At 41.7% G+C, this 144,179-nt stretch overlaps 1 long non-coding RNA gene across 1 annotated transcript; it reads right to left on the reverse strand.

Annotated features, from left to right (window-relative positions):
• Positions 1 to 16,777: 16,777 nt before the first annotated feature.
• On the reverse strand, positions 16,778 to 90,932 carry LOC123344746. Its single transcript, XR_006572649.1, has 5 exons — positions 90,780 to 90,932; positions 24,463 to 24,550; positions 18,351 to 18,420; positions 17,627 to 17,705; positions 16,778 to 17,409 (listed from the first exon to the last, which is right to left on the reverse strand). It is a non-coding gene; the product is annotated as an uncharacterized LOC123344746 (long non-coding RNA).
• Positions 90,933 to 144,179: the final 53,247 nt, after the last annotated feature.

Consider the following 144,179-nt stretch of genomic DNA (forward strand, 5'->3'; position numbering starts at 1 on the left):
CTATAATAGATCATTTGTCCATCTTCTGCCTATTGCATTTGACTGAAGCAAGCAAGCAACTAGTAAGATTTAAAGATGATCAGCAAAGGAACAAAACAATGTGTTTGCTCCTTTTTGCTGCTGCTTCTTTATATTATATTAAAACAGAGTAATTTGTTTTTAAGTTTTTGTTCTGATTTTTTTTTTAAAGTTTAGAAACATCAGGAACAACAACTGGTACAGAATGCTGCAGAGTGCCTCCTCAGCAACACAGGCTACCACGAGCACACCAGACTTGTCCTGCACTCCCTCCACTGCCTTCACACAGAATTTCAGATCAGCTTCAAGGTCTTGGTTCTTATCTGGGCCCAGGATATCTAAATGAGCCGAATGCTCCAGAACAGAGACTGGTTGACAACTACTCTTCTCTGGCACAATGGAACCTTTAGAATAAAACCAAAGCTTTATCTGTGCAGGAAATAGAACTTTCTCCGGGCCCAGGCTGAGACTGTGGAATGAATTCCTCCAGGGACTAAGGACCAACACAAATCTCAGCACGTTCTGCTCCAAGTGCAAGACCATGTCTTCTCTACCATAAATATATAGCAAAGGGCCTATTTAAAATAAAGCCCAAACAAAGCAAACTGACAAAACCCCTTCCTACCTAAACAAGAAACTCTACTGTACATACCTCTCTCAAGAGAATGACAAATATCATGTGACAGATGTGTTGTCATGTTTTTTCATGCATTACTGGAAGACACTCAGATACTATGGTGATGAGTGCAGTATAAGAACCTGTACAGTACCGAATAGAATAATCAAGTCTGGTCTTCCTTGTTGTTTCTGGAAGATTCGTTGGAGTTCTCATAGATGTGGTTGAAAGGATTTTAAGCAGGTGGAATAAAAATCACTTCCCCTCTTAATGAATTAGGTTTCAGTTGCAAGGTGTCTCGCTGAAGCCTTGGTCCTACCAGTTCTCCAATCATTTATAGAGACTTCTGGCAAAAATAAAGACAACAAGACTGGAAAAGACAACGGGGGAGGGGGGAGGAAATGGGGTTGGGATAGGAACAACAAAATTCACAAAACTCAACCTTTTGGAATGTTGTTATTCATTATAAAGTAGGGGGAGAAAGCACAAATGCATTGTTCTCTCCCTTTGCAGGACAGCTTGATACAAATCCATAACGTTTGAAGAGCGCTCCCTAATCTTGTCTTTCTTATCTCCTTCTTCCTTCCCTACACTTTCTCTGTGTGTTCTCCAGTTTGTATTGCATATACCCATTATTCTCTCCAATTACCATTCAATACAGTACCTATTCACTCACGGAAACTTTCTAAATATGTGTGCATCGGCAATGGCTGTCTGAGGAGAGGTCCATTTTCCTCTTCTAGTATTTTATGCTGGATTTGATGCCACACAATTCCCCAAATATGGATGTTTGCCATGGCAACCGCTGCAGCACATTTTTGCAAAACTCACCCTCTTAAGTGGCTTAATGGATATGGTATTTATTCCCTTTTTGAAGATTTAGCTTCAGTGACACATAATACAAACACAAATGTAGCAAATATTTGCGTGCTTCTTGGGAATAACAAAGGCATACTTAATCTGATACACACAGAAAAGACATTTTTGAACTTCATTAATACATGGGTAGAAGTCAATGGAAGAAAATGGATCTTGTTAACTGGCTTTTTGGATACCAATAAACATCTCATTTGCCTTAAACATATCAACCTAGCAATGCTATTTATTCAATATAGAATAATCTGTGACATTAGAGGGCCCCAGCATTGCACACAGAGGAATGATTAATCTATTATTCATTCTACAATAAAAACTCAGGGATTTACAGTAAGAAAAGTGATATTCAGAAAGGGAAAGAATATTCTTCCTGAACTGTATTCACCTGACCTCTGTGGTGAATAACTTTGAGTTCTTTCAGAAAATGGACCCTTATTTCCTGCAGATAGAAGGAATTTCAAAGGGCCAAGGGCTTATGAATGTGATACAAAGACATGCAAGTTCTGAGACAGGCAGATGGACACACAGAGTTTTCTATAAATCTGTTATCATGGGCTGTGGAGCAGTTTTATGCATGCTAAGGAAAGGAAGAGAATCATACTGGCAGAAGATGCACAGGGGGCTCTGCATTATTTGGGGTCTGAGTGAAATAGAAGGGTTTGGGGATTTTATGTAGTCATGTGGTTTTAGCCTCAATGGATTCATTTGGAACCCTAATGAGAGGTACCTTGGAGAAGATGAAAAATTGCTGAGAATTGTTGATATCTGATGGAGGAGACCACACTAGTGTCATACTGGTCCACAGTAGCATCAATGGGTATCAGTAATTGGCATGGAGATCAGATCTTTCCCAGATGATCACTGATCAACAAGATCAATATAGTATCCATGTCATATCCTACATCCTGGTCAAGAACCTAAGAAAGTATTTCCCCTGGACATTACAGCACATCAGAAACAAACACTTACCCAGTTCCTCTAAAATCTCATTGAGCAAAACTGGCAGCCTCAACCAGAGATGACTTTGCATGTGTCCCCTCCAGACAGGAATGTGACATAATGACATTAGCCAACTTGGTCTGTCAGTATCCATGAATGGGGTTTGTGCATGTGTATGGGAGGGCTCTTTATTTGTGCCTCCAGAAGTGTGGGCCAGCTCCCAATAACCAGAGCTTTAAGAATGTCACAGTTCTTCCTTTTTTCTTGAGAATGTTCTCTGGCTGATGGTTTCCAGACTTTAGTCATGGGCTACCAGCAGTCCACGAAGAACTTGCTAGTGATGGAGCGTCTAGTCACAAGGACCTGCCTGATCTCCTTGCTTTCAGCTATGCATGCACGTTAAAAGAAGTATAACATTCTTTAAATATATTTCTAATATTTTTTCCCATGTGAGCAATTGCTGTGGTTGCTAAAGCAGTGGTTCTCAAACTGGGGCTGCCGCTTGTGTAGGGAAAGCCCCTGGCGGGCCGGGCCAGTTTGTTTACCTGCCGGGTCTGCAGGTTCGGCTGATTGCAGCTCCTACTGGCCGCGGTTCACCTCTCCAGGCCAATGGGGGCTGCGGGAAGCGGCGGCCAGCAAATTCCTTGTCCCGTGCCACTTCCCGCAGCCCCCATTGGCCTGGAGCAGTGAACCGCGGCCAGTGGGAACCGCAATCGGCCGGATCTGTGGACAAGGCAGGTAAACAAACCGGCCCGGCCCACCAGGGGCTTTTCCTACACAAGCGGCATCCTCAGTTTGAGAACCACTGTGCTAAAGGGATATTATTCAGGCAATGGGAGTAGAGATTGTCTTCAGTCATGAATAGAAGTGAAGGTGTCCATGAGACAATCTTCTTTGTAGACCATACCATGAAAAAGCTTGAGAACATCTAACCTCTGGGGAAAGTTTGGTTGGACATTATAAACCCTTCCTCAGCTTATTCAGAATTATACAGCTTACCTTCCAGCAACTCTGAGGGCTTGATTTGCACAACATCACTCATCTAGGTCCCCGTGTGAAAATGTATGCACGGTTGTGTGCCTAACTGGTGCACGTGATCCTCATAATTGCCCATGCAAATTGGTTATTTGAATACACACATGGCCAGGAGGGAAGGCAACTAGCCATTTGAATGTGAAATTGCAGTAACTGAATGTGCATTTTTATAAGCAGCCTTGGGATTCTGTCCGTTCAAAAATCAGGTCTTTACAGTCTACTTGGTGAGTTTTCCAGAGGTAAACAAATTCCTGGAGCCCAATATCCTGTTGAAATCAATGGGAATTTTTTTCTAGGTAAGGACTGAATAATGATTGCAGTACTGGTCCTAGATCATCAGACTGTCAAGATGGCAACTTTTTAATTATTCTTATTTTTTTTATTTATATTTAAGATTTCTTCAATTTCTTTTGAATGATTTTCTGCCCTTTGTAATTACAGAGGATGCGGTGATTAGGCTGCCTTTCATAGCACTTCTCAATTTCCCCTTTAAAGTGGAAGATTTACACTTAGATAAATCAGTGGGGCAATGAGATGGGGAAGGGATAATATTTATACCAAATAGCAATATTTTTGGCAAAGGTATTTGTGTTCTGGTAAAAAAATATTTTTGGTTGCTTAATCATCCACTTATGATCTGCTTCTCTGTGCCACGTAGGTGGGCTGCCAGTGGAGAAGCTAAGGAGGGCACAGTTGCAGAGGTGGATTCTCCATGCTAGTGCTGCATAGGCTGGCATTTAAAATGGGGAAAAAAGAAGGGAACAAAGAATCCACCCTCCTGGTTAACATGACTTTCATCTTTATAGTCAGATTCTCAGTTGCACTAATTTCAGAGGTTCTACACACCCACAAAACCCACTGAACGTAATGGGAGCTGTTGATGGCAACTTTTTAATTATTCTTATTTTTTTTATTTATATTTAAGATTTCTTCAATTTCTTTTGAATGATTTTCTGCCCTTTGTAATTACAGAGGATGCGGTGATTAGGCTGCCTTTCATAGCACTTCTCAATTTCCCCTTTAAAGTGGAAGATTTACACTTAGATAAATCAGTGGGGCAATGAGATGGGGGAAGGGATAATATTTATACCAAATAGCAATATTTTTGGCAAAGGTATTTGTGTTCTGGTAAAAAAATATTTTTGGTTGCTTAATCATCCACTTATGATCTGCTTCTCTGTGCCACGTAGGTGGGCTGCCAGTGGAGAAGCTAAGGAGGGCACAGTTGCAGAGGTGGATTCTCCATGCTAGTGCTGCATAGGCTGGCATTTAAAATGGGGAAAAAAGAAGGGAACAAAGAATCCACCCTCCTGGTTAACATGACTTTCATCTTTATAGTCAGATTCTCAGTTGCACTAATTTCAGAGGTTCTACACACCCACAAAACCCACTGAACGTAATGGGAGCTGTTGATGCTCAGTACCTATGAAAATCAGGACACGTTTGTTTGATGCCCAAAGATGGATTTAGGAGACTATATTGAGATACCTAGATTTGAAAATTTTGTCCTTAAGCATTTAAACTTCAAAGCTTGTCCAAACTCATCTAGACCGGTTGGTCTCTCTCTCTCTGCTAGTAAATCTTTTTTCTTTTCACTGTTAACTTTGACAAACAATACACTTTAATTCTACTGATATCCAAATAACGCTCATAGTTATTTAGTGTGTGTAATATACCAGCCATAACCACCAGATTGAGAGCAAAGGGAGCAGCTCCCTTTTAGTAACCAGACACACAGCACCCTTACCCTCCATAGTCGGCATGCATCTTGAGATGATCCCCATCATCTCAGAGAGAAAACATGAACTTTGCATAATTGAAATAAGGGATCTGTATTATGCCATATTTTTGTTTAAATTATGCAAGACTCTGAGATACGCAGGGCATAAGGAAAGTAAGAACAAGGCCTTTAATTGAATTCATTATCCATTTCAATAGAATTGTTAAAAACCTAAAACAGAAGAGCAGTTTTGCATTCTGCTAACATAATCCACCTCCATCTGCAGGGGCGGCTCTACGAATTCCGCCGCCCCAAGCAGGGCGGTGCGCTGCGCCGCTCGTGCTGCCGGGCGCCGGTCCCGCGAAGGCGCGGGACCTCCCGCAGACATGCCGCTGGTCCCGCGCCTACGGTGGAGCTTCCGCAGTCATGCCTGCGGGAGGTCCAGTTGTCCCGCGGCTCCGGTGGACCTCCCGCAGGCATGACTGCGGAAGGTCCGCCGGACCCGCCTGCCGCCCTCCCGTTAAAATGCCGCCCCATGCACGCGCTTGGCGCGCTGGGGTCTGGAGCCGGCCCTGTCCATCTGCATTATACTTTTCTGTGTGTGACACTCTCTCTCTCACACACACAGTCCTTAGTGCATCAGTTGAGAAGAAATACTGTACCATAGTAGCTAAATCACTTAGACCTTACATATGACAATAAAAATGGCTAGTATTGAGATAGAATAATCTTATCTACAGTTCATTGCTAATTATAGCAATAATAAAAAAGGCTTCACCTAGAAATTCCAGTTGTTGTGCCAACTAGTTGCATTTATTCTCTGCTGCTGTCAATGAGTGCATTTACTAGGCCTTTCAAATGGAGCATTTTAGAAACTCCAGTTAGCTCAGTCCACTGCAGATAGGAATTCAATCTGTTGGCCCATTGTTCTTGAAGGAGACTGATTTGTTTGGTTTTGCTGTCCTTTCACTTAGTGCATGCCATGGATGGGTAAAACAACAGGAATAATTAGGACAGACATAGTAACACATGCCCTGAGATCAGAAATATAACTTTCCAAAAACATCAGCCAGAAATCTTGAAGAATCAGGGGCCAGTTTGTATTGTTACACCTAGTAACAGTAAGAGAAAAAGAACTTATTTACGATTCTGAAGCTTAGACAAGAAGTCTTCTGGAACTATTACTTCAGAGCAGTAATATATTTTTCCCTTTGGCCGATGTTCTCACAAGTTTTAATAGAATATTCCACATCTGAGCAGGGTGATCCTCTTGTGGGCATCTCCCTTTCCCACCACCTAGGCATGAACCTGTTTCCTAGCACACACATTTGCTCTATATTTAATTCCCTCCACTCTCATTTGTCCTGGTCCTCCCTTTCCCATTTGGCCCTCTGTTTCCCAGGCCCTAGTGATCTTTCCTCCTTCTCCCTTGCTGCCTGCCTATCTGTGATGACCTGTGTCCTGTGGCTGGTATCTGTGTGACAATAAAGTCAGATGCACCTGGACTCTATCCAAGCTCTGTGTCACTGATTTCTTTTCCATCGGAAGCCAACCTGCAAGGCCCCAGAATTCTGCTATTGCTCACCGGAGGGATGTGTGTGATAGAGGGAGAGAGAGAGAGAGAAAGGGAATGGAACACTGGTGATAGAAGAAAGGGAAAGAAGTATATGCATAGATCACCTGATATAGTCCCTGGATCAGAACTGTGAGCGTCAGGTTTTCTGTGTGATATTCACACTGATGATAGAAAGTTCACTTTCTTCCAATAATTCCTCACTTTCATTATTTCCCCCAAATACTCATTCTCCAGAATATGCACAGAAAACAAATAGAAAAGAAAGGCAAAGTGGACAAATGTATTGGTGTATGATTTATTCCAACAAATGTTGGCGGGAATCTATTTTTGAGGCATTCACACTCAGCTCCAGTCCTTATGAAGAGATAACAAACGTTACATATTATTTCCCCTTGCGGCTTTCTCCGGAGAAGTTTATCAGTAGTTGCGGGTAAAAGAAAAGTCTCACACACTCCCATACGATCTGTTGGTATTAATGCTGAGAGTCTCAAAGTTGAGGGGTATCTCCCCACGAGTGCGATAAAGTCTATAGCTCATTGTTCCCACACAGTAACAATCAATAGAAATGTAATTACTAGTAGTCCTATTTGGCATAGCTAAAAAGGGTATTGCAGCTTGGTGCTAGTTCTTCCGCCAAGGATGCAGCTTTGCAAAACCGTTCCTTTTATCCTTCTTTACATATTTATTACAACTCTTTAGACTGATCCATGCAAACTAAATGAAAACAACCAATAGAAAGAGGCCTGCTTGTGCCAGCAATCCCCAGACTGTCAAACGATCACTGAAGATTGGACAGGTCCTGATGAAATAAATGTTGGCTGCTGACTCTTCCAATTTTGCAACACTCCTCTGTGTCACTGGAGCAGCCTTGTCCAAGATTGAGATATTTGCAAACTGTCATCTTTCATAAATATCTGCCTTGAGTGACACTTTGCTCCCCCCCATTTCCCTTTGAAATGTACCTAGCTGGCACTGAGCCTGCGGAATTTCATTGCTTGTGATAGGTGATTAGCAAAGAGATGATTTCCTCCTCCCTTCCCGCTCTGCCAAAGGGCTGAGTGACAGGTCCAAAAGGCGAAAGGCAGACTGGGGAAGCAAATCTGCCAGAGGCATAAGTGATGACACTCTGAAAACACTTCATTCATCTTGCCAAATTACAGGCTGGGCTGGGGACTGATGGGGCGGGGGGGGGGGGAGGGGAAGAGTCTTTTGCATTTTCCTAGTATCCTCTCAGCTCTAAAAGCTGACTATTGCAGAAGGGCTCTTGGCGTTGAAAGATGCTCACAAGAACAGAGTGCTCAGTTCCCCTCTCCATCCTTTCCTCTCTGAAAAACTAGCTCATACCTTTCTGAAGTTAGTGGTTTCCGGACCAAGCATATAAACTGTATCTGTCCTGGCCCTCCCTTTCCCATTTGGCCCTCTGCTTCCCAGGCTCTAGTGATCTTTAGAAAACTACCCTCCTGTCATAATAATCAAACATTTAGGGGCAATTTTCAAAGGCACAAAGGAGAGCTAGGGGTCTAACCCCCACAGCCAGTCAATAGGAGTGGGGCGCCTAACTACACTACATGCCTTTAAAAACAACCTTCGCCTAATTTACTTACTAGGAAATGCCTCACATGGGCAAACTGGAGACTTGTGTTTGAAATATTACTTGACTCTATTTTGGAGGGGCTATGCCTCCCATGCTGGTGATCTGGAAGGTAATGCAGTTATGAGACAATGATTAGCTTGGTCCTAGGGAAGCTGCATTAATGGAGCCACCAACTTTTGGATGGGAGGTAAGACTGATGTTCTCAGGACTTACAGGCCATATAACAATCCATGACCTATTCATGCTTTAGTCCATCCCTATTCAGGACAGCACTCAAGCCCTAAAGAGGGATGGCTTCCTGAACTGGAGCCAATGACAGTCACTCTCTGTCACCTGGAAATAGCTCAGCTACCATATATTGAGGGGGTGGAGACATGGAACCCTGGGGAATGGGAGTAGTTTTGTGGCTCTGTGGCCACTGTTTGATTACTCTCAGGGATTGAGTCCCACTTCAGGAGATATTGTGGCCCTGTGTGTCCGTGGAGACTGGCCTGGTGGTGTAGCTCAAGCTGTGAACTATGAGCAGAGTTTGTAGGATCAGAATGAGACTTTTATGCCTGCAGGGATCATTTAACTCAATTTAAGCAGAGATGCAACCACTTCATGGGTGAAGGCTTACAGGGTGGACTACTCAGCAGGCTGCACAACAATGAAAGGATGGGGAAGGGAAATTGTCCGAGGACTCTGGAATGACAGACTCTTACCCTTACAAAATGTGCTCCAGGAGCCTTCATTTCCAGGAGCAAATTTAATTTTAAAGGCACCTAAACTTTTAGGTTTCACCTGAAAGATAATGGGCCAGATTCTAGTGTCAGTTACATTGGTCTGATAGCACCAATGTCACAATAAGCACATGTTAAACATTAATGTAACCATTGACTAATCACATAAACTGGATTGAGGACTAAACCAGGAATAACTGCCTATGTCACTTCACATTTTCCCTGGTGCAAATGAGTGTCAAAATTTAGCCTTGGGTTGTTATGAACTTGGCTAAAATGTCTCTAGCATCACCTGCCAACCCCGTCTCTCAGCAAGTACTGAAAATGGAGCCTGAGACATAATATATTGAATTCCTATCCTGTACTGGGAAGAGTGAAGTAGTTACTCTCTGAGTGGAAAAATATCTTCCATGCTTAGCCCACCATCATAAGATTGTAGAAGTAGAAGATGGAAAAGAATGATTTGATTATCCATTCCCAGGACTGTTCTGTACAGAACATTTACTAATGCTTCTGAGATAGTCTCGCCACGTAGATTTTAAATAATATTCACATTACATCAGAATCCATTGAGATGAACTGAACGGAAAGAGCTTTTAGAATACTCAGGCACTTGGAATCAAACAGAATATTGTTCCTTGCACCCAGAGCACTAAGAATTAATGACAGTGGGGCCCAAAAGGCTCTGATAAGTGCCCTAGGTCTGCAAGGTTATACAACCCTTCCAAGTTACTTCATACTGCCAAAATGGAAAAGAAATCTCAAGTTAACAGACTTTCCTTGAAAACATTTCCAAGCTTTCTGCTTCCATCTGAGCTGGAAAACGAACCTCTTCTGTGATCACTTTGTGCTCGGACCAGGAAGCGTCATGGTATATGAAAATGGAAAGAAGCAGGGATCAAACTTGGCTGAATCTTTTCAATGAATTTTGATATTAAAGTGTACAAAAATGGTTTTGTGCCATTTATTCTGGGTTATACTTGAGAACATATGTACAACAGTCATACAGCATGTATATAATGATTTCCATCTTCAAACAACAGCTAATGACACCTCACGACACCATGCGAGGTAGGCAAGTAAATAAATTATTCCCTCATGTTAGATTGGGAAACCCAGTAACAGAGAAATAAAAGTGAGGGCTTCAAGAACACGAGTCAGTGGCAAAACAGGGATTAGAACATGGGAGCCCCTGGCACTAGCCACAACATCATATGTATATGGGTGTGTATGAAGACACGTTTGGGTCCCGTATCTATATCTTTAGATGTACAGAAAGTGATAAATGGCATATATGTGAGCACGAGACGCAGTGTAACGCAACAATCCACCTACAAACACATACTGTACTATATGGCACATTAATTGTACATTAATCAGAACAGAGTGTCCTAGTGTCATTGCAAAATCTACCATGTCCTTTCCCTATATTACTTATACAGATCTGGTCATTACTATATTACTATCATTTAATAAAATGTATTATTTCAATCTAACTAATGTCACTAGTGAACCTATTTCTAGCCAATTTGTATATTTCACATGATGATTTTGAGTTGGTCTAACTTGTGTTTTCACAAGGAAGTTGCCATATAGATGAGTTCTCTCACTAGAGTTTTGCAATTCACAATGTAACAGAAAACTACTGTATTTTGTTTCTAGTTTTTAAAGTTTTTTTAAACTCCAAAATAGGCTAGTTTTGCCTTGAAATTAATCAGAGTTTGGAATTTTCTTTTGTTCCAGTGAACCTATTTCTGAGTAAAAAAATGGGTTTACTGCAAGCCAAAAAATGCTACCTCAGAATTCGACATTTCAAAATTTGGGTTTTCCCACATTTGATTCAAAAATTGTTATTTTGTCACAAATGAAATGGCAAGTTTTAAAAAAAGGAAAATCTGTCTGAAATTTCACATCCACATTTTTCTCCAGCTCGTCTCTGAATGCTATATTGACCCTATGCCTTAAAAGTGTTTTAAAGTTTCTCTTGCATGTTTTCTAGGACATTTCTCTTACTAGTGCTGAATATAAAAATGCAAATAGGGAACATTGATCTAGAATGGAATATTTTTCTAATGTTTCCATTAAGCAGCAGATGCTGTTACCAAGCTGTCATCTTTGTTGCTAGGGAAATTTTGTGGTTATGCCAGAAGACAACTGGTTGGGATAATACAGTCACCCTATTGCATGGGTTGTTGCACGAGTTCCTGTAATGCCATTGGACTGAAGAATCCCTGAACACAGGACCCACATCTGCAGCCCTTGCCCTCCTAATTCCAATGGGACTATGGATTCCATGATCAGAACTTCTTGCTGTGGTCAGTGAAGTTAATAGGACTATTTCTGTCCCTAGAATTAAGCATGTGCTTAAGAGATTTGCTGGACATTGGCCTAAGTGGCCTACTGGCTTAATTACTATTGCTTCCTGCAGTCACCAGTGCAGGTAGACTATATAAATACCGATCCATCTCTCAGAGTCACCCACATACTCACATATGCACTCAGGGACAATTTCCCCCCTGTTGTAACTGTTGACTTCATTGGAGCTATACCAGGGATTAATTTGATCCACACACAGATCGCATTTAATTTCAAAGTGTGGCATCTCTTTTATCTGCAGGATAACATTGTAAAACTGATTTTGATATCTTTTTTCTCAAACAGCAGGCTGTGATCAATGTATGTATTCAGAGTATATATTGAATAGAGTAAGAAGGTTACCATGTTCACAATTCTCCAACATACTGATAAGAAAACCTTATCAGTATATTGGTGAATCACAAATGGCAGCAGGTCAGATCAAATTTTTATCAAGCGGCATAAAGATCATAAAAGCAGGTTCCCAAGGCTACCTCTGCTTTAATAAAATGAAGTCATCCATGTGTTGCTTTGTATTAATATTGCAACTAGTTTAAACATATATAAGCCATTATTTTTCCTCAAGTGTTAAATCAAATTGAATCACAGCTTTTTATGAGCAATAAAATGATAATAGACCAGATCTGGTCAGCTAGGATAATAACTTGATTCCGTACTTGGGATGTACATGTTTAAGGTTTCCATGATAAAACTGTAATTTTATACCCTAAAGTGTGTTAATAACATTAAGTGATGTAATAGTGAAAGTGAACTGCAGAATATAATACCCATAGGGCCATCATAATAGAAATAATTTATAATGTAACAGCAATAAAATCTTTAATGTTATCTCAGTCTAGTCCTGTCCCCACGTCTGGGGTTTCGGATTACACATGATTTTTCTATGGATTTACGTGTTAACCTAAAATAATTAAGAAAATGGTTTTCAGAGTGCAAGAGCCTTTGAAAGTTGATGATCTGACGATCATTTTATTAACTCTTTCATGCCCAGCAAATTCCAGTATGGCTAGTAGCTAGCATAGCATGAGGTAAATATTTTCCTCTTAGAGATGAAAAACTATTTTCATATTTAATACCACTGAAAATGATATATATGAAAATGATATATATGAGCATATAGATCATATTAAAATGAGGCTCTCTCATTCAAAAATATATGATGAATGTACATCCATTTCCTGTCCCCTACTCCTCTCCCCCCATACAACCATATACATATATTTACATAGACAAAGAGGAAGATTTTGAAAGTCTCCTCACAGATGTAGGAGCTCAAGTCCCATTGAAAGGCAACAAGGCTTGAGTTCTTTAATCTCTTAGGTGTGTTTGAAAATCCCATCAATAGATCTATATGCACTTATATATTAAACACAAACCTATATAAGTAACCTGAAAGCTGCCTTTATTGGCCAAATAAGGATTCCTCTGACAAAAGGGGAATCCCTAGATAAACTAAAACGGTCTCTATACCTGCTCCCTTGCAGCTTCTGGGATACGGGGCACGTGGGGTGTATTGGGGTTGGGGAAGAGGGATTGTTGAAGGCAGTTGTAAATTAGACCAACTAAACTGGACTATTCCAGTTTACGGCACTGATGAGGGAAACACAAAGGTAGCATAAAACCGGTTCCTCCTGCCCCTTTGGGTCTTGTGCCAAGCATAGATCAGCCAAACCCGAGGATTATTACAAAGTGTCTCCAGTATAAATGATATAAAACAGTTTTTGTGCCATTAACAAAATTCTCTGCATCTCAGATCCTCTCTGGGCCCACAGGAGGGCCATGGAAAACTATGGGAAATGTACAAAAAAGAAACGTATCTTGAAATACGCATGTTATACATAATTGTCTCTTTAAAAGCATATGCATTAGAAAATATTAGGTCCCTAATCTTCTGTGACATCATTACACAGACTTCTGATTGAACACATGCACTCATTAAGTGTAACATTTTATTTTAGTTTCTTGGTTGGAATTGTTAGACTTCCTGACCAATTCCAGCCAAGCTACAATATGCACTATGAAAACTCACAGCACTGTAGATATAACATCACCACCACTTGGTGTATCCATAACTCCTTTGATCTGAAGACCTCAAAGCACTGTACAAATATTATTTGGTTACATGATGAAACAGCCTTGTGCAGGGGGCAAATAATATTATAACCATTTTACAGATGACAAAAGCAAGGTATAAAGATGGGAAAGTGACTTGCCCACAGTCAGATAGTGAGTTAGTGGTAGAATCTAGGAGTCTCGAGGAGGAACTGCTAAGAACCCCTGTTTCAACAATGGCTATATTATTATTTTCTTAATTCCCATTGTCATTTCTAGGTTCCTGTACTCCAGGAGGGCACGTGCTATGCAAATCATGGGCAATTGGTGGGCAATTTTGATCAGTGACAAGTGTGTGTGTGTGTGTGTGTGTGTGTGTGTGTGTATACACACACACACACATATATATATATATATATATATACACACACACACAGTCTCACACACACACACACAAATGCATCTAGCTACTATAGACTGGCAGCTCCTTGTCTTCTAATAAAGCTGTGGTGTTTTCTTATGGGAAAACCGTGGGCCATTGATTCAGTTAGTGTGTGCATTTCAACTGTATTTGCCACATTTACGTGACACTTCAAAGTTCTGCAGATCTAAGATCAGTATTTAGTCCCGTGCAAGCACAGAGGATGATGGCAAAAGCGTTGCAGGTGTTGTCACCCACAGGCTTGAGAACTAGTCACAGGAGATTCAGAGGCAGATGCATCAGAAAGATCCTTCTCATTCAGAGTAGTCTCTCAAGGAAGACTGCCTTTCTCCTTGTGTCTCCTGTGCATTTAGGAAGCTACACTATGTTCTGGCTCGTAATACGCTGCACCTCATGGAATCCAGGGGAGTGGATCAAATATGGACCACTCATCTACTCATAAACTGAATGCATAATCCCAGCAACCAAGAGACCCTGAGGCAGCTGCTTGGATAATACAGGAAAACTAATTTCAATTCTGCTGTGTTCACAACTCTTACGTGTTTGCTTTCAATGAATAATCAAGTACTGGCACAAATACTAGTGAAAATGGAATTTTAAATGCCAATATTTGCAGTTTGGGAGAACCTCATTCAGTTTCACTCTGAATAGATTTGCACTAGCTTACATAAACCAGTGTGGGTCTAGTTTTGGCTGGTTGGGGTATAAAGCTCATGATAGGAAACTTGCATGGGAAGTAAATATATTTGTCCCCAGTTCTCTGCTTCCAGCTCATCAAAAAACCCATGGAAAAGCTTCTTTGCAGGCTTTCCAGAAGAGGAACTTAAGCAGAGCTTTCAAAGCTCGGGATCAGCAGCACATTTGTGCATATGCTGTCTTTGATTTGGCAATCACACTTATTCTCAAAGCCCCTACCCCTCTGCAGACTCCTATTCTGAGAAAGACTCTTCTGCAAGGAGGGGGCTGTGCATAGGGCCACTGCAGGCCAGAATTCAGGTAAATGTTTATATGGCCAAATGTTTCACGAATAAGGTCCCATATGTGGATGTGTATATATATCCCAGCCTGAGAAAGAGAGAAACAGCTTTTGTCTTGGATCTAAAAACACCTCGTATGTTGAAAGCTGAGTGGCACTGGCATTTGCTGCTGACGGCGTTGCTTAAGGAGAAAAATTTTGCAGAATATAAAGTTTCATTTAACGCAGAGGGGGTTTCGTCCCTAAGCTGATCTAGATAAATATTTCTCAATGGTGTGCTAGAGAATAGGACTACTCTCTGGTCAGTTGCCAGATAGCTGCCAGAGCAAAATAATTCAGGTTTTGTTTTTTTTTTAAGCCTGCGAGAGAGAGAACTTTGATATCTAACAACCTGATGTGTTAAACTCATCTTAGACTCTACGTGTTGGAAACAAGACCTCGTGCAGTACATATAAATACCATCTGCATCCAAATTACGTCAACATGTATGGTAATTGACATTGCTGTAAATTATCTGCTACTGATGGACACCAGAACCCTTGATCTGTGCACTCAGGTGCCTCTTTCTGGCTACAGAAATAAAATTACATTTTTACGTAGCATCAAAATGTAAAACAGGCTGTACTGATAGTGTACCAAAGCTTTTAGGCCTAGCTATATTACAAGAGTAAGGAGTGATAGAAATCTGCTTGTCACTTCTTCAGCTGGATAGGCATGACTGGCTTCAAAAGGAAACCTAGGAGTGATAGATTAAAGGAAAGGTGGCCATGAACTCTTCTTTCCCAAAGAAAGTTCAAAGCCTCCTTATTTAGGTTTTTATCACACTAAAAATGGGAAAGGGGGTGAGGAAGATAAAAATTTAAAAATAAATATCTTAAGAAATTATCATCATCTGCGCCTTCTCCAATGTGTCTGGTAAGCAAAGTGTTAAGTGAATTGTAACTAGATCCTCAGGAGACAGTTGCAACCTGGTTATCAGTGGCAGTAAATGGAAGATAATAGCCCCACTAGAGAGTTATGAAATGGCTTGTCTTTGAGCTGCCAAAGTGTTTAGACTCTCTTTTATTATATTCACAGTGGTAATCCGATATGTCCTGACTTCTGTCATCTGTATGTAATGCTTATCAACTCTCTGCCAGTGATTCACCCTCTTGTCAGGGACAATTATTCCTCAAAGTGCTGAGGTTATGACTGAAGCAATATTATGACTAGAAAGAAAATATGAAAGGTGCAGCACATCACAGCAAGCAATCTTGAAGCTGACGTCAAAGTGAAGGAGGACATTGTTGATAAAAAAGGGAAAGTTTTGTTCTAGTGCTCCCAGGGCAGGCCTGGGCATTGCTAAGGTCAAGTGCACATACAACTGCAGTAATGGAAGAATTTCCACGACTTTATTAGAGCCATGTATTCGGGCCTCTCCAGTTCGGGTCGTGTCACCATTTCTGATATAAGTCCCTGTTTACAGGCATTTAGAACAGAACAGGCAAAATTTTGGCCCTAGCACTGGAAGTTGGCAGATAAGAGCTCAGCTCAGGAGCAATTCATTTTCCTACAAATTATCACAAATAAGGAAGCAATCTAGGGGAATCAGGATCCAGTTTGCAGTCATTCTGGGATCTCTGAAATTCCATTAGAATTAGAGAACCTTATGAGTTTCAACTCAAACAAGTGATGACAAACCTGATTCATCAGGTGGGATTCCCAACCTTTGAGTTCCTCTTAAACACGTAAGGAAAAGCTAATAACATTTTGTCACACTTTACGCATGGCTTATGGATTCATTAGCGGGAACAAATGACCAGAGTGACCACCTTTGAATGGCTAATGGCGGGCTTGTGGCTAGGAGAGAAAGACGGCTCTGGAGAAGCTAAGAGGCCGTGCTAAGCTGAGTAGGCTAACAAACACGAGAGGGGCACTGAAGAATAGAAAGCAACTTGAGAACTGAGGCATAGTTGGGGCCCAGAGGTAACAAGCTCAGGGCCAGTGGAGGAAGCTGAAAGTGTGGGACATGTCAGGTCATTTTGTCTCCTCCAAAAGTAACTAGAGACCTTGGTTCAGTAGGCTGTGCCAGTGATGTTGGGCAAAAGCAGCTTGTTAGTGGATCTTGTGGTGCTGCAGGAAGGTTACCAAGTGGTGCCAGTGGCCAATGGTGAAGCTGCCACTGGCCAAAGGTAATACCCGTTCTCTCTGTACCTTGTGCACATACGCACAGATAAGAATCAATATGGATTGTTCAAAACAGGTCAGGATATAATTCACCCCACTCAGTGTTTTTAGCATCAATACTACTAGAACTGGGTGGAAGTGGCGGTGGCTTTAGCAGTCTTCTCTCTTTAATTGCACTGTGCAAATCCTCTTTTCTGTTTCATCCTTGCTAACAAGAGCTTAAGGACAGTCACTTCCTTGGCAGGGAGGGTCAGAGGATATCTAACTGCCAGGGCAGTTGTGATGCCGAGAAAGTCCCAATCTGTGGGTGAGAGCACGGAGGAAGAGGGGAGAAAGAGGAGGTCAGTGTTTAACTTTAGTGAAATTATGTTACGAAGTGGAGCTATTTAACCATTTGTTACCCCGACCAAGGAGAAAAATACAGCCTGATTCTTTTTGTGAGGCTTAGCCCTGCTATTTGATTGGCATCCCCGATTAACTGTACTTGAGGCAGAGAAAGAGAGAGCGCCCACACACACCAACTGGAATCTGCTTTCGTCTTGGGGGTCATGATCGGCAGGGTCAGCTGTGCTTCCAGCAAGACAGAAAAGAAGCCTCCTAAAGCAACAAGGAGAGAAAATGAATCCCGGTGCCTTCTCTAGTATATTGCAGTAATGTAATATAGCAGCAATAACCCCCAGAGTGGCATCTGGTGAACTTGTGACTAAATGCAGCCTGCTTTGCTCAGTGTTCATGAGCTCAGGATGTGTTTATTCCCTCTCACGCATCACGCTGCCAGATAGTTATTGCCTAAATGCAAACAGTTTCAAAAATATTTCTGGGAGCCTCCATGTGCTCCCTTCAGCTTGCCTGTCAGAGCTGAGGGCTGGTATTGCTTTCCCAGCAGCATGAGGGTAGAACTTTCTGCAAGTAAGAAAATACAGAAACTTGGGCAGCGCAACAGAGATAAACTCCTGTGTTGAGCATGACAGGCTGGTGCTGGAACAATGTGTATAGTGGGGGTATTGAGAGCCATCCAACCAAACTGCAAACCCTGTGTGTGAGGGAAACCACTTCAAACCAGGGGGTGCAGCTGCCCCCACAGTTCCAGCCTCTTTTATGACTAACAAAGTGGACAAAAACCCGGTCTAGACTATACAACGTATTGATATTTCTGACACTGCAACTTCATCGCTCTAGTGCTGTGCGTAACGGGGGTATTTCTGGATGCCAGATTTCACTCTGGCAGGTGGAATTACCTACCAGAATCAAAAGGCACCATTCTAGCCCTGCAGGGTGTGAGGGACTCCTCTGAGATTAGTAAGAGTTGTTCCTGCAGGGACAGAGAGAAAGGAAAAGGGCGTGGCAGTCCCTTACCAACACACAGATGTGACCATTGGCTCTGCCACCAGCTACCACATTGCTTGGATTTGCATTACATTATGAAAATGCCCATTCAAAGCCAAAAATAAGAGTAAAGGGAACAATTTAGTAGTGATGGCTATAGCCCCACTCCTCTCTGCTCCCTCTCCCCCTCCCATCCTCCATGTTTCAAGGCTGTTCTATTCATCCACTTCTCCACACACACCCCCCCTGCAACTAGGTAGCTTTACGCAATCCCAGGTTTATAACATCATGTTAGCAGCAGCACTAATAACCCATGATTCCTTTCCCCTATTGTGTTTGTCAGAGGAAATAATCTGGGCACTCCAGTAGCACAGTGCTGAGAAGCTATGGTGTGTTTCTATAGCAACTGACTAATCCACAGGTGGAAGGTGATTGGACACCTTTGGCACCAGCACGATAATTTGAAAGATCTTTTTCACTGCGCTGTTCTGCGGCACGAGTTCATTGTATTGCAACCCATTGAATCTTTATAACCCACCTTGAAAATGCTGCCATGGCTGCACAAATCATTGCAAAGAGTGAGGTGACTTCCAGCAACAAACCCTTGAAATATTTCCTGAGTGGTTAAGAGGCCAAGTTGGGAATGGTGAGATGTATTGGATGGGCTAAAACAAAGGGCTATAACAATAAGCCAGCACTCACTCTCTGAAGTCAGGAATCCTGTGCATGTGTATGGGTTCTGGGGAATGGTCATGTTTGTTAAAGTGGGAGGAGTGCTGGCCAAGGTCCCTGTAAAAGGTGGCCTTCTCTGGTAAGGACCAGGGACTGGCCAATCATGTTTAAATTAGCCCCACCCTGCCGTATCTGTGCTGGGTGTAGGACTTAAAAAGGGAGGAAACTCAGCAGTTTGGGACTGGTTGAGGAGAAAAGCAGCTGAGTTGGGTTATAACATTCCCACATCCAACTCTTCCAAACCCCATTAATCCTGACCTGTTATCACCATCTCTTCTAAGGCATCTCTTTTATAAATGAGTGAATTTAGTATTTGCAAAAGGCATTGGATTGAGATCCCTAGAATCTGAAGTTCCAGCCTGAAGTTTAAAAAATGACAAGTGATTTGTGTGTGTGTGGCGACGGGGACAATGACTAGATTTTTGAATGCCAAAAATCAAGGCACCTCAAAGGTGTAGAGCACCCATGTTCTGAAAAATCAGACCTCTTTACAGTGTCTCATGTTGAGCTCCCTAAATCTGAGGCACCTAGTTATTTTTAAAAAGGCTTTCAAAAGAGTCTTTATCTAAAGGACAGTTGCAGCACGGGCAGTGATATGGCAAACTTCCCTATATTGTTCTATTTTAAGTTCTCTGGACCCGTGGAATCTGTTCTCCCATTTTCGGTTTCCCCCTCAGCCTTGTTGCCCTGCCAGTTACAGTTTGTGGCCAAATGGCATTGCACGCACTTTCTGCTCCCAACTTCACACCGCAAACAAAACTGGGAATATTAGATAAGTATACATAACTTTAAATATAAACATTAATTATCACAGAATATCAGGGTTGGAAGGGACCTCAGGTGGTCATCTAATCCAACCCCCTGCTCAAAGCAGGACCAATCTCCAACTAAATCATCCCAGCCAGGGCTTTGTCAAGCTTGACCTTAAAAACCTCTAAGGAAGGCGATTCCACCACCTCCCTAGGTAACCCATTCCAGTGCTTCATCACCCTCCTAGTGAAAAAGTTTTTCCTAATATCCAACCTAAACCACTCCCACTGCAACTTGTGACCATTATTCCTTGTTCTGTCACATTCACATTCCCAGTTCTGTGTTTGCAATGTGAAGTGGGAGCAGAAAGTATATATGATGTAACAGCTCGGCTCATAGGGATGGGAAAAAGGGGTCGGGAGAATCTTATAAAGAGAAGGAAATAATGCAAATTCCTCTTTAGGTCAATATAATCAAATTATAGAAAGAGGTGTTTATACCAATTGTCAATTTTATTTTTTAAATTTTACCCATCCACTTGGAGCTAAATTTCATAGAAGAAGAATGTCGTTTGAAGCCCCTCAGAATAGTTTAATAAAAAAACTGACTTCAATGGAGCTACACAGGGCTGGCCCTTAGTTTTTAGGAGGAATCCAAACAAAGAGGCAGGCAGATAGGATGATTAAAACTAAAGCATTCTCCACCCCACTCCAATGTGGTGAAGGGCTGGGGCTTTTTTCATAAAACCCTTACAACAACTGTTAATGTGCTGGACACCTCATTAGAAATAGTTGAAGACAGGGTCCCTGGTCTGAATAAATGATCATTTAAATCCAGCAAGACAGCCCAAGTGAGCAATCAGCCCAGGTGAGTATAAGATGATCACATGGGATCTCGGGAAGGTGTGCAATACATCTTGATTATTCTCCAGTAACTCATGCCTTTAACGGCCTTGTTTCCCAATTTACATCCAACAGCCGGAAATTTGGCAGGCTTTTTGTTTTCTTTCTTTTTCTTTTTTATTATTAAAAGAAACAAATAACTGCTCATTTCTGAGGAGCACTGGGCTGTTTCACTTTTCACCACGCCCTTCATTTCAGAGAGGTGCTGAAACTTCAGGGTGTGGCGAAATGGAAGGTGCAGAGTCCATTTTGAATCCATTCTAGATTAGTAGTGATCCAAAGTTATCACCATTTTGTAAGCTGTCCAGTGGCCTGTGCAAAGTCAGTTAGTGGTCTCGGTCCACTGCCCCGTGAACAAGTTTCCACATCACAAATATCGTCACCACAATTAGCATTAATTGATAGCTTTGCTGACAGCATAGAATTCAAGGACTTGATAAGCTATAGAGACAACTCCCCACTTGACTCTCAGACCGTGGTAGTGGGGAAAGTTTGTACTGCTGCTGCCTAGGCTGCTCCTATTCTTTGTGGGCTCAAATCTGCGGTCCTTACTCAGCTACTGATACTTGGAAAATACTATTGACTTCAATGGGAGCTCTGCATTACTAACAACTGATGTGCCCACAGAGGATTTCAGGCCATTTCAGAAAGTGGCAGCATAGGGAGCATCCCTGCAGGAGGTCCATAGCCCTTTACAGAGCTGAATTTCAAAGGGGTTCCCCCATCCCCTACACTGCAGGGTTTGGGGGATTAGCAGCTTTAAGCCAGGCCAGCCTCTGTTAAGTCACCATGCATCTGAACTGCAAGGGGTGAATGCAGGATGTATCGCATATCAGATTGTAAGTGACTGGTGTAAAGAATATGAATTCTGAGTTTTCTTGAAAAAGATGAGGGGTACATCACGGAAATAAATCAGACAACATGTGAAGCTAGTCTGTGTTCTAAGAGACATGACAATTACATGACCTTGTAACAAAGCATGGTCAAGATGACACTGATACTACATGTGAAACAGAGCCTGGTGGAAAGTTGCTATTCTTCAAGCTCTCTTGCATCTAGACATCTTTTAAGGGATTTCAGAATTTAGGGTGAAAAGTGGATCTTAGGTCTTTTAAAAAAAGCCATTTCAAATCCTCATTCATATCACAAATGCTTTTTTCTCCTTTTTTCTGCAGGCCACTTAAATCTCTGGGGCCATGACATTGTCTGGCACTGAATACAGCCAGCCCCTTTTTATCATTATAAAGAAATAATGAAAGCACATGGTAGAGATGTGCTGGCATTTCAGCGTATGGTGCCTTCCTCATTCTCCATAGATAAGCCTTGAAGAACATATAGTATGATGATAACGTTAATTATTTCCAATATAAGAATGGAAAATTCCTAGCAATTCAAAATCATTCCTGCTGCCTAGAATGAATATATGTTCAAAGTAAAAGAAACCAAACACATTCCCACTTTTGTGAGTTATATAACAGCAAGTGACCTATATTTTATTACAGTACACAGCTGTTTTATCACATAAGTAAATAAATCACCATTGAACCAACGTTGGGAACAAAAATTTTGAATAATAACACAATTAACTTTTCCCACAAAAGTCCAAGCAGCCCACTCGCTCATAGTTGCTACAAGCTGTGATTCCCACGTGAAAGATATCAACTTATTTCCTTTTCCTGTCAATCATCTGTACCATGTGGGGCCATGGTATGTCAGGTTATGACCTTTCACTCTGGGCATGAGCCTGAAAGCCACTAGTGAATCACCCAGTTTAATTATTTAGGCTGTTTCTAATAAATATAAAAATGTGGCCCTAACATATTTCACATGCTTGTTCAGTTCTGCCTTTCAAGCCTTTCTTATCAGGCCTACCAGCCTGAACGTTTGCTGTTAGCATTGGAAGGAAATCTGTCCATCACAAAGTCTATTACTTGGGCATCGGGCTTTTCTAATTGATTTTGAGCTTCCTGGCTCATGAATCCATCACCCTTCATATTGTCCACAGGGGAGTTTCTAAAATTTTCCTTGCCTCTTTTCACACAAAACTGGACTTTTGTTCATTGTCGCAGTCAAGAGCCCTGATACTTCAACGTTCACAAAAGAGTTCCTTCAACGTGAATGCAGGAGTGGGGTGAGTATTCACCGCCTGTCTCCCTACTCCACAACCTCACCCTCTATTTTAATTTTATTCTCTAATATTCTCTCCACCTTTGAAACAAAAACAAGTAATGCAATAACTTCCTTATGATATAATGTTTTAATGTGCGATGCTCGCAGCTCCCTTTCCAGTCTCCTAGGAACAGGATATGTATTTCTCCCATTCCTGGAACTCCAGCCAAGCCAAAACAGCAGGGCAACCCACCTTTGAAGCTTCACTAACACAGAGAATGGAAATCCCAATAAGGGTTTCCCTTAGGGAACTTCCAAATCCTAGAGACACTGGTCAATCCAAGTCAATAGTCTGGTTCTATATTTAGCATTATTAATATGTAATGAGTTCTTACTGACAGTACTGCCATTTAAGTGGAAAGTAACTTTTTCTTCCCTAGAGAAAGGATTAATACATTCTAATGCATTGCAAATATTTATGCTCTAATCACAACAAGACTTCCAAATGGTAAACACAGGATAGAACTAAATATGAGAAAATAACTGATGTTGCCTTTCAAAACAATAAATCTTTAAATCTAGATTGCCAGACCCAAATATTACTTTGAAACATTCCCCAAACGTACAGCACTTTTCCAACATTTCTTGCTATTTTTTCTCCTATTGCTTCAGGCCTATATAAGAAGGCAAGTGTGAAGCACCATCCTCATGTTTATATATTAAAATATATAAAGCTATGCTAATTCAAAGGAAAAAACAACCCTTTATGCTCGTTCATTAACTCTGTTGGCTGCTCAGGACTAGACCTGGTCAGAAAATGGAATTTGTATTCTGTGCAAAACCACAACATTTCAAATTTTATTCTCATTCTGAATGGGAATGAAAAGTTGAAATGTTAAACGGTGCCACTAACAAAATGTCCAGAATATTTTGGTTTAGAAACATAAAAATGACCTTCTTGAAATGTCTCAGTTCAATAAGATCAAAATGAACATAAAAGTTGAAACAAAATATTCCAAACTTATCAAAACAAAACATTTAATTTTGATAAGATCAGAAAGTTTAGTTCTGGCTTTTAAGTTTTACTATATTTTATATATATATATATATATATATATATATAATATAGCATAAGTACAATGTTATCAAAATGTAACCTTATTGCAATGAAGAGTTTTAATAATGTCCCATCAATACTTTTAACAAAATTGATGTGTTCTCATGGAAGCTTTTGAATTGGTCAAATCAGCATTTTACAACAGGAAACCATTCTGTTGAAATATTTTTGACCTGTCTACTCAGGACACATCAAAAAAGCATTGGAAATGTAATATACTATAATATGTCAGCAGAAAACCCAGGCCCTCCCTGGTGAAAGAGCGGTCTATCTCAAAGCATCTCAAAGAAGGACATCACATCTTGGAAATGTAGTAAGAGACTGAGAAATTTAAAAAGCAAACTGTGAAACATGAAGGTGTCAAATTCATTTAGAGAACATGATATATTGCATGGAACGTGCTTCAGTTTGCACTCACCTTATGTGGCTTTTCAAAGACTGAACTTTCATGCACTAAGTTCAGTGACAGGCAGCAGAGCACTCTACCCATTACTGTCCCAGGGAAGCTGTGGATCAAATCAAATAAAGTTACTTAGTTGTGAACATGGAACCGCATCCTCAATTCTCTGAATCTAAACTGAACAGCTAATTCTTGCCTAGTAATTTAATAGGGGCAATAGGTTGTCACAGCATCCATTTTTCAGTTTTAAATCAGGCATGGGTGAAGATCTTTGCACTCAGTGATAGAGGCTTTTTTGTGTTCAGCTCCCTGGAGATCTTCCCAAGCTGAACACAGATCTTCCCAAGGCGGTATGGAGACTCAAGGCCATTTAGCTCGTGGTGTCCCCACCAACCTTGCCTTGCCCACACATATTCTATATGTATCATCTTAGGACCAAAGTGTGGTTCTACTCTGAAAAGTGACTATAAAAGAAATCTCCCTTCCTTGCATGTACAAAGCCAACACAGCTTTGGGAGCTGCATGGTATTCTGACTTTGACATCATCATCGGAATCACAGAGTTCCAGTAGGAGTGCCAGTTTCTTTCCTCAGTTTCTCCAGTGTAACCCCCACAATGGAGTCTTTGAATGGGGCAGCCAGCATATAAACAGAGGCAGAATTTGAAGACCCATGACGTTGCCAAGTGCGATTGAAAGCGGAATTTGCTGCGAAGAATCTGTTGTTACTAGTGATGGTGCATTAATAACCCAGCTTGATTTTCAGATCCCAGGTCGGGATAGTCGGGAGAAAAACCTTGCCTTTTACTTCTCTATTAAACTAATAAAAATACACAAATGCTAATTTACATTTGAAATGGAAATCACCCAGACATACTACACATGAAATCCCGCAATGCTGTTATATAGAACCACCAAGTGCAGCTTCACAGTACCTGTACGACACTAGATATTATTTACAATAGTAGCTCTTGTGCAGTGCAGGTAAGTTCTACTAAGGTGGACAATCTAGGAGCAGAGGTGCTTATGTAACCCATGCACCTTCTGAGTGTGGTGTTCTGTCCCTTCTAGTTGCACCTAGAGAGAGAGATTAATGAGTTTGCTCTACAGCCTTAGCTAACAGCCATATGGCTTTTAGCTCATTCAGTAGAGGCTCATGCACTAAGCGCCCGAGGTTCGATCCCACCCGCCGACGACCAAGGTCTGTCGGTGTTACACTAACTCTCATGATTTTGGGTGGGGAGATTGTAGAGCTCCACTGGCTGGAATCAGGTTATCACTTGAGAATCTCAGCTTTTAGGGAAAAGAAAGACAAAAAAATACATTTTGAGCTGTCCTTGCTGCAGAGAAAAGCTTGAACTCCAAATAAAAGACCTGTGGTCCAGCCGCAGCTGGTCTGGGTCAGCTGATTCAGGTTCACAAGGTCCAGGCTGCAGGGATAAAAATTTCAGTGTAGATGTTTGGGCTTGGGCTGGAGCCTGGGCTTTGAAACTCTGTGAGGCAGGAGGGTCTCAGAGCCTGGGCTCCAGCCTGAGTGGGAATATCTATCCTGCATTTTGTAGCATCACGAGCCTGAGTCAGCTGACCCAGGCTCTGAGATTTGGTGCTGCAGATTTTTTATTCAAGTGTAGACATACCCTATGTGTTCCAACTCCAGAAAGCAAGCAAGCAAGCAAACAAACAAAACCCAATGAATTTTTTTTCCAATCTTATTAGTTTTGGCAGCTGCTCATGATTTTGGATGCTTGGAGTTGGCACCATTGCAGCCGCAGTCATGTGACACTGCCGTGCATTCCATTATTCCTTCCTCTTCCTCCTCAATACCCCCTCAATGAAAGGCAACTGGAGAGAGTAAAAGCTGTCTTAGGTTGTAACCTTCACATAGCTTTAGTCCACCCTCCATTGCTAAATAAACCTTCTATTGACTTCAGTGGAAGTGCCCTATAGGGGTAGAATAGGGCTTACAGATTTGGCTAGAAACAAACCCATGAAACCGCAAACGAGCCCAAACAAAGAACAAATCTACCAGCTGCTTCTCCCATTGCAAAATCTATATGCAAAAATTGATCACACTGCATTCTCTCAAATCTCTCTGGCTTAGCTTAGGACAAGTCCATTTTCCCTTGTGAAAGCGAAGGCACTGCAGCATTAGAAAGCAACACCTGTTGCCCTTGGTTTCATATGCCACCCTACTCTTTTTATTTGCCTCTTCTTTCCTTTTTGGGGTGGGTTCAGTCCCAACTTTTTGAAGTTGTTGAGCAGAGAATCAGTGGGCCCTTTCTTCCTCAAACATACAGAGAGATGCACCTTTGGGCATTCATTAGAACAGTGTTTCCCAAACGTGGGATGTCGCTTGTGTAGTGAAAGCCCCTGGCGAGCTGGGCCGGTTTGTTTACCTGCAGCATCCGCAGGTCCGGCCGATCGCGACTCCCACTGGTTGCGGTTCGCTGCTCCAGGCCAATGGAAGCTGCTGGACATGGCGGCCAGTATGTCCCTCAGCCCGCGCCGCTTCCAGCAGCTCCCATTGGCCTGGAGCAGAGAACCGCAGCCAGTGGGAGCCGCGATTGGCCGGACCTGCAGACGCGGCAGGTAAACAAACCGGCCCAGCCTGCCAGGGGCTTTCCCTACACAAGCGGCGTTCCAAGTTTGGGAAACACTGCTTTAGAAGACCAGAAACAGCAAACTCATGTGGATTCTTAATTTATGTTAGATTTCGGAGAGAGTACCAGCGACAGTTATGTTTCCCACTCCTCTAAATGGGACTATTTCAAAATAAATTGAGGACGTGATAGGAAGTGGAAAAAAATTCCCCAGCTGTATCACTGCTTTTTCCTTGGATTCCTATCTTGACTGATGGGCCATTGTTTTTTAGGCTGTACCTGCTCCTTTAATAATTTCACCACTGTCAGCTGTGAAATCCCAAACAGCTTTCAAATGACAAAAGACAGAGAGGCTTTGATGGTTCCCTAAGGCCATGCTCAGATGTTTTTAACATGAAGGGCTGGAGATATAAGAGAGCCTCATCCAGGTGGATGCCAACATATCCAAGGACGTGTTTTCTTCCCTTCTAATCAGCTTGTTAGCTTCCCCATCCCAGACAACTGCAGAGTTAGTGGCAAGACTCAAACAAAAATGGCCTACATGTTATTTTAGTCATTCAGCCATTAGGAGACACTAGCTTCCAGTTCGTTTGGGTAACATTAGCCCCGTGGAAAGAAAACTGAAGTCAACTCTATAAAGGCTTGCATTTGTAAAATCATGGCCTCCTACACAGTTAGCAGGGTATTACTAATAAAAAAAATGTACAAATGCATAAAATGCCAATGATCTGGGCTGTCGTAAAAGGGGAGTCTTTGAAATAATGAAACATAAGCCTGAGCATAAAAAGAAACAGAACTTGAAAAACAATTACAGACATCTGAGGGTTGGTGAAGAAAGAGTGAACTGGGAATGATGATCTAATATAAAAGATAGGCCTAGACCAAACTCCCATATCGAAACATGCCTGGACTTTGGGGATGTTGGAAATGCAAAACTGGATCTAGATTTACATTTTACAAATACTACTGTCTTTACTGTGGATGGAACCAAAGTACTAGATTCAAACATCAACCCAGAACTTAAAGGTTTGAATTTTGCTCCTTAAGCCCATCTTTGAGAAATACAAGAGCCCTTTCCCCTTTCATTGTTCCTACATGAATATATATAAGCCGCTGCTCAAACACAAGTAGTGAGTATATCAAGCTCATGTGAAACTGAATTGTAGGAATGTTTTAACATTCTATACGCTTTGTGAAAAACGTAGATGCTTTGTATTATTGACTCGTACCAGCTAGGTTTGTGGAACTACCATCTGCCATCTTCTCTGTCTTTACACTTTTAGCAAGACTGATTAAAATATAAAATTAGGTCCTGAATCTTCAGAGTGCTGCTAAGGCACTGGTGAAAGGAAAGAGGGTGTGGTTCGGCTCTGTAGTTGGCTGATTGCCAGGTGCCATAACAGCCCCTGGAAATCATTGGCTGCTAGTATAAGATAGAGCAGACTAGAAGTTGCTCTAACTTGCACTATATATTGTACCGATCCCAGGAGTGCAAAGCTGGCTAGGTAGACATTAATAATACTATAGGTCAGTTTGGTTTTGGCACTAACTGTTTTCAAATTTCTAAAGTCACTGTGAGTTGTACGGATAAATCCCATGAAGCTCTTTGAAAATTTAAGAAGCATTATCTTTCATTTCAAATAACTTGCTTTTTTGAGTTAAATGGCAAGTACCTTAAATGTCCATAGGCTCATATCTGAAGTAACCATCACAAAGTTTGCATGGATTTCCTGCAATTTCTATAGGAGCTTTGGTGTCAAAGTAAAGATGAAGATGTGCTGGTGAAATAGTATTTCATTAATCAGAATAGTTATTACATACACAAGCATAAGCAAGAAAAAATTAGGGGGCACTGACACTGAAATAAGTGGCAATTTTACTTAAATTTTACTTAAATTTTACAATTATAGTTCTTTGTTTTGTTCACCTTGTTCTATTTACTGTCTCTAACAACACATAAAGCTTCCCTGGTTTCTTTACATTTGCAGAGAACGTTAATAGTGATTTCAGAACCTCATACTTAAGCAATCATTCAGCATTTAAGACTCATGAATCAATGTTTAGATTACATGAGCTGCAGAGTTGTGGATGTGGATACAGGTACCTTGACATCATGAGGAGACAAGTGAAATATTCAGCTATTGCCTACGTTTAGAAATGTATTTGCTTGGCCTTGAGGGCTTGCTAAATAACTTTTAATTTATTTAGATGAATGAAACATTTTCATTCTTATTACTAGTTTTTCCTCCTCTTTGCTTTCAAATGCTAAATTCCTCACATGGAACACATAACACTGACACTCACAAATACATGCAACACAATCTGACTTAAAATAAATTTTCAAGTGAAGGCTGACACTTAGGAACATAAAAACTGCCATACTGGGCCAGACCAGTGGTCCATCTAGCTTTGTATCCTGTCTCTGACAACGGCCAGTACCAGAGCTTCCAGGGGAAGTGTACAGAACAGAGCAGTTGCAGTGATCCACCCCTGTCTTTTCCTCCTGGCTTCCGGCAGACAGACTAGGATTGCCCTGAGCATGCAGCTGAATCCCTGGCCATCTTGGGAAATAGCCATTGCTAGATCCATCCTCCATGAACTTGTATTTCTTTTTTGAACCCAGTTATACTTTTGGCCATCACAACATCCGACATCAGAGAGTCCCTCGGATTGTGTGTTGTGTGAAAGTATTTACTATTGTTTATATCAAGTTTGTGTCCTATTCATTTCCTCAGATAACCCCTGGGTTTTTGTATTGCTGGAAAGGGTAAATACTTCTCTAGTCACTCTTTCCACACAATTCATGATTTTACAGACTTCTATCATATCCCTCTTTATTTATCTCTTTTCTAAGATGAGCAGCCCTAATCTCTCCTAGTATGGAAGACATTACATATCCTTGATCATCTTTGTTGCCCTTCTTTGAAAAACTTTTCCAGTTCCACTGTAATCTTTCTGAGATGGGCTGACCAGCACTGGACAGAGTATTCAAGGTGTGGGCACACCATGGCTTATATAGTGGCTGTAAAGGGGAACTCACCTCTGGAGCGCCTCTTAGTGGCTGAGTGTGGTACCACTGTCCTTTTCTCACCCCTGGCACCTCCTGTAAGCTGCAAGGTGTGTTAGGTCTTCAGTGGCTTGGCCCTCACTAAGGTCTTCAGCCTGGCTCTGGGCTCTTTTCTCCCTCGTTGTGATAGCAGGGAGCTATACAAGTCTCTCTGATCAGGGACAGCGGCAAGTTGAACCTCTCCCAGCCAACCACAGTGACACACTAGACCTATGCTTTTATAAAAGCACATCTGTCTTGAAAGGATAAAGGGTTATCACTCAAAGTGCATGCAGGGGCTTTATAGAAAGATCATATAATGCCTAAAAGTACAGCTGGTCAAAAAAAAGGGAGCATTTTTTTAACACCTCCCCCCCTTTTTTTTTAATTTCAAGATCTGAAATTTCAGCTAAACTCAAAAACTTCCGAGCAGCCCTACAGATGCCCCCAAATGGTGCATAAAATGTTTGTGAAGTTTTTGTCAACGTTTTTCCCTTTTATGTCTTGAACATTTTTGACAAGTACCTGGAGAGAACTTAGCATTTTTGTAGGGTTTCATGGGTTTTAAGTGTGTTTCTTAAATATTAACTCATCCGTCTTCCCAAAGGTTAGAGAGCCAAGGTGGGTAGCCAGAGACCGACATGGCTACAACTACACTTCATTCACAAAGGTTGGTAGTAACAACTGAGAAACAGCATAGGGGTTGCAGGTTCTTTTTTGCAGGGAGGGGTTAATGAAGACCGTTTTCTCTTCTGGAATTCTAAATTCAAATCCTGGCTCACAACGCAAATGCAAATGAACCGCGTGGTCTCACCACTGTCTCTCCCCCCCCTCCCGCCACATCAGAAAATGACAGCCCAGTTTGGCATAAAACAGCACAACTGGCAGTCCCTGGGAATAGAATAGCAAGGCTTGTTGCATGCCAGGCTAGAGGCACGTTGGGCAGCATGATGCAGTCAGGAATTAAATAGCCGGGGTGTTGCAAGCTGTAGTTCAGGTGAAATGGCAGTGCTGGGAGTATTCGAATTTAAATAGCAAGGAAGGCATTACTGAATAGCACGGAGGGCGGGGAAGCTTGCAGGTTGATGCCTCGAGCTAAAGAGTCCCTTGCACTAAATTCACTCTTAAATTCATTTCCAGTATCTCGTTTGGGTTTTTTGTTATTTTATACACAGATTTTTAAAGCACTTCTCCTGAAATCAGCACATTCTAGTTTCTTTGCTCTGTAATTTAATAAAGGTCAAACCAATTCTTTCCAAAGAGTTACAGCTCCTCCCAGCTGAGTGCTTCTAGGTCAGGTTTCAGCCTGGAACAAATATTTTATGTTCGAGAGTTAAAGGTCTCTCAAAATTGCGGTTCATATTGGAAACCCTGTCATAGCCTTAGCCATACTGGTGCAAGCGGGTGCTGCTTTAATAAAAAAGGCCTTAATCTCATTTGGCTCTACCTCAGTGGCAGCTTGAAGTACTTGGATCAAACAGTACAGCTGTGAGTTGTGACACTGCCTGGACTGAAGCCCAGAAAACTTTTCCCAGAGAAAACCCTGGAGGGAGAGGAAAGAAAAAATAAAAAAAGGTTTGACAACAGAAATACAATACACTGAAGTGTAAAAAAAAAAAAAATACAAAAAAAAAAAAAAGAAACAACCACCAACCCCCGCCCCCCCCCCCCAAACAACAGAAAACCCAAATCCAAAGCTGGAATCCTTCTTCAAAAGGTTACTTTATAAGGCAGAAAAGTCAATTTGGGGAGTCTTCCAGCTATGGCTGCAACCCATAGTTTGCAGTACAATGGCATATGACCAAAGCCAAACAAGGAATATGGGAGCTGAATGATACCACCCACTCAATGTTCATTTATTTTTTTAAAACGGCAACTCTGAATTTTTGAAGAAGAAGAAAACAATTGGGGTAATAAAAAAGGGGGTTGGAAGAAGTGCCATAAAAATACCTAGCATGAGTGTGTTCGCATTTTTTTTTTCATTATTATTATTTGAATCCGCAGGATGATACCTTCCCCGAAAGGAGATAAAGAGGGGAAAAAACCCAAAACAAACAAAAAAAATAATAAAAACCACATCTGGGTGGAAGGAAATGTTCTTTTTTAGAAGGCAGCAGCCTTGCTCAGGAGTCAGAAGGTCAGAGGGCGAATTTCTAGTGATGGAAAACATTAGAGCTTGATATTTCTCATCTGTCAGTCCCATTAAGTACCAGTTTTTAAGGACTCGGGACTGTGCAATGTGCCTTTCTTCAAGTTAGCAGGATAATAAAGATTCCGCTGCCTTTTGCAGATGTTTAAAGACATGATGTGAAAGACAAATTCTTCTCCTAAAACCCTCAAGAAATGTCACTTCTGTGTCTTACCGAAAGAGCTCCAGCACATTCCTCACATAAACATCTGCCGGAAACATTTGAAAAAGGAGGCAGTTGAAATAATGGCTTTTGTAGGCTTCTTGCTTTTTTAAAAAAAAAAAAGAAAATGAATTTGTGGAAAGTTCTTTCTCCCAAAGCAACTTTCCTCTGCAAACATGCATCAGCTCAGATGTTTTGAGAGAGCAAGCTGTAAAATGAAGGCAGGAAGGAATGGTTGAACGTATTCCTTCCCAGCCTTCTGTATCAATCACACCTCAAAGATGGGTCTAAATCAGAGCTTTCTTTTACTTCAGAAAGTTGTCACTCTTCATTGTTATCCCTGCGGCCTGCCCCGCTTCCCGCAGCTCCCATTGGCTGGGAACGGCGAACCGCAGCCACTGGGAGCTGCGGGCGGCCGTGCAAATGTAAGCAAACTGTCTGGTTGCCCATCACTGGGTGAGAGAAAGATGGAAAGACGTGCCGGGAACTTCATTCCTACCCCATAACAGTGAGTATTTTGCACAAATCTATGTATCTTAGAGTTTTGGCCCAACACTATAGTAGCCAAATGTTTCATGTAGCAGTCCCTAGTGGGGTCCATGAAGGGTTCTGTTCCTCTTCCTTCCTTGGTTATAAGAAGCTGTGCTTGGGGTGTGTGAACCCCACCCTGTGAAGAGGGTTGCCAGCCCTGTGAATGTGTAATATGGGGCAATTCTACACAGACAAGGGGATTGATTAGATAAAGCACAGAAAATGTGATTGTTCCTTGAGAACAGAGACGGAGAACTAAGGATTCAATCTGCTACCCTCTCTCACCCTGTGTAGTACCTTACTGTGTGCACACCAGCAGGGTCTACTAAAGGTTCCCTAGTGTGCTTTAATGTAGTTCTGTTTCAAACTGCACAATGTTAAAGCACACTAACCGGGTCTACACAGACCAACTGATGGTCTTTAGAAATCACCCCTCTGTACACTGTATAACCCCACCATGTAGACAAAACCTCACTAAATAGTCCCACTGAAATCAACAGGTATTATTTCTCCAACTCCTTGTATCTGTATTTGCCAGAAGCAAGCAGACAGGAGACATGCCTCCTAGGGTCTGTGGGAAAATGAAGCCCTAACTTCGATATAAGGAGTGTAGTAACCATTATGTTAGACTATTAGTGTAGACTAGAGTAGGTTAGAATGTTGTAAACCCTGTGTCTTGAAAACAGTCTATCAGCAGAACTCAAGGACATGAGGAGGAAAGAGAAAATCACCTTCCATTTTCACAGACCTTAGCAGGGCTCTTCCTACACTAATGCCCATGATTAAACAACATGGTCATCTGTACCATCACATAAATCTGCCCTCAGTTACATCTATGAAACCCCACAGACTTTAATGGGGTTGCATAAGTGGAACTGAGGCAGAACTTAGTTGATCTCTAAAGATTTGTAAAAGGCAGTTCATTCATGTGGGTCAAGTGACAAAATAGGCTTAAATGTAGAACATTTAATATTTACAAATATTCATGAAATTATGACAAAGACATGGAACTTCACTGGAAATCAGCTGCAGGGCAGAAAATGCAAAGGGTCTGATTTTAAGTGGTAGGGTGCAAAACTACAATTAAAAAAATCAGGCAAGCAACTGCATACCTCAGTAACCTTTATAATCACCATGATTGCATGTGCAATACATGTGCAAACTGCCAGCTAAGCATTAGATTCTGCCATAAATTTTGGTGTTAGAGTTTACTACCATTCCACATGCTTCGAGGGTTAACTCTTATTTCAGGGTTTCTTGTGTTCGGGAGAAATGTGCCTAAAGTGTTAACAACATATCTTTTTTTTATTTTTACAACAAATAGAGAGGTGGAGGCCTTGTTTCCTTTTAGTTAAACAGTCTTGATTGTCTCATCAAGCTTACTGGGAAAAACCTCTTTCCAAGTTTAACTAATGGAGGTGCAGAAAAACAGTAACATTTTCCAATTGTTTCTTATCTATTGGAGCCCACTTTCTTAAGTTGCTAACAATTGTCTTTCTTGATGATTAGTCACCACTGGATATCAGATGGTTTTTATATATTTACAAAAAAGGTTGAAAGTTCAACCTTCCCCAGGTTTCCATACAGTAATAAAACATCTTTCATGTGATCTTAGATCCCAGAATCCCTTGTGAGTTTGAGGCAGTTGCTGGACTCCTCTCCTGCACATGGCTTAATAAAATGTAAAGTTCACTGGGTTTGTGAGAAAGTCGGCTTATTTCCCGCATATCCCTAAAGATGCTGCAGGATCTCTCCATGGTGTGACACACAGAGGCCAAAAATCAAGTTAATTTCCCTTGAATAGATTTTGAAAGGTTCATTCCATACTTTTGTTAATGAATTGATTTGCTTCTCGCCTCTCTTTGGCCAAATTCATTTTATGTGTGGCAGCATGTTAACATGAAAGTATTTTCGTGGTTTAAGCATTTCGAGCACAATCTCCAATTTCAGTGGGACTATCGTCCATGTTGAGATTACTTGAATGAATAACAGTTGAAGAATCTGGTCCTTTGTCCTTCCCTTAAAAAAAAAAAAAAAAAGCTAAATCCTTCTCACTTGACCCAGATGATGAATCTCAGGATTTGGTTTAAAGTATCTGAGCAAAAGCAAAAATACAAATCTCCCAACACCATTGTTTAACACAGCTGATAGCTAGCAGCTATGCAATAAGGCAAGATGGTTATGAGCAGGCACTGCTTATATTATGTTGAATGACAAATGCCCCTTTCTCAGATAATTTGTAACTCAGAACACAATTCATCAATGGGACTTCAGTGAGAATTACCTGTGTTCTTTCCTGCACAGGAATATATTGAAAATACATGCTTAAATACTTTGCTGAAACGTGGCCTGACTTGGTAAAGATGGACATTTTAGGAAGGATTGACAATTCTTTTCCGGGAACTTTCTGCCAGAGTTTTAAGAGATCACTTTCTTAAACCATGTTGTGGGACTTTTTACCTCTCTCTATGACATCAGTGAACATGTATGCTTGGAAGCCCGACAAGGCTGCTAAAAGAAATGTCTTTTTTAAAGCAACAAATCAGGTGAGATGCAGACAGGTGCAGTATGATCTTCCCCACACTGATCTTCACATAACTTCAGACCTGACCTGAATGAAGCACTGGGCCCCAGGGTAAGAGACAACTCTCTCATGAAGAAGAGAATGATTATGCTGCTGAATTATTTGAAGTAGCTTTGTGAAATATCTTCTGTGTTTTAAGTACAGATAAGATCACTCTGATGGGTCGGATCACAGAAACCCCCTTGGGAACTGCCAACTGATGTGCCAAAACTACTTCTGCCCCTGCTTTCCCTGCCAGCTTGGGACTCCAGCACCCTGTCTTGCTCAGCCAGACATGCCAGTCTGCTCCAACACAGACCCAGGGTCTGAACCACATGCCCCAAAGCTGCAGACTTAACTGAAAGCAGGTTAAGAAGTGTTCCTGCCTTTAACACTCAGATGCCCAACTCCCAAATAAATCCGTTTTCCCCTGTATAAAGTGTATACAGGGTAAACTCATAAATTGAGATATGCACAGCTGTTTGCCCCTCCCCCCACCAGGTATTAATACATACTCTGGGTTATTAATAAATAAAAAGTGATTTTATTAAATATAGAAAGCACTAGGTTAAAGATGGATTCCTGTTCAGGTGACATGATCACATCTCACTGTAAGACTTCATTACCCACTTGCTAGCACACGCGTATACAGGAAGACTTACAAGTAAAACAAAGCCATCTACAGACAATTGCCCTGGTTGATGGGAGCCATCAAGACTCCAAACCACCATTAATGGCCCACACTTTGCATAATTACAATAGGCCCTCAGAGTTATAGTTCATATTTCTAGTTTCAGATACAAGAATGATACATTCATACAAATAGGATGACCACACTCAGTAGATTATAAGCTTTGTAATAATACCTTACAAGAGACCTTTTGCATGAAGCATATTCCAGTTACATTATAGTCACACTCATTAGCATATTTTCATAAAATCATATAGAGCGCAAAGTCACAATCACTACACCTCAGTTTATCACGGTCCTGGAGCAAACAAGAGGGACTATTTCACCCACACAAATCCACCCAGAGTGGAGGACATTTGATTGGTTTATTTTTGTAATCCATTACCGTTGTTCTTTTTGAACGCACATTAAATTGTCTCCGTGTTTCACTAATCTCTGTTTTAGCATCTCAGTACAAAAGATAGAATTTTATTCTAGCTACAAATAAACAAAATTAGGATCTGAATAACTTTTGCTTTGAATTCAATATTTGTGGGCAAAGATTTGAATGGGCAAGCCAGGACCTAGTCTCAGCTGCAACATTTGGGTTTTTTTTCCATTATTTTATTTCATAGGGAGTACTGTTACAGAGAAAAAGAGGTATCTCCAGCTGTCCTGTTTTTATGCAGTTGAGTCTATGAGGTGCTGAATATAATCAGTTCTCAATGAAGTACTAGTAGCTGAAGGTATTCAGCTGCCAACAACAGGGATTGCACAAAGGATCTCCAGGCTGCATACTTCTTCTGGACTGAGGGAGCTTCTCCTGCGTATCTGCAGTTTGAATCCCACAGGACCTAAATTAGGGACCTCTAGTACTGAACGCCTTTCTCTATAGCCTGTGCGAAAGAGCCAGGATCTGTAGCAAGGGGCTAGAAGAGACTCACATTCTCAACTGATCAGGCACAGAAGGAATTCATAACACACCCTGACCAGTAGATTACATCTACACTTAAGAATCTCAGTCAAAGTGAAGCTTCCCCTTGTGTGCATTCATTCATAGGCCTGTAGCGAGCCCTGTGTCTGTCTGAGGGTCAGTTTGAAAATAGCTTCTTTTTTTTTTTTTTTAAATCTCTGCAGGAGGTGGCGAAAAGGAAATCAACAGTATTGAGAGTTGCAAAAGAACTAGTCTCAGACTTTCTCAACGTATTGATATTCTCCAGACCAATTGGCGAGGGGAGGTGGGGAAGGAGCCATTACTGTGTTTAATTCTAGAAATTCTCCATTTCCATTATTGCTCGAAAAGTCAGCTAAAAAGCACTTGAAATTGGTGATGTGTGTTGTTTACTCGCTTGAAAAAAAAAATCCTCTCCAAATAGGGGAAAAGGTTAGAAATGATTTGTACTGCATTGATCAATTTACCCGAGTTGTCTTTCAACAGATTGTATTAATGGAACTTCATTTTCTTTTATTCAGTCACTGGCCAATTTCTTCTCGTCTCTTAAAAAGATCAATGAACACGTCTAACCGTCTTTGCACAAAACGAGCCTCTATTTTTCCCTTAAACTTTGAAAGACTTTATTATTTTCATTTGTAATAGATTTCCACCCCCTCCTCTTGCTTTCAGCCCCCTGCTGTCAATTTTCTGATGCCTGTCTATTCTTTCTCTGATATAGGTTCTGTCTAAACAACTTAGGCTTTCCTTTCTGCAACGTTCTGGATACGACAGGTAGGAAATAGCATGTTCAGTTGTCAGCCATCCATAAACAGGTGAGAGCAGACCTGGGTTCCTTCTTTAGTGCTGGTGCTAACAGAAGGCACCATCACTGAAATCCGAATACTGGTTGGTGAGATTATGACACCATTACTGATTCCAGATAGCAGCTTATTCAGGTGAGTCATGCCAGTGAAATCAATGGGACCACTCAAAGCAAGATACTATTCAGCGTGACTAAGGTATCAGGCTATGGCTCAGTTTTAATAGGCAATAGTTTCAATATTTGATTGTTTCGACGGAGAAAAACCTTCTATTTTGAATACTTCTCTCAGCCCAAATCAATATGGTGGCTACATACCTCTGAAAAAGTTTGGATTTAGGCCTTGATCCTGCAAAACTTAGAGATGTGCATAAATTTGACTAATGTGGGTAGTCCCAATTATATTGATGGGCCTGGATAAAAGAACTCACAAGAATAAGTCTTTACCTAAATCTCAAATCAAACTAGGGGGCTGATCGTGTAAAGGCAGGGGTGGGTTCTTATATTTATCCAAACTCTTTCACCCATGTTAAGCTACAATTTTACATTGTATTGTCACAGGATTTTTTTAACATCTTTAATTGTGAACTACAAATAGCTGTTAGACTGCTTTTCATGGAAAGATAAACCAACAAGCTAAATTCAAGTGGCTTAACTTTGATTGCATGTCCCTTTTGCCTATAATTCTCATCATACTATATCCTTAGTATACCCCAGTAGTTCATGGGTGCCTACTGCATTTGATTGCTATAAAATGTAATTTCTTTGCTCAGAGAGGACGTATGCTGAAGAGTCCTCTTCTGTCTGGGTTGACCCTCCTCAAACTCTATTCCATCAGTTACTATTGTAATTGGCTCTTTCCTTTGGATATTCTTGATGGTACACTACTAATCTTTTGAAAACCTGCCCTAATTACTCATAATTTTTTGTTCTAATGAGCCCAACAAAAAAATGTCATCTAAATAAATGATGGAACACAATCCATGCAGTTCACTTGTCCCTGGACTGCCCATTACAACAATGTGCTCAGTACACACAGAACCTCTGGAAAGAACTTGTCTCAGTTCCCTTGAAGAAGATGGCCAGAAGTGCAGAGATTTAAGAATTTACTGGAGGCCAGCTAATATTGTTTCAATGCTGCAACTGACCATCCACGTGAAATTTCCCATGTACATAGGCACCACTAGCAGCTGCCACACACCTCATTTGAAAACAGATACTGATGTCAATGTACAGTGCTATGTTAAAGAAGGCACTAGGGTCGTCGGTCCTCAGGCTTGCTTGGAGAATGCAGTGCTAATTGTGTAAAAAGAGCGCTGGTTGCACCATAACTCATCCTGAGAAAGCCCAAATATGGGCCCAACATGTGACAGACTCAGAATTAAAGACCCAAATAAATTATTCACACCAGACATTTTAAATGCTGAAGAATTCACACCTTTATCGTGACTCTAAAACCTCCATTTCTTGAGTCCTCATTTCCGATGTAAATAATTTTCAACATTAAAAGCAAGGGGGCATCACATTCGTTTGGAATATAGCTACCACGAGGACTAAAACGAGTCATGTCGTTCAAACTGATGGACGGTGGAGAGGTATGGCTTGATTAGGTTAAGGATTCAAAAAGCGCTTTTAAATGCAATCCACACAATTATTTACATTCAAGGACAAGCTGAGCCAGGGTCATCACCAAAAAGCTCCTACTGAACTTAATAGCGTATACAGGCTACACATGCAGAGCACTAGAGCTTGCCTCACATTTAAATAAACACACATGTATGTCGTAGGATCATGGATGTTACAAAGGAGTTGGAAAATACCAGAAAAATGCATGTTAGGTCATTTAGTCTGAAACTTTCCCCTCAATTATTATTATTTGAGCTACAGTTTACGCAGAGCCATCAATGACTGGTCACCAAATGAGATTTATTTGGGTCCCATTCTCTTTATCTATGCAGGTATAAAACACAACACTCAAATTCCAATGTAAAGCTTTTCATAGTTAGGGTTGGTTATGTTCCGCATATAATGAAATCCTGCATTCTGTAAAGAGAATTGATAAAACTACTCAGTTTTGCTTCACCCTAATGGTGCCACAGATCCAGCCTTTTAAATGAAATGTTGACAAATGGTGAATGACGGCAAAACCTAAAAATAAACATTCCTGAGACTCCAACAACGTCCTAGGACTGGATCCTAGAGCTGGCCCAAACTCTGAATTGCTTGTCTGTGGGAAATCCCAACATTTGTTTCAAAACCAAAACATTTCGAAAATTCTCAAACTGAAATGATCAAAAAAATTGTTTGAAGGTCGAGCAGAAGGTTTCCTTCTGATTTTGACTTGAAAATAAATAGATAATTCAAAACAAAAAAAGTCTTTTTGAAATGAAAAATCAAAACATTTCATTCCAGCGTGGTCCTTATGAAACACTTTGTAATTTTTTTTTTCCTGTTAAAATGTTGTCAACATCAACACGTTCTGGTTGAAAATTTCAGTTTAGATGAAATGGCATTTTACATCCAATAAACACTTCACTGGAAACATTTCTATTGGAAACCTATAGGATCATTGTTACAGTGACTGCCAATATAAAGGCAGCATTTATGGATACGACTGAAAGAGCTCAATGACTTTTTCTAGTACACTGGGAATCAGCAGTGATCCTGGGGTTTCCTAACCAACATATGAACTTTACACCTTAGATTCACAAGGCCAAGAGAGTATTTAACACCATGCAGGGAGGGTGGAAGGGATTATGGAGTGAAATAAAAAAGATGTTTCCCATGAATCAACATGAAAACTTTGTCAACATGTAAATCACCATGTAATCAACGTGTAAAAAGAGACAACAATAAATTGCAGAACTGAAATCTTGACTTTTGCAAAAGCTAAAAAAAAGAAAAATATGTTGATAGCTTTATCCATTTTTTACCCTTGCGCAGTTCTAGTTCCGTATGCAGATACCTCTGACTGGCTCCCTTTGGCTGCTGTGTTGCAGTTAATAAGCATGCACTGTATATTTGGCATGTTTTTGAGCTTCCATTTGCCATTTGTTCCTTGTAGAACCTCCTTTGTTATAGGTCTAGTATAGTGAGCTGCTGCTTATTGGGAATTTACAGGCCACTTGACATATGGTGCAGGATAGTATACACTATTTCCAACCAAAGTTCTTTCCTATCTTGTTCCAGGACTTTCTTTGGTCCATGCCCAATAGAATCCTAAACTCCTAATCATACGTTAACAAGACTAGCTCTCTCCCCCCCCCCCCACATTTGCTGGCTTTGTGTGGCTTCCAATTTTTCTTGGGAGCAATAACAAAATCTGCTGGCATCCGCATACTGTGAACAGCTATTGCTGAGGTGCTGTAGCCCAGTAGTTCTCAACCAGGGGCCCGGGCCCCTTAGGGGGCCTCAAGCAGGTTTCAGGGGGGCCTCCAAGCAGGGCCAGCATCAGACTTGCTGGGACCCAGGGCATAAAGCCGAAGTCCCACTGCATGGAGCAGAAGCCCAGGACCCTGAGCCTCGCCACCTGGGGCGGAAGTGGAAGCCTGAGCAATGTAGCTTTGTGGTGGCCCCCGAGGTGTGGGGCCCCGGGCAATTGCCCTGCTTAGACTCATAGACTTTAAGGTCAGAAGGGACCATTATGATCATCTAGTCTGACCTCCTGCACAATGCAGGCCACAGAATCTCACCCATCCACTTCTATAACAAACCCCTAACCTATGTCTGAGTTATTGAAGTCCTCAAATCATGGTTTGAAGACCTCAAGGTGCAGAGAATCCTCCAGCAAGTGACCTGTGCCCCTTGCTGCAGAGGAAGGCGAAAAACTTGCTACCCCCTAATGCTGGCCCTGGCTTTTATATACAGAAAACCAGTTATTGTAGCACAGGTGCACCATGGAGTTTTTACAGCATGTTAGGGGGGCCTCAGAAAGAAAAAGGTTGAGAACCTCTGCGCTAGCCTATGTTCATTCTCTCTTCCTTTTGCTGAATCTGTGTGATAATGAAAATGAACCCAAGTTTCTGCATGTCTGTATTGCCCGGGCTAACTGTTAATTAAAATGCTTCAGACGTATCTGACGGGTGAACCCAGGTACTCCTAGCCCCATTCTAAATGAATTTATTGGAGATTCACAATCAAACTCATTGTGCATTCTTATTAGCGCAACTCCTCCTATCGGTTGACTTCTGAACCGAGGTATGATCTGTAATACAGACAAGGGCAATGGCTGTGGTTCCTGAATTTGAGCGACTGTAGGTATATTCCCATTGCCTGTAAACAGGCACTCTGATCTGCAACCCATCATAGATACAGGGGTATCTATGCACAACATGGGTAGAGTTGAGTAGATATGCAACTGTACATACGGTTAAGGCTAAGATTTAGTCACGGGTATTTTTAGTAATAAAGTCATGGACAGGTCACGGGGAATAAACAAAAATTCACTGCCCATGACCTGTCCATAACTTTTACTATATAAATATCCCTGATTAAAACTTAGCAGCTCCTGGGGCTCCGGGTGCTGCTACTCTGGGGGGCCCCAGGACACGGCTGCTGTGGGGGCCCAGGGACCAACTGCTAGGCCCTGCACTGACCTCAGGAGTGGACTGCCCCCAGGCACCCCCGCTCTGAGGCCCCAGGGACCGTGGCTCAGGCACTCACCGAGGCCAGCTGCCCAGGGACCGTGGCTCAGGCACTCACCGAGGCCAGCGGCCCAGGGACCGTGGCTCAGGTGCTTCCCCTGGGCCAGCTGACCCTGGGTCAACCACCCTGGGACTGCCTGAGCAGCAGCCAGTGTGGCTGGCTCAGGGGCCACTCCAGCAGTGCCTGATGTGGCTGGCCACAGGGCGCCCAAGCAGCTGGCCCTGGGATCAGCCGCATTGGTCATTGCAGCTGCGAAAGTCACGGAGGTCACGGAATCTGTGACTTCTTTGACGGAATCGCAGCCTTACATATGGTCCACCATTGACATGACCTTTCTTTTATTGAGTGACAAAATTCCCCTATGATGGGCTGTCAGCGGTTGCCCTAGGATTTCTTACCACTGAATTCCTGACCATAGTTCTCTGTCCTCAAGGACTTGGCTACTTCCAACCACTTCCCACACGTCCGTCCCTCAGGGGGGTGGGGGGAGAAGCTGGGACAAATCAGCCTCCCCGCTCGCCACCTCCTCACTACCCCCACTGTCTCCCTGCCTGCCCGCCGCTCGCCTCCCCACTGTCCATCCAGCACACACACCCCTCCATCCACCCTATCGCTGCTTTCCTCCTTGCTGTCCACTTGCTGGCCTCCTCACCCCCACTTGCCCTGTTCGTTTCCTCACCTCCCCGCATGCCTCCTTACCCGAATATCGGGACAAATGGCATCCTGATTGTACATCGGTCAGGGCGTGGGATAAAGGGCTAAATATCAGGACAGTCCCTATTTTATCAAAGCATGGGGCCCCCAAAGTGTGGGGCCCGGGGCAGTCACCCTAATTCACCCTACCCAAGGGATGGCTCTGACTTCCCCCATGCCATTTCCTTGCCTGGGTTGTGTGGTACAGATTTTCTTTCCCCCTTTCCACTTTGTGATGGAATGATGGGTTACTTCAAATCACTGCTTTTCATCTACGTGGAAAGTGGAAATAGAGTTGAATCAGAACTTTCCCTAAGCTGTTCGGAGCCAGCGTAAGTCAGTTCAGATGTACTCTTCAGGGAGGAGGAAATTTTGGATCCAGTGTTCCAGTTTGAGTTCATCCCTATAGGACAGGCAGCAATCGGAGTTTTCTTATGGCCAACATCCCATTCAAAAAGGGAGTTATTCGCTCTGCTGATTTATTATCCATGGTGATCTTGTGGTGACCATGTGCTGCGTTGAACCTCTTCAATGAGGAACTGATCCCACTTGCATACAAGTCAAAGAACAACTTGAAGTGACTTAAATATAGCTTGATTCTGCACCAGTTAACTACATAAGTTGCCTTGGCTTTCTGGCTCTGCATCTTGGTGTCATTTTCTGTTGTTACAACCTGTGGGTTATGAGCAATCTTACTCACTTGAGGTCTAGTGTTGAGAGTAACTGACCTGTGAACAGCAACAATCCAGTGGAGATAATCTTAGCACAAATCATTATTTGCTCAATTTGGGGCTGACCCACTGCTCACTGAAGTCAGTGGAAAGACTCCAATTGATTCCAGTGGGTACTGGATAAAGCCATTCAGGGCCCCACTGAAATCAATAACAAAAGTCCCATTAACTTCAATAACATCTGGTCAGCTACCTTTAGTCCACTAAGGTCCTAGCTAGATTCTTAGTCTCTGTAATGAGTTAAATGCCCATTCAGCCCATTCCAGTCAGTGCAGGGAGGACTCAATTTACTGGATAAATCCACTCCAGACACTGGCCACTAGCTGGCAGGTGCAGCAGTACAATACTAAGCCTTTTGGATGAACAGAATATCTGCTGCTCCTGAAAACATTGATACATAGTGTTTGCAGCAGCTTTGGAGAAAGATTTTTCTAGGTGAAAATACCTGATTGTTGAGCATGGCCTGTAACATACAGGCTGGTGCCCTTTTATTTAGGGAAGAAGATGTTTTTTTATCCCAGATCCCATCAATATTCACTGATTCTGGATTACTGGCTCCTTGCAGTCCCTATCTCTTTATAGTTTATATTCCCGTGCATTTTCTTTTATTCTGTTGTCTGCCTATTGTTGTTGCCTCTTTGAAAAGATCAATAACAGGTCTTACAGTCTTGGCATAAAATCAGTCCCTAATTTCCTTTAAACTTTAAAAGACTTCATTATTATTATGATTGTTGTTCATAAGAGGGATGTTTCTATCTTCCTCCTCTCCTTCAGCCCCCCTGTAGCTAAACTTTCTGATGAGGCTTTGTGCTTAAAAGGAAATTAACTGCAAAGAATGCACAATTTGACTTAAAACATATTGATACTGTAAAATGAAGAGCTATTTAATGCATTTTCTGTCCCCAGTGAAGTGCCGGTGTAAGGAACAGTGGGGGTTGCAAACAAGTTTCTGAAAATGGCATTGTCGTTGCAAAATATATATTTGTGTGAACAGGGGCTCCTTTTTCCACTAACGATTTTGCAATGTTGTTTCTCTTTTGTTCCTTTCATTAGTTTTCTGTGACCACAAAGGAATTTCAGTATCAAAGGTGAGAAAGACCATGCCAGTGTTTTTGATACTGCGACTTGCAACACACCATTAAGTCTCACGGGGAAAAACGCTGCTCAGGATATGAAAACACTCTGGTCAGTTTGTGTCACTACTCAGGTTAAACTCCAAATGGGAAAAAACAAACAAACAACCCTCCAACTCACCACAAAACTCTGCTTCTGGTGAAGAAAAGGTATATAAGATATACTCCTATCACTGCTGGAGTTACAACACCGTCCCCTACTACTGAGAGTATTACAACACCACCCAGTAGTGCTGCTGTATGTCTAAATCTAGTGGTATTTCGATTAGGGGTTGAAATAGTGACAGGTGCGTTGTGAAGCCTTATTTATTAACACCTGTAAAGTGCTTTGAGAGCCACGATTAAAGGGTGTATTGCTGAAAGCTTTCATATTATCAGCAGGCACGTTGGCCATGATATTCGGCTGCAGAGAACTCAGCTCTCAGTCACCTCTTTGCCTCCTCCAGTCATAGGGCAGTTGGTTGGAGGCCAAACCGACCCTAGTGAAAGATAGACTAGAACAGCCACAGCACTGCTTTAACTTATACTAGGGTCCCCTAGGGGACCCTTCACTGGGCAGGATTTAACGGAGCACATTGTGCTCTGGCCTTGGCTCCAGAACACCCCTTTCCTGCCCCAAGCTTGTCTCAGCCTCTCCCTGATTTACGCCACACCAGGTATCCCGTATGCGCCAACAGACCAGCTTTCAGGTCACTTTGCACTATCCCCACAGTACCAGTATGTATGAGAAAGAGGGAGCGTTCTACTGCCTACAGTGTGGGGATGTCCCAACTCATGCCAATAAAAAACTTCTATACTGCACCATCCCATCCCGTATATCTTTTTCTCTCTCTCATCTGGAGGTTTTATAGGTAGGAGCTTGGGAGGTGATATACTGCGCCAGTTGGGCTGATGGGAGTTATTTATGCAGGTCGATCTATGTAAGTGACATGATGCCTGCAGAACATAGCATTGCACAAGCGTGAAAGAAACAGATGTCAGAAATAGTTGAGCGTTATAGAAAATCATATAAATAATACTATTTTATCTCTGCACTTGCAAAGCCAGACTGCCTTACTTGCCATGAGTTAAATTCTCCAGGGCCCAGAGGAAAGAAAAAAGTGTATAACAAATACATTTTAGAAACCTCCACAATTACCTAAAGTAGGTTTTTTTGTTTTGTTATTTGACAGTATGGCAGCTTTAAGATCCAATATCTCAGGACACAAGGGCTGGAACAATAGTAGCCCTTAGAAAGTTTCGTCCGGTTTGAAAGATTCTACCATTTGGACAGATTTTCTGTGCAAGTAATAACAGCCAGAACAAAGTAAGTCACAAAGCAAAATAAAACAAAAACCACACAAGTCTAAGCTTAATACATTAAGAAACTGATTACAGGTAATATCTCACTCTCAAAGATGTTCCAATAAACTTTGTTCACAGACTAGATTCCTTCCTAGTCTGGGCCCAATCCTTTCCCCTGGTACAGTCTTTATTAGTTCCAGCAGACATGTCAGGCAGTAAGCAGGGGTTTTCTCAGGGCTGGCCCTCTTTATCATGCTCTACCCACTTTTATAGCTTTGGCACAAGGCGGGAATCTTTTGTCTCTCTGGGTCTCCACCCCTCGTTCTAAATGGAAAAGTATCAGATTTCAGATGGATTTCATTATCAGGTAACATAGTCACATGTCACTGTAAGACCCCCTAGTCTCCATTCCCCATGGGCTGGCCCACACGGACCCAGGAAGTCTTTCAAGTAACTAAGGCCATTTACAACTGATTGTTTCTGGAGCACCCTTAATGGCCTCCACATAATATGTTTACATCAGTGATACAAGTTTATATCTTATTCTCCTAACTCCTGATATAGAAATAATACATGCAAACAAAAAGGATGAACACACTTAGTAGATTACAAGCTTTCTAATGACACCATACAAGGGGTATTTAGCATAAAGCATATTCCAGTTATGTCATATTCATAAGCATATTTCCATAAAACATATGGAGTGCAACATCACAGTGGGCAAATGTCATGTTAGTTCTATGATGTGGGCGGGGGGAGGGTTACCTACAAGAGGATCAGCTAATTGGGAAGGAAAGGAAGAGAAGAGGACAGAGCATGAGGGGGGAACTGCAATGGAGTTCCATGTGATTTACCAGGGTGAGATCGGCGTGAGGCCCTAGATGTTCAATAGCAGAAATCACAAACAAAATTTTTAGTTCACATGAAGAAACCAACAAGAGAGAGATTCATTTTTCCATAGACCATTCCCTGTCTCACATGAATATGCAAAGGTTTTGTGTGGAAGAGGAAAGTTTGGATTTCTAATGGCTTTCAGAAACAAACACAGACTGCAGTATAGCAACTAAAAGTTAAACTTGCCTTCTAGGGTTATAGTCCTGTCCCTGACTGATCTGTCAAGTTTTGTTTAAGATACAGAGACCAAATGATTTACGTTTTTTTTTTATTTAAACAAACCCACTTATGCAGAACACAGTAACATGGTAAAGTGCCAAAGAAGAAGGAAGACGCACTGATGAGAAACAGATATCACAGCCAATAGTATTGATTGGCAATTGACCAGGGTATGAGTAAGCAAAGGCCTGGAAATTCAGTGTGTAATAGGCACAGAATGATTAGTGTGTGTAAAGAAACTTGATTTAATCTGGTTCAAAAGGTGCATTTCCCATGAAGATGCACTTTGGTCAGAAGGCACAAACTCATTAGCACACAAATAAGAGCCATGTAGGCAGCTTTGTCATCAGGATTACTGAAGACCATTTCTTCACAAACAAGAAGATCTGAAAATATTTTTCAGAGGATACCTTCAATCAATAGCTTCATGTTCAAGACTCCATGTGTAGCCTCACCTGGGATCTTAGTTTATTTAATTAGTTGTTTTTGAAGACTGCTCTGTGGCCAAACCTTTATCATAGTCCTGTAGTCATATTCCGAATAATTTTTTTTGGAGGGGAAGAATTTGTGCTTCGGAAAAGACACGGATCCTAAGTGCTTGTTGACGAACAAAGTCTTTTCTTTAGCCAGTAGTCGGTTCCTAAATGGTTCAAGCTTAGGCATACCTGAAAGAGCTTCCTTTTGAATGTGTGTCTATTATCTATTTATCTATATGAAAAAAAAATTGTCATCTTGACAGAGGTACGTGCGTTAACTCTTATTACACATATACTGAGCTAAAACGACATCACTTTTCACTCTCGCCCTGGGACCTAATGAGCTTCAGCACTTGAGAAGTGAAAGACCAATAACTTAATCCACTGTTTGAAGCAATCCCTGTTTTTAAAGTAGTGGCTGTATTTGATTAAGCCACTGTAAAACTCAGCAGAGCTGTGTCAAGTTAAATTATATTCTTTCAAGTAAAAATGCCATTTTACATGTAACATCAAACTTATTGTGTTTTTAAAAGAAGCCTGAGTACCATTTATTTACATCTAGCCAGATTTAACAGCCACATGGCCAGTTAATAACAATCTGCAGCCTGGGGATGCTACCGGAATGGATGTGTTTTAAAGACCTAAAATGATCTATAGCTTAAGAAAGTTGGGCCAGATTTGCAAAGATATTTGCATCTGTAGGTATCTTAAATAAGTGCCTAGTGCAGGGATTGGCAACCTTTGGCACGTGGTCTGTCAGGGTAAGCCCCCTGGCGGGCTGGGCTGGTTTGTTTACCTGCTGCGTCTGCAGGTTCGTCCGATCGCAGTTCCCACTGACCGCGGTTCACCGCTCCAAAGGTGGCCGATCCCTGGCCTAGTGATTCTTCAAAAGCTCCTAACTCCCATTGATTTCAGTGACTTAAGTGCCTAGCCTGCTTAGATGCTTCTGAAAATCTCGTTAAGCGCCTATCTGCACCTTGAGGCACCTAAATACTTTGATAAATATGGCCCATTTATCAGAGTGATTAAAAAAGTAGATTTGTCACAATCTTCTCTTTTTTTTAAATTGTATTTAATCCTGGGTGAAATCCTTACTCTGTTGAAATAAAGAGAACATTTGCTATTGACTTCAGTGGGGCCAGGATTTCAGGATCCCCTAAATTTTGGTGCTTATGAAAGTGAGAGGCTGCCAGGATTCCTTCCCTACTCTGAACTCTAGGGTACTGATGTGGGGACCCGCATGAACGCCCCCTAAGCTTATTTCTTCCAGCTTAAGTTAAAACCTGGTATGCTGCCACCACCAAGTGATTTAACAAGAAACGGGGAAAGGACCACTTGGAGTTCCTCTTCCCCCAAAATATGCCCCCAAGCCCTTACACCCCCTTTGCTGGGGAGGCTTGAGAATAATATCCTAACCAGTTGGTTACAAAGTGATCAAAGACCCAACCCCCTGGGTCTTTGGACAATGGAAAAATCAGTCAGGTTCTTAAAAGAAGGATTTTATTAAAAGGAAAAGGTAAAAATCATCTCTGTAAAATCAGGATGGAAAATAACTTTACAGGATAATCAGATTCAAAGAGCCCAGAGGAACCCCCTCTAGCCTTAGTTTCAAAGTTACAACAAAACAGGGATAAACCTCCCTCTAGCAAAGGGAACATTCACAAGTTGAGAAAACAAAAATAAACTAATACGCCTTGCCTGGCTGTTACTTACAAGTTTGAAATATGAGAGACTTGTTCAGAAAGATTTGGAGAACATGGATTGATGTTCGGTCCCTCTTAGTCCCAAAAGCAAACACCACCAAAAACAAAGAGCACAAACAAAAGCCTCCCCACTGCAACCAAGATTTGAAAGTATCTTGTCCCCTTATTGGTTCTTTGGGTCAGGTGTCTTAACCTTTTACAGGTAAAAGGATTTTGGTGCCTCTGGCCAGGAGGGGTTTTATAGTATTGTATACAAGAGGGTTGTTACCCTTCCCTTTATAGTTATGACAGAGGCTGATCAAAATTAGTTCTGCCAATGACACAGCAATCCGCTACTTAACCTACAATACCCCACAGGATAATCTAGTCCTGTGCATTTCCTGAGCAAAGACTATCCAACAATGGCAAAGTGTTTGCTATGGAAATAGCAATGTGTACACAGAAGCACCACCTTGACCTGCCCCCGTGCTCCCCTCCCCCTCAAAAAAATTCATTTTTGACCTGAGTCATATTTGGACCTCAGCCTGCCAAAGTAAAAGACTAATCAACTATAGCCATTAGATCTGGAAATGACAGATGAGGTCACCTAATCCACCCCATTCCCTACATTATACAAAAGCACAGCTTCACCAGGACTTCAGGTGACCAACTCCATACCTTAGAAACTTGAGGCACTGACCAGCTATATTACCATTAAATCAATTTTGTTTGGTTTCTAGCCAAGGCCAGAATTGGTGGGGGGAAATGCATTATGTGCATTGGCCTGGGTAGTTTCTTTGGCTCTTTGATATCAATTGCTCAATATGCAGTGACAAAGAATTGTAGTTTAAAATGTGTAGATGTGCAAAAAAAGACCAAGCTAAAGTTGGCAACCAAATATATAGTCAGGTACAAGGTACAAGTACAAGTTGTTTGCAAGGGCATGCGCAGGGATTTAAGTTTGACTGCTTTTGGAGGGGCACGTTAAAAACACATTAAACCATCTCAACACACGCACATACATCATATGCACAGAAACAAACAGCAGCACACTCACCATTTCAACAAATATCCATGCTGTTTTTCTTCCCATTCTACCACTATAGCAGAACTCTAGCATTAATCCACTGTGAATATGTAATCGGGGTGTGGGGGCGGGGGAGAATGTATGCAAACCAAATATGTGCATATCCATAAATCTCCTGTTATGGGGGTATGTGTACAACCCAAGTTTGCATGTGCTCATAACTGCATGTTACAAGGAAATATGTTTCCTTTGGTTTGGGAGTACCAGTGAGAGAAAGCACTAGAGACAGTGAATTCATCTGCAGAAATACATATATTTTTGAAGATGGGAGGGGCCCATGCTCCTGCTTGCCCCCCCTTTTGTGCATGCCACTGCTTGATCTCAAACTTCAGTAGGAGCTGTGAATCCTGAGCACCTCTAAAAAGCAGGAAATCTTTTACTTAGATCAGATGCCTAAATATGGCTTTTAATATTAGTTACTCGTGTGTGAAAATATTGGCCAAAATGTATTCTGAAGTGACCAGGATGGATTCAAGCTGTCTCTCAATGCACCACTGGTGAAGTTTTAACAGTGCTGATGCATAGTATATTCTCAGCAGACATGAGATGTTAATTCTGCATGCCATGTCCACAGTACCTGGGGTCTGCCAGCAGTGATGGGTGGAAACACAGACATTTTGCTGTCTTTCACCTGCCAGTGCAGAGGAAATAAATGTCACGCATTTTAGTGTCAGATCATTTGGGAAGCCATTGCTCAATACAGCAAGATCTAATCCCACTATCAATTTCTCCCCATATGTGATTGTATATGTGGTATGTGAATCAAGCATTAAGTCGAGTTCTTGGTAGCTGGAACACTTCAGACCCAATACCAGAATGCCTTGGGAAGCCAAACAAACTTTTCTTCTTCACTGTACTCATGGGAAGAAGTAGTTTTCCCTCTTGGAGGTTAAAATATTTGAAAAGTTTGGTCCTATATAAAATTCTGTTTGTGCTGTTGAAGTTCTAACACTGTTTACCTGAAATGTTTCTATAATTCGTAAACTTTTGAGTTTCAGGTTGGTGATTTGCAAGCAGCAGATTGCACTCTCCTGAATTAAATCTAACAAGCGCCACAAAGTGAAAATAAACTGGAGAGACTTGAAATAAAAATCACTTCAAGAAATCTAAGCGTGGTGAGGGTTGTTTTTTTTCACCCCCTCCCACTTTAAGCCAACTAAACTCCCAACACATTCTGATCATCTCGCCACAGTGTGTCTGTGCTGGTGACAACTGATTCATGTGTACATTTGCATATCCCCTCAGTGCCAGCAGCAGAATACAAAATGGGTCCTCCTGCTCTGGCAGATGACACAGCGCTGGCAAATCAGGAGGAGCTGTCAAAAACAGCTGTCCATTAAAAGAGTTTGCTGAAACAACTAAGAGCTGTTTGAAAATGCTAGGTGGTAGAATTTAATTGGAGTAGCAACTGTTCAAAATTAAGATTAAAAGGACTAGTCGGTAAAAGGGAGTTTCAGGTTTTTTTGTTTGCTTGTTTTTAAAACATAAAATATTTATTTAGGTTTTTACAAACTTAAGTTTGACGGTTTCTTGTGGTCCCTTGCTCATGCTGCATGTCTCCTATATCAGTAAACATGGTCAGACCCATAAAATAATCTTTTACAGATTAAGACTATCGAATATCCAAACCACTGCCTGGGACCTTTAATCTTTGTTATATTTTAGAAACCAGATCAAGAATTTTTTCAGATTAAACTTTTGAAAATTGGCCTTCATTTGTGCATGTGCGAACAGTCACCTGACACTTTGGAACACTAGTAGCGTGGCGGATTTCATAGCTTGTGCATACTAGTAATGAAATGCATACGTACAAAAACCCAAGCTCAAATTCTCCTACCTGGGCTCTCAGTGACAGACCCTACTGCATATACATCACAGTTTGCAATCTCTGCCTGAGTCTAAGCAAACAAAGTTGCACATACATAAGTAGAGGCTGAAGTAGGGGCCCTTTCAAATATGCCCCTTCATGTGAATGTTTTGTTGATGAAAGCCACAAGTGCACTGACCCAGGAAAATGAAATCCTCGTTTGGGGCTTGATCCAAAGCGGTTCAAGTCAATGGTAAGCCCTGCATTGACTGCAATGGGTTTTAGACCAGGAACAAATGCAATACGGGTAGCAGAAGTACAGCCTTCCTTTGAACACACAGTTTTGAACAACACGCCTCCAATCTCACTTGTTGAGACACCCCCCCCTCCACCCCCACGGGTGAGAGTGGCTAATTTAATCTCAAAGGCCTATTTTGTCCTTTGTTCTTCTCTTGGCTGAGAAGTGCTGGACTGTGGTGCTAATGGATGCCAAAATAAAAGTAATTTAAAACAAAAAACACGGGGACTTATTAATGTCAACATCATTTTAAATTGTACATTTGCTGATTTCTATTTTTTGTAAACTATCCTTTTCATTAACTCCGCGGCACATTGCAAAAACCTCTATTTTCTCAATCCACACATACCCACACCCTTTTCATGGCATTACTTGCTGTATGGCAGATATATTTAATTACACTATAGATCTTAGGGCAAAGGGTAGTTTTTAGTTAAGGGTCTAGCCTGGGATTCAGAAGATCTGGGTCCAATTCATGGCTTTGCCTCAAATTCCTTGCACGACCTTGGACCCTTAGATCTGATTCAGTAGAGTGCTTCAGCATCACCTAAGCACACACTTTACGTGCCTTAAACATGTGTTTAAATTTAAAGATGTGTTTAAGTTCTTTAATTAATCAGGTCCTTGCTCTCTCTCTCTGGCTCAATTCCCCATGTATCAAATGACAGTAAGGAGCCTTCCTTTCTTCTGCTTTTTGTCTGCCTTGTCTATTTTGGATCCAAAGAGTTTGGAACATGGACTGTCTCGTACTTTCTGTATTAGGACAACAAGGTCTCAGTCGGGGAATAATATGAATGATAAATAATCAAAGTATACATGAGCCAAGATATGTTATATCTTCAGACTTACAATTTTGCTTCGGATGGCCTAAAACAGCATGAAAGAATTCAGAGTAGTTATGGACATTCATCTGTAAGATCTAAGAAGTTTTAGGATTGATAGAATTATAACTTTTTAGTCAGTTGCTTCCCCCCCACTTTAAAAAATAAAACCTGTTTTAAAATGTAAACGTAAAAGTGGAACAATAAATCAGCAAATGTACAGGTACTAAAATTAAATTTCCTGGGCTGAAAGAAAAAAGAAGTTGAAAAGGCATTAGACTCAGCTTCTGAGTAGAAACCTTACAGTAATGCCTGTGACTGCAAGTATATAGCTCAGTGTATGCAATACGTTGCAGCCAGAAGTAGCAGTGACAGCTGGTGGGTTAGTAAACAGATTTCATTTTTGTTTTTTTTTCTGAAAATTATCCTCCTCCCCACTTTAATATGATTCTTCTCTACATCTTTGGTTTCCATTCAATGAGGAGACTGTTTCCAATTTGTATCCAAGCTCCATTAAATATTTTATTGGACTTAAAACAGATAAATAAAATACAAAAAAAACAAACAATTTGTCACATTCCATTGATGTTTGTAGGCTGTTGACATTATATAGAAATACAGGCCTAGTGTCTAGCAAAGGTTGGAAGAGGGTGGGGGCAAAGAGATATACACACAGTCAAACACATGGATACTAGCACATCAGTCCTCTGAGGGTTTTTTATTATTTTCAGCAGAGTTTTGTGTCTTCACTTCCATTCTGAAATTTCCTCCAGGACATTCCTGCTTTCCCCCCCCCACCTCCCTCCCTTAACTGCTCAAAATCTCTGCTGACTGAGGTAGACTGGAGGAAAACTAAAAGTAGCCCCTCCCCACAAACAATCCAGAAGAAATTACCTAACAGCATGAAAGACATCAAGACTGTTACTGTCTGTTTCTTTGCATGTATATTTATACATCTATTCTTTGATATATTGGGGCGAGAACTAGTTTTAGGAATAGGTTGAAGGAGAGAATTTCAATTCAAAAATCGTAATTTCCATATGTATTAAAGAACTGTACTTAAAGATCTATTTTATGTCAACTAGCTTTTAATTGTTCATCGGCCTCGGGTAAATTTTGAGCCAGTCACATACACAACTCCTGTTAACAGTAATCAGGGTTGTTCACGCTACTCCTTGTGTGGAAGAAACAGCCTTCGGAGAATAGGCAACTATGCTTCAGATGGAATCTGTTACTTTATTATTTCTTTTCATATCTAAATAATGCACACACACAAGGAGATCAGTGAAGAAAGGCTAGTAATGTGCAAAAGTAGTAAAATAGTTTAATTTTTAGCATTGGTAAGGCAACTTCCAACTGTAGTACTTGTAAAAAAAAAAAAAAAAAAACACCCCACCAACCATCCCATAATATGAAATTGTAATGTACCTATACATCCAAACCTGGGGAGGTGCGATGTGCCGCCTCCATGAAGTGTGATGGGTGATGAGACTGTTTGGCACCTCACAGAATCAGTGATGATGAGAATGGATCGTAATCTACCACTATTTTGGAAGTTAATATACCTTTTCCACTCCTCTTTATGCAACCATCGGGTATCATTTCATGTCCATAAATAGTATTGTATGTCATTTTTTTCATACATATTAATGTGTGGACTGTAATACATGAAGGAGCAACTTTCATATTAGTTCATGTATACATCAACATATGAACTCTTTGCACATACATTCCTAATATATTTACATTAAAAAAATCACTTTATATATCACTGATTGCCATATTTGGGGTTGGGAAGGAATTTTCCTCCAGGGTAGATTGGCAGAGGCCCTGAGGTTTTTCGCCTTCCTCTGCAGTGTGGCGACGAGTCCCTGGCTGGAGGATTCTCTGCACCTCGAGGTCTTTAAACCACGATTTGAGGACTTCAATAACTCAGACATAGGTTAGGGGTTTGTTACAGGAGTGGGTGGGTGAGATTCTATGGTCTGCATTGTGCAGGAGGTCAGACTAGATGACCATAATGGTCCCTTCTGACCTTAAGTCTATATAAAGGCCCTACATGGGGAAAAAAACATGTACTTACAAATTAATTATACTATGAACAAAAAGATTGTCCACTGCCTTTGCACTCACATACATATATGTATATTTATACAAATATATACGTGTTTATATATACATACACACTGAATAATCAGACTTTCAGTCACCCCAACACAATACATGTGTCACAGCAAAGACACGAAGAAAAGATTAAGCCCTTCACCTCAAAAAACCTACCAACCTTCTCTCACTACCTAGCCTCACATGGTCCTTGTGAGTCAGGGAGAAAAGGTTAGCCTGGCTGGTGGAAAATACCATTCAAAGCTGAAAATACACAATGCTCTGGTTCCATTGGCTCTGAAGCAAAATCAATAACATGGTTTCAATACCTGAAGCTTCTAGTGGATTCAATCTTGCTATAGTGTATTTTATTATTGAGAACTGGGCCAAAAGTTTAAATTTATGGGACGCAAAAGTGGCATTCCTAAAAGGAATGAAGAACTTTCAACTACAGCTGAGGTAACACTGTTTCAGTTTGGTGAAGAATTAGCTTTTAGGGTGTAAGTTCTGGGCAGTTTTAGGAAGCATTGTAAAATTTCTTACTCAGTCCTTCTACTAACCGCAGATATTGGAATTCCCTTGGTAATTTGTCTCCTGTTCGGTATTCCACCATCTCAGGGTAGCTAGCACCATATATGTAGCTTTGAAGGAAATGAGAGTATCCAGTATGTTTCATTAGCTGGGGAAAATGTGTTGATCTAAATTACAGTTTCAGGCCAATGGGAGCCGCTGGAAGCGGTGCAGGCTGAGGGATGTGCTGGCCGCCCTTTCCGCAGCCCCCATTGGAAAGTCCACAAATTAACACTGATTTTCTTTTAGAAAGTACTTTAGATTAACAAGCATGTTAAACTAGCAGGTCTGAGGCAAACTCATGACTGGATGTTCTCTCTCCTCCATGTTTTCTGGGACTGAGTGCATTACTGCAGTGCAAAGAGCAGAGTATCATACCAGCTGGGCAGAAGCTCTTAGCTTTCCTTGAAACAAACCTCTAAAACCAGTGCACACAGGCCACGGAGAAGCCATTTTAACTAAGTAAAGCTGCCATGATGGTTATCTGCAGGGCAAAAGCCAAAAGCAATCTCTGGGTCCAGCTGCATACAATGGGGTCAACTGCAGAGGCAACACTGATCTCAGCTGGAGCAAAGGTGTCTGTACATACAAATGTAAATTGAGAAAGAAAAAAAAAAGGGTAGGGGTGGGGGTGTAGAGAAATGAGGGATCACTCTTAAATCAAAAGCTGTAGCAGGTCACATTGCTCACTCATCTGTGTGTGCACTTCGTGACTCTCATTCCGTTCTTCTGGATTCTCAAACAAAGTGCAGAGTCCTAAAAATATTTGGAACTATTACAAAGCATAAATTAATAATGTGTCGGGAAAATGGAAAAAGGTGCCTTGGGCCTACTTAGAGCACAAAATGATCTCAACCATTATTCAACAATGATATGAAGATCTTTTATTTCATTTCTTCTTAACAGTTCCCTGTGTTTGCTATCATTTCTTGCCCAGCACCGTGTCAATAATTACTAAATTAGCAGGACGGCTGTACAATTTCAGCTCAAGTGTTATTACTGACAAGTCAAACAAAGAAAGCTGATCGAAAAGATGGGACTCCATCTCCTTATTTAAATGGACCATGTTCACAGAAGGAGATTGAAGCCCCTTTTTCTTCAAAGGAAAGAGGGAAGGGAATAGTTTACATTTTGTGCTGCTCAAGGACAGAGTCAGAGGAAATGCCTTTTTAATGTAAACCTCTTTTCATTTCCAGGGGACAAAAACGAGGATTATTTAAAAGAATCATGCTTGGTGGAAGAAGTAATTACATTTTTTTCAAATCTCAGAGGAATAATGCTTTTATATTTCCCCAAGATGACCCAATTTGCTTTGTGATATGCTCCCTTAAATGGAAGTGTGCTGACTCCTTTGAACTGCATTGTTTTTAGTGTCTAAAGAAGCTCCCGTCATACCACACTGGAGATTGATTTAAGTCTCATACCAGTCTCCCAAACAGTCATAAAGCTATTCTTGGACTATATGGCCCAAGGATTGAAACTAATATCCATGCACAGGTACTTCCAAAATATCCATGGGTAACACCTGGATTAAGCTAATGCTTGGAAAAGTACTGCTTGGACAACCATAAGAGATTAGAGAGAGAATAGCTAATTCTTATAAAGATCTCAGCACACGTTGAGATAAGTTCCAAAGCCTTTCTATGCTTATGGCAGTTCACTGGCCCCACTTAATTTTTTTTTTTAACTTGACCTCTTCAGTGTTCTTTTAGGGGGAAAAATATGTTACATCGGCATAAGTGTTTCTAAAAGTACATCAATGGTGAAATATAGGTGCAATTTTTTCTCACAGGAATAATGTCTACTCACAAGAATAGTTCCATCCACTTTAGTTGGACATTTCACTTAAATAGGAACTACTTTGGTGAGGAAGAATTTGCAAGATCAGGCTTTATATTCAACAGTTAACCAAACTGGTTTGAAGTTCAAAAATTTATTTTGAATGTTGTTCTTGTTTAATCCAAAACACCTGGCCCATCTCTGTTGAAAGTCTGTTGGGTATAGGCTTTTCCATGAGCATTTCTCCAGTACCTTCAATGTGGATTGAAGGTAGGAAGAATAAAGAAAACTATAAAAATGTAAAACAAAACCATAGACAGACCATTTGCATTTTATAAACTTTCTTGGTAATTTTGCTACTATCAATGTCAGCTATTGGTCAGTCTTGTCCCTGCAAAGCATAAATTGATATCATTTGAGTCCAAATACCCCATGATGACAATGAAATACATTCAATATGGGGCAGAATTAAAATCTCAGACCTGAAAAGCCCCACATAAAGTGCCCACTCTTCAAATATTGACCCAGTCTTGAAATCTGGAGCCATTTGAATGCACCAGCTTGAAATTGTCTCTAAATCAAATGCAAATATGTACTTGGGTATTGTTTTAAAGAGCAACTTTCCAGGAACTCTCATAGCCAGATGCAGATATAAATATGGATTCGGAGGCTCTTTCAGGCTGAATAGTTCCCATTTTCTCTCTTTCAGAGTCGACTTCAGTTGAAAGGAGAGTTCTAGTCTTAAATGCTGGAGGTGTTTTCTGGATATTTGGGGTACTCTAGTAATAATGATAATGACCTATTTAAATCTCGCCTTTCATGCAGAAGGATCTCAAAGTGCTTTATACAAACCATTTTTTAAATTATATTAATACATTATTGGCCTGATATTTTTGTAGCAGGATGAAATTATTGTAATGTAAGCTAGAAGGACCCCATATCTGTCAAAATCTGAAACTTTAATTTACTCTCTCTTCTAATACAAGTACAAAAGAACATTCAAAAAATTGAAATTTGGAAATACTTTTTTGCACAATGTGTGAAATAACCTATGGATTTCATTGTCACAAGATATTAATGAGTGCAAGAGTATAGCAGGATTTAAAAAAAGGATTAGAAATTTATATGGATCATGAGAACAGTCAGTTACTCTAAATAGGATAAAGTGTTTTTAGAAGGGATATAAACCCTCATACTATAGGCAACTACTAACATATTAATAAGATTTCCTCCACGGATAGGTTATTCCCAAATCCCCTACTAGGGGGTTTCTTGCATCCTCTTCCAGTCACTGTCAGAGGAAAGATACTAGACTAGGTGGAACTGTTCTGATCCTGTATAGTACCATTCACCACTTAGGGTACGTCTACACTACGGGACTATTCCGAATTTGCATAAACCGGTTTTGTAAAACAGATTTTATAAAATCGAGTGCGCGCGGCCACACTAAACACATTAAATCGGTGGTGTGCGTCCATGGTCCGAGGCTAGCGTCGATTTCTGGAGCGTTGCACTGTGGGTAGCTATCCCGTAGCTATCCCATAGTTCCCGCAGCCTCCCCCGCCCCTTGGCATTTCCGGGTTGAGATCCCAGTGCCTGATGGGGCAAAAATCATTGTCGCGGGTGGTTCTGGGTAAATGTCGTCAGTCACTCCTTCCTCTGGGAAAGCAACGGCAGACAAGCATTTCGCGCCTTTTTTCCCTGGATTGCCCTGGCAGATGCCATAGCATGGCAATCATGGAGCCTGTTTTGCCTTTTGTGCCTGTCACCGTATGTGTACTAGATGCCGCTGACAGAGGCGATTCAGCAGCGCTACACAGCAGCATGCTTTTGCATGACAGCAGAGATGGTTATCAGCCATACTGCACCATCTACCAATCCATAAATTGGTAATAAGATGATCATGGCTACCAGTCCTTTTGCACTGTTCCATTTGCTGCTGTCATAAGTGCCCCTGGCTGCTCTTAGCCAGGGGCGCAAAAGCCAAAATTGGGAATGACTCCCTGAGTCAATCCCTCCTTTTTGGTATCTAAAAATAGAATCAGTCCTGCCTAGAATATGGGCAAGTGTACTAGAGAACCACTGTATCAGAGAACCAGAGAGCACAGCTGCTTTGTGTCAGATCCTGCAGAAATTATGAGCTGTATGCTATTCACAAGGGGTGCTCCTGCAACAACCCCACCTGTTCATTTCATTCTTCCCCCAGCCTTCATGGGCTACCGTAGCATTGTCCCCCCACTTGTGTGATGAAGTAATAAAGAATGCAGGAATAAGACACAGTGACTTGTTAGTGAAGGCAGCCTCCAGCTGCTATGATAGTCCAGACAGGACAGTAAGGAGTGCATCCCTCTGCTAGTTCAGGGGCACTTGAATCTTTTCTTTACACATGAAGGGTGGGGGCTGATGGAGCTCAGCCCCCTGTTGCTATGACGATGATGGATATCAGCCATACTGCACCATCTACCAGGAAAAATTAGGACCAGGCACCCTTGATCGACCTGACAGATGCTAGTACGCATGGTTACCAGTCCTTTTGCACTGCCCCATGTGCCAATAGGCTGATGATGACGATGGGTATCAATCTTATTGTACCATCAGCCACCCATGGCGGGGGGAGCAAGGATGTTGGTGTTGAGTGCTGCACCATCCCGTCTATCTGCAGCATTCAGTAAAGATAGGGTGACATGTAAGAGTCAAGACAGGATTGTTTTCCCTTTCACTTCTGGGGGTGGGTGGGGGGGTGCGTAAATTGCCTAGCTATGCCCTGACCCACCGCGGACACTGTTTTTGACCCTAGAAGCATTTGGCGCTCAGCCAAGAATGCAAATGCTTTTCAGAGACTGCAGGAACTGTGGGATAGCTTGAGTCCTCCAGTCCATGAGCGTCCATTTGATTCTTTGGCTTTCCGTTACGCTTGCCACGCAGCAGTGCGCTGAGTCCCTGCTATGGCGTCTGTCTGGAGATATTTAAAAAATGATTTTGAATTTCGTCTTCTGTAACGGAGCGCTGATAGAACAGATTTGCCTGCCCTTACAGCGATCACGTCCGCATCGTCCATGCTGGAGCTCTTTCTTTATTTTGATTTTTAACTGCATCACCACCCGTGCTGATCGGAGCTCCACGCTGGGCAAACAGGAAATATTCAAAAGTTCGCGGGGCTTTTCCTGTCTACCTGGCCACTGCATCCGAGTTCAGATTGCTGTCCAGAGCGGTCAGTGGTGCACTGTGGGATACCGCCCGGAGGCCAATACCGTCGATCAGCGGCCACACTAACCCTAATCCGATATGGTAATACCGATACTAGCGCTACTCCTCTCGTTAGGGAGGAGTACAGAAACCGGTTTAAAGAGCCATTAAAATCGATATAAGGTGCCTCCTAGTGTGGACGGTTCTGGCGTTAAATCGGTTTTACACTCCTAAAACCGGTTTAAACGCGTAGTGTAGACCAGGCTATAAATACAGTCACCTCTGGGGGGGGGGAAGTGGTGACTATTTAATCATACATAACACCACTACCACATTCCACTGAAACAAGTAGGGGAATTTTCTGGTAGGAAGAGTGTAATTATCCCCAATTGGAATTTGACTAGTATTCCGGATTTAACATCAACATTCTACCTAGATAGAATTTCAGCTTTGCAGCTAACCCATTTGCTGTTGAAAGTGACTTCATAATGCTGGGAACACTGAGCAAAATAATGCCAGCTAAATCATCTACATTATTCCTCTAAGTGAAACACTCCCCTTATTCTCAGGTTCTCAAACCCATCCAGGCCATTTCTGTGTTTTTAAACAACATCGATGGGAAACAACTTTTATTAATGCCAGAATGACTTTTCTTTTTAAACAGAATCAGTGATAGTGTTTACTTTGGCAAGGAACAGATTTAGTGCTAGTTAAAACCTTTTTTGTTGACTTTTACACTCATTACATGCTGTTGCCGCAACTCACAAAATTCCTAGCACAAAGCCAAATAGGTTCTAAAATCTCGGTTCGTTGCCATCAAGTCAAGTAAGCAGAGGTTACAATTTAAAAGAAATGACATTCTGAAGAACGGAACAGCATCCTGAGGCATTAGTTCATAGCAGATTATGTTGTAATATTAGTTACGTTAGGGTGGCTAGATGCCTTTTTATTATTTAATATTACACAAGTAAATATGACTTTTAAAAAAGTCACTGTGCTTATTATTAGTTTATTAACATTTTCAATTTCAAAACAAGTAACTCAACATTGAAGTATCGAATACGGACATTGACATACAAAGGAAATGATATAGAATATGTTTACAGAAACATATACACAGCATCTGATTCTTATTTCCACTATGGTCATTTCACACTGCACTGGCAGTGTACAGGGGTCTTATGTTGGTGTAAATGTGTAAAGGAGGCCTTTACGCTGGCCCAGATCATTTAATTTAAGACAATTGTCTTTATATAGGTAGGGTGGCATTTTCAAAAGGGCTCAGCATTTGTCTAATTCAGCTTGCATTGAAGTCCACGGCAAATCTTTTCCAAAAGATATGCTGTAGCTCAACCTCAAATTATACAGGAGTTACTGGGTGAAGTTATATGGCTTATGTTACATAGGAGGTCAGACTTGATGATCATAGTTCCTTCCGGCCTTAAAAAAAAAAGTCTGTGAAAATACCTTTTCTTTAGATAATGTTCATGTATATCGATATATGTACACACCCATCCACTTATACATACGATAGACAAAATTAAATTTTGTGGGACTGATCACTTCCTCTGACAGCGAAACCTACATAAGAGGAGAAGAGGCAGAAGAACTCTTCAAGAAAATCCTTCATGGAGCTCTCTTCAAACTGCCACATCAAGAAGAAAATGTTTAGGTCCCTGTAGAGTTTTCAGGGATGTGTGTGTGAAATCTACTCCCCCATAGATCTCCAGATCCACTGCTCCATCCTCCCCATGGCTGCCTCGCTCTGGGACACCTGCTGCTTCTATAGGTCCCCTTGCAGCTTACTAGTAGGCATAGAATGGGGATCTGAGGGAATTATGGGATATCTGCTCCTTCCGTCCCCTTTCCCAGTCTATTCCCCAAAGTCTCAAGAGCCCTCTTCACATGGAAGGGGAAGGCTGATGTCTCAAAGGCAGGGTCCTAGCAGAAGAAGATCTACATGATGTTCTCAGGGAGACCATCCTGCCCTGTGAATAGAGAATAAGGATAAAAAACAAAACATTAGTAAAAAGTTAATGAAAATATAGTTCCCAATCCTGCAAATAGTTACTGAGTGAGTAGTCCTTGCTCATGTGATTAGTCCATTAAAGCCAACGGGATTACTCATGTAACGAGTAAAGCTGTGACAATAACTCATTTTCAGTTTGCTGGCCAAACCAAAAAGTAAAAAGAAATTCACTAATTTTGACCCCAAATGACAAATTTTTAATTTTGTCAAAACAGAAAAGTCTAAAATGGTTCATTCAGGGTCAAATGAAGGATTTAATATCATTTTTGAGTTTCTTAAAAATAAGACTGAAGTAAAATTTGAAATGAACAGTCATTTCAAATAAAAAATTGAAAAGCTTTGTTTAAAAAAATGTAAAAAGGAAAGGTTTTGATTTTTTCGGAAATTTGCTTTCGGTTGTGGTATTGGTGTTTTTAACCAAATAAATTTGGCAAATTCAACACAAATGCACAAAATGTTTCAGTTGACTCAGCTCTGCATAATTCAGGGAAAAAGGCTTCAACAGAATTTTTTTTTCCTCCAGCTTTTGTACTGATTTCTTCACAAGTAAGTCTTTGCAGGATCATTGTTTCCATGTATGATAGAAGCAAATTCTGTGGTTCTATAGCTGGTGTTCTCTCCTCAACAGGGATTTGGGGTGAGATAGGATGAGGATTTAGTCATTTTGAATGTTCTTGTTAAGACACTCAGGATCAGTTTCCCAGCTGGTGCAAAATAATGTAGCTCCATAAAGCTATGCCTATCTGTACCTGATAAGGTTCGGGTCCTCAACATTGTCAATGTATTTTCAAGCTTCCATCGCTAATATTGAATGCTATGATGTTTGACATCAAACATTCAATTATATGTGAGTTGCTTCTAAACAAAAGTTTTCTTAATTGTTTCAGATACGCCATCTGTTTCTAATCAAAGCCATGTGGAAACTGGAAACCCTTATAAACATCGCCCTAGGTTTCTTTTTGGAATGAAATAAACTCAGTAGTGAGGGGTGGAACTTCAAAGGGTTCAAGAGGTGCTGTCCTTATCCAAACCTACATGCAGCTTGTTGGTCTTATTGCACTAGTAATCTCATGGGAGTCTTGCTTTCACGCAAGACTTCTAATTTTCATCAGAGTGGGAAATACCATGAACATTTCTTTCCCCATTATATTTTAGTTTCTGGATAAAACCAGGGAAGACAGAAGTGGTCAAGAATTTTTTTGAAAGAACCAAACAGTTTGAATCTCATGGTGAATATTTTGGCTGAAATACTTAGTTCCAATAAAATGAGAACATCCCTATTTCATTCCTCCCTAGATACAATTTTCTTTACACGTCAGAGTATTTAACTAACCAGAGTGGTGTTTACATTCCCCATGTAGGACTTCCTGTGTAGCCCTATTCTTCTCTCCACAAATCTACTGCAGAGTAGCTGGCATGAGACAAATAAAGAAAACTTCCTTTGGCCCAACACCAACACATTTCAACAAGTCTTGTGATCAAAGTTTAAAAAAGAAAATAGAACTGAGAAGTGCTCTCAACAGCTGTTGTGGAATTTCCTAAGGCAGTGGTTCCCAAACTTGTTCCACCACTTGTGCAGGGAAAGCCCCTGGCGGGCTGGGCCGGTTTGTTTACCTGTCGCGTCCACAGGTTCGGCCAATCGCAGCTCCCACTGGACGCCGTTTGCCATTCCAGGCCAATGGGAGCTGCTGGAAGTATTGGCCGCTGCTTCCAGCAGCTCCCATTGGCCTGGAGCAGCGAACCGCGGCCACTGGGAGCCGCGATCAGCTGAACCTGTGGACTTGGCAGGTAAACAAACCGGCCCGGCCCGCCAAGGGCTTTCCCTGCACAAGCAGCGGAACAAGTTTGGGAACCACAGTCCTAAGGAATAAGAAACGTTCCAGCTTATAGAATCTTTAAAATGATAGCAGCATTTCAATGAAAAACCAAAAAGAAAAAATCACTCACCAGAGAAACTTAGCCAAGTTCAGTTAACTTGGGGGTCAAGAAGGCAATGTTTTTAGTCCCTAGAGGAAGGAAGAGGCTCCCCTCTGTAGCCAGTGAGAACAGGTGAAGAGGAATCATGGAATTGGGCCCCAAGCCTGAAATATGGTTAATTTTTGAAAAATCAAAGACAGAGGGGAAGCATCAATATTAAACAAAAAGATAAAAGCCCTTTGAGATTTTGGTGATTGTCCATATAATGCTATTGGGCCATATTCTGTTCTTCGTTAAGTGGTATAAATTCACAGTAACTTAACTGACTTCAGTGGAATAACTCCAGATTTACACTGTGTAACTTGAAGTGGAATTGGGTCCATTACATTTAAACCTGGACATTTGGATTTACAGGATGGGATCAACTTGGATTTTAAACTATGATAATGCAAGACTTGAGAAGGCACAACATGATTATGGTTGAAACACAGCAGCTCTGAGTGAGAGGTTGTCAAGAAAAAATTGTTTAGTGGGCATGATATTTTTATTTTCTCCTCACCCGCAAAGATTTACTGTGTGTAATTGCATTGGAAGTTATGGCTGTAAATCACTAAAACACTTCTGTGATGGTAATATCAACCTGTAGAGAGAACCGTTAACACTCCATTTTAAGCACACTTGAATTTTTCAACACACTTGAAGGAACATACTCTTAGAGGCCCACCACAACAGCATAGAGAACTAATATTCCAGACAATTAGGCCATCTGCTCCAAATAGGACAATTAAAGCACTGACATCTTTAAAGCACCTTGTTCCTCCTTCCTCTGGTGTCACTCAAAGTAGGAAGAAGGGAAGCTTTTATTGTTTATAAAATATGGGGCTGAAAAGTGTATGAACATTCAGTAGAAAGCAAAGCATCTTACTCTTTTGGTTGCAGAAGGCACCAGTTGGTCATCACTAGGCCCTGTCACCTCATGTCATCTCAACATGGTCATAACTTAAATTGCTATGGTTTTGGGAAGGGTATAGGTAGGAAGAATATAAAAGCAGAGCCCTACATCTAAAATCTTCCCCATTCCTTTATGACATTTCCCTTTAAAACTTATGAAATTCATGGTCGCTAAATAAAAGTGAAGGTCTTTGGTACTTGAATTGAATATAATTGGATACTTGTATGTCAAAGCACTCAGACACAGAAAGCCAAGTATCTGCACATCAATAGGAATGCACCTGGGTCACAAGAACCTATAGTATATATGATACATCTTAAGGCTGTTCTTGGAAGCCAATGAATTCTCTTGTTACACACTGAAATGGATGTCTCTTATCAAGGGGGTGTTTATAATGGTGGACCAAGCAACAGAGCCAAAGCCTACAGTAATCTTCCATCAAAGGATGAGAGAAACCCAAGAGCCTAAAACAAATCTCTGCTATACCGATCATAAAACATTTGGAATATTTCTGAACCTAGAAAAGAGGGCAAAGGCAAAGGAAATCTCTAGACTAACACAAACCAGCTATCATTGTAATTAGATTGTACAATTCCTAACATTTATTTTTCATGATAAAATGGGTTAGGATGCCTGAACCTAACTTACAATGAAGCTTGAAAACGAATATAGACTGATTATTCTCCATTTAGTCAAGGTGTATATAAATACATTGTGCTAAGCACATGATTATGACCATAACATAAGTTTGAGCTTTACCAAAATATAGGAGGAGTAAAACAACAATATTAAATAAAACAATCCTAAAGTGGTAACCTTGTTTTAAGTTTAGGTAGCAAGCTGTAGGTTTAATCACCGCCAGCATGTCCAGCTCTTACTGTAAAACATATCAAATCCATAAGCATTTAAATTAAAATGGGGTTACGATGACAGGGTAGCAGAGTCATTGCTAATGCTGGCTACTAAGTATAATAGCACAACCAAGTACCCGAATCTCATAAGCTGAAATGTACAGGTTTTTAATAGAAGACTTAATTTGGCAAGGCCAACTCTAGTGTATATCCCTTACACATACATAATTCTGCTTGATGGCATTTATTGCAGTATCCTAACTGACTTCCCCACTCCCCGCCAGCCTTTATAGATTTTCTAAACTCATGCAAATTTACCCAAGATGGCTCATTTTAATACCAATTCCCCAAGTGCTAGCATTCTAATCATTAACTAATTGTCTCTGAGCTCTATTGACAACTTGGCCACCTTCTTGCTAATTTTGCAGACACAATGGAGGCCTCGGAGAACTAAGTTAACCTTTCAATGTCCATTGAAGATCCACAGGTCTGATGACAATTGATTGACCTGGCCTCTGTGTTAGATAAAACCTCATCAGCTTTCTGAATGGTGTGTGTAATGAGGCATCGTTAATTGACAACAGGTAGGTGAGCTTAGAGGTTCCCTTCTTTGTTTCTCTGAGGAAAATGAGAATTAGGATGTGCGTTATGGGTGCAAATCTGCGAAACATCCGAGGTTCGGATGCATATGTATAAATTTAGTAAAATGTAAATATTGAGTGTTTATGCTCTGCCCCCTATTATCAGTTACATAAGCATGTGCTCCTCTCTGTGTTCTTTAATGATCTTCTGTGTGGATCAATAGATTAATTCTATATAGCGTATCTATCACTATGGAGGCATGGCAGAAGGGGAGAGGCAATTCTTGATTTAATTCTAAGTGGAGCACAGATTCTGGTCCATGAGGTGAATACCAGTGAACAGTTTGGTAATAGTCCCCCATTGGCCTGGAGTGGTGAAACTGTGGATGCGGCAGGTAAACAAACCAGCCCCACCCGCCGTGTGCCAAAGGTCGCCGATCCCTGATTTAACTTCAGAAATGGGAACAAACACAAAAATGAGGAAGCTAGTTAAACAGAAATGAGACGCAACAGTCACAAGAGCAAAATGCCTGCAAGCTGCATGGAAACTTTAAAAACACCAGAATAGAAGCTCAAATTAAATGTATTAAAAAGAATAATAAATAAGAGGATCAAAAATGCCATCCTGGCTAAACAGAGTAAAAGAAGTAGTTGGGGGGAGGGGGGAAGCAGCACACACAGTCTTTAAAAATTGGAAGTCAAATCCTACTGAGGAAAATAGAATGGAGCATAATCTCTGGCTAGTCAAGTAAAAGTATAATTAGGCAGGCCAAAAAAGAATTTGAAAATTAACTAGCAAAAGACTCAAAAACTAACAGCAAACAATTTAAGTACATTAGAAGCAGGAAGCCTGCCTATCAGATCAGTGGGGCCACTGGAGATAAAGATGCTAAAGGAGCACTCAAGAAAGATAAAGCCATTCCAAAGAAGCTAAATGAATTCTTTGTACGGGTCTTCACTGCAGAGAATGTGAAGGCGATTCCCACACCTGAGCTGTTCTTTTTCTGTAACAACTCTGAGGAACTGTCTCAGTCTGAGGTGTCAATACAGGAGGTTTTGGAACAATTGATAAATTACACGGTAATGAGTCACCAGGACCACATGGTATTAACCCAGGAGGCCTGAAGGAACTCAATTATGAAATTGTAGAACTACTAACTGTGGTATATAACCTCTCTTTTAATTCAGCTTCTGTACCAGATGACTGGAGGATAGCTAAATGTAACACCAATTAAAAAAAAATGAAATAAAAATAAAGGGCTGCGGGAAGCTGTGCAGGTCAAGGGACGTACTGGCCACCACTTCCTGCAGCCCCCAATGGCCTGGAGCAGTGAACCGTGGCCAGTGGGAGCCGCGATCGGCGAACCTGCGGATCTGACAGGTAAACAAACCGGCCCGGCCCACCAGGTTCCTTACCCTGGCTGGCCACGGGCCAAAAGTTGCCGACCCCTGGTCTAGCAGATCAAGGTTTTTAGAATGATACGTCACAAGGCATACTTTGTACAAAATATATCTTAATTACCTGACAGTGGTGAATATTGGGGTGCTAGGGTATCACATCTAGCACTTACAAGAGTGTCCCAGGGGAGTTCATCAGCCTTTGACCCAATCCTGAGAGGTGATGAACACCCCCAACTCCCATCAAAAATAAGGGGGTTAAAGTCCTATAATTGTATGTATATGATTGTGCTTGTGACAGTGGCTGACTGTTGCTTTAATTCAAGAGGGGTGCCATGCAGTTCATGGGTCGCTCTATTCATAACTCTTTCCAGACTGACTTTTGCAGATTGGTGTAACTCAGTCCCTCCTATTCTGTCTGGCACATACCAGTCTGGTCTCATTTCAGCTGTTGGGAGGGGTTGGGATTACAATGCTGCATGTGTAGACAAGCCCTAACTCTGAATGTTTCAAACAAAACCTTTAAAAACAGTTTTTAAGGCTATGGCTGCAATTCAGAGCCCACTGAATTCAATGAGAAGTCTCATAGTGCCTTCAATTGCCTTGTATGTGTCTTAGTTCAGTGGAATTAATCCATTATGACAGTTATGAGAGACTGCACTGATGAAAAAAGAACAGGAGTACTTGTGGCACCTTAAAGACACAAGTACTCCTGTTCTTTTTGCGGATACAGACTAACACGGCTGCTACTCTGCACTGATGAAGTTATTGTGACTCTTCCATGGCTAGGAATGTGGATTTTTACTATTGACTCATCACAGGTAAATCATTCCCCCCCCCCACCATTAAAAACAGATCAAGGCATGTATTATTTGGTACCTCTTTTTCTCCTTCCAGAAACCCCTTTACTAATGTAAAACATTTCTACTCGGGTGGCTACACCAGAAGCAGATCTTTCAGAAAGAAGTGCAAGAAAATAACTAAAAGAATTTGGAGTTCAGTTCGGATCAAGTTCTGGGCAAATGTTTGAGGGAGGCTGATTCTGTCTCACCAAATCACCCCAGACCAGGTAAGAGTAGCTCCCAGATGGAGCCCAGTGGGAGTTATTTGTATGGTACAGCAGAAGCAAAGATCTTTGGATCCAATCCAGTTTGCCCACCCCCTGACTTTAGGTTGAAGGAATGATGAGATCACTTACTAGAAAAGAGAGAGTAGAATCCAATGTTTCTCTCAAACGAATTACCTGGCATATTAGCAGCAGCAGAACACCCTTGGTGAGTGCTATTATTGGTGCTGATGTTTCCGCATTTACACAGTGTAGGTGTGAAAATTCCATAGAACTAGCAGGACCAATGCAGAGAGTAACGCTTATTTCATCACTGCTGGTTCTTGTTACCATGGGCAAAGCAGGGATCTGTCATCCATTACTAACTACAATAAGTAAACCTGGCATATGAACAATCTAATAAAGAATGTTGTTGCCCTGGGCAGTTGCTTATGGATGTTGCCTACCCCCAGGACCACCATGCTGATCAGTAGAATTCCCTTCTCCATTTGAAACCATCATGTGCTCATGTTTTCCTGTTACTAACGTAATATTTTCTCATAGTCACAATATAATTAGTCTTTATAATTAACATGTGTTTTGCTGGCTATATTTTTCTTAACACCTCTTCAATTATCTAATGACGGATCTTCATAACCAGTCAGTTTTGTTTTAAAGCACCATTCGAGACCACCACCACATTATTAAAGGCATTTAAATTTAAGCCAGAGCAGCTTGAATTTTACTTCCTACTGTTGTGAAATGAAGATGATCCATTTTCTTCTCGTCTATCTTTAGAGACATCCACTTGTTAAGGTGCTGTCTAGGTCATCGCTCAAATACTGCATGCTAAATTAAATTCATTGCCACACTTATACAATTAATATAGATAGGAAAATAGTATACTACCTCTATAGTTACTATCATTTTTCACACCAGCGTCATGATGGATTCTGAACTGTGTCGATACCATGATTGTAGACGTGGGGGCTGTGTTAAGGGGTTTTCCTCTGTTGCTTTTTAAGATTAAAGTAGACAACTGGGAGTCAGCTTTCTATGACCACAGACTCACTGACTGATCTTGGGCAAGACTCTTAAGAGGTCTATGCTTTAGTTTTCCCATCTGTAAATTGGGAACATTACTGCCTAATTCATCATAGTTTGTAAAATACTTTGCAATCCTCAGGAAGGAAGATACACAACAAGGTCATTGTTGTCCTTCTCTGGTTATATTACAGTAGTGTCATAGGGTCCTGATGGAGTTCAGAACCCTGCGATGCTATGGGTTGTACATACACATGTAGGAAACAGTCCTGTCTCAAAGAGCTCACAATCTAAAGATAAAGGAATATTTTATCCCCATTTTACAGATGGGGAAAGCCAAGATTTAGTGTTTTACCTAAGGTAAGAGCTGGATGTTAAACCCACACCTTTTCTATCCCTTTCCATTGACTAAAGCACACGGTTAATCCTTCTGCCCAAATGTTCTCAATCTGAGACAGTAAGTGTGTCTACTCATTCCTTATATTTTGTATGGGTGGCCTAGATCATGCCGTCCCTCAAGAAAAACCCATGAGGGTGGACTGTCCTTGAAGAGTTTCCTTTGAATTCTCCTGTTGGACAAAGGTAGGCCAAGGATTGCCCTCCCAGAAGAAGCATGGGGTTGGCTCAGAATCTAGGGTTATTGGTTGGAGGCCCAGTAGGCAGGAACTCCTCGGCTCTCCATTTATGGTGAGTGTCACAGTGCTGAGGTCTCCTCATAAAAATTAATACAGCCCTGGAATGTCAACTTTTCTGTCAGTTCCTGGAAGGTGCCTCCAAGGGCACTAAACTCTGTGGGGTCCGGACTAGGGGCAGGCAAGGTGTGATGGGGACCACAGAGGCAATGTGGATCTCCCATACGCTCCCTCTCCATGTCGATGGAAAGACGCCTCACTTGAAGATTCTATGCCAATGAAATCTGAGGATTGTGAAACCAGGAAAATGCCCATTCATCTCTGAGTGGTGTAGAATGACATGTTGAATCCCAACACCGATGTCAGGCAGGGCTGTGCAGATTTGAGATTTTAAAGATTAGAGATTGTGCTGCAAAAATGAGTCAAACTAATTGTCATTCAAGACTATAATGAAGGCTTACGGATAGTTTTTCTACCAGACTGACCATTAATTCTGGAAAAAAAAACAGGACCTTAGCAGATCTAGTCTGTTTGTGGCAGGGAACAGCATTCTTAGATATCACCACATTGGAATGAATAGTCAATAAATAGGCACAATGGGGGCTGTGGGAAGCAGCACAGGCTGAGGGATGTGCTGGCCGCTGCTTCCTGCAGCCCCCATTGGCCTGGACTGGCAAACCGTGGCCAGTGGGAGCTGCTATCGGCTGAACCTGCAGACACAGCAGGTAAATAAATCAGCCTGGCCCGCCGGGGGCTTACCCTGACAGGCTGTGGGCCAAAGGTTGCCAATCCCTGGATTAGAGAATCACAATGGTTCCGTCTTCAAATATTTGAATCAGTTCCCCTTCTGATTTAAAGTCAGTTTAACTTTCTGGTTCTCAGACACAAGACTCGTGGGTTTGCAGAGAAGTCCTAAAAGGAGATTGGGTTTTCATTGATCTTTAGAGAATGATGAAATTCACAATGACTTAAGTGCAGTGGGAAGTTGAAATGAAATTCACACAGCTTTCGAACCCCACCCCTCCCACCTCAAAATCCTCTGTGCAGCCATTGCAGGGGTTGGCATAGCCACCATACCTGGGTATTCAGATGTTGTGATCACTCCCCATCCCATCCTTCATCTCATCCTAGAAGAGGCAGATGCAGTGACTGCCTCAGCAGCACGATTTGTTCTACAAATACCCACTGCAGGGTGAACATGGCATGAAGGCCTTATGCAGACTACAGGGTGAATATCACCCATTGATTTTTTTTTTTTTAAATATTAAGGCCTTTTTTTGCAGTAGGCTCCTTGCACCCACGCAGAGGCCTGCTGCAGTCAACAGGGCTCTTGTACACAAGCTAGATGTAAGCTGGGACTCAGATAGCCAATAGACTGGTGGGTAGGATTCTGAATCTGGCTGAGCAGGAATTTGAATCTGGATCTCCCACATCCCAGCTGAGTGCCCTAAACACTAGGCTCCTAACTGTGAGAATCTTCCTTGATAAAATAATGGGGACCCAATAATAGTAACAATATTAATTCCCAGACTCAATTTAGTCCCTAAATCAATTGCATTTTTTTGGTTATCTTTTTATACTCCCATGGTATAAAGATGGCTGAAGTACAGGGTATATTTTCTGATTTAAAAAAGTCAGACCAGACATCAGTTCTCCTTTAAAAAAAAATAAATCAAAAGTAAATTGGTTACCTTAACTGACTTTTTCTTTCAAGTTCAGTAGTATGATCATTAGGGCAGCAGTGTGACCTGTGTTATGCATCCAGGCAGGGAATTCAAGGGATGTAATCTACCCCTTGATCCTTTGACTTAACTACTTACACTGTGTGTCGGGGGGGAAATATCAGTTTCTGTGAAGCTAGTTCTACACTTCCCGGTCCTACAGGTGGGCAAGGAATGAGGGTCAGAGCCTAGACTCCTGGCCCACAATGGACCAGCCTGTACAGCTGTGCCAGTATGGCCAAGGAAGTAATCTGTGCCAGTGTAGGGCAGGTGCAGATTACTTACCCTTTGGAAGAAGAAGGGAGCTAGGGACTCAGATTCCAAGGCCAGAAGGGACCATTGAGATCATCTAGTCTGACCGCTAGTATCACACAGCCCATATGACTTCCTCAAAATAATTGCTAAAAAGTCTATTTAATAAAAATCCCATCTTGATTTAAAAGTTGTCAGTGATGGAGAAGCCACCACAAACCTTGGGAAATTGTTCCAGTGGTTCATTACCCTCACTGTTAAAAATGTGCACCTTGTTTCCAGCCTGAATTTGTCCAGCTTCAACTTCCACCCACTGTATTAGACCTTTCTCTGTTAGATTGAGGAGCCCATTATTAAATATTCATTCCCCAGGTAGATTCTTACAGACAGTAATCAAGCCACCTCTTAAATATAGTCTCTGGTCTGCTCCAGAGTCAGCACACCTATTACCCTTTACTCAGGATTTGTGCAACAGCAACAATCTAACCCTTAGTTGCATTGAAGGTTCAGGTGCACAAATCTCACATGGGATATTTTCGTTGATGGACCAACACCTGCACTCTTAAATTAGCAAACCTCCTATGCCCTTTTATTGGGATTCAAGATTTTCAGTAGGAGTGATGCCTGAGTAAAGACTGCAGGATGTGGCTCAGTATTCCTTGATTTTATTGGAGTCATCATTTTGTCTCTGCTTCTTACAAGTGCTAACAGGTTTGAAAACAACCAGTCACAGCCAATACATTTATTTTTGTTTTAATACATTATCAGCTGGTTTTCTTTATCTTGCATTGACAAGTTATTTCCTCTGTAGTCAATGTTGTTACCTACACTGCCATGCTGATGTGATGTTTCACTGTTTTTTTCCCCTCCCTACTCCGAGTTTCCATGGAAGTAGTTTATTATTATCGTCAAGGATGGACAGTCCAAGTACATTTAAACAAGGATTATGCAGAAATTTTGCAAAACAAGCTTGTAGCTGTCTGCTTCTTCCAGCAAGATTTTATTTAAATAAGCAGTTTTCATACCAGAATACAGGAACTAAATTAGCACTGATACAAGAAAATGTTATTTTTAGCACACCTAGCAAAGCAGAAAACCTATATTGGAAAGTTTTCAGTAGAACACAGAATCTTACTCAAGCTGTTATGGTGGATGTGACATTTTTATCAATGTAAGTGTGTCAGGGGAAGGGAACCAACCCTAATCAAATCTGCCTTTTTAATAATTGCCTTGATTATAATTTTTTTCAACAAAATAAAAAGCAAAACAATGGGATTTACTATTCCAGATTTGTAATGTGCCCAAATAGGCTCTGATCCTGCAAAGATTTACATGCATTCAACAGGACTACTTGTGCTTAACATTAAGCATGTAAGACTTTTCAGGATTGGGGTTATCGGAACATGGCTGGGGGGGGGAGGAATGTTTTCAACAGCCCAAAGTGGTTATTAGACACTTGCCTTCCATTCAGGGCTGCCCAAAGGGAGGGGGGGTGGCAAGTGGGGCAATTTGCCCCAGGCCCCGGGCCCCGCAGGAGCCCCCACAAGAGTTTTTCGGGGCCCCTGGAGCAGGGGGTCCTTCTGTCCCGGGACCCGCCGCTGAAGTGCTGGGTCCTCAGCGGCAATTCGGCGGTCCTTCCTCTCCGGGACCCACCACCGAAGACCCCAGGCCCCCTGAATCCTCTGGGCGGCCCTGCTCCCATTTAAAGCCAATGTGATACTAACTTTCAAAGGGAGTTGGACACCTTAATCTCTTTGTACCTCTGAATGTCTCTACATGGTCCCTGCCCCAAGGATTTTGCAGTATGAGAGCCCAATCCAACCAGTATTTGGACACTGATCCTGCAAGCTTCTCCATGTGGGAGAATCCCTGCGCCCGCATGGAACCCCACAGAAGTCAATGGAGATATGCCCACATCAAGCAGTTTGCAGGATTAGGGTGGTGGACTCTACCTCAAGGCCACACAATGGCTCCATTACTCCAGGCTCACCTACTTGTGACCACTGAGGAGAATAAAATACAATACTCTTGCTATTGTTCTCTTTTTTTATAACCATCCTAGAGAATTTAATTGAGAATTATATTCCTGCTATAGAGTTCCATAAGAGTGTAAAAAAGCATAGAAACAAACCAGATTCTATTAAATTCTGCAGGTTTCAGAGTAATTCTTTAGAACACAAATGGTTTCATTCCTCCAGGATATGTTTTATAAGGCCCTTTTATAAGGGCAAAATCATTCTACTTGGCGGTGCATAGGGAACCCCTGCCTAACTGTGTCCAGTGGCTAACAGCCACCCATATCCTGTTCCCATTCCAACTCAGAGTAATCCAGTGGTTCTGCTCCTGGCAGTCTCCTCTGCTGCTATAAAAGGACAGGCTTCCAAATTATTATTTCATCTTCACTAAATTTCAGCACCAAAAATATCAAAGACTGTCCCTCGGTCCTTCCTGAAAAGTCTTATGGAGTTTACCAGGAATGAAACAAATATAGTCCTATAAAATCTTCAAAAATATCCAAAATAGGACTTAAACATGCAAGTAAATTCACCCCTGATTCAGCAAAGCACATAAAAATATACCTAAAGTTATGTGCTTAAATCCCATTGACTTCGGTATGCTTATGTATGTGCCTAAGTCTTCACTTTGTTGTACTTTGCTCAGTACAGAGGGACCGAAATATGTGCTGAAAGTTAAGCATATGTTAAATGTACTGCTGAATAGGACTTTAATAAGTTCTATTGAAAATGACTTCAAACACTTATACAATTTTTTTTACTATTAAAAAGAGATTGTGTCTAAATTCTTTGGACCATCCCATAGAATTCTACAGTAGGGATACAATTCTTCATTACATTCTACAGCATGATTCAAAGCTAATTATGGAAAGGTTACAATTTTCTACTAAATTGTATAAGACTGTTCCATAAGATACACTTTAACGTAAACCAATCTTTGACTTGCTACATCTTTTTATTTTAATTCCTTTTCAATGATGCCATTTTACTTGATTTCTTTTGTATCTTATATTTTATGTTAACTGCCTGATTCAAAGTGCTTTTTACTTTACTTGATTCATTCTCTAGCCAAAAATCAAATCTTATTCTGGGACTGAGTGATGTGGTGCTGGGGGAATTCGTTCTTGATTTTCAAAATAAACTTCATATTAATTTGTAAATTGCCATTTAGCGGCTGATCAACACTGACATACGTGAATTTCCCAGGCAATTTGTGAATTTCCAGTGTTACTTCTGCCGCTAAGACTATTAATATAAATTGCATTAAAAACCTCAGCTTCCATTGACTCTGTTAGCACAGTCAGAGCTTTCATTATAATTTTTACTTGCCATTTGAAAGATTTGTGTGTAACACTTGTGGGGTTTTTATTAAACTGGCATTCCAAGTGCCACAGCTACACAACTGACAATGTCACTGTTTAAAAGCTTTTTGCTTTTGTCTTTTGAATAGGCCCCTTTCATTTGACAGATTTTTAAAATATTGAATGTCTTTTTGAAATTAGGAAGAAACTGTGCAGAGTCTGAGCCTGGGAAACCCTTCGCAGACCAGTGGTGCTACAGATTCTCTCTCTCTCCTCTTCAGAACCCTGTAGATGGAGCCCTGAACTAAGATCTTGCTGCATCTCTAGCACAGATTGACTTCCTTTGGGTTGATGATGATTGATCGTGTTGTTTTCTTCATTACTTTAAACCTAATCAGTGCTTTGTGTAATTTGAGTAATGATTGCTCATTATTGGCAATTGTGAAGTTTAAGGCTTTCTTCATTTTACCTCACAAGGCAACCAGTTGGGAGATACTAGTACCTCCCCATTTGTGCAATATTGGTGGGGGGGGGAGAGATGGGGGAAGCTTCATCTCAGTGATAGCCAGGAAACAGCAAATAGTTTTGTGGAAGTTTTATTATTGTGCTTTTTCTTGGCAGGTAACTCCTAGAGTTTACCCCCTCAAGATCAGATCTGCTCACGTAAGAGGCATTTCTCAGGCACTGTCATTCAGGTCTTACTGAAATTCTTGAGTTCAATAAATCATGCTATTTCCTCACACACCATGTCTTAAAAAGTGAGATAGATGCATTTCCAAATAAAAGCTTGCTGGGGGGGGGGAGGGGAAGAGGAGGAGAAATAGGATAATGAATCGGGAGCATACATGGGCCAAAAATATATTGTGTATCATTAACAAACTGCACTTCTAGCTCTGTTATTTTAACTAAGTACAAGGGGCTTTTTGTTTTCAAGTGGAGTGATTGATTTACTGGTTTTAAGCTTGGTAAGCACAGAAAGATGCTCAGGTTTTCACTACTTACAGGACATACTACAGAAGTCTGGCTAAGCGTCTGGTTGCTCATGCAGATTCATTTATGCTCAAATATATTTTAGGACGTATCTTAAATCTACAGAAGTCAGAAAATTTCCGAGTTAGATTTTCTGGAGTTAGGACAGTTTTCTTAAGATAATTTTTTTTCTTGGGCCTACTTCTGCAGTTAAATCACTATAAAAATCATAGAGACTATAAAGCCACTAAAAATCAATACATTTACATCACTATAACAACGGGCAACACTTCTCTTTTCAGCCATGTTGCTTCATGAAATATTACATATTTTGCAGTTTAAAAAAAAATCTCATTTAGTCCAGTATAAAATATATGGAGCTAATCCTAGATATGACCTATTACTTTAGTTCACCTCTAATCCTCTCCCTTTGATGTATTTATAAGTGACTCTGTAAATATATATTTACAGCCCCATAATCTATTGAAAATGTTTTATATTTGGTTTCATTTTACATCAAAAAAATTCACACTGACCAGAAAACATATGAAGCTCAATTTGTTCTACAGGAAACAAGCTAATTTTAAGGTGAAAAGGTGACTAACGGTATCAATGGAGCTTGCACAGCGCGATTCTCTTTTTGTAATTCCACAAGGCATTTTGTAGGAGAGAAAGCAGGAATGCTTTCTCTCTCTACCTTCCTGAGCTGACATCTAACAGCCAAGAGCGTAGTATCAGTGACATACTCAGTAACTGAGGTGCCTTCAAATGAGGAGGTTATGAGTTTCCTACCCGACATGATCACACTCAGCCTTAGGGGCAGTCTCAGTGCATGCAGCAGCACTGATAGAAAGGGTCTTAGCAACAAACCAGGTGCTTGCTGGAGGGGACAAGATATCTCATTTGCTTAAGTTAGACCAGAGGACACGATGTGGATAAATATCAGCTCCCTCACCCCTCCCCTGAAACAAGACACTGTCTACTATGACTGTACAAGTAAACATAAATACATTCTGATGGTTATAACATCACAATAATGCGAACATTTGAATTCATATGGAGAACAGTAGAAACAACATGCTTTCTGATTGAATTATCCTAGCTCTTAGCTTTTAAGTTTCAATTATAGATACAAACAATGTATGAGAGAGAAAGTGAACAATAAATAGCATTTTCTATCGAATGTATAAAAAGCAGTGAATTGAGGGAAATGATTTTTTAAAAAGACAAATGTGTAGTTCATCATTAAGATGAAAACTGTGGCACTAAAAGGTTTGCATAGTTCAGTGTTGCTGTACGGTGGCATAGCACTGTATGTGGGATATTGCACAGACTCATTTGGATAGGATTCTGACTTCTCCAGTGATTACAAACCACAAAGCAAAATATTACAAGCAATAGTCATGTGATAACTATATCCTCAAATACTGAATATATATATTAAAAATAACATGCACAGCATTTAAGTGTAAGAGGCCAACAAATATGTTTAAAACTAATGATGAGTTATAATCATGGGCATGCATTTTTAAGAGGTAGACCAATATCCATAGTAAATATTGAAGACTCCCTGTGTATGTATATCAGTTTCATATGACTAATATTAGTTACAATATAAAACAGTCTTACCAAATAAGTCAGGTCTCTACCAGGTAATGCAGTAACAAACTGTATGCTGTGTATGCTCAAACACATACATGTGTAAAAACAAAACAACTGGAAAGCATTCAGTTTAATGAAGGTTAAAAACATTAAAAACCCACATGTTCAGTAACACTAAATTAACTCATCTTGTTACTGTAACCCTTGTTCCTGATCCCCCATCACCTGCTTCCTTTTCTAGTCACGTCTTTACCAGGCCTGATCCTGCAAACACTCATATGTAAGTAATTTTACTCAGATGAATAGTCTCACTGAAGCCAACTGCACTACTAGTGTGGGTAAAATTATGCACCTATGGAAGTGTTCGCAGAATGAAGCAAAGCTTTATGAGCCTGCTTAACTTTTATGCACAGTGAGTAGCCATATTAACTTCAAATTTAGAAGTTAAATTTAAATTTCAGTGTTTGAAATGGACCAATTTTTAGGGGTTTTCCCTCTAAAATTTTCAATTCCCCACCCCCTAAATTGTGACAAAAAACATTACTGAAAATGTTTTCAAAATGGTTCATTTTTTCATTTATTGATAAATGAAAAATTGATAACCATTTCAATCTTTTTTTTTAATAAGGGACTAAACTTGTGAAAAAAAAATCTAAAAAATTCAGTAATGTCAAAAAATTTTGAAAAACTTTTGAAAAAGGCTCTTTTGATGGAAAAAAAATCTTTGTTCAAAAACATTTCATCCACTTCTAGTGCCTGGAAAGGTTTTGGGTGTCCACTGAACAAATCTATGCAGTTGTTTGCTTTGGGCATGTTCCGCAATGAATGGGACTCATACTACTTAACTTTGCCATCCTGTTAGAGCCAAGAAGATCAAAACCTCATGGGATGATGGGAGTTATTTCTCTACATTGAGCTGCTGAGGGTCCCAGATACAGATTATTTCTAGCAACTCCTTTTTCATTGAGTGACCTCACTTTCTCTCCAGAGACACTACAGCCCCCATAAATTGCAATACTTGCATACTTCTGATTCTCAAAGGAGTGCATCAATAGCATTTATAAGAAACTATTTGGTCAGCCCTGATTGGATGGGAGGCTTGCTTATGCACCACAATTTTCATTGGTCAGTTGCTCTGCCTACAGAAAAAAAAATACTGAATAGAGATGAACAACTTTGCATCCACAATTTTTTTTTGCACTTGGACCTCTGAGCCAGTCTTCTCCATAGAAAAATGGAACTATTACACATGATTTGGACACAACTAAAATTTGTGTAAAAATAGACACAAAAAAAACCTAGATATGGGCACAAACACTGGATCTGAAACTTTGCCGACATTTGGTTCTGATTTCAGATCCAAATTTCTCAACAAGGAAAATTTATATATCTATATCTAGAGAGAGAGAGAGAATTTAAAGAGTAGATTTTTGCATTTTTGGAGTATTGTTTCTCATTGCTGATCAGGCTTAGATTATACCAACAATTATTCTCATTTTTAATTGTTGCAAAATAGAGTAAATATTGCATGAGTTTTCCTGCATTAATATGAATAGAAAACTAACTCTGAATATACGGTATCTGAATATCTTCCACGCTGCAACATTGTGTTTCATGAAGATGCAGGGGAAAGCTTTTGGGTAGAATTGTTGGCCGCCTGCCACAGAACTAGAGAAGGAAACTATATTGATAATTTCTAGTACTGAAGTAGGTGAAATTTGAGTTCAAAACTCTGTCTCTAAACACAGTGTCTTATTCTGAGCTCATACTTTCCTGTAGATCCACCCCCCGCCCATGAATGGGATGCAGTGAAGTGATACTAACTGATATAGACTATGGTCTTCTGGTTGCAGTGGCATCTTTCTTTTATTTCTACATAGCGGGGGTGGAGGGGGGTGGAAGAGGTGGAAAGATGGTGTCATGTGTCAGAAGTAGTTACAGTGCCATAGAGCTGCAAGATGAAAAATAAGAAAGTGCTGGTAACATTTTTTGGCTAGGGATAGAAAAGTGGGAAAAAAACCCACAAAGAAATAAAAAGTGTAGGATAGAGCATGAATACTGGAAGAGTATTGATGAGTTCTTAGCCCAACTCTTAGAGTTGGGGAGAGCGGGACCTCACAGTTAATGGGAAATTTTAATTACCTGGAGCCAATGGTGTATGATTGGATAGGTTTCTAAGCCACATATAAAATACAGGAATTGGCTAAGATGTCATCTAGAGGAAATACTATCCTGGATCTGCTTCTTACTGGCAAGGGAGACTGGCTGAGACTAAAACAGAGCTTGGTACCATTGACCTTGAGCTACTTCAATTCTGCACAGTAAGCAACCATCAAAATGGAACACATGAATATTCGATTTCCAGAAAGCAAATTGTGAGGAATTACAAAAATTGAAGAGACAATCCTGTCCCTATGGAATCCACAAGAGTTTGAGTTCAGTGGGCACAGGACAGATGCAGTAGGAGTAGGAAGAAGGGTAAGGAATTCTAACAGACAGCATAAGTGAGATATAACAAGCTGCCACACCAATAGGTTGAACTGACATGGTTATCCATTTATCTTCATGAAGAGGCTTTTGTTCTCTTGTTTGTACATACCTCCCCACCACCAGGTGACTCAACAAGCAGCAATTGTTGTGAAGATGTGTCATTCATCCTTGTTTCTGTGTGAATAAAATACTGCCAAGGATAATTAAAGCCTGTTTCCACATTTATCATGGAGTCACAAAGGTCTCCAAGGAATGAGCCTCAACCCAAGAAAGGCTTGTTAGGCAACTCCCCTTTCCAGTCAGTGCTCATATGTGCCTCCCCAGTTTGCTGGTACTTGTGCTTCTTAATTGTTGCTTTGGCAGATAAGATTGAATTGGTTATTGAAATATTTCTATATTGAAGTTGTTCCAATTATTTCACTTATTGAAGGAATGTATTGCTAAGCTAAGCAAGAATGACACAGAGTTTGCACAAGACATTGATAAGCTCCTAGAGCAGAGAAGAACTTACAGCTGCTTGACCACCACTGAGAGAAATATGAAGTTGTTCAGCTGGCTCGTACCTACTAGTGAGGCTCTGGGGAGCACCTTGTTAAAAATAAGTCACCAAGTGGACAGGACATTTTGAATGCATTCACCCTGCCTCCGATGGAGTGCACCCCAACTTTGCTAAATCATTCCTGCCAGAGATACTTTTATCTCTGAGGCTGGTAAGAATTTCCACTGAAAAGAAAACAATTTTTGGAGTGTCTGGATTGTGACCAGCATGAAGTATTTTCAATAAGCTCTGTGGGGAAGCAGTCAGCCCCCACAAATCCCTCTCAAAAGGGTCTTCATCCCATCCCAAATTACACAGAACTTTGCACAGTACTTCAGCCAGACCCCCTTAGCTGGTGTGCATTGATAGAGCGCCATTAACTTGAGTGGAATGATGTCAGTTTACACCAGCTGCGGATCTGACTCGGATACATTTCCCAGCCACAATGTATAAACATTTTTAGTGAAGGGCACTTACTGTAAGATTGCTGCGAAGTGGGTTTGCCTCTCATTTAATATTATTTAACTAGGAAGATATATGCATAGATTTCACAGTACACTGACCTTTCTTTCTGCCAGCTGCCATAGTACCAGGGGTTTATTGCAGGCTAATGGGGAAATATTTTGTGGGGCTCTTGTTATTGAAGTACTGGCAACACCCACTGTTAAGCAGGCATTTTGAGCTTGCTTGAGCCTCGGACATACTTCTGTGGCCGAGGAAAATATTTTCCTGCCTATTCCATGACCTAATTACAAAAATAAAGGGCTGCTCTTCATTTCACACCCCTGCTGGAAGTCCTGCCTTCCACAAGTCTGACGTGGAGACTGGGTAGGGTGGGAAAGAGAAAGGACTAGTCTTGATAACTGAAGCTCTGCAGCTGTCTTGGTTGTTCTGTGTGAGTATGAATGAGAGCTCCTTATATGGCACTACTGCGGATAAACATATGCCCTTTAAAAAGTAAAGGGAAGGTGAGAACATTCCTCCCTTGATATGAGAGTGGAATCCTAATATTACTGGTGCATTTTCCCCTCTTTGAAGCAGTGCTGTCCCAAAGTTAACCTTCTTCTAGATATTATTCCAAAGGAGCAACAATAATGCCTACTTAGTGCTTTGTTGTCTTTTCAATGTAATATTGTATCATCTTCTTGCTACCAGATAAAGAAATCAAAACCCAAGTGGAAATGATCTCCTGCTACCCTACCTCATGGTCTCCTTTTCTGCATATTTGTTCAGATTATGTGTCAGAAATCTGATCAGTGATTAAACCCCACTGTTGACCCACAATCTTTGGAAGAGATTCAGCAAGACATTCTTCCCAGTTACACTAAAGAACCCCTAATAAAGCTCAAAATGGGTTCAATAGAAATCCAGATCAAAATCTCCTTGATCTTTGAAGAAGTTCAGATCTAGATCCACACTTTGCTGTGGTTTGATTAGCTGAAGCAGCAAACATGTTGCTCCATCGTAACAGAGCAAACTCCAGTTCACTTTTCCAAGACATTCCATGATAAAAGGTAAAGTAAAGCTTATTTTGTTTCACCACAGGATGAAATATGGTCCTATTTTTTCTCCCCAAAGCTGAACCCTACAAAACCTAACAAAGTTTTCCCGATGTACATCAGTTGTAAGACCCAAACTTTTTTTTTTGTGGCTCTTTTTGAAAGACTTTCCTGGCTGGATCTCAGAGTTCTCCTCCTCAGTTTAATCAAAAAATAATTTATTATTGCTCACTGTAAAGTCAAGGAAATCAAATTCCATGTGCAACATAATTTAAAGAGCACATTTTATAATTCTGCTCTCAGCGTCTTTTGGCTGTGATTTCAGATGGCAAGGAAAACTCTTCGGAGCTCAATAGTGTTCCAAAAATTGTTTTGATTAGTAAAACTGTTATCCAGTCTTCTTGCCTGATCCCCAGTTGATTGACTTAGAGATAAAGTTTAAACCCTGAAACACTCAGCAACCACAAGGTGTATAAAGCAACTGCCCCAAGAGGATTCAAGTATTTCTACAAAACTATTTCCAAATGGTGCTCCGTAGTTAACCCTGCTTAAAATGCAAGCCACTCAAACAGGTGGAAGCAGTTTGGTATCACGTACCTCCACTGTCAGTTTGAGAAAAGGATCTTTTGAATCTCAATACCACAAATGTCATTGTTGAGAGTTCAAAATAATGCATTCAGCTGATTTTTTCCTCTCCCAGTGTGGGATTGTCCAGGGACCAGCAATGTGTACCACAAAACAGGTTAATATTTAATCTAGAGTTCCGGTGCGTTGCCTGCCAGAGATTCATCTCACGCAAATGAGGCAAGCTAATCAGGATAGAGATGTAAACCTCTCTCATTAAACACATATTGGCAGAGCTGTGCCAGTGCAGAGACAGAGGTGAGGTGGCTTGTGCCCACCTTATTCAAGTCCTGCAGTGGTCTGTGTGGATCTGAGATACTCAGAGAACTGCTCTAAAAGGAACCCTTGTTTCAATTCAGCTCTCTGGGGCTTTATTACTGGGGTGCAGGTCTACTCCAGTCAAGTCTCCAATTCATCTCAACCCTCCCCAGACCCTGCATCTGGCTCACTTTTTTCCTCCCCTCTGAGCCCAGGGCTGCTGTGGAGCTGCCACAGATGTTCCCGGGTGCTCAGTGTCTTTCAAGAGCTGCTTGGAATCTCACTGGGTCAAACTCATTTTTACCTGAAAACAAGTGACCCTATTGCCATGGCACTGCAATGGGGCCAACCTTACAGGTAGGGGACACGGGCAACCACCCAGGGTGCCATGGTTGGGGCTGGGGGGGCACCATGGTCAAGAGGCTGCAGAAGGGCTGTGCCCACCCGGGAGGTGAGGAGGAGGATGAAGGGTGCTGCAGGGTGGGAACCAGGCACTCACATGCACCCTCTCTCCACCCTCCTGGTAACATAACACCTGCAGCGCTGCTGCCACTCCACCTGCTGAATGGCTGCCCACTGCTTGGGGAGCAATACTTAAAGGATGCCAAAGAAAAATCTGCCCAGGGCACCACTTTACTGAAGGCCAGCCCTGCATTGCAAGATAGACGACTGATGAAGTTCCAGCTTAACTCTGAGCGGGATGGCATATGCCTGGTAAAAGCCGATGCTGAAATGATTTTTACCTTTTTCCCATGCATGAATTTTGATAAGGAAGTGAGAAACTCCTTCTGAATTGGACAGAAACTGGGAAGACTGTTTAGCGTTATCCATGTAACTGTTTATGGCAGGAAATCTCTTCTCTGTAACATGCCTCATTTTTCTATCAGCAGTATACATACATATTGAAAAGGGATTTGCCTGAAAGTGTGTGATTAGATAACCCACCTCACATTTAATGAGAATTTATGGGCATTAAGCAAGTTCTTGTGGAGCCTTTTTAAAACCAATTCAATGCCACTGAGCCGATTGTTTATATCCGTCCTAGTACTAAGACAGTAAAATTCCATAATTTACTTCACCACATAACTCCCTTTCAGCATAAAGCTTTGCTTGCACTCATTATAATATAATTGATACTAAATAATACTATTATTTCTCACTAATGACATTATTCCTCATGAGTGAGGATGACCTGTACCTGTTACTGTACTTTTGATTCTAAATAATCCTATTCTCGGTGTAAAAGCACATCAGGACTCCGACGGGGGAGCTAGTCTAGGAGCCCTGGGAGTCATGAGTTCTAGGCACTAGTCCCAGCTTTGACTGGCTTTGTAGCCTTGATCAAGTCACTCAAACCTGCTGCTGCAGTCACCGAAACAGCAAAGCAGCCTCAACCCCAAAGGCTTACCAGTGTTGCAAGTGCATGGCATAGTACTGTGGCAGCCACTGTGCCATAGCAATAGTAGTGTCTCTGTCCCGACCCTTCTGCATAGTAAGGACCAGATGTTTATTGCCCCCTCCACTCTAAAAGGAGCCTTGGTGGGAAAGACCTAAGCAGTAGTGTTGGAACAATTTTTATAGGGTGGGTGCTGAAAACCATTGATCAAAACTGTGAACTCTGTATAAGATGGAAACTATTTCAAGCCATGGGGTGCTGCCACACCCCCAATACTGCTAGTTCCAACACCCCTGGACCCAATGAAAAGCAACTGCTCAGTGTCCATTGAAGACTTGGTGGGAGGGCCCTGAGTCCCAGGACAGAACAAGCTCTGGCTCATTCATCCAATTGTGTCTTTGGGTCACTCTCAGAGCTGTGGGGAGGGTAACAGGGTTGCGTGAACATCATTAGTTTACCTCAAATATAGATAGACTGGGTTGAAATTGCACAGATTCAGCTGGAATTCAAACCCATCCCTGATTTCTGGTGCATTCTGGACTCCAGCCAACCTGTTTGTGCAAGTCTGATTGTGAGACGTGGTTAATTAACTCTGTAAAGCACTTTGAAGATCTTCAGATGAAACAGACTACGAAAGGGACAAATATTGTTTTTCATTCAGATTCTTTCTTAACAAGTTTGGATTTTTTTCATTCTCCTCCCTGAAGTTTGGATACAGCGTTTTGGAGCATTCAATCTGTTCCAGAGATTGGAACCTGCAACCAGAACTGGATCTGAATTTCAAAGCTGGTCCCTAACACCTGCAATGTCTGGGCTCTCCATTATTGCAAGCGGCCATGGTCTGTCCTCACATCGCACCTGTGCAATACTGTTCTAATACTTTGACTGGGTTCCAGTCCCATATTATTTTTTTCCCTGAATGCTTGGGCATTTCGCTTATATAGGAGGTCAGAACCCAGACACTTCAGGGGAACTAAGAAAAGATGTGATGGGAAGGGGAGTGTGGGGGTCAAAGTGGCAGATGGAAAAAGGACCTCTCTCAATATTGATACTAAAAATATAATCTGTGTTTGTGAACCAACTTCTTTATCATTACCTGGAAAATATGCCACTGTACATCATGTGTGCACACCATAAACTGATTTAAATTAGAGTATAGACCTATATGACATGAGGTTCGTTGCATCTGGAGCTCTGAAGGAATTTCTCTGAAAGCTGGTAGAATGACCATAGCCAAGTATGTCCTGTCAAGTCTCCTTTTTCATTCAATAGGAAAGACACAGGAAGCACTCAGTGCCTTTCCAGCATTGTGCACAGCCAGGTTCTGAGGAGGCATCAATTACCATTTCTCTTGATGAGTGTTTGACACATTATTACTTAAACTCTTTCCACTGCCAGGTCTTTGGGATAATTCTACCCAGTGCCAAACAGTCTGTCAAAAATCTTGCCTAACAACTCTGTACATTCCATGCTTGAGAATTTAAGCAGATGCTTTATATGGCTAGGAAGAAATAGCTCTTTCCCTATGCTTACTGTGGAATTTCATGCTGTTTTAATGATGCCCAAATTCCTTCCCATCCAACAGGTTTCCTTCTGAATCATGCATAAAATACACCCTTTGCTAGAGTATTAAAATACTGAGGCGAGAACACATCAGCTGTGTTGCCTTGAAGGCCTCCATAATGTCAGGAAGCACAATGATATCAGGGATGACTTAAGGCTCCAAAATATACAGGCTGTGTTATATACGTTCATGTCATTGACTATGTTAGCTGGATATTAAGAGCTGAGCATTGACTAAAATCAATTATATAATAGTAAGGACATAAAATTGTTTGATAAGATTTACTGCAACTCATGTTGAATAAAATATTGTAGCCATTGTGTGCTTAATGGATAAGAAATGGGGCCAGGTGTTTGGTTCTGGATCAGCTATAGATTAAGATTCCAGCTAAGTGGTTTTAAAATCTTGAAAGCTGTTTCTCTAAGTTCTGGGCCGCCAGTGGCAGAAATCTCATGAATATAGGCCATCTCTAGTGAGTTCCGCCATTCAAAATGGAAGCTCCTGTGGTAGAGGCTTATACACTATGCTCCAGAGGTCCCAGGTTTGATCAATTAGAGTGTCAGGGCAGGTCCATACTCACCGCGCGGGTCGACGCGGTGAGTTCGACTTCACGGAGTTCGAACTATCGCGTCTGATCTAGACACGATAGTTTGAACTCTGGAAGCGCCGCCGTCGACTCCGGTACTCCACCACTGCAAACGGCGGTGGTGGAGTCGACGGGGGAGCCGCGGAGTTCGACCCTGCCGCGTCTGGACGGGTGAGTAGTTCAAATTAGGGTACTTCGAATTCAGCTATGCTATTTCCGTAGCTGAATTTGCATACCCTAATTCGAACTCCCTTTTTAGTGTGGACCAGGCCTCAGTGTTACAAGAGCAATTATTTTTGTGAGATTTCTGCCATTTTGGGCTGCAATCTTATGAGAATGACCATTCCCATGAGATTTTAGCTATAGCAAGATGAAGAAATGAACATCTTTCTGAATCTGAACTGCAACTGCAAGCAGCAGTTCAGATTTAGGGATTCAATGGGATCCCCCTGAAATTCATGAAGGGTAGGATTCAAGGTTCCAGCTTTGTCCCATTTCTAAGCTAAAAAAACCAAAACACTTGTTGATCATTAACATTTTAACCGAGGCATGAAAGTGTCACACAGAGTCATTTAAGCCTCCATCAGTGTATTTTTAATATTTCATCAGCAACTTTTGATTCCATAACTAATTATTTCATGTAAATTCAGAGATCTATTTTCACAGCGGTGCATGCCAGTAACTCCAATTGGCATTATGGGATGTGTGATTGTGTGGCCTCAGGCAAAGAGCACACAGTGCAGCTTAGGAGGGGGAATGCAAAGGTGGCTTTAAGTCACTTTTGAGTCTCTTCCTTTTCCATCCATGTCCAATCCCAGGATAGCTGGGCACTGGTCTGGCTCTCCCCATGTAGCCTGGAGTCTGCAAATCCTGCTTCTTACCCCACAGTTTTCTCTTGTTCCCAAACCTCTTAGTTTTTTTCTTTTCCCTCAATCTCACTCCACCCTCACTCAGTCCTTTCCTCCCCAGTTGTTCGTCTCCCACACCTCTTAGAACCTCACACACACACACACACGTACGTGTTGGGTTGGGCAAGCTGACATCTTTGCTCAATAGTTGCAATAGCACTTTCTCCCCTAACCCTGCAAACTACCCACACACCCTGTCTTGGGTTCCTTCTCCGGCTCCCTCTGGGTCTCTCACTGGAGAAAGAGAGAGGAGCTGAAGTCAAGGAGGCTGGCAGGGAAAGGAATTTCAGCCAAAGATCCCACCCATGCTGGCAGCTCACTAAGAGTTGGAAATGCAGGTGGGAAAATGGAGAACGGATTCAGAAGCCAGAGCCTCAAGTCAAGAGTCAGGGGCCAGGCAGGTCTGACTCAGATCACATCACTCACTGGACAGAAGCTTCAGCTGCTGTGAAAGATAAACCAGGCTATCTCCCAACAGGATCTCAGAGTATCCTTAGAGTGCGCCGGGTCCTTATGTCCTGTGTGATGCATGCAAACAATCACAGAAGCGATGGTCCAACAAACATAATAAGAAACTCTGGCAGTCGCAGACACAGAAATCATCAGGCCTGCATCCCAACCAGGATCCTCTCACTCGCTGAGAAGCTGTAACCGAACATTACAGCAACTGAATTGCACATTCGGAAAAACAGTTACACATTGCAGTGAATGCAGGCTCAAAATACGCATCTGGGAGCAGGCACCTCACATATTCTTCCCTCCCCCACAGCACTGCACTGAGCCACATTCAATGGAGAGGACTACAGTAGTGTTCTGCTTAACCGAGAATCTCCTTTTTCTCTTTACATCATTTTTGCTCTGTACAAGAAGGAGACTGAAATAAACAAACATTCAAAAACCAGCATTCACACAGCCGCACTACAAACCAACAAAACAACATCCTTCTACTGATGAGGGACCTTTAAAAAGTCTGTCTGAATAGTTAGAAAAACTAAGTGATCCCCTCTCTCTCCCCAACACAAAGCCCCACATTCTAGTATGTCCCTCCACTCAACAGGCCACAAAACAGGATCTTCCCATAACAATACATCTTCCCAACTTTGTACTGAGGTAGAGTGATCTGTGGATCACTAGGAGCCCAAAGCCTTGAGTTCTATTCCTTGTGTTGTCACAGCTGGGGCAAATCACTTCACCACTCTTTTCTTGATTCCTCCATATAGAGAATAGGTCTAAGGATACTTACTGTCACAACTGGGGCATGGGCAGTCTGAGCTATTGGTCAGAGCAGGAGCAAGGCTGCCAGGAGGCCAGAGTCCAAAACAGGCCAGAGGGCAGACAGAGTCAGGAAATCAGTAGGCACAGGTATCACAAAGGAAGCAGTGCTGATTATAGAAAACCTAGCTGCATGGACAACCTCCTGCTCTTGTGCTTGGGTTAAAAAGAGGCTGAGGACCAATCAGGACCCCCCAGCTTTCCACCAATCAGAGCCCAAGACTGGAGTCCTCTGTCAGAACTCAGTTGCTATTCAAGCAGCTGTCAGCAGATCAGTGTGTGGCAGGTTGGGTCTGTCAAGCTCCTAAAAGCCCTGTCGGCAAGGGTTCAAGACCTGTGGGCCTTGGTGCTAGCAATCTTTTGATCTACACATGAAAAGTGTTCCATAAAAGCTATATATTATCATTGATAATTGGTAAGACCCAATGTAGTTTGGAAGATTGCAGGCTAACATCACCTCCTGGGTGGGGTCATTCAGCCCCAATCCAGTGTGGTTTTAGAAAGACAAACAACACTCAAACACTTCCTCAGATTTCGGGTATCCAACTTGAGATATCTTAAAATGGTGGGTGTTTTCACTGTTTTCTGAAAATCAGGCCTCATTAAAGTACCTCAAGATGGATACCCAACATCAGTAGTTACTTTTGAAAATCTTGGCCCTATGTGACTATGACCATTTAACTTCCACTATGATATAACCAACCTCAATTTAAAAAAATACTGTCTGGAATTTTTCACTGACATCCAAAGAATGGAATTTCAGCTGAGGCATCATTTTTGTGTGTGCCAAACATTGCATGCTAACAAAAGTTCTTTGAAAAGGCAAGTGTTATGGTTTTTTAAAAAAAATATTACATTGAAAAATTTCTACAGCATAGAGATCTCAACACATTTATATAAAATTTTTAATTTAAAAGGTTGCCATGATATCCTTTGGCTACTGAATACCAATCCTGGAACCTAGGTACTGACCCCTAGTCGATACAATAGCTGAAATATCTTACACTGGTTGCTATTAAAATGTCAACGATTACCCACAGCTACCACTCAGTGATAGCGGAGATTTTGTAGTTGTTTCTCCACACTATAATACATAACTGTGGTATCTCAAATAGCGCTGTCTGGAAACGGTTGGTGTATGTTGATGTTTAATGGTAACCACTATAATCATAGTACCGAAGACCTGCCAACCCAAACTCACGACACAAATTATCATTGCTCTTTAGTTGCACTAACTATAGCCTATTGCACTTTGCAGCTGGAAGTTTCCATTGCAAGGAATTCCAAAGGATTTTTTTTGTGGTGGAGGGGAAGAAAAGGGACAGGCATAGAAACTAACTAAACTTGGTTATTCAGAGAGGCCATCTTTTGGATATGTTTCCTTTAAGAGTACATTATATATGATAATGGCTTCATTGTCATCAAATAGAATACAATTAATTTTATTTTTTAGTGTGTTATCAGCAAGCAAACCACCACTATTAGCTAGATACCATCTGGGAGTGACAGTTTCCTTATTACAAAATATGTAAAAATATGGACTCCCTTAAGGAATCTGTTGCACTGCATCTGCTCAGATTTTTGTTGTATGCTAATGGATTTTAACCCAACATATGAAGCATGTAAAAAAATACCAGAAAATTTTCAACTAAATTACTTGTTTCACATTTAAAGTGTCACAAAGACGGAGCCAGCCACATATGCAGGCTTAGGTATAGGGGAACCGAGAAGAAACAAAGAAGTAAGGAGCAGGCATTTCTTACCTGCTGTTTTGTTATCCATCCCTCTCTCTCAAGGGGGATTCTAGCTGCCCACATAATTAGGGCCACTTTATATGTGAGCAAAGTATTGGGACTATATACTGCTGAATCTCCAATAAGCTTAGGTGATAACAAAAGACTGACGGCTAAAGCACAATTTCTATCCTTATTTCTCTGTGTTTGTAATATATTAAACAATCACAATGATTAAATGGCCTATTATAATTATGAAACCATTCTCCAGGTTAGTTTCCTCTCCCCCATGGCCTTCATATGTTTCCTTACCTCCACTTGCAATGCTAAAATACTGAAAATGAATAGGAATGACATACAGTTTGGTTAGATGACGAGAAATCGTCAGGATTGGCTGTGAATACAGTAGATTAAGACTCCTCTTTGCTGAAATATGGATGTCATCATCTTGGAGAGAATGACCCATTACCAGAGTTGAAAAATAAATGAGTGCACTGCAAACACGGGGCAGAGGAGGGTTTTTTCTCTTCCCCTCCCCACTGTACAATTATGCAGAGCTGTAGCTTTAGGCTAACAGAATTTTTGCACTTGTAAAGCAGTTTAGTATGAATTGCTTTTCCATGGATCTATATCCCCAGGCTCTCCAATGTGAAATATACCAGGCATTACTTTTTCATTAGCATCAACATAGGACACTTCGCTACAAAATATTTCATGAGCTATTTACACTTCATATATTTATATATATTAATTAGAACTGGGAAGACTTTGATTGCACATAAACTTTTTGCATAACTCCTCTCTTCAAATAAAAGTAACATACCACCTGCTGTGAAGTCCCAGAGATCTTCCAGACTATTTGGGAAGAGCATCATCTCTCTGACTTGTGTCCATATATACAAAAGAAATTGTCTAATGAGACGTGCTATATAGCAGCTAGGTATTATTATTATTAAAGGTGTAAAGATGCAATTCACCCTCCCCCCACTTGCATACACTTTTCTAACAATGTTTTGCACTTGATCATCCTGATTTCAAGTGGTATAAAAACGTATGTATATACAACAGAAGTACCAAGCACCTACAACTCCAACTGAAGTCAATAGGAAGTGGAGGTGCTTTTGGTACCTCTGAAAATCAGGCCTTAAATATTTTATATTCGGTCTCCTTTGTTCAAAACACTTTAGTCACATACATTAATTAGGCTTCACAACACACTTACCAGTTAGTTAGGTGGTATTATACACACTGGTAAACCTATAGGTAAACTGAAGCACAGGGGCTAACTGAATGATAGAGCCAGGAATAGAACTTAGGTGTCCCCATTGTCTCTGTCTCCTTCTCTAACCTCTAGACAACATTGCTCTCCTATAAACAAAGATTCCCCTCATCAAAATCAAAATACGATCCTCTCTCCCTTTTATTCTCAATGATCCAGGTTCAGTATTTGCAATTTCCCAAACTTCTGCTTTGCACTTCAGGGAAATGCACCGGTGTAAAAATGCAAGGCCAGGTCAGAAATTCAGAGTAGTCTAACCTTGCGGAAAGCGCTTCTGTACAGTGTGTTCAATTTAAAAAAAAAGAATAAAAGTCAATTGAAATTCCTTTGAAAACCTGTCACATTTTGGTCTTTTCCACTGTTACATGACTTACTACCTGCTGATTCCAGTCTCATCCATGCAGGTTAGTCAGTTTGACCCAAATAAATCAGCATGTTTAGACACATGACTGTCATAACAGGAAGCAGTGGTTTATGATAGACTTTGCTAGCCAGACATTCCAGCTTGTCCCTGCTCACCAAAAGGGTGAGTGCCGTCTTCATGCAGAGAAAATGCAGCTGGTATGACAGCTGAGGATGGCTTTCTGCTGGGGCAGAAGGAAAAATAAAGGCATCTGAGAATAACACTAGGATTTGCCATTCTGACTGGCAGGGAGCATATAGACTTTGCTGGAGGAGGAGTCCATGTTCAAATGATTTGGGTCTGTGACTTCTTCAAACAAATAAAAAACCACCAAAAAACAAACAGAAAAACCCCTCTGGTGTTAATGGTATAATGAAAACAATACTTCAGCACTTGGCTCCCCTGTGCATTCAGAAGGGAAGAGACCCCTGGAGTGCTCATTTTCATTTACTTGGACACACTTTATAATAAGTGGCAGAGCATTGCTGCCTAATTTGGTAGTCGCCGTACTACCAATGACTTCTGCCACCTTTCACTGCATTATCAGCACACAGAGAGCATCTCTGAGTGGTTCTAATGGCACTCTACCTTGATTTCATGAAGGGTGCTTCTGATGTCTATCATCTCCTCTTGCGGTTGCATGGTACAGATTCAGCGGAGAAAGCCAAGTCTTTAATACATTTTTATGTCTTGGGCCTTCTTCCATTAAAGCTGATGGCCAAACTCCAGTTGACTTCAATAAAAGCTGGATCCTCTGGGGTTCCATTTCTCATGGCACGCCCTGCAATCTTTTGGGTAGCTCTCTCCGTTGTAGCTGAGATTTTCCATCAGAAAGCATGTCGGACGGTAGAGCCATGAACGACTCTAGTGGCTCTTTTTTAGGGGCTCACTCTCTGTTTTCTAGTCAGCATCACCCTTGAATTTGGTGTCAGTGGGGTCAAGAGTACAGAATCGATAGTATGGTAGTACTGACTTTGCAGCAAGTTGATTTGGGGTTTGAGCACTAACTGCTGAACACTGGGTGAGAGAATTAGAATTCACCCACTTAAAAGCTGAAGATTCTCCATGTTGTAGCAAGGTGTATGTTAGAAAAGGCCAAAGGGGAGTTTATAATGGACTTCAATGAAGTCAGAGCAAGTATCATTCCAGTATATTTCTAACACGATGTTCAGGAATGGATTTAAGTGGTGCTTAATATTTCTCTACCTACAGTACTTGCTGTCAGCAGGCGCTAAATAAAAACGACTTACAATGTAGCTTTGAACTTGGTGAGCCAGTAGAGCTCAGTAGAGCTTTACTAAAAGCCCCACAATAGTTCAAGTTCACAAAGACACAATTAAAATGCACAGAGAGAGGTGCTCACTGAACTGCACTTTGTAATATTTCACAAGTTACCTCGATGCTGTTTCTCCTGGCCCTGATAAAAGAGTTATTTTTCTTCTCCTCAGACCCATGCCTCTTGAATTTAAGATTCATTGCTGTCCATTTGGCAAAGGAAAGTTTCTTTCCGCACTGGCATTGTAACTTTACGAAAGCAATGGAATTCTTTTTTCTGAGCATTTTTTTCTCATTAGATGGAGTGGTGACAATCAAGCAAGTCAGAAGCATGAACAGGCAAATAAGGAGGGCCGCATTAAGGCATATGCAACCTGGGCACATGCCTACGGCATAATTCATGGTGCGTGTGTGTGTGTGGGGGGGAGAATATGAGCTAAGCTGTGCCTTGTCCACCAGGTCTCAATGTCACCTACTCAAATGTGGCCCCCTCATGACAGAGGTGCACCGGGGCCAACCTGAGTGGGAAGGCCAGCGCTGATGCCCCTTGCTGCTGCGGTGGGACCAGCTCCAGCACAGGTACCTGAATCAGACTAGCCGGAGCTTCACTACCATCATCCAGGTGCCAGATGGGGAGCTGCGGTGAGTGCCCACATGGGGGAGCTAGCCGGGAGAGGGACGGCGGGGCGCTGACACCAGGGATTTAATAGGGTAGTGTCTCAGAGTGTGCAGCAGGAGCCAGTCACTGACTGACCTGGAAAGGAGATGATTAATTAGGAGCCTGTTGCATGCATGTATGTTTTTCTGAGGTCCAATGATGGGTTAATCCAGGACTGCAAATAAGGCGCACCCTAGATGCACTGATGCCCTAGCCAAAGATAGGACTAGGCACATCCATGATCTGCCACTCCAGTCACCTACTCACTGCATCCTGCTGCGCACTAGCCCACACCTGCTCCAATGCTTGTGCCACATCTTGCTCAAAATCGAAGTCCCTGCTTCTGTTTTGAGCTGCCGCAGCTCATTATTGCTCCAAAATGCTTCCGATGAATTATTTTCCAATGCTCCAAAGACGGGACCTCAGCAGCCATTGCTTTGTGAGGCACATCTGGGATCCAAAGATGCCCAGTGCACATGACAGCTGGGAAATGGAGGCACCATTAGCTTACAGTACAAGAGGCACAGAGTGCTTGAAAAACTCCACAGGCAGAAAAAAATGGATCTGCAATGGCCACCTGGGGATGATCCAAAATGTTCCCCGTGCTATTCTGGTGTCCCATTAGATATGCTACCCTAAGCATCCACCATCTTAGCCTATGCTTGAGGCCATCCCTGCAAATAATTTTCTAGAGGGGTCAAGAAAGTTTTTCAGTTGTGACACTTTCATACGACAGCATTATTATAAGGTATTGGGTGTTTTCCATTTCTTTCTGTCATGCAAAGTCTATGCAGCATTGAACAAAGAGTCAACAGCCAGGATTCTTCAAGTAGCCAAAAAATGGTTAATAAAGCCCAACGTTTTTGTACAGGTATTTCAAAAATATTGGATGAATGAAAATCCCAGGCCCCCAAATCAACTTATGTATTCTCTCTTTTCTGTTCTTGGTATTCATACATTTAACACCTAATCATTGTATTACTCACAATAGATTAGAACACTGCAATTTGAATCCTGTTTTGACCTCTGAGTGTTTTTAAGGAGACACTAGCAGGGGAACTGCTAGAAAGGCAAACCACAGCAGAGGAAGAGTGAGAGGTCTGTTTCATGTCAATGTTTCAAATTACCCCAAGGAAAGGAACACACATTTTTGCTTCTGGGAAGTTGGCTTTGGCAAGTGGGCAAAACAGTGCATGAAATCTGATGAGATGTCAATACTAGATCAAAGAGATTCATCAAGTAAGCTGAAGAGTGAATTGGGAACCCTGGGAATCATTGCTCGATTCCCTCATGCTTTGGTTCTTTGCAAATTTCTTAAATTTAGCAATAAAATTAAGGGTTGGCCTCTCCCTTGTCCTTGCAGTAATTTTACAGATTTTGATTGCAGATGTTATTTTAGACTAGTCTTTAATTGTTAGTTTTAAGTGCTCAGATTTAGCAGTACATTAGAAACACAGTAGCTTTACCTCCCCTACCTGTAGTTCAGGGACTTCGTTTTCTTCTCTCCCACTACTCCCCCTCCCAAGTTCAAGATTTCACTACTTAACAATTCGTTGTATTGATTCAAAGCTTTAACGCACAAACTTTAATAACAGCAAAAGGCTTTGGCAATTTGGCTTTAGAAATGCTAAGCAGCTTTTCATCGCATTTGAAAAAGAGGTTGGGAAAAGGGAACTGAAAGACTGATGTCAGATATTGGTTTGAAATCTTATACTAAGTTTAAATTTCATACTTTAACAATGGGGGTATTCATGTGATTGTAATTTGACTCGTGAAAGCAAATGGTACTTTAGAAGGGGATACATTCATTTTTAAGTCATATTGCCATAGGCAGCCTTTTCACAAAACAACATTTTAAAGCCTTGCTACATAAATTTTATTTCATAAACATATCTGGACTTTTAATATTTAAAAGATTTTAAGGACACAACCTCATTTTCATGGAGACATTGGCCATGAGAGTTAAGCAGTATAATGCAGAACAGGCATTCTCAGGTTCTCTTATAGTTCTGGATCACAACTTAATGAAGAGATCGTCTCATGGACAACTCTCCTCTAATTAGTTATCACAAGAACCGCCTCCATTTCCATTCACAATCACAAAATATCCCTGTGGCAACTATAGCAATTACTCACATGGAGAAATTAGGCAAGTATTTCATGTATTTCCAGCTGCCTTATAATGTGAATACTAGCTAGAATGAAAGCTGAGATGTAACCAATACCTGACCTTTCTGCTCTCTTAGGACCACCAGGGAGTGTTTTATGGAGCATGATGTGAGAACCGTTGATAGTGAATATTAAATCAAATTGATACAGGATAGTACAATGACACTGTCCTAAAAGGGTGTGGGTAGGTTAGGTGTGAGTGCATGGTAATTCATGTTGGAATTAACTAATGAAGGATCTGATCCAAAGGCTGGCAAAGTCAATGTGATTCCTTTCCAACGATTTCTATGGACTTTGGGCCAGGCCTATAATGAGAGATCCAGCTGGGTACATATTTAACAAAATGAAGAAGGAACTGTACTTACTGTTCAGTGATACACCACAGCAGTGGTCAAAACACCTCAACTGCACTTCAGGGGCTCTGATGTGAATTGCACCATCATTTTGTACAATTGGATTTGTGCACAGGTGCACACAAGTTAGCGGATCATATATATGCTCAACAGCCCAGGTATATCAAAGGAGCATGAAGGACTAAACATTCCTTGCAGCCACTGACATCCTTCTTTCTGAAACTTAATGTCCAATCACATTTATTCTATTGACACTTTTTTTCCACATGTAAGATAAACATGTAGGTGGAGGAGAGAAATAATCTCCATGGAGAATGTTTGAATTATATTTAAAAGTTGATCAGATATACTCCTTAAGGCTCCACACAAGGTTCTATGGCCCAAGTAAACCTTAAGGGAAAGTACTTTCCCTAATTCTTTGGGTTTGGAGAACATGATGACAGAAGAACTGGTATAGTGTGCAGTGGTTCAGAGTCCCTGAACCCTTGCATGGTTCAGAGTCCAGCTCTGTAGGGGGCCCATGGGCAGCTGCAGGAGGGGAAGGAGTATAGAATCTTACAAGTGTAGGACTGGAAGGGATCTCAATAGGTCATCTAGTCTTGTCCCCTCCAGTCAAGGCCATTCCTGACAGGTGTTTGTCTAACCTGTTCTTAAAAACCACCAATGATGGAGATTTCACAATCTCCCTAGGCAATTTGTTCCAGTACTTAACTACCCTGACAGTTAGGAAGTTTTTCCTAATGTCCAACCTAAACCTCCCTTGCTGCAAGTTAAGCCAATTGCTTCTTGTCCTGTCCACGGAGGCTAATGAGAACAAATTTTCACTCTCCTCCTTGTAACACACTTTTATATATTTGAAAACTGTTATCAAGTCCCCCACCCCCACTTGGTCTTCTCTTGTCCAGACTAAACAAACCTAGTTTTTTTTCAATCTCCCTCATAAGTCATATTTTCTAGCCCTTTAATCATTTTTCTTGCTCTTCTCTGGACTTTCTCCAATGTATCCACATCTTTATTAAAATGTGGGGCCCAGAACTGGACACAGTACTCCAGCTAACGCTTTATCAGTGCAGAATAGACTGGAAGAATTACTTCTCATGTCTTGCTTACAACACTCCTTCTAATACATCCCAGAATGATGTTTGCTTTTTTTGTGGAAGTGTTACACTGTTGACTCATATTTAGCTTGTGATCCACTATAACCCCCAGATCCCTTTCTGCAGTACTCCTTCCTAGACAATCATTTCCCATTTCCCTTACTGAATTGCATCCTATTTACTTCAGACCATTTCTCCAGTTTGTCCAGATCATTTTGAATGTTCATCCTATCCTCCAAAGCACTTGCAACCCCTCGTAGTTCAGTATCATCTGCAAACTTTATAAGTGTACTTTCTATGTCATTATCTAAATCAGGGGTCGGCAACCTTTGGCATGTGGCTCGCCGGGGTAAGCACCCTGGCGGGCCAGGCTGGTTTGTTTACCAGCCCTGTCCGCAGGTTCAGCCAATCACGGCTCCCACTGGCCGTGGTTCACTGTCCCAGGCCAATGAGGGTGGCGGAAAGCAGCGACCAGCACATCCCTTGGCTCGTGCTGCTTGGGCAACACTGTTCTAGATGTTTGCAAATTGATTGCTTGATTATTTGCTCCATTATCTTTCCAGGTACTGAAGTTAAGCTGACTAGTCTGTAATTTCCCTGGTTCTCCTTTTCTCCTTTTTATAGATTAGCACTATATTTGCCCTTTTCCAGTCATCTGGAATCTCTCCCATCTTCTATGAGTTTTCGAAGATTATCACTAATGGCTCTTGGCTATTCTAGGATGCATTTCAGTAGGCCCAGGTGACTTGAAGACATCTAACTTGTCTAAGTATTTTTAGCTTGTTCTTTCCCTATTTTAGCCTCAGGTCCTACCTCATTTTTTCATTGGTGTTCACTGTGTTAGACGTCCAATTACTACTCACCTTTTTGGTGAAAAGTGAAACAAAAAAGATATTTAGCACTTCTGCCATTTCCACATTTTCTGTTATTGTCTCCCCCCGCACATTGAGTAATAACCTTTATATTCTGTTCTGCTCCCTCATATCCTGTCCTGATTCTTTATTCTGGAGTGTCTAGAGTATACACACATCTTTTGTAGTCTTCTTTTTCCTACCATACAAAGTAGCACATGAGGACCAGGAAGGCTTACTCCATGCCCCTGTGGAGCTCCTCAAAACCAAGGCTTAGTGCATTATGGACTGAAATAGGATTTAGATGGTACATAGGACCTTGCGAGGGCCTTCTGACTGAAGTGAACTTCACACTTTTATTTCTTATGCAATTTAGACACATATTGGCAGGAGTTTGGGTTTCACGAACTCCAGGCTGCTGCCCTCCACCCACTTCCTCCTGCTTGGATTCATAAGGGAGAGGCAGCTATGGGGAAGTAGAGAAAATAAATTATATAACATTGTTAACAAATTGAAATACTTGGAAAAGTGAATTCCCTATTTTATAGACTAAATAACTGTCCTAAAATTTTCTGCCAGATGGAAGTTGTTGACATTTTTCTTTTCATGGCCAGGGCCATAGGTATCCATCAAGCTATGCTGCAGGCAATGGTACTACGGGCACAAACAGTAATTAACAATGCTAGATTCATCTCCTTTGAGTGCTTGGCAAGGAGTCAGTGCAGTTACACCAGGAATGAGTTTGGTCATCAGTTGTTTAGCAACAGCACATGAGAGCTACAGTTTTCTGAAAGCTTCTGGGCCAGATCACCCTTGCTCTTTAGCACCAAATCTCTTAGGGACTGATCCAATAAAATCAGTGGTAGATGCCCATTGATTTCAGTGGGCTTTGGATCAGGTGTATACCTTTCTGTGTCTAATCCCAGGGCTAAAAAATAAAAATACAGGAAAGGAAATTTTTACATGCTGAGAAATCACTTTCTGCAAGTGATTACATCAAGTAGTGCCTTTTATGCTGGAAACACTACAGAGAAATAATATAAAATTACACACACAGAAACACATTAAAAGAACATTATTAAGGTCGCAAAGTCAAGCATTCAAAAGTTAGAAAATGCCAGAATTAAGGTTGCTTGTACAACCTTAATTTGGCCCCCTTGTGTGTAAGCATTATTTTATAACCTTTAATTAGATGATCACATACTATTTTTTTCTACAGGACCATCTGATTCATTCAGAGCAAAGAATGGATGGTGCTCACTTAATGAGCAGCTATTCAATATTTTGTTTTCTTCTCATTGTTCAATGTGTGGCCCCCTGCCTTATTTACTGCACAATATTCACATCCTACTCTACAGCCAGAATTATTCATTTCCACATGGGTTTTTCTATGGTGCTCACCTGAGTGCTTCACAAACATTAATTTGATTTTCACAGTCTCTCTCTGACAGGAATGGGTATTATCCTCATTTTGCAGATGAGGAATTATGGCACAGAGGGAGTAAGGTCAAAAGTATCCACTAATTTTGGATGCCCAAATCTAGAGGACTTGGACCTGATTTTTCTGATTTTTTTTTTAAATATAACCCTTTATAGGTCTCATTGATGTTGGCTGCAGCTGCAAGAACTCAGCATTTCTGCAAGTCAAACCTAAGGGTCTCAGGTCAGACACCTAGAAAACAGGAACACGCAATTAGTGATCACTTGAAAAAGTTTGGTTTAAGTGATTTATACACTATTACATCGGAGCTCTGTGGCAGAGGCAGGGATAGACTCCAGTTCTCCAGAGCAGCATTCAACTGTCTTAACCATGAAACCACCCTATTCTTCCTGCAATCCTCTGAGTCATTCACTACACACCTTCCAAGGGTCCTTCCATGGAGCCAAGAGCATGAGTGCCATACCTAGCGTGGTTCACGAACTCCCCGCACACCTGCCCCTTCTGGTGCACATCTACATAGAGTGTCAGATTGCAGTCCCTCTTCCAGCTCCTCCAGAACCTCCTCCCGAGGTACTGGCTGCACTTCTCCCCCACACCTCCTGATCCTGGCACACCTTATCCATGGCCCCATAAAGTCATGGGACCTTCTTGCCAACCTCCTCCTGCCGTTGGCCAAGATGGCCATCCATCATACCAGGAGGAGGAAGTTGGATGGGGGGGGGCATTCTGTAACTGTGGGGCCTCTTTCTGTTCCCTTGTGAAGTCACATTCAACTGACTTCACAAGAACCCAGAGCAGAGTTCTTCTGGGCAGCATCCACTGACTCCCTTGACACCTTTGAGGTTCTCTGCTCAGTGTGCTTTTCCAGTTCCCTGATTTTCACCCTATGACCTTCACTCGCATCCCTGTTCATTCATTTGTTATCCCCAGTATTCACCGGTCCCTCCCTCTCAGTTGAGGGGGAGGGCCTTTAGCTATGGGTGGGCTTAGTGACACTGTCTCCTTGAACCACTATAAGTACACACCTTCCAGCTTCTGCAACAAATGAAGCAGAGCTCCTACAGATGACAGTCTCCTTCACTACACAACCATGACTGGTTGTGTTGTTCCATCCAGTGCATTGAATCAGGCAGGGGATCCCCCTCCCCTCACCCCAAAAAAAATCAGCGTAAGGAAGACACTCAGTATGGAGAATTTCAGCCCAAGTGATTAAAGTTTGGCAAAGTTATAAGCAGCTGAAAACAGGATCTTGTAATGGAATGTATCAGGCAACCTTCATAATAGGTGGTGGTACCAGCACCACCTGTAATAATGAAACCTTATTAAAAATAACCAGGAGAATGGAACTGTGGCACAGAATATAATTTTAGTGACACTAGTTTAAATACTGAGGAACTCATAAAAGTTATTTCCACCAGTGTAAATCAACAGTAACACCAGTAGAGTCAATGAAATAATTCTGGATTCATACTAGTGAAAATGAGGTCAGAATCTGACACTGCAAAAAGAAATCAGAATGTGGTGAAGTAAACAGGCTTCCACAGTCCAGCCCCTGTTGTTATTTCAAAGTCTAGGGTTAAGCTATGGCCAACATCTTTTTTTTCCATATGCAGCTTTCTACAGGCGTGCAGTGTTCCTTTAAGAGCCTGTATTCTTTTAGTGCCTAAGGGTCTCTTTCCTCCACTTTGCCGCCCACCCTTGAGGTACACTTTGTCACTGAGAGCACTAATCTCTGAAGACCCTTTTCAGGATCAATGATTGCAGTGTTGCTGTTCCCTGGCTTTGCAGCCTTTTAAAAATAAAATAAAATAAAAAACCAAAACCCCAGCAGGATAATCATAATTCCTTTTCATCACTCATAATTTCCCGTTGCAGAGTTCATGTAAAAAATGCTTGATTTCCATCCCCGTCGCCCAATTGTAAGCCCTTCAAAGGGAAGAGAATAAAAATTGGAGCCAGAATCCCTGACCAAATGCTCTTGCAGCTAGGGTCACGCCAGCTTTTGAAGTCCCTCAGCTCACCTCTTGATGCCAGGCAGGCCCCTATTATTACCAACATTGTTAGCCATTTCAGGCTCCATTTCCAGGCCTATGTGGACGAGAGAGCAAGGGAGGCCCTTTCATGTCAGGCTCTGCAACTCTGCTTCAGTGTTTGAAGGATGAAAGTCGCCCGTGTTTTTTTCTGTCCGTCGTGCACAACATTTGGCTTAAAAAGTGCCGGAGGATGACTTTCTGAAGTGGAGTGCCTCATGCTCAATACAATCAACACTAATGGCGAAGCTGCGGTGAGAGCTTTTAGGGTTTTTTTGTTTGTTTTGTTTACATGTAACTAGAAGTGTGACTAAAATACTTGAAACAGCAGCACTTTTTAATTAAAAACAAAACAAAATACTTTCACAGACCAAACGAGTGGGGGGTGTGTTAGGGGGAAGGAATAGAACCAGTGCCCTGGGATGCTGAGGGATAGCTCAGTGGTTTGAGCATGGGCCTGCTTAAACCCAGGGTTGTGAGTTTAATCCTTGAGGGGGCCACTTAGGGATCTGGGGCAAAAATCAGTACTTGGTCCTGCTAGTGAAGGCAGGGGGCTGGACTCGATGACCTTTCAAGGTCCGTTCCAGGAGATTGGTATATCTCCAATTAAGTAATTATTTTTATTATTACATACGAAAGATTGCTTATTGTAGAGCTGCCCAGAGGATTCAGGGGGCCCGGGGCAAAGCGGGGGAGCTGCGGCACTTGTACTCACCCGGCGGCGGTCTGGGTCTTCGGCGGCATTTCGGCGGCGGAGGGCCCTTCAGTTCTGCCGAAGATGCGGAGCAACTGAAGGGCTCCCCCGCCGCTGAAATACCACCGAAGACCCGGAATGACAGAAGGGCCCCCTGCAGCCGAAGACCCGGACCACCGCCGGGCCAGGGCTCGCAGGGCATTTCGGCAGCAGTCGCTCAGCATCTTCGGCAGCACTGAAGGGCCCCCTGCTGCCAAAATGCCACGGAAGACCTAGACCGCCGCTGGGCCAGGGCTCTCGGGGCCCCTGTGGGGCCCAGATCCTGGGGCAAATTGCCCCACTTGCCCCCCCCCCCCCACAGGCGGCTCTGGTTTATTGTAAATAGGCCCAAGTGATGATGGTGGTGTTGCAGAGACACAAAGTGGAAGGGGTTGCAGGGTGTCCTTCCCTCTTCACAACATGTGTGTGCTAGAGGCAGCCAAACCACAGCTAGCTGCTTGCCCTGATCCCAAGGAGGCTCAAAGCACAGAAGCAGCTCTTGATGTCTCCAAGAGAGGCAACTTCAGTCTAGGTGCGGTGGAGACATAGCTATGGTTCTGATCAGCCTTCCATGCAGCAACTTGTGGGCTGTACTGGGGGTGAGGGGAGAAATACAGGCTACCCCTTTTTGACCCTACAAAGACAGGGTATGTTTTTTACTCTCACTACAGCCTCGCTCAGTCGATGAGCTTTTACCTGCATCTGTTCTTTAGGGGGCGGAGGGGAGAGAGAAAGAAATCCTTTCAGCTGAATTTCATTTTCTAGGGAACGAACAGGGCTGGCTCCAAGCACCAGTGCAGCAAGTGGGTGCTTGGGGCGGCCAACAGAAAGGGGCGGCATGTCGGGGTCTTTGGCAGCCAGGGGCGGTTCCAGGCCCCAGCACGCCAAGCGCGTGCTTGGGGCGGCACGCCGCGGGGGGCGCTCTGTCAGTCGCCAGGAGGGCGGCAGGCAGCTCCAGTGGACCTCCCGCAGGCGTGCCTGCGGAGGGTCCGCTGGTCCCGCGGCTCCGGTGGAGCATCCACAGGCACGCCTGCGGGAGGTCCACCGGAGCCGGGGGACCAGCGGACCCTCCGCAGGCACATCTGCGGAAGGTCCACCAGAGCCGCAGGACCGGCGACTGGCAGAGCGCCCCCCGCGGCGTGCCGCCGTGCTTGGGGCAGCGAAATGGCTAGAGCCACCCCTGTTGGCAGCAATTCGGCGGCGGGTCCCTCGGTCCTTCTCAGAGGCGGTGGAGCAGCGGCGGTGGAGCTGCCGCCAAAGTGCCGCCAATCGCAGCTTTTTTCCTGCCCCCCATCACCGCTTGGGGCGGCAAAAATGCTGGAGCCGGCCCTGGGAGCGAAGCCCTGAAAAGTTTTGGCTGATTTCATACTGCAGCAAAGCTGCAGCAGTGAACTTGCTGAGATAAGAGAACCCAAAGCAAGTAAATAAATAAATAAAAAGGAAGTTCTTGTTTTGGTTTCTCATTAGTCATGATATTTAGCCTTTTATCGCAGCACAGTTCACATCCTCCCCTAGAAATCCGGTGCTATATATTCTTCACTAATAACAACAACAATGCTAAGAAATCTGAAAGGATGGAATGGGTGGTCAAATGTAGTTCTTGGTCCAGCTGTGTTTAGTTTTCAGATGCCCATGTGTTCCTTATTAGGCTGTCTTCCAGCCCTTCTCTGCCTCCTTTTCTATTCTTCACAGTCCAAAAATATGAACCAATTACAGGCCACAGAGTGAGCTATTTACCCCCTCCTGCCTTTACACAGCTATTTCCTGCCTGCTATCAGCAAAGTTAGACAAAGATGACAACAGGCCCAAGGTTTTTACCATAAATTGAACCATAAGTGGGGACCTGAAAACACCCTAAAGCTGTTACATTTTATGTAAGGAAAATTTGAAAAGGATTATCCGAGGAAAGCAATCAGCTCCAGACTGAAATCTATCTCACTGGTGTTTATATGATAAAATAATTGCCATTTAGGCTTCTATCACAGTTGGAATATGAATCATATGTCTAGAGGGGTCTCCTGTGGAGGTTCAGGGGCAGAGCCTCCTTCTTCACCGTAGTAGCCTCTCTGGAGGTACACTTGGGTCTCTGGGCCAAAGAAAACAGTTGTGATTACAGAGTGATAGAGCCAGCCACATGCTGATTCAGAAACCTATAATCTTCTCCCCTCCCCCCAAAAGCAACAAGTCTGTAAAACTCATTCACTTGCCAGGGGCTGTTTATTCTGTTTAATGGCCACCTATCACCCCTTCACTCATTCTTTCTAGATTTACTAGACAAGCACAAAGCAAATTAGTGCAAAATGCTTTCAGTCAAGTGTCAGGTGGAATCAGACTTGATGAATACTATACTGCTGGGTTTTATAACTGTAGGAACACCTATACTGACAACATTGTCTCCTTCAATTAAAGCTACACTGCCTGTTTTCTGAATCCCCCGCAACTCCCCCAAAGTCAAACCTATAACTTTTTAATGTCTTATTTTAATAAAGACATTTTGACACACCCTGGGATGGAGCAAGCTGAGAAATCTCAGTGCTGGAATTTTTATGATGTGTTTCAAAAATGTATTCTTCAAAGAAAATACTTAAGTGACACACTGATCTGCAGCAAAGTGTGGATATGTTTAAAATAGTACAGCGTCTGAACCTTGTAATGTAATATTTATAGTATAATCTTGCTAACTTGCCATAAAAATGATTTTTCAGTGTTGCACAGCCACAAACACACAAGGCACAAGGGTGGGTGGGGCTGATTTATTCTTGACCAGAGGGTGTATTTCCCCCTCAACACTAACGCATGGAGTTATAGACACACCTCGTATGTGCATGTACATGAACATTATGCTCGTTGTGAATGTTATGTACATGAACATAACCCCAAGGGATAAATTGCATGGGGTTTTAAGAGCATGATTTTACAGTCAATAGGAGCCATGTGGCTGAAACCCATACACATCTCTTTGAAAATTAATTGCCCTAAGCCTAAAATGGTTCCTATCAGCATACACCGGGTCTGATGAGCACTGCTCTGAGTAAGGCGCTGGACAGTGCTGGGTCACACATGGATTGCAGGATAGTGCAACTTGTTCCTCTGAGTGCATGGAGCCCATGCAACAGATATGTGTGGCGAACAGGCCAGGACCATGGAGTGCAAGGACTGGGACCAAACCACCCTCCCCAGAGCATCAGCACAACAGACGGTCACGCTCTGGCCTTCTACTGTTACATTAGTGATTAGAAATATTTTGTGCCGTTCATTTATTTAGTGCCTCTTCTATGTAACCTAAAGCTCCTATAATGTTTGGCTCCATGGACAGCGGCGGCTCCAGGGACCAGAGCTCCAAGCGAGTGCCTGGGGCGGCAAGCCGCGGGGGGCACCCTGCTGGTCCCTGCGAGGGCGGCAGTCAGGCAGCCTTCGGCGGCTTGCCTGCGGGAGGTCCCCAGTCCCGTGGATTCGGCGGCAGGTACGCTGAAGCCACAGGACCAGCGGAACTCCCACAGGCGCGCCGCCAAAGGCCGCCTGACTGCCATGCTTGGGGCAGCAAAAAAGCTAGAGCTGCCCCTGTCCATGGAGGTTGCATTAAGTAATCTACAGTTCCAAAGCTCCCATGCATCCGACGAAGTGGGCATTCACCCACGAAAGCTCATGCTCCAATACGTCTGTTAGTCTATAAGGTGCCACAGGACTCTTTGCTGCTTTTAAAGCTCTACATGCCAATCAGCACCAAGGAGCAGGATTTAAATAAGCCATTAAAGAAACTCAAATCTTATAACACTCGCAATCATCTTGGGCCTGAAATGAGTTCTCCCCTTCTCTTCTCTGTAGTCTGAAGTTCAATACAATTTTTGCAAACCCCATGAGGTTGTAATGAAAAGATGCCCAGGAAGACTACACATGTCCCCTAATCCTCACACTATGACTGCTTAGATTGCCGAGTCATCATGGAGATGTGCTCAGGACCTTCTGTTTCAAAAGCAAAGCTCTCTACCGTGTAAGAAAAACGAGATTCTCCAGTAGCTGTAGTATAAGTAAAATTTCTATTCTACATAGGCCTCCAGACACTAGAGGGCAAAATAATCACACATCAGGTCTTGGGTAGGTCTGGCATGGCATGGCAGAGGAATGCCAAAGGCATGTCCAACAGGTCTGTGAAATGCAAGCATCCAGTGATGCACAAACCCATTCTGGAGGGCACAACTAGTCATGTAATGGGAAGCAGTAGCTGTAGCCTCTACTACAGCCTGTGAGCTGTAGTAACAATTGCAGGAAGGCTGCAAAGGTGTTCCACACACTGCCTCAGGGGTAGAAGGAAGTGTGACAATATCCACTGGTGCCAGTTACATGGTGGGAATTAACCTTGTCAAGGGGGATGAGGTTTGCCCCAAGCTAAGGGTCGAGTGATATCACTGTGGCTAGAAGCAGTTAATTCTATTCAGAAGAGCTTTTATGATAGTATTCTTCCATCACTGAAGGAAGAGGAAAAGTAATCCCCCTAATGGACTGCTTCTCCAGTAAGTACAGGGATACTGGTCCTACCATGGGCTGCGACTTTAAGAATTTTCATAACAACAATTTAGCAGAGGATACACAGACTCATACAGAAGCCACAGAGAAATGACACAATCTCTGAGGCACTCTGATACCATGGTGATGAGGGTGATATAAATAACTAACTAGAATGATGGATTCAATCCTTTTATCAAAACCCTTGCAATTCCCATTTAAAGGCAGAGAAAACAATCAAAAATGCAAAGCAAAGGTACTTAGACCAGTTGAATTATTATTGTTTAAAATCAGCATAGAGCCATTGGCTTTTGCCAGCTGTTTAAATTTCTGATTAATTAGCACAACACTTTGTAGATGAAAAGCACTATACTAAATATAACATTTTTCTCTTTTTTTTCAGAAGTTAGTTGGATTTTACAGGAAAAGTTTGCTTATTCCTACTTTTATCAGGCACAGTATGAGCCTCACAAAAACAAACACAAATCAATGATTGAAGAAGGACCTTGGTTCATAAAGGTGTATCCTGAGCACTTTTTTTTTTACCTTAGAGCTGTTCCAAACCAAAATTGGAAATGTACACAATACCTTTGGAAAACATACTATTAGTAAGCCAGCTTTCGATATTTGCATTGGTAACTCATACTGATTGAAATAAGCAGAGGAATATAATACACATTTTCCCAAATATTCTCACTTATTGAAGGGCTCCCTTAGAAACCTAGGGACATTCCCTATTTTATCCACCTGATGTCAGCCAGCAACAGATGCCCAAATGGACTCAAGTTCATCTGAGTAGGGTTGTATAGTTATCCAACCTCTGAGCCACTTCTGCTCTACTCTAGGCAGTCATTTGCCCTTACTATATGTACCAGTGATGTGCAAGCTTAAATGCAGTAGGACTTTGGGAAAGCTCATTTCTTTCCCTCATCACATGTCCAAACTCCCTCCTTCTCCTCCCAACCCTCCTTTCATCCTGTCCTGTTCAGCTCCCTTGCCCTGACCCTGATCAAAACTCTTGCCTCTTAGTGATATCTGACTCAGGGTGCACATGTACATGGGGGGCCACTTGGGGCTTGGCACAGTCCTCTAGGCTGTTCCCCGCAAGATTGTTTCTCTCTCCTACTTCCTCTGAAATGGGCCAGACTGGGGCCATATGTTTTAGGCAGAGCAGGGTGCACCAATGGCCGAGCTGAGAGAGTGGAGGTAGGCTAGCAGGTTGCAAGTATGCAGCAAATCTTGCATGCTCAGTAAGACTGAAGGAGTGTAGAGGATGAAGGAGATGGACAAAGAAGAAAAAAAGCAGAGAAAGCAGAAAAGGAGAAACAATATCCAAATATCCTACCAAGCCTGCACAACCTGCCTTGAACATCAAGCCCACTTCCCTTCAGTCTCCGGCTGGCTTTGGCCCACTCTGAGACAGACTTTTCCTCTGAAAAAAAAGATCTGAGTCAGGTTCAAGGATTGGGCCATTTTTCCTTCACCTTTCTCCTACTATGCCAAGTTCCTTTCCTTTCTATCCATCTATTTAGGGTGCTTGGATGGCCCCTATTACTATAGTATCAGAGCACCTGACAACATTTAATGTATTTCTTCTGAAAACATCTTCAGGAGGAAGGGGAGTAGCATTGATGTAATTTTTGCAGGTGGAGTGAGGCTCACAGAGTCTAAGACCCAGATTTTTTAAAGGCATTTTGTCATCGCTGAACTTAGCGTTGCAGTGCCTCACTGATTTAGGAGCCTAAATTTCATTTTCAAAAGGAATTTAGGACCTTAGGAGCCAAAATCCCATTGACAGTCATTTTCCATTCTCTCTGGGCCAAGCAGAGGCGACATGTGTGTTAGTGTGTGTGTATGTGTGTGTGTGTGTGTGTGGGCGGGGGGGGGGGCAGGGTCACATCTGCAACCCCAATTTGCTGCTTGGCTTGTATTGAGCATGCTCACACAGACTGAGCATGCTCAGTAACACTGCTGAAGCTGGCTGCCCTCACTCTGCTCCCCTCCTCCCCCTCCCTCCTGCCACTATCGGCAGGCATTGGTCATCTCTGGGGCCAAGAGTAAAGCTCTCGCACAATAGCACAGTGTGCTACTCACACATAAGCCATCAGACCCATGGGCCACAAGCTCAACTGGTATAAATCAGCAGGGATTCACTGACACCGGTTTAAACCAGCTGAAAGTCTGGCCAAGGCTGGACACTCCCATTGATAGAAATACCAATATTTTTAAAACAATAGTACCACGTTTAATGGACAAGTCCACCAAGGAAATCTGTGAAACTTGCACATCTAGACCATTTAAAGCAATTACCTTTTCTCTTTTCTGCAATTTCATTTCCTACAGGGACTAGTGCCGAGGCTTATTGATTCCATGGGGAACTGAGAGCCTTGACATTTAATCCTACCATGGGAAAGCAGCTAAGAATAACAATTTCACCTACAAATCAAAGTTGCTGAGTTCTCATTCAAACTGAATAATTCAGACAGATTTAACAAGCCAACGTTAAAAACCAATTATCAAAACATTGGCTCTTTCAACTTCCTTTATCTTTTTAAGGTGTGGCTAGTATAAAATTAGGATCAGAGCTTCCCATTTGAGGGACCTGTACCGGAACATTTGTTTGGCACCCCTAGGTCTGCAGCGTGGGTCTCGGGTGACTTGCTGGAGGATTCTCTGCACCATGAGGTCTTTAAACCACATTTTGAGGACTTCAATAACTCAGACATAGGTTAGGGATTTGTTACAGGAGTGGGTGGGTGAGATTCTGTGGCCTGCATTGTGCAGGAGGTCAGACTAGATGACCATAATGGTCCCTTCTGACCTTAAGTCTATGAGGTCACCTTGTTTGAATCTCTTACAGTTGGGTATGGAGGCTCGAAGTTGCCACCTTCAATGACTATTTGGCAACATATGTAAAATGAGTTCAGTGGTCTCACTCCAGTAACTGTCCACATCATAACTGTTCCCTTCTTGGCATCTGACTCAGCAAAAAGGATTACATGGGTTTAGACTCTTTCATCCGAGACACTTTTTCATCCTTTGAGACGGTCACTTGATCTCATGGGGGAGGCTCACTAATGGGAGGGCAGAGCCGTCCCTTGAGTAGGCGAATCTGGGCGACTGTTCTGGGCCTCACGCTTTGGGGGGCCCTGCAGGCCGGTGTGATTGGCCGGTGCGCTCAGTCCTGGAAGAGACGAATCTGTCACTTCCGTCCTGGACCCTGCACTCGTCTAGGGATGGCCCTGTGGGAGGGCATGGGGAAACTATGGAATGTTGCTGTTAGAGTTGCTTGATTTTTTTCACCTTTTGGGGTTTTATTTAAATGAAAAATGGCATTTTTTTCCAAATCAAAAATGTTCATTTTGGTCAATATCTTCTAACTTTTCAGTTAAAATAACAGAAACTAAAACAATGTCAAAACTTTTTTTTTTGTTTGGTAAAAATATGTTTTTAAATCTCCCAAATTGTAACAAAATCCCTAAATGGTGGGTGAGGTATCATCTTTTATTGGACCAATATCTGTTCATGAAAGAGATAAGCTTTTGACTGCCACAGATCTCAAAAGCTTGTCTCTTTCACCAGCAGAAGTTGGTTCAATAAAAGGTATTATCCAGACCCACCGACAGAAATTCCGGGCCCAGGGCCAGGGATGTCCCTGGTGGGGTGGGGCGTGGTGGGCGTGGCCTGGGGCAGAAATGATGAATTTGTCACTTCTGAGACCGCCCGCACTGGCTAATCATGCCAGCCCGCAGGGCCCCCAAAAGTGAGGGGCCTGGAGCAGTGTCACATGCCTAGGAGCCCTGTGGCCCAACCAGACGACTTTCAAGGGCCCAGGGCTCCCGGCCGTCACTGCTACTGCAGCAGCGGTGACAGCTGGGGGCCTCTGGGTCCTTTTAAATTGCCATGGCCCCTGGGCAACTGCCACCTTTGTGGGCCTGGTATTATCTCATCCATCCTGGGACCAACAGGCTACATTAACACTGGAAAAAATGGGTCATGGTTTCAGGTTTTTTGATGAAAAAAGAAAAAAAACCATGATTATTTTTAAAGGAAAAAATTTCAAAATACCCTTCCCACATACATGTACAGAAAAAATTGCCATATTTTGACCCCTTTAGAAAAATCATATAAAATAGCTCTTTGCCCTCTTGGTTTGGTATTGAAAATACGATAGATTTTAATAATCCAAAACTGTTATTATTTAAACATATAAATCCTTTAATTAATAATAATCCTTTAATTAATAATAGATAATGTTGTAATAAACTCAATATCTGATCTTTCCCAAGCTACTCTGTGGAATAAATCCTATTCTTGGCTACGACGATTCAGCTGCATTTGTTGTCAGTAACAGACAAGATATTTTGGCTCAATATATCCTTTTGGAGATTGAGTTTGGACGGTTGGATCATACAGAACAAACTAAGGACTCTCCTGGGAATAATGAAATATTGGTATTCAAGTATATTGTATAACCAGTAAAATGCCAGAAAAGTACATACAGAGAATCAAAGAATGGTTGTGAGTGGCTCCTTTTTTATGTTAGAATTTTACCTGTTTACCAGACTAAAAGCTAGATCCAAAGCTCACTGAAAAGATTTTAGTTGACTTAAATGGGCTTTCAATCAGGTCCCAGAACCTTGGCTTAGCCAGCCATTGTCTATGCCATTCAAAAGTATGTGCCTAGCTTGTAAGGGAACTGGATTGTTCAACTTATTCCTGGTGGAAGGAGAGGCAGTCAGCATCAGGGCCCACCACTTATCATTAAGGTGCTGATGAAGGAGCCTGAAGTACCAAACGAAAGGTAAAAGAACTGGTCATGCCACTGTGGTTGGAACCACAAGTCTATGATATTCCTAAAGGCAGGCAATTTAAATACAAAGTATTCACACCATACAGTGCCGAGCACAATGTGTTCCCAGTCCCAGATGCTGCTGCAATACAAATAATAAATAGGGAAGCTCTGGACGGGTATTGAGCTTTTCACATTAATGCGGGTTATCAGACTGGTCTATGCAGCATCAGGCATCCTGGCCTGAACATATGGGCATCTGTTTGGCAACTACTTAAAACCTTCACTGCTCATCAGTGCTATTTGGGAGAACTGGTGGGAGTGAGATTGGCCTCTTGACTGGACCCATCCTCCTGGGTCATTTCATATTATGTCAGGCCAAATTCTGCTCTCAGCTATGCAGGCATAAGCATTCCCACCCTAATGAAGTCTATGAGGGAATTAGTCACATGAAAGTAATTATGGTGGGAGACGGGGACAGCTCTCCTGCCCAGCTTTCAGCAACCAAATGGGAGGCCGAAGAGCAGAGGGCAAAGATCAGCCTGAGGCTACTGCTTTGCACAGGGTTCAGATGTTTCCTCCTGATTCTCCTTTGCTGGTAGCCTATCAGTTCTTTAATTGCCATGTTCTAGAAGGAAGGAAACTACAACTGAATGGGAAGGAATGGAGGGATTTTCTGGTTGGCTATGAAGTCCAAGAGCTCCCTGGAGATTTCTGGTGCCAGCCAAAGCCTGCTGCTGGAAAAATCTGGAGTAACACAGCAGAGATCTGACCAAAGACTTCTTAGAATGCTGAAGGAGGCCAAAACTGGACAACCAGCACCAGACTGAGGGCCTCAAAGGGTAGGAGGGAAAAGGAAGAAACGAGAGAATAACAAAGGTGGTGTACTGCCAGACCCCTGATGTGCATGTGGCATCATGCTCCGGGGGGGGGGGGGGCGGTTGGGAGGGTGGAGGGTTTGTTCCCTCCCAACTTTGGTGGCAAAACTACTTTTTTGGTTACCCCCATGTCAGTGAGTACAAAACATGGCTAGTTATCTTGACACTCACTGTGTACTGCATTTTTGGATTTAATGTTAAACCTCTGTTTTCTGCTATCTGATAGGCGAGAAGAGTACATTCTGGTGGTTAAACCATTGAGCTGGGGTTCAGGAGATTTGAATTTTTTCCCCCACTTCTGCCACCGACTTGCTAGGTGAGTAAATTACTTGGCCTCAGTTTTCTCTTGTGTAAGACAATGATAATAACGTTTATCTCTCAGGGGTGATGTGAGGCTTAATTAACATTTGTAAAGTGCTTTGACTCAAATGAGAAGCATTGTAGAAGTGTAAAGTGTCATTAGGCAACTGGCCTCCTTTTGTTCTCTCTTAGTATCCAAAATGGTTGCTTCTTGGGTCTCATAAACTCATTCAACAGCTTGTTTCTTCACTGCCTATAGGGTTGTATAGAAAAATCACCCCTTTCCCGTATTATTGGAAGCTCATATCAGAATCCAATGGTGAACATGACAAAGATGAGCCTCCTCACCTCTGCCATTTATTTCCAGAGTTCAGGCCTGCACTGAAGTGTGTTAAAGTTCATTCTCTATTACCCAATGTTAAAGTTCATCCCCTATTACTCAACTGACACGCACTGCTCAAAAATTATTTCATTCATTAGTAGTGCATTTCCAAAACCGGCCCTTTTTATGCTGCCAAAAAGTATGCGCCATAAAGCAGTTGTGAAAAATACTTTGGCAGACATAAACCAGCCTCTGTTGGGATGCACTAAATATGTCAAAGTGAACTCAGATGGTCCTTTAGCTCAGTAGAAGTAGCATCACGGTGAAAGGCACATTCTTCTACTAGCAAGCAAGAATAATGGCTCAAACACTTAAAGACTCCACCTTATTTCTCCCTTGTGAAACAAAATGTAGATTTTACTACCCAACCATTTAAGTCACTCTGTTTATGGTTTGCATAATTTTTACTCTTTCCAACTATATTTCACTTTTAACAACCTCGAGAGTTTATCATCTGATGTAGCTAGTGTTTGAAATTTGTTGTATAAAGACATCTAAGAAACCACAAGCCAAAGGCTAGGATTGCTATCCCGGAAGCTTTCAGGACCAGTTTTTGCCATTACCTCTGCAATGCCTCCTTTATGCACTCTCCTTGGTCCTCACTCTATCCCTTGTACAAATTTGGTTAATCCCTGGTTTTGCACAAGAGTCACAAAACAATCCAGACAGCCCATATACTAAATCTACTGCAAAGTATGATTTCCTGAACATTTCAAAGATGAATTACAGTCCTAGTCTAATATATGATTTAAAAATAAGAAAAAGAGAGAAAGAGAGAGAGAGAGAGAGAGAGAGACGAAAAGATGGCTGACTGCCAGAGTGTTGTGTTAACTTGAAGTGCAGAGGTGATTTTTAATGCTTCAAACATCATTCATGAAATATTATATATGTAATTTGTACTCACAATAACATGCAAGCTCTCCAAGGAAACATTAAAATAAATAGCTTCTTTAACTCTTTTGTACCTTGATCCTATCTTATTTGGATGAATCAATAAAAGAGGGACATAAGATTGATGGAGGACAGATCAGTAGGGCAATCATGTACTTTATTACATATTTATGAGTCTGGAAGATCAAAGGATGTTTTTATGCACATAACTTGGCAAATGTGTTTTGCCACATTCAGATATATTCCAAGTGACTTTAGCAGGAATGTGAAAGGAGCTGGCACGCTGCCCACAGTGCTATTTGGTAAGACTTTGAATGATGGTGGGATTAAAAACCAAGATAATAAAAACATACACGGAAGAATGTTTATACATGCATGCAGCATATACACATACATATGTGTGCCTTTATAATGTCTGTATATATGGCATGTTACATACTGTGTTTTATGTAGACACACAAACTCAGAAAATAGGGCCCCTATGCACCATTCATTTAAGTTATTGGGAGACTTGCATTTTGCTTCAATGGCTGTTGAATTAGGTCTGTGATGCAAAGAAAGGAAAGAAACTGCAGTCGTACAACATTAGGTTACAGATTGCCATGCTCAAAAATCAGGAAATGGAAAAAGTTTGCCTAGTAACATTAACTAACCAGCATCAGTTGAACTGTTACAGCTACAATGTGTGCAATAAGGGGGAGCTGATGTTGCTATTACTATCAGAACTGTCACTTTTTCCTGAAAATGCGAAAACTTAATGTTTCATTGTCTTAGTTTTATGCATAAAATATGTGTCTTTGCCTTTTTGTATTGGGGGAGGGAGGAAAGGAAAGTGGTGGAGGGGCACTTCCTGTGCATAATAAAGCTAGAATTTCAACGGACCCAGGTAGGCTTTGGTGGTCCCAGACTCAGTGAAGTGAAAGGGTTTGGGGATGCTGAATTCCCACCTTTGTGAAAGAAGGCTCTCTAAAATCTTACTTCACACCATCATATGCACACAGTGCAGGAAGCTTTGCCTACTAGTCATGGACTTTGTTTTGAAATTAATCAGACACATTTAATTCATTGTCTTGATAACGGGACACAGAACTCTGCCAGGGACATAGTAATTGTGGTTCCTCGAAAAGGATATAAGTTTTGTGATTTAGCCACTGGACTAGAACTCAGGAGATCTGGATTCAAGCCCCATATCTGCTACAGACTTCCTGTGTGACCTGGACAAGTCACTTAGGCCAAAATGTTCAGGAGTATCCTGCGACTCTTGGGTACTTCAATTTTTGGGAGCCCCAATTTCAACCACCACAGTTTTCAGTAGTGCTGATCGCCAGCACCACTAACTGAAGTCAGTGGGAACTGGAGCTTGTAACCACCTCTGAAAATCAGGACAAGGGTAGGCTCCAAATATTGAGGCACTGAGAGACACTGGCCATTTTTCAAAATGCTGAAATCTCTCTGTGCTTCAGTTTCCTATCTGTAAAATTGAGATATTTCCCAACCTCATAGGGGTGTAGTGAGAAAAAAAATTAGATATTATGGGGAGAGAGAGATAGAGACCAGCAGATAGACAAAGAAAATATCTTCTTAAAATTGTAAGACAGCAGGACTGATATCACTCTTCATTTATTGTTTAAGCTTCTGGGTTTTTTTTTTACTATTATGTAGTAGTTCATAGTAATTTTTGACTAGGTTTAGCAGAATTTGATTGACTCAAAGATGCTGTAGACGGCTGTCATAATGTGTTAATATATACAGTATCTGCCAACACCATGAAGGGAAACATCAGGATATTACCTGCAGCTATTGAGGTTGGGGGGGGCTTGGGAGTTCTCACTACTTGAAAGGTGCTACCAACATTTAAAATAAAATGTTAATGAAAATAAAGCTATTGATTCACGCACTGGTTATTAGAATCCCAGAAGCAGAGAGATTAGAGATGGACGAGAGAGATTACTTATCATGCTGACTAATATTGTCTCATTGTTTCCTTGTATTCCTGTCTGCCTGCCTGTCGGTATCTATCTGGTGTCTCCTGATACTTAGACTGTAAACTCTTCAGGTCAGGAATCATCTTTTTGTTCTGGGTTTGTACAGCACCTAGCACAGTGGGGTCCTGGGCCATAATGAAGGCATAAATCCTGCATTGGCAAGGTCCTAGGGTAATTAATAAATACATAAATCATCATCATCATCATCGGCTCTATCCCCTTGCCAAAGCAGGATTTCTGCCTACAATAGATTTGCCACTGCTTTCACCATACTAGTTTTAAATGTTCTACGCAATAGAGCTTCCATACTTCTCCTGCCCGATTGCTTGACAATACAGTAAATCTCACTAACAAGACATTTTTCCTTAAACTGAATCTTAGTTTTCCTTTCTTAACTGAATCCTATTTCTTCTTGTTATGAGGCTCTCAATAATTCTTTGTCCTTGGTGTTTATTCAGATATTAGCAGGGGTTCTCATGGCCCATGTTAGACATGGTTAGCAATTTACATGACAGTTAGCTGTTTTATTCATTTCTCATAAATTACACTTTCTAGGTCCCTGATCATCATCATCTTGTTCTCCTCTGCCTCCTTTTTTTCATCTCTGAGTTACCTCCTCTTTGTCGATGTCACTGTCATTGAGGTACTCAGAAATGAACAAAATGTTCCAGCTATGGTTGCACCTGGTTATGTCTATGCTAGACATTTTAAGGAATTTCCCTCTCACTGCACTGACACCATAGCAGCTTCACCAGTGGCAGCGCAAATAGACATTAGTATAGACCTGGCACAGCTATTTTTTTCCACCATGTTAGTTATGGACCGATATGTGGCTATTTACTTTTTTCCAAGCTTTACTTTACTTGTTCCTTATCAATAGATATTTTTCCAGGGTTTTCCTTATTGTCTCAAGTATTAATTCAGCAAAGTATTTAAGGGTGTGATTAAAGTCGAGTTAATGAGTAGTCCCAGTGCCTTCCGGCACACGCCTTCCAGAACTTTAGCATGGGCTTAAGTGCTCTGATGAGTCAGGGCCTAATTCTTCAAACATCTTTTTTTTTAATAGAACAAAAAACAATCATCCAATCAATTGTATTCAGAGGATTCTAGAGGTTGCTACCCAATGAAAGTAAGTCTGTTATTTTCAAGAACTACTGATAGCTTTGAACCAAATGTTTATTAAAATAACATTACAAAAAAAAACAACCAAAAAACCCAACAAAACACCACACCCCTAATTGCTTCCAAAAACCACACCCAGATCTTTCCATGTACTCCCAGAGCTGAGTAAACAACAGTGTTATGAACTAGTAGTTGGGTGGAAAAGCATAAAGTCACATGGAAAGTATAGCAAATCTAAGTATTATATGTGAAATATTAGCATTACTGCTGAACGTTTCTCTGTTCTATTGGACAAATAAATGTAATTCATCTGTATGGTTAATTGCTACAGGAAGTGTCAGTGAGATGTATTAAGTACGCTGGTTCTGTTTGTATTGCTACCTATTTCAGCAAAGATGCAGAGAAGCACACTCAATGTAGGCTAATGCTGATGACCAAGCCATAAGCTCCTCCCCCTGCAGCTGCTTCTACCCTGTTCAGCCCCTCCCCCAGGTTCTACAAGAGGAGTATCAGATAAGTGTCACTGTCCTGCCCTTGTCCCCATTGATATGAAATTGGGGCAGGATGTGCCTGCCCTCCTCTACCTCCCCTTGGCCCTGAGAAGATCTTCAAAGAGGAAGGATGGTTTTGTGGTTAAGGCTCTTGACTGAAACTCCAGGGGAGTTCCCTGAAGAAGAGGTATTCCCAACTTTGGGAGAGAGGTGCTTCAAAGCACTCCTTCAATACCTAAATGTAACAAATAATTTTAAAGTAAAACTCCTGCACGTGGCTCAGCACCTCACTAATAATGGTAAGTGATAGCAGCAAACAGCTACGTAAGCAGGTTTCTGTCTTATTTGGAGATAATGTGTGAAGCAATGCAATAGAGAAGGCAACCTACTGGCATTTTTCAGGGACTAGCTTTTGCATTATAGTAGATGTTACCCTCATAAGGGATGTCTCCACTGCAATCAAATGTGGGATCGCAGCTTGGGTAGGCACACCTGCTAGCTTTAATAGAGCTAGTATGGCTAAAAATAATAGTGAAGACGGGTCCTGGGTTAGCTTGAGAAGCCTGCACGGAAGCTCATGTCACTATGTCGACACTGATATTTTTAGCTGTGTTGCATAGATTTAAATTAGTGCCTGGCCATACCATAATCTCACCTCTGATAACAGTTGGATACACTGGGCTTATCGACCTCAGAAAATTGTACCTATATAACCGAAGGTGTGAATTTAAACTGAGATATGGTATGTCCATGCTTCCCGCTGGCGATGGGGGGAGAGGGGGAATTCTCTGATATCTCTGAGCTAAAAATAAAGTGTAGCTGTGGCAGCACAAGCGGGGGGTAGAGTGGAGAGGGCTGGCTGCCCTGAGTACGTATCTAGCATCTTGAATGAGCACATCCTTGGAGTAGCGAGCCCCTCCCATCACTTGCACCACCTTGGCTACAGTCTGGTTTTAGGATATGTCTCCTTGAGCTTGGAATTACACCCCGAGCTCGAAGTGTAGTCATACCCATAGTTAAGCTGGTGCTAAAGGCTGTGTCGACAGTCTGATTTCAATATCAGCGGGGGTTAATTCGACTGAGTTTAATTAAGTCATTTAGAAACTGGCTTAACTAAACCAAAATAAGAGTATCCACACAGCCTTCTGTGCCAGCGTAACCATGGCAGATTAAAATTCAAGTTATATTAATACAACTTTCTGGTGTAGAAAGCTCTGAAATGGCAAAACAGCATCCGACTGAAAAACATAGTGGGTCAAATTCATCTCTGGTGTAATTCCTATTGTTCAAGGTATTTATTATCACCTGCAGCTCAAGATCAAAGGAGACATGGCTAGAGGATCTAATTAAAATGTGAACATGTAATAGACAAGCTCTGCCTTTTGTTCAAGCAGCTCTTATTTAACACTGCGATCTGAATTTCACATAGGCTTACACAGTTCTTGAGGTCAAGAGTTTTGTTCTGCAGCTAACTCTAGAGAAGTCCTTGTCTTGTCCTTTGCTCTGGAATAACAAGAACCCCTGCCCTGCCCTGCCCAGCCCAGCCCCAAACTATTTAGACTATTCAATTGCAGCATATTTAGCTATGGCAGGGCTTTCTTAGCTTTCAGTTTCTTATCAAAGGCCAAGTACAGAGAGAAATTTCAAGTTGTGAGTTAGTTTTTTATCCCATTGTGGGGTAAGAAAGCCTCCATTACAAAAAAGCCTGAAATATAACAAATCAGAACCCAGGAAAGGCAGAATTGGGGATAAGGCCATCCCTCTGTTCATTTTTCCATCATATACACAAGACTGTAGTAACTGTAATAGTAATATTAATTTTCTAATTCAGCTTCACCTGCTGGCTTGGTTTTATCTATCTCCTATCTATACTACTTAAATCACAATTCTTTGCATTCCTATAAAACCATCTCAGTGGGCTTTACAAGCATTAATCAACTAAGGTCGACACCAGCCCTGTGATGTTAGTGCTATCTTCATTTTACACATAGGGGAACCTAAGTGGAGGGAGATTAAGTGACTTGCCCACTGAAGTCAATGGCAAAACCTCCATTGAGTTCATCAGAAAAAGATTCAAGATACAAGTATGTGGCAGAGCAGGGTATAGAATGCAGGTCCGTACCCACTAGGCAAAGCTCTATTTTTTTTCCATTTGTTGTTGAAGGGTGCATGTATTACTGTACTTTGATTTTTTGACTAATGATCCTCTGCTTTCCATGTGTCCTGAAGAATTTGAATTGCTGTCATGAAACAAATATTCAGTTTCCCCTAAGTATTTGCATCATTTTACCGGTTTGCTAAAATTTGAAAATGAATGTAAATCAAAAATATTTAAAAGGAAAACAAAAAGTTATAAGTGCAGAGGGCAGCAGTGTCCATAGTTAAGGTTGACTAATGCTTTCCATGATAAGATTCCGCTTTCAGTTACTTATTGCTTTCCCAAAGTTTAATGATTTGGGCTAAAATTTTCTACACTCGATATCTCCTTTTGGGCTGAAATATTTTGGAAAGTGCCAGAAAAATAGTTTCAGTCATTTCCAAGAATGAGGTTTGGGAAAAATAAATTGTTTTGCCTATATTAAAAAGCATTTATAATCATGTTGTAGAGAAGCTCCAGCCCTCCATGCTTTGGAGCAGTGTCTTCAAATTTGACAGAAGGGTGATCCTGGGATCAGAGAGGTGCCTTTTACTGCTCTCATAAAAATCCACCCTCTGCACATGCTTAGTAGAGGTTTGTTAGAGGCTACCAGTACAATTCTCTGAACAGTCTGTTTATGCTGAGTATGCTCCACCCTTGCAGGACTTTATGTCAACATACTGCCCATGCTCCATTCCCATAGAGCTCCATGCCAGCCACAATGGCTATGCTCCACCCCACAGGACTTTGTGCCAACAACACTGGGCATGCTCAACCCCCACAGAGCAGGACTATTCCTGTAATTGCTGTTGGAGACTGTTGTGGCACTGGGCACCATAACTGAGACCAGAGTGCTCTCCCAGGGGGTGCTTATGCTTTGAGGAGGAGGAGGAACAACCTGACTGAAATGCAGAGGGGAGACAGGTAGGAGAAGTAGGAAAAGAACAGCCTGGAAAGAAGATAAAAATGGAGAGGATCACTGATGGAGAGAAACAGGGGGGTCTATAACCACCACAGCAAACTCCTCACCAGAACCTGAAACTGAACCCTGGATCTCCGAGTACTAACATTCCTCTGCTGCTACCAAATACCTGCAATATCCAATGGCAATGTCTCTCTCTCCATCCCTGCCCAGTAGGTGGCTCACAGAGGATAACAGCTTACTACTATTACCAGTTACTCCATTAGCTCAAGTGGTAGACATTTGGGCTGCAGATCTAAAGGTTGCAACCTTCTGATGACCTATGTGGGTGTCAACATGATGGAATTTCCATTTTAAGTCTACTTTTTTTTTGAACCTAGGAAATTACATACAAAACACTATGTTAAAAGAACTTTAAGGTCACAAAGTCAAGCAGTACAAAGTTAGGGAATGCCAGAATTAAGGTTGACCATGCAACCTTAATTTACCCCTCCCTGCTTTGTGCCTATGCATTATGACAGTTTTTACGTATAAGATCATATTCTATTTTTGCCTCATTCCATGCTTGCTCATATTGTTAACCTCCGTGTGCATCATTCTCCTTGTTTATAAAGTGGAAATAATGCAGTCTCGGGGTGTTTGAGAATCAATTAATATTTGTGAGGTCATTTGAGATTTTTGGGTAGAAAATATGAGAGACTTGGGTTTCAGTGTGTTAGGTGCCATAGGAACATGCAGGAAAACATGATTCCTACTCTACGGAGAATTTAATCTAATTTAAGACAAAACACATAAGAGGGTGTAATATGCAAGAGAACGGATTGAGTGAAGAAGACTGAGGACAATAATGATAGGAATATGTGGTCACATCGAATATGACCTTGATGGCTGCAAGTTATTTAGTGTGTGGAGGTGTGTGTTAAATATAAGATAAATAAACATACAAATAAAATAGACATCAGCCCACTGCCCCTCTACTTCATCATTATTAGTTGGCAATTTTCTGTAGGCATGTTGGAAGAAAAGGGTGTTCTGGATGGATTTGAAGGAGGACAGGGTAGTGACTTTTCAGACTATTTATGGATAGCATTCCATGCGTAAGAGCAGCATGGAAGAAAGAGTGCAGATACTTATGTGACAAGTGGACAGCCTGGAATCATTGACAGAAGAGATGCAATGGGGAAGAATTGATAAAAGACAAGGGCAGATAAACAGGGAGGGTTTGAGCTGTGAAGGGGCTCTAAGGTGAGGACCAGAAACTTGAAGCCGATGAGGTGAAAAAGGGGGAACCAGAGGGACTGAAAGAAGAGAGTGACATGGTCGGAACAATGGGAGATGATCTTTGCAGCCGTGTTTTCAAGGGATTCGAAGAGTGTGCCAGGGAGGTTAGAGGAGGGACAGTAGTCAAGATGGGAGATGATGACAGCCTAGAATGGACTTTTAACTGTGGAGTCTGGGATAAAAGTTTTAACTTGGGAATGCAATAGAAAGAAGTGGCAAGATCTGGACATCACCTGGATATGTAAGGCAAGGGGAATGGTGGAATCAAGATGGCACCCAAGTTTATAGGCCTGAGTGACAGGGAAGATGGTGGTGATGAAGTTGTTTTTCAGTATTGGCCATATTAAATTTAAGCTGTCAAGAAAACACCTAGGATCAGATGTCAGAGGGAAAGGCAAAGATCCAGGGCTGGATGCTTGAAGACAAGTAAGCAGAGAAGTAGAATTGTGAGTTGTTAATACCAAGGGAATAGTTGAGGCTGTGTGAACAGATATGGTCACATACAGAAAGGGTATAAATCAGGGTTGTCAACCTCTGGCACGTGGCTCGCGAGGGTAAGCACCCTGGCGGGCCGGGCCAGTTTGTTTACCTACCGCGTTGGCAGGTTCGGCCGATCGTGGCTCCCACTGGCCACAGTTCGCCGTCCCAGGCCAATGGGGGTGGTGGGAAGCTGCGGCCAGCACATCCCTCGGCCCACACCACTTCCCGCAGCCCCCAGTGGGAGCCGCGGTCAGCTGAACCTGCCGACGCAACAGATAGACAAACTGGCCCAGCCCACCAGGGCACTTACCCTGGCGAGCCACATGCCAGAGGTTGCCGACCCCTGGTGTAAATAGAGAAGAAAGGATCAAGGACTGAGTCCTGAAGGACTGAAGGAGCCCCAGGAAGAGTGGGAGAGGTAAGGAGGACTCACAGAATGAGACATAGAAGGAATTAGCAGAGAGGTAGGAGGAGAACCAGAAGAGGATGGGTTCAAAAAGGAGTTTATAATCAACATTGTCAGAAGCAGCCAGGAGGTCAAGCAGAACGGTAATGGAATAGTGACCTTGAGATTTGGCTATGAAAGTTACTAGAGATCTTGGCAAGAGCAGTTTCAGAGGAGTGGAGAGGGCAGAAGCCAGTCTGGAGTAAGGAGTATTATTATACACTGTGCTAATTGGATCTGGTGGGACCTGCCTCCAGTCCTGCTCTGTCAACAGGACATTTTGCTGTGACGTAAGGGGCCAGATTCTCAAATGGTGTAAATCAGCCCAACACCATTGATACGTCAATTTATATTTGCTGATAATCCATCCTTAGGCTTTGCAAGAGGCAAAAACTAAAACATAACATTTTAATTATGTATTTGCTTAATAGAGACAGGAACTTGGAGCTGATTTCAGAAGGACTTCCTATCGCAAATAAATCACATGCACCACACAATGAATAACCCTCCCCTCCCCACAAACCTATAGACATAACAGTTGCTATTTCTTTATATTGTCTAAACAGTATAAAATTAAGCAGATCATAAGCCAACTACTCTCATTACACAGTTTGATGAATCCACCAGGGGTAACAAACTCCAGGAAGAATGATTAGTTGTTTTGCTGTACAACAGATTTTTTTTCCTCCTTAGTTTTTTTTTTAAATAACTTAAAAAAACCTTGCTAGAAATTAGCTGAACTATTAATCTCTTACCCTTTGCAGCCTTTGTCTTTTGGATAATAGCCAGGGGATCGCAGTACTGTATGTTGTTATAGGAATTCCCTTTTAAGATAGAAGACATATATATTCTTAGACATGCAATAAAACTTAGAAGCTTTAGAGTGTGCATGAGATGATCTCCCTTGACGTTTTATTTTTAACCCATCTATTTGGTGATTTAAAACCAATGTGTTTGAGCGAGTCTGGAATCAGGTCTGTTTTAGCATCTTCAGCATCAGTGACGTTGGCGCTGGAATGATACGGGAAATGCAGTGCTTAAACTTAAAATTAACAAGGGCTCTCCAGAAGGAACAAAAAAGGTATAAATTATGTCTGATTGAACAAACACAACTCCACTGTTGAACAGCCACTCAATGAAGAGGGCAGGGAGAGGCAATGGAGCACGGTAATGTGTAATATTACTAGTCAATGGTCTGTGCGCAGCACTGGGCTCCCAAATGCTGGAGGTGTCAGGGAGATAAATAGCAGAGTGTCCTCCTCAAAAATATGATTAATACCCTCTCCGGTCCACTGCTGAAGATGTAGTGGGTGCAGCTGGTTTGGACAGCAGTTGCACAGAGGAAAAAAAGCAGGACGGCTGCAGCAGAGCAGAGAGGGCAAAGAGTAGGACAAGTAGTCAACTGAATGGGAGTGCTGAGCCCCAACAAGAGGAGAAGTAGGCCAGAGCTGGCTAAAGGTCACTTTTGGCTGCTGTTTAAGTAATGTTTATAGAACTTTCATGCATGCACAACTGAGTCTCAAGTGCATGATCTTTGGAGGAAAGGAGGGAGAGAAAAGTGTTCAAGTTCATTGTCTCTTGTAACACACAGGCCATAAGGATCTTTCCGGAGCCATTATTCTCCCCTGTACCACCACCTGCACAACCTGTGCATTAGGAAGAGGCTGCTGGATATTGAGAAGCATTAAAAATTGTGACATTTTCTTTTGCTGCTGTTTCATCAATCCTGAAAACCGTCAGGAAGATGACAGCTGGTTTTCACTTCTCATGGTTTTTAAGGGATTTAAATGAACAATTGCCTGAAGTCCACAGGAGACATTTCTCCTGGCTTCTGTTGTTACCTACACAGCAAGAAGAGACTGCCCAGAGTTCAAATTTTAACCAATAGAATCTGGGCACATTATAAGAAAAGTGAATCTAGACTCTAACAAAGGAAGAAGGGTGGTGGGAGAGGTACTATTTTAGAGCATCTACTGATCGTTTGATCCTTTTGGACGTTATTTCAGCAAGAACATGCTGTAAAATCTGCAACTCACCAGGTTGATTAGGGGAAAAGGGGAAAGGTTTCTTACGACAAATTATGAAATATATAACACTATCAATTTACACAGATGCTTCTGTTAAATTGACACACACATACACAAAGTTCCTGTAAGTTCTTATCGATCTGAAAGACATTTGTACTGAAATGTGATAAATCAAATGTTTAATAATCACCAGTTCAGCATTCTACATCACCACCACCTGTCACAACCCCCTGGAAACAGGATTAACATAAGAAGATATTATGCATGAGAGCATGACACCAAAGTGGCACTATATTGATCTGAACTTTAGAGATGTGCAGTGCCATTAGCAAAAAAAGGATGCAGATACCAGTAAACAGGGAGATGGTTGCCAAATTTACATTGATGTTTCTTTTCTCCTGCAGTTTCTCAGCAGGCTCCCATATCTCTTCATTCAGATCCAAATGTTACCAGCCTATGGTTCCCGATGGATTTGGTGCAGCCTCTAGCAAATTCGTCAGCACTGATAGAAGGCCTCTTACTGAGAGTCTTTTGCAAGATTGGGTCTGGACCAGGGGTCGGCAAACTTTTTGGCCTGAGGGCCACATCTGGTGGGGAAATTGCATGCAGGGCCGTGAATGTAGGGCTGGGGCAGAGGGTTGGGGTGCGGGAGGCAGTGCAGAGTGTGGGAGGGGGCTCAAGGCAAGGAGTTGGGGTGCAGGAAGGGTGTGGGGTGCAGGAGGGGGCTCAGGGCAGGGGTTTGAGGTGCAGGAGGGAGTGTGGGGTGCAGGAGGGGACTCAGTGCAGGGGGTTAGGGGCTCAGTGCAGGGGGTTGGGGTGCAGGAGGGCTGCGCAGTGCTCAGGGCAGGGGGCTGGGGTGCAGGAGGAGTGTGGGGTGCAGGAGAGGGCTCAGGGCAGGGGGTTGGGGTGCTGGAAGGGTGCAGGGTGCGGCAGGGGGCTCAGGGTGGGGGTGGGGTGTGGCGTGCAGGAGGGGTTTGGGGTGCAGGCTCCAGCCTGGCACCACTTATTCTGAGAGGCTCCGGGGAGGCAGTGGTGTGCATTGCCCTGCACGCTCTCAGAAGCTGCCAGACTATGTCCCTGCAGCCCCTGGGGGAGGGGCGGGCCGAGGGCGCCACGCACTGCCCTCGCCAGCAGGTACCTCCCTCGAAGCTCCGAATGGCTGCGGTTCCCTGTTCCTGGCCAATGGGAGCTGTGGGGGCGGTGCCTGCAGGGAAGGGCAGCGCGTGGAGCCCTCTGCCTCCTCCCCTCAGGAGCTGCAGGGACGTTCCAGCCACTTCTGGAAGCGGTGCGGGGCCAAGGGAGCCTGTCTTAGCCCCACTGCGCCACGAGGCTGGCAATCCCGCAGGCCAGATCCAAAGCCCTGACGGGCTGGATCCCGCCCGAAGGCTGTAGTTTGCCCACCCCTGGTTTGGACTGTAATGCAGCTGATTCATTCAAAGGCCTAAATAAATCTACCTACCTGAACTGCTGCGCTGCGAAAGCAGCAGGCTTCTTTAAGAGATCCTGGCAGAAGAGGCCCCTTTTTAATGTTGAATGTGTGTGCAAATTACAATGTTTTGGTATTTATTAAAAAAATCTCTTGCACAAAATATGGCTAGGACATTTTAGGACAAAAATATAAAATAAACGTTTTATGTCAGAAGCAAGGGTTAATATTTTTAATAAATGAGACCTTGACATGCATATGAAAATTGAATAACTGCTTTATTAAACTACTGTCCAAAATGCTGTCTTTTTTGGGGGAAAAAATCATTTGTGCAACAAAATATTAAGCATACTCTGCTACTCAATTGGTAAACATGTCAAGAGGTGGGTTAGTTATTCATGGTTCAGGGGCACAGCCCCTTTCAGAAAGAACTTTTTTGTTTTCACTCTAATGAAATGATGGATAATCTGGAAGTAGGTGCTTTAAGAAGATATTAATCATTCTCTGTGGTAATGTTAATCATGCGTTCCATCATCTCCAGATGCTGTGCATCACCTTCCTTGGAGATAAAGGGCACCCAAACCAGTAGAGTCCTTTTGATCACCTTTCTCACAGTAACTCTCATATAAAGCATTAAAAGAAGTCTTCACATTTCAGGGCAACCTTAAAAATGAAATAGAAAGTGGGAGACTGAGGTAATGAAGGGATTCATGGACTTCAATCCTGACCTTGTAACTACTTATGCTGCCCAGATAGGAGGTGGCTAGTTCTCTGGCCTTTTGCCCTAACCTTTGACATTTTTCAGTGCATTATTTGGTATGAGGGAGAGTGAAGAGAAAATCCCTTATAACAGGAAACAGAAAATTCATAAAGAGGTGTTTTTTTTAAGCAACACTCGTTTCCTGGGGTGGAGGGACCTGCAAAATTATTCCCACATAGTCCGGTATTCTACTCTTAAAAAACATTAGCAAAAGTCAGGTCAGATTTATTTCAGCATAATGTCTCTTATGTCTCCTCCAGTTAATAAAACACCATGCCACTGGACAGACTTCTGGCCAATTAGACCATTTTTATGAATAATCTTTTTATAGGCTTAAAAAAATGTTGAGTATAAACCTAGGGCATTAGATGATGGCTAAAATATCTTCCATTGCAGATCAGATTCTTCATGTACACCGGTGCCTACAGAAGAAATGTTGAAGGTTTCCAAAACCTAAAAAGTTACTTTGTATAAACTGTTGAATGAAGATAAACCACAGAGGAGTCAAAGGCAGACAGTGTTTCTGTCACAGCATGTAAGTGTAAAAGAAGAACAGAAATAGTATTAATTTTAAATACAATAATCCAGTTTTTCCCATGAATGTATTTTTATGCAGTATATATTAGAATCCACATACATGGGAACTGCACTCCTCCCTTGGAGGATTTATAATCCCCATTAAATGGAAGTCCTAATTAATACAGGAGATAATTTAAAAAAAATACTTAAAAATAAGCACTATATGAAACTAAAAATTATTTTGTGGAATTTCAAATGGAAATTTTTGCAACTACTTTATGCAAAGCTTTGCATCACATCTTATTTATTTTCTCAGGAATTTTTGATAAAAGGTCTAATTTTTTTGACTTGGAAAAAAAGCAAGGTACAGGAATGTTCAGATGTATTCCACACAAATCTATCGTTGCTTGTAAACAGACCGTTATTTGCTAGAACACATCAGGCATCTGACGGCATTTCCCACACTCTGGGTCATGACCCCAAGTGGGGTCGCTCTATCAACAAATGAGGTCGCAACAATCCCAAGTGTGCCGATAACGCCATTTTATAAAATGGCATCCCTGGCACAGTGTGATCTCACACACACATATGTGCCAGGTCATGCTGTGCAGAGGATGCCATTTTGTAGAGCAGGGGAAAAGCTTGGGAACCACTGCATCTCAGTATGTGTGTATGTGAATATATATACATACATACTCACTATTATTAATTATTATTATTTGTGGAACTAGGTCATGAGGAGCTCTCTTGTATTTTCAGCTAAATTTAATCCACTTTTCCTCAGAATGGAAATACCTTGGTCCATCTTTGGCACTGCCTTATGGAAAGATTTTAATTTTCTGCGCCCACATGCCTAGAATCAAGGAGACATTTGCCCTTCACTTACTCTCCTATCAAAGGACAGAGATCCCTTAGGAAGAGGACCGGATTCAATGACCCAGGAGGTTCATTTCCAGTCCTATGTTGCTATGATATACCCTTGTACACAACAGTCAAGACCTAATTGAAATTAGAGAGACTAAAGCAAAGTACTGATTGGCAGTTTCAAAAGGATAAAATAGAAAATAATATTAGCTGTGAAATACCAGAAAGAAATTATCACCCTGATGCAACCTCACTGAAACCAACTAGTTTTGCCGTTGAGTTAAAAGGGAGCAGGATTGTGCTAAATTCCTGCAAAGCAACTTTAGACTTTAGCTGTAATGGAAAGCAGAGGAAAATTCTAATGCTGTCTGATAACCTACAGACCACATGTAAACTGGTCTCTTTAGATTCAGTTATTCTCATTCTCATTCTCTAAGTATGATTCTTCTGGGAAACAAAAACCCTGCTGCCTTTCATGTAAAGCAGTCTCAGCTATAAAACATGTTTATTATTTATGTTTTGACAAAGCACAGAACTGATGCAGAAGAGAAATTGAGGGAACCTATTTTGGGGTCAGGTCCAATCAACAACGGAGAAAGAGAAAATAATAGGGCATTGTTTTTTGTCTAGCTAATAAAAGATTGGCAAAAGTTCTCCCCTCCCCCTCCGGCCCCCTTTCTCTGGAAAACATGAAATACCATGATAATAATTGTGGGCCAGAATTTCAACCCAGCCTTCGCTCTCGTGTACGCAAACAAAATAACTTTTTTATATCATCTTCTGCGCATAGAAATGATAGGATTGATACACATAGGTCATTTTATCACTTGCATGCAGAAGTGATCATATATCAAAGCATCAGAGTTTCAAAGCAGTTGGTACATCACAACCAGTTTATCAAAAAGCACATATATTGACAGGAGGTAAAACAGTGATCAGGAAAATGAGTGGGTAGAGAGAGTGGTGGAAAGGAGAAGGATGTTTGGTGGATACAAGGAAAATATATTTGGAATGAAATTTATTAAGTCTTAGAGGCGTCCTGAGATAGTAATCTAGTCTCCCAACTTATTTGTTCTGGAAAGTGAAGTACCTTCCACTATTGATAAGGCTGCCTTTGCCATTCACTGAGCTTCATGATATGAAAACTTCATTTGGGACAGAAGAGCTAGAGAATAGAGATACAAAAGGCCTTTTTGGGAGAAACGTTTAAATCTCGGGAGAGCATCCTCTCTCATCACAAAGAGCTGATTTAGAGGACAAAAGCTTCCCACAACTCCAAGCAAATTACAATCACAGACCATTTGGACTGGCAGGGGTCAGGCAAGGGAAAGGGTGTTTGAAAGATCATGATGGTTTTTGGACAAAAATACCCGTGCAAAAATAAACTAAACAGCAGCCTAGGTGCCTGTCAGGGTACCCTGGCACCAGTCCAAGCTATCCACAAAGTATAATTGGACAATTACAGAACATAACTTAGTGCTTTTAATGTAGACACCTTCATACCTGTGCTGCTATACAAATAATTTAAAAATAGTAACTTTGCAATAAGTCACATATTCCCTACATAGAGAGATTTAGTAGTCTCTCATTGCTACAATTACTTTTTGACACTCTATTATTTGATTCCTTATATATGATGAAAATCAAATGATAAGCATGAATTGTTTCCAGATTATTCCAGAGGCTTAGTCATTTTCGGTGATTAGTTATCAATGAAATCTATCTCCTACAGATCTGATCAAATGCACTTAAGCTGACCAGGAATCCTCCATTTGATTTCATTGGGCTGTGGATTGGTTTCTATGTTCGCTATATCTTTTTAATGACAGTTTTAGTGCTATAGTAACAGTTTTGCCACACTACTGTCTGTTAGTAACAGACATAAAAGCCTAGAAGAAAGGTAAACAGTGTAGCTTGATTGCTTAGTTACATTCACATCACCTTTCAAACACAGACAATATGAAATGTCCTCCTTCAGCGTCTCTGAATTTGTATGAAAGAAATCTTAACATGCAGATGGCCCCCATCACTGCAATATCTGAGCCCATCACAAACAATTAATTTTTTCTCACACCAGCCCTGTCAAGTACAGAAGTATCACTACACCCATTTTACCGCTGGTGAAACAAGGCACAGAGATACTAAGGTCACCCAGAAAGTCTATGGCCCAGCAAATGATTCATATGCTTTTAGAGATCTAATGAATTAAGCACAAGGAAAGAGACAATGCAGATAAGGATAAATCAAACACACTAGGATTCTCTTTACTTTGATTGTGGTGATACTGATTTTGTAATGGAACTGATATATGGCATGAGTGCATTTCTTGAGTATCTGAATAACAAACCCTTACCTGATTGGAAGACATTGGATTGCCTTGTGCAGTTTGTCTTATTTTGGAATTCAGCAGGGAAATGCAACAGTACAGTGACCTGCAACAGAAGATTAATACAATATTAGTTGTGTGTGTATTTAATTTTATATATCTACATCTATATTAAATGATCTGAAGAGGGAGTGTAAGGATACTTATCTAGACTGAAGACCAAATCTAGAAACCTGACTCAGTCATTATTCAGGCAAAACTCTTACTAAAGTCAAAGACAATTTCCTTGAATAAGGAAGAAATATGGAGTGTAGGATTTGTCAACGTGTTGAGGCAGATTGTTTGATTTGAATTTGATAGTTCTGAAATCTTATAAGCTCTTTTCAGATTTTTCTAAAAATGGACAACTGAACAAACATGGGTAAAGGAGTGAAGTCAAGACTAAAGTCAATTTGAAGTGCTCTCTAAATGTCAGCTGGAAGGCAGACCATTGTGAGGTATGTGCAAAGGGGAGGTCATTAATGAAGATACTGTCGATGGAAAAGCTCGTTGAGTTTCTTGGTTGTATGAATATTGAAATTCTGTGGCACTATGGTGAGTCTTCAGAAAGCAGTGGATCAAAGAAGGTAATAATGATGATAAATATATGGAATATTACATGATGATAATTTTAACTCACATATTTAAAAAAATCTTCATTTTCAAGAGTGCTCTTTTGTGTTTATCAACTAAACATTATTCTTACATTAGAAGTTTTAGGGCCCTCCTCCACCTCTTCCATATTATTTACTATTAGTTTTAATGAATTACCACAACGGAGTTTTCAGAGCAGTCAGTAGGTACAGTTTACAACTTAAACTAAGTAAAAAATGTGCAATTGAACAGGTCAAAGATCAATAAAAAAAGGGACACTGATCCTACCAGGTGCAGAGAACATATGATGCCAAGCTACTAAAGAAAAAGACATATCTAATGGCCCACAGATAATCTTTGTTCAACTAGATTTATTAAAAAAACCTCTTATTAAACACTGTAATTTTCACAGTGCTGAAAACGTAGAAGCTTTAAATTCCAATTTTAGTTGTGCTGAAAGATGTGAAATAGTTTCTTTTAAATACTTTTCTTTATGAAAGAAGACAATAAAGGCTGCTTATTGGCCCTCATTATCCCCTCCTCGATTTGACTTGCCTACCTGCTCCACTGCACTGGTTCAAGACAATTAATCCTAATATTCAACCCTCCTGGTGTAATTTCTCATCTTGGCAGGTCTCTTTCTATAATGACTAAAGGGGAGTGGCCAACTTCTCAAAACCTTGGGGGCAAGCCAGATACATTTCCACACACAAGCCGACAACAATTTGGGCCTGATTTGTTAACGAAATGTTGCGTTTTCAAACAAAACTGTATCTGAAGCCACTGGGATTAGCAAAAACAACTCTGGTCATTAATAAGATGAACACAATAAAGCATAATTACAGTAAATTCCGCTGATACTGAAAGAGTGCATTGCAGGAGATTATTAATATTTTATATTTCAGAGACAATGTGAACTTTTCCTCAATATCATTCCAATTTCATAATCGTAGATAAACCAGGTCCTATCAGACACACACAAAAAATTGTGAGACAGGTCCTCAGCTGGTGTAAATCAGTTCAGCTCCTTAGCTTGTACACTGAAGTCAATGGAGCTTTGTCAGTTTTCACCAGCTGTGGAATACACACTTCAGACAAATTGTGGGCTAAATTCTGCTCTCAGTTACTGGGCTGTAAATCCTAGGTAACTTCATGGATGACATTGGATGGCTCTAGATCTAGAACCACTTAGATGAGAGCAGAATTTGGCTCATTATTTTTATTTAATCTTCCTTCTTCTCTTCTTAGTCTCTATATTTTACTCCCTACTTCACACTGTGGAAATCCCTAGCTTCATGATCAGACCCAGATTTCACTTCTAGTCATGGAACAGCCTAACATAATAGACCTCAAAGTCCTGAGGGAGAACCTCAGCTGGTGTAACATGGCATAGCTCCTTCAACTTCAGCGGGAAAACACCAATTTGTACAAGCTGAGGATTTGTTCCAGGACAACTTTATATATAGAAAAAATATTTTTTCTTATTTTAAAGGTGTTTTACATTTATTCAGATTTTAATTGGTTTAATGTATTCTGGGTTTTTTCCCCCTGCCTTACTTCGAAGCATCAGGGATTGGCCACCGCTGGAGATGGGACAGCAGACAAGGTGGACCGATGCTTTGAGGTGATACAGAGAAGCCCTTCTACATACCTAGTTTGTGCATCTTGCTCACATGCTCTGCGTTATACTGATCACCAGATTTGCGGTCCAGATGGAATTTTCCCCCAGGTCAGTTTGGTAGAGATCTTGGAGGAGTTTTATCTTCCTTTGTAGAGTGGGGCATAGTATGCCTACAGGGATCATCTCAGTAGAAACATTGAGGAAACATTATTGTGTTTAATTTTTACCTTATCATCACTCTGGCTGGAGGAGATGATGTATGTCAATTTTATCAGAATTCTTTAATTTACCATTAGTTAAAATTTCCCCAGAAGATATTCATGCATTACTAGCTGCTCTCAATTAGGAAGCAACAAGCAATAAAAATGGATTTGACCTCCAGTAAGTGGGCTAGCAACATACATGCTTTGAAAAGAATTAGGCCACAAGCATATGAACATCATGCCAGAGGTATAGCGGTGCAACAAATATGACACAGGGTTATGTGTAAAAACTTTGGGCCAAATTGGGTAAAAAAATTAAAATTCTACTAAATATTTTGGTAAGGTTACCAAATTAACTAAAAAATTGCTTTAATTGCTTTATACTGGCATACATTTAAAGTAACTCAGCTGATAACTCATAAGAAAGCTAATTTTAGTCTCAACGTTCAAAGTCCCATGAAATTGCTTCTGTACTCACAGAATGACTTTTATGCATAACCAACAAAATGAAGACTCTTCACACTCAACTCTTGTTGACTGATATACAGATCAAGAAATTCACAAATGATTTCAAATAAGGACTAGACAGAATTTTTTTGAGACAAGCAAATTTTGAGATCTGTCAATAATCTAAGAACAGAAAAATACGTGAAATAAATCAAAGAAATTATTGGTTGTGAATTATTTAGTAAATTCTTAAATTAATTAAGCTTTATAAAAAGCTTTAAGGTCCTCAGATTAAAGGTGAGCTACAGATCCAAAGTCTTTTTATAAATTAGCCACATATCCTGTCCCCTATATTAGCCATTTTGGATGCTCCAGTGAAAAGTGTAAACACTATACATTGGGTGGACAATTTTTTTCTGACTCCATCTGATGGTCAGTTTATACCCTGAAGATTATGGTTTGATTTATCCTAGATAGTGTAATTTCAAATGTCATTCTCATTCATACAGACCCAAATTCAGCAAACATTTAACACCAGGCTTAAATCGCACTGAAGTCAACTGCAGTGCTCAGATGTTTAAAGTTAAATGCTTTGCTAGTTTGGGATCAGAATGCTGATCATGTGCTTCCTTGCTCTGGTGATTTAGGGCTAAAAATATTTAATTCTGTTTTGCAACTCTCTAAGCTACCTACTTCCGTAATCATTGTTACCTTTCTTTTTAAGCAATCAGCAGTAGTTCCAGCTAGACTATAAAAGACACAGAAGAGGATATGCCAACTCTATGCAGTCTCTTGTTTAGCCCTCCCTGCCTCCCTCCCCCCCCACACACTCAGTAGAGTGGGCATGGTTGGGAGAGCAGGGAGCAGGGAGTGCCCAAGAGCCATGCACCCTTGGGAACCTGGGCCAGCAGAATGACAGTAAGTGCTGACAGTGTAGGTTAGAGCAGTGGTTCTAAAACTAGGGCCGCCGCTTGTTCAGGGAAAGTCCCTGGTGGGCCAGGCCAGTTTGTTTACCTGTCGCGTCCACAGGTTTGGCCGATTGGAGCTCCCAGTGGCTGTGGTTTGCTGCTGCAGGCCAATGGGGGCTTCAGGAAGTAGCGCAGGCCGAGGGACGTACTGGCCGCAGCTTCCTGCAGCCCCCGTTGGCCTGGAGCGGCAAACCGCGGCCATTGGGAGCTGCAATCAGCCAAACCTGCGGACGCGGCAGGTAAACAAACTGGCCTGGCCCACCAGGGGCTTTCCCTGAACAAGCGGCGGCCCCAGTTTGAGAACCACTGGGTTAGAGCACTTACATAAGAACATAAGAACGGCCATACTGGGTCAGACCAAAGGTCCATCTAGCCCAGTAACCTGTCGTCTGACAGTGGCCAGTGCCAGGTGCTTCAGAGGGAATGAACAGAACAGGTAATCATCAAGTGATCCATTCCCTGTCGCTCATTCCCAACTTCTGGCAAACAGAGGCTACGGACACCATCCCTGCCCATCCTGGCTAATAGCCATTGATAGACCCATCCTCCATGAATTTATCTAGTTCTTTTTTGAACCATGTTATAGTCTTAGCCTTCACAACATCTTCTGGTAAAGAGTTCCACAGGTTGACTGTGCGTTGTGTGAAGAAATGCTTCCTTTTGTTTGTTTTAAACCTGCTGCCTATTCATTTCATTTGGTGACCCCTAGTTCCTGTGTTATGAGAAGGAGTAAATAACACTTCCTTATTTACTTTCCCCACACCAGTCATGATTTTATAGACCTCAATCATATCCCCCTCTTAGTCGTCTCTTTTCTAAGCTGAGAAGTCCCAGTCTCATTAATCTCTCCTCATACGGAAGCAGTTCCATACCCCTCGTCATTTTCGTTGCCCTTTTCTGAACCTTTTTCCAATACTAGTATATCTTTTTTGAGATCACATAGCTCAGTCCAGAATCTGCTCTAATTTATCATAGAGGCTGCACTGACCCCAGCTGATCCCAGGATTGGGGAAGTGCAAAGGTGGCTTTGAAACAGAGCTCAGTGATTTTTTTTTTTGGCAAATAGTAAAACCTCCCCAAAATATGTTTTTCAGGGCACAAAAATATTTGTGAATTCAAGTCGAATTCAGCAAATAACGTCAGTGAGAAAATCAAGATGGTTTGTTTTGGCCACTTTGAAATGCTTCTTTTCAGCTGTTTCAGAATGAAAATTTTTGACTTTTCATTTTGAAATAGCATTTCATTTCAAATTTTAAGCTTTTTTTTTTTTTAATAAAATCAAAACAAAAGAGAAAGTGAAAAACACTGAAAATAACCCCACATGAAAAACTGGAAAAAATAGTTTCTGGGCAAACAAAATGAAACACTAATCAAATTTCACTTTGGGAGGAACAAAATATTTTAAGAAATCAGTTTTGGTTAGAACAGAACTGATTTTTCAGGAGGATTTTTCAGTCTGCCCCCAGATTGACAAATCTATTAGTTGCTTAGCGCTATGCTTTAATCCATCTTTGCTTCCCTCATCAGATCCCGAGCTGGCTGTAGGTTGGGAAGGCTTGAAGATTTAGCCCACAGTTTGTTCCCCGTGAAATGTTGTAGTCCAGGGACCCGATCCAACTCCAGACAAAGGCAATGAAAGAGGCCTATTAACGTCTATAGTTCTAGCCCTGACAAGGCAGATATATTTTGCAGTACTGAGTTCCACAGCCTGAGGGCTTTCATAGATTCATAGATTCTAGGACTGGAAGGGACCTCGAGAGGTCATCGAGTCCAGTCCCCTGCCCTCATGGCAGGACCAAATACTGTCTAGACCATCCCGGATAGACATTTATCTAACTCTTAAATATCTCCAGAGATGGAGATTCCACAACCTCCCTAGGCAATTTATTCCAGTGTTTAACCACCCTGACAGTTAGGAACTTTTTCCTAATGTCCAACCTAAACCTCCCTTGCTGCAGTTTAAGCCCATTGCTTCTTGTTCTATCCTTAGAGGCTAAGGTGAACAAGTTTTCTCCCTCTTCCTTATGACACCCTTTTAGATACCTGAAAACTGCTATAATGTCCCCTCTCAATCTTCTCTTTTCCAAACTAAGCAAACCCGATTCTTTCAGCCTCCCTTCATAGGTCATGTTCTCAAGACCTTTAATCATTCTTGTTGCTCTTCTCTGGATTTTCTCCAATTTCTCCACATCTTTCTTGAAATGTGGTGCCCAGAACTAGACACAATACTCCAGTTGAGGCCTAACCACCACAGAGTAGAGCGGAAGAATGACTTCCCATGTCTTGCTCACAACACACCTGTTAATGCATCCCAGAATCATGTTTGCTTTTTCTGCAACAGCATCACACTGTTGATTCATATTTAGCTTGTGGTCCACTATAACCCTTAGATCCCTTTCTGACGTACTCCTTCCTAAACAGTCTCTTCCCATTCTGTATGTGTGAAACTGATTGTTCCTTCCTAAATGGAGCACTTTGCATTTGTTTTTGTTAAACTTCATCCTTTTTACCTCAGACCATTTCTCCAATTTGTCCAGATCATTTTGAATTATAACTCTATCCTCCAAAGCAGTTGCAATCCCTCCCAGTTTGGTATCATCTGCAAACTTAATAAGCGTACTTTCTATGCCAATATCTAAGTCGTTGATGTCTAAGTCCCAAAACAGACCCCTGCAGAACCCCACTTGTTATACCTTTCCAGCAGGATTGGGAACCATTAATAACTACTCTCTGAGTATGGTTATCCAGCCAGTTATGCACCCACCTTATAGTAGCCCCATCTAAGTTGTATTTGCCCATTTATTGATAAGAATATCATGCGAGACTGTATCAAATGCCTTACTAAAGTCTAGGTATACCACACCCACCGCTTCTCCCTTATCCACAAGACTCGTTATCCTATCAAAGAAAGCTATCAAATTGGTTTGACATGATTTGTTCTTTACAAATCCATGCTGGCTATTCCCTATCACCTTGTTTGAAACACTTTTCCTGAGGTGTTTCAGAAAACTTTATTGTACCACATATGTATATATCACCACTGTCTTGTTGACATCTGAAGCCACTGGCAAGCTAAAACTAGCAAGATGATGGAATTATACACCCAGCTAGTGTTGCTTATATTCACAAATAATTTCTGAGTCTTGTAGCAGTAAAAGGTTCTGAATAAGACTCAGTAAAGATAAAGCTATCTCACTGGAAGGAAATATTCACCTTACTACCAGTTGTAACTGGTCCGTCATCAGCACATATTTTTGTTTCTGTACTTTAAGCACTGCATGCGTTGTGCCTTTATTATAATACAAATTAATCTATTACTATTGTTGCTAGTGAGTTTTATACTCTGCGTCGCTTTCCCTGCACCATACAGCTGATTGTGCTTCTCCCTGCTCTGCTTCTTCCTGAGAAGAGTAGATTCACCTCCCTTTAAGCTTGTATACTAGTATGTGATCAGTAGCAACCTGCACTATTTAGTGGCAAAGTATCACAGATTATGTTGTCTCTATCTCTGGAGTAACTAGAGATTGGAAGAGTGTTTTTACTGCCTTAAAACCACTCTCACACACAAGCACACACGCAAAGCACAATGGTCTCTTTTATTCCCCCTGTAGGCTGGTGAAAATCAGGAGTAACTCCACTGAAATCAGTGGTGTTATACTGGTATGAAACTGGTGTAAGCGGAAGGAAAATCTGCCCCCGGGTCCTGTTGAACAGAATGGTGAACAGAACTGTTCAGTCTCTGCGTTGACCCTGCTAACCACTTGCAGATATTAATTCTTAATATTTTGGACAGACACTCGTGACTTTTCAGATGGCTTCTCTTTCTCATTTATCAGTCTCATTTATCAGTCTATTTTAACGGTGGTGAGAGATTTACTGTCAATGTATGAGATACATTCATTTTGACTCATGCAAAAGCCTAGTGTGAGTATCCAAATGTTGGACACAGCTGTTAGCAGACAAAAGAGCGACCCCTTATTATTTTTGTTAAACCTGACAGCTCACACGTTTGAAAATCGCATAATAATTTGCAGTTTAGCAGCTCTATTACCTCTTTGTACTGTTCTCTCAGATGGGGGAAGGGGAACCAACTTGATATCAATCGTTCCCCATGCCAATTCAGAGTAGGGAAACCCCCCCAACCTCTCATTTCAAATCAGCGGCACCTCTGCTTTGATCAAAAAGTCCACAGCTGGGAAGCTGACATGAAAGAGTCATGCTGCCCCTGCTCAAAGTGGCCTGCCTCCATTCCACCAAATTCACTCTCTGCCGTATACCTCTAACAAATTCTAGCAGAGTCACCTCTGCTCAGTTTTAGCAGAACCTTTTCCTCCCTGTCATTGAGGGAGCAGGCATATTAATCACACTCAGAACTACTAACATTAACAATCCGTCAAAGCGGCCTACGAGATGCTTCATCTGCTGTAACTAGGAAATTCCTCTGAAGAGCTGCTGATTTGTCCTGGCACTTCTGCCTGTAGGACAAAACAGACAGAAACCACTATTTCCCCCTTTTTTCTTTTCAATTTTTTCCACCCTCCTTTCTTTTCTGCAGTAGCTCAGAGCTTATCGAGCATGAACGACATTTTCGCTGAGAGAAATGCTTACCCAATGTTATCTCTTTCATGGTACATGGGTCTTTACTGTTGATGACATCAGGCTAGGGGTCGTTAAAAGTTCCTTTTGCAATAATGTCAGCAAGTCAATACAGTGACTCTGTGAGTCTGGTACCTTGCCATATTTTGACAACCTGTTTTTTTACTCTTCCTTAAGCTATTTAACCATCAAAAAAGGTAAAAATTCCAGTTTCAGCTGGCCACAGAGGGTAAACTTTCACCTCTGAATGGATCAATCCTAAGCAGGCTGTTTGGAATGGGCACTACATGTGATCTGCCTATGACAACACTACAAATCACAATTTTTGCATAGTATACATTGCTGATGGAACAGATCACACATGCTGTAGCATGCATTGTTTTTTAACTGATCATTATCACATATGACAATAGTGGCTCCAATTCACTGTCACCCTGAACATTAAAGCATCATTTACCCCAGTGCAAAAAAAAAGGATAAAATAGCACCAAATCCGAAGGAGTGTGTTTTGCATCCACTCTGCACTGGCATAAATAACTGCATGAAGTGCAAAGTATGGTGCATGATATCCAGAATTTCTTGTCAGTATATTAATACAAGGACTTGCTTTTCTGATTTGCTACACAGAAATTGGAGATGGAATCTGCCTAATTACACTCCACCCTTAAGCATAGTATCTGAGGCTATAATCACTTAGTAGGCAGTTTAATCGATCTTGGTGCTAGCTGACGATCAGTCCCTATAATACATTCCCTAGTGTTTTGTCCAGTCTTGATTTAAGAGTCCCATGTGACTTGGCTTCTATCACTTCCACATGGGAGACTATTCCACAGTCTAATCCATCTCACTGTCAGCATTTGTCTTCATATTCAGTAGGGATGGGGGAAAATCAGACAGTTCAAGTGTTTGTGACCCTTTCAGACTGTTATTAGGGTTTTCAAAGCTAGCTAGAGTTCCCAAATAGGTCTCGCTGGAAAACAAGAATTCTGTTCTGCAAAAAAAATTTAAGTTTTCATTAATTTTTTTTAGTAAGAGAGTGAACTACCCCAATTGTGGGAGACCCATGTGCAAGTCACTGCTGTGCCTGGTTAAGAGCACAGACTTGAACCTGGACCTTACACACCCAAGCGGAGTGCCCTAACATGGGGCTACTGGCAAGCAGGCCAGCATATATATAAAATTCCCCACCAGCACTATTCACAGGTCCTTCTTCCTGTAACTTAAACTCTCCCCACCTCTTACGAATGATTTAGAAAAGCAAAACAAATTTCAAGCTAAAGGGAAGCCTGACTGTATTAGGGATAGAAGAATCACTCCGCAAGAGCTAGAATGGCATGCGTGACCTACTATTTACGATGGATAGATACCGTATTTTAACATTTCATTAGAATTTTACTCACTCTCCCTTTCTATTTTCTCGTTGGATTTTTCTCTGTTCTTTTTCCACAGTCTGCCTTAAACCAATAATGTTGAATATCAGAGTCCACAATGTTTGAAGAACAGGAGTACTTGTGGCACCTTAGAGACTAACAAATTTATTTGAGCATAAGCTTTCGTGGGCTACCGCCCACTTTATCGGATGTAGCCCACGAAAGCTTATGCTCAAATAAATTTGTTAGTCTCTAAGGTGCCACAAGTACTCCTGTTCTTTTTGCGGATACAGACTAACATGGCTGCTACTCTGAAACCTGTCACAATGTTTGAGTGGCTTTGAAACTAAGGCCAAACAAATTCATCCAGTCATCCTATTTTGCCTCCATTTTCTCCATCTTAATTCCATCCATTTACTCCCAATTAAGTACCCTTATCCCACTCTAAAGAATTCCCATCTTTGGGTCTTACTTCCATTCAAATATTTGTAGTTAGATGGCCTTTTGCTTGCTAAGCTTATACCCATCTTAATCTTTTCTCATAAATCCATTTCTGCAAGCCCCATTTTGCTTGCTCTTTTCTGAACTTCTCTAGTATGTCTTCCTGGTAAGGAAGTGATTAGAAATGAATGCACTATTTCAGGTGTGGTACCTCTACGGAGAGAGACTTCCTCCTTGTATTTCCTACTTGCTCAGCGATCTGATAGATGTACCTATGGTTTTGCACTTTTTGCTTCTGCATTGCACTGCAATATTACGCTATAGAACATGTATACTCCAGAAGTCCTGGCTTTTTAGACAGTATCAGTAATTGCCCCAAGAGGCAAATACATCCAAATACAAATACAACAAAGAAAAATGCCTCTTTTCAAGCCATTGTACAGGATGTTCTTACTGGTATTGTTTAAAACTAAGTATTTATTTATTGGCTCATATACAAATAAGGCACTTTTATCTTTGCTCTGCATATATTCTGGTGA

The sequence above is a fragment of the Mauremys mutica genome, chromosome 11 (genome assembly GCF_020497125.1).
Source record: "Mauremys mutica isolate MM-2020 ecotype Southern chromosome 11, ASM2049712v1, whole genome shotgun sequence".
In the NCBI taxonomy this organism is placed as follows: Eukaryota; Metazoa; Chordata; order Testudines; family Geoemydidae; genus Mauremys; species Mauremys mutica.